The 144,179-nt window shown below is 44.9% G+C and overlaps 1 protein-coding gene across 5 annotated transcripts; it reads left to right on the top strand.

Moving 5' to 3' along the window:
• Positions 1-39,793: 39,793 nt before the first annotated feature.
• Positions 39,794-142,611, top strand: LOC146197139 (uncharacterized). Of its 5 annotated transcripts, none has more exons than XM_084598894.1 (23): positions 39,794-39,913; positions 57,787-57,973; positions 86,016-86,082; positions 87,194-87,276; positions 88,894-88,998; positions 90,662-90,844; positions 92,153-92,230; positions 95,362-95,441; positions 96,418-96,523; positions 99,150-99,230; positions 99,860-99,946; positions 102,260-102,385; positions 105,782-106,053; positions 109,866-109,915; positions 112,384-112,456; positions 119,251-119,332; positions 122,029-122,273; positions 125,778-125,892; positions 126,404-126,592; positions 130,110-130,209; positions 132,086-132,192; positions 133,769-133,892; positions 142,074-142,611. In XM_084598894.1, the coding sequence occupies exons 2-23, from the start codon at positions 57,848-57,850 to the stop codon at positions 142,193-142,195; spliced, it is 2,601 nt and encodes an 866-aa protein (XP_084455020.1). In that variant the 5' UTR covers positions 39,794-39,913; positions 57,787-57,847; the 3' UTR covers positions 142,196-142,611. The 5 variants fall into 5 exon arrangements, with proteins under 5 accessions (XP_084455020.1, XP_084455019.1, XP_084455022.1 ...); XM_084598893.1 differs by having other exon boundaries at positions 125,763-125,892; XM_084598896.1 differs by lacking the exon at positions 57,787-57,973 and having other exon boundaries at positions 125,763-125,892.
• Positions 142,612-144,179: the final 1,568 nt, after the last annotated feature.

Here is a 144,179-nt window from a genome sequence, read left to right as displayed (position 1 = left end):
GGTATAGGCCTAAAAATAATATGCAGAAGACTAAGATAATGTTCAACAGCATCGAGAAGGAACAGCAGTTTACAGTAGGTAGCAAAACACTGGAAGCGGTAGGCGAATACGTACACTTAGGATAGGTAGTCACCGCAGATTCGGACCATGAAAGGGAAATAACCAGGAGAATAAGATTGGGATGGAGCGCGACAAGTACTAGCCGATTATGACAGCTTACCGGTATCGCTCAAGAGGAAAGTGTAAAAGAGTTGCATTTTACCTATACCTAGGGGACTGAAACGTGGAGGCTAACGAAAAGGGTTCCGCTTAAGTTGAGGACAACGCAGACATCTATGGAACGGAAAATGTTAGGTGTAAAGTTAAGACTGTGCAGAGTAGGTCAGAAAAATAACTCGAGTTGATAACATTCTATTGGAAATCAAGAAGAAATGGGCATGGACAGAGCATGTAGTGCGAAGAGAGGATAATTGACGGTCGCTAAAGGTAACAAATTGGATCCCAAGGGAAGGAAAGTTTGGTTTGGTTTGTTTTTTTTGTAGCATTGAAAAGTTAGGTGGGTGGATGAGGTTAAGAAGTTCGCTGTGGTCAAGTGGATGCAGCTGGCACGGAATCGGGTTAGTTGGAATAATATGAGAAAGGCCTTCGTCCTACAGTGGGTATAATTCGGCTGACGATGCTGATTGTGATGATGATGTGTATGTTTTTGAACAGTTGTTTAAATGAACTGATATTTCAGCAAACTAAAAATTCTGTTAGTCATTTAATTACTGGTGAAATATCCGCGATGGTTATATAATGTTTCTAGTTTGGGTTATTCGATGGCGAGGCTTTCTTGCTTTCTTCAATTCGAGCCAGTCTGCTGCGCAAGCGTTAGCGTAATCACTTTAGCGACGGATCGAGTAGCGGTACGCTAACGACACCTGTCGACGCAAACTGAACTCCGTATATGTGCAAGGCCATTAGCCCCACATTACGAAACGTCCATCGCTATCTCCCGAGAAGAAAAATACTACTTATGTGTGTACACCTTACAGAGTCAACACAGTTCGTTGAGGCCGACATGCAGGCCTACGGCTTTGCCTTCCATGTCTGCAAAGGGTCTGCCCTCGCGAGCGGGGCCCGTCCTTATATACCACGCTATAACAAGCAACCGCTTGCACAGAGGAGGGAGAGAACACTGAGCACACATGTCGCTGCAGTCTCCTCTAAGCGCGTAGCGCTCTGTCCGAAGCGTGTATGTGTATGTGTACAACCGAGCGTCGGAGAAGTGTGTGCACGGGGTTCGAGACTGTCCCTCTGAGTTGTACACAATTGCATGCACTGCTGTGTAGGTTGCACCAAAGGCTTATCCAATCCCGAACCGAAAGTAAGTTTGAAAAATGTGCCCCAACATGTAGCCGTTTTTCCAAATGTCTGAAGAGCCATGGTTTGTCTCTCGTTAACGTTGTTAAAGTTTGTGCATTTTCAGGTTCCTGGTCGTCTTCTAGAGCACGAACGAAAGTCAACGTCACAAAGTTGCCCGCACAATTACGCAGCACTTTCTCATGAGAAGAATTTTTGTAAAGCGTCAAGGATTCGCTATCAGCTTGAGTACTGCACTGTATTAAGAGGCGGCGAGCATGCGCGCGCTCATATACACAAAAGAAGGGGGAGAGCGGGAGGAGTGGTGGCTGCAGTTCGCGTCTTGGACGCGGCCTCCGTGGAGCAGCGCTGGCGCCCGCCCCGAAGGCAATGCAGACCCACGAGAGGGGATTGCCGCCTGTGCCGGCCGATCAGATTAGCTCCCCGGGAATCCGCGAAATTCGATAGTGCCGGGATTAATGGCCGGTCCGTGTCGCTTCATCTGGCCGGGCTTGCCTGAGCTGCCGCTGCCTCCGCCAGCGCTGCCTGCACTGCCGGTTTTCTTTTTTCTCCCGAGTTACCTCCTTCTCCTCGTCTCCTCGTCCTCTCTTCTCAAACGACACGATGCCTCGTCTCTCGCCCTCTGCACGTAAGACAGGTCGGGAGAGTCATAGGAATTGAGGGAGACCCGTGACCCACCGCCGCGAGTCTGGCTTGACATGCTTGCCGTCCAATCTTGGCTCGGTATTGTGTGACCGTATAGTCTCGATTTCTTCTCTCTCGGTTGTATGTACACCGGGCGAAGGAGCCTCCCGGAAGAAAATACCTTTTCCGCTGCTGCTGCCATCAATGAGGTGGCCTTGTCCTTAAATGGGAACGAAATTCGTGAAGGAATATGTTATACAGATTTCGATAGCATACACTTAAAGTCCGCGGCCCAGTTAGGAGAAATACAAAAAAAAAAAAACGTAGAGGTTAAACTCTCCTCGAACCAAGTTTGACAAGCGTAAGCCATCGGCCGCAGCTGAAGTCGCCGCTGCCTCTTCGATCTTGGCTCGCTTCTGCGCTTGGTAAGCTTTTCGGTAAACGAGCTAGTCTGGCTTCTCGTTCTTCGATAGTGTCGGCACTGGCCAGCCTGTCTGCATGGTGTGATATCTGTATTTAGCGAAAGTGGCTACCTCTACAGCAGCCTTTTGTCACATTGCCTGATGGATTCGCCAGACATTACGCTCGCGGACATACATACATACATACATACATACATACATACATACATACATACATACATACATACATACATACATACATACATACATACATACATACATACATACATACATACATACATACATACATACATACATACATACATACATACATACATACATACATACATACATACATACATACATACATACATACATACATACATACATACATACAAAAACGTTATCTTGCACCTTGTTTACGCTTAGACTGTAACGACTTCGATAGTGGTCAGTGCACTTTTCCTTTTTTATATGCAAAAAAACAAGCAAATGAACGAACAAATGATCAAAATAGTTGTTTTGCACCTGCTCTTAAATAGCGATTGTTTATCTAGCCTTGCGAATCCTGAGCGCTTCGAGTTGGCCTCACAGCTGCTTAAGACATAGCTTCTTCGCAGCGCAGTATTGCATAAGGCTAAGCTATCTTGCTGCAAAGAGCTGATTCCGATGACACACGAGGTCGCTTTCGGTTTAGGCAGTGCCCTATTCTTCAAAGGAAAAAGGCATTTCCGCTGTTTCCCAGCATAGGTGCTTGCTAAAGAAGGGGAGCTGCGCAAGATTCGTATCGAGATCGCAGGACCCGTCCGGCGAAGATTTATTGGCCGTTTCGTCTCTAGTATAGTTGTCTCACTCCGCTTACTTTTTGGAGGGGCGAAATGGAGCCGGAAGATGGTGCGAGTGCAGCAGAGCGTTCAACCCCATCAGGTTCGCCTTTATAGCTATGTGCGAGAGGCAGTCAATGACACCTCACGAGTCGCCCAGAAGAATCAGATTTTCCTTGACGTTTTACCGCTCTGTCCGTGTCGTTGCAGTATATTTAGGAGGTTCAGCTTACATTAGAAATAAATTGGATTCAATTTAAAACACGACAATTAAAAAAGACTACATAACTTTCTTGTGCTGTCATAAGGCTAAGTTCATATGGACGCTAACTTTAATCACTTCCATTGCTCTGGTACTTAATTCCTCAATAAAAAGCGTCCATATGGTTTCTTTATAACTTAGAATACATTTTAATGACTAGCTCTTGTATAAAAAAAAAAAAAAAAAAACCTTTCCTTAATAGATGACATTTATTCAGCATCCAAGGTGTGATGTCACTGATGTGCGTGCAAAGTCCGACAGGCCTTCGCCCACAATAAGCGGGACACAGCACTGTTTGCCGAAAAGAACAGACATCAACCTTAAACAACCACTGGAGGGAGGGAACGCTCTCTCATATCTGGGAACACACACAAACTTTAGTCTAAGCACCTGAGGCCCATCTCACTCACAAGCTGTGTCGGTAAACGTTTTAAACACGCGATGCCACCTCCAATTACGGGTCGAGTTAGCGGGCTACTTTGCACCCATACACTTCCGACAGCACCTGTCCGAAAACACGGAGATAGCCCTCCAAATAAGCAAGTCCACGATAAACACCCCGGCCATACTCGTGAAGTATACGCCCACAAGGTGTTTGCAAACTTGAGTAACGAACATGTCCTTCGTATACGCTCACCACCACCCAAAGCCGCAAACGCATTGGAACCGCTCAGGTTTGGTTTGGTTTGGTTTGTGAGGTTTAACGTCCCAAAGCGACTCAGGCTATGAGAGACGCCGTAGTGAAGGGCTCCGGAAATTTCGACCACCCGGGGTTCTTTAACGTGCGCTGACATCGCACAGCACACGGGCGCCTTGGTTATCGCCTCAGATGAAAAGCGGCCGCCGAGGCCGGAATTCGATCCCGCATCATTAGGCACAGTAGTCGAGCGCCATACCACTGCACCACCCCGGCGGGGCGGAACCGCTTAGGAATTCCCTAAAAATTAACGGGCCCACTTCAGCTCCGCCTTGAAGGGTATGACGCGATAGCGTATTGTATACCAGCCCACATACATGGGTGTCCAAGCAAACTTTAGCCAAGTGTTAAAAAATTAATTAATAATTTGGTTATTTATTTATGCATACTGTCAATTCCATATGGGATTATAACAGGCAGAGCATGAGTTCAACAGTATTAATACAGCAAGCAAAATAAGGCGAAATTCACATGGTACATACTACAAAGATACACACAGTGCCGTATAGAAGTATAAAGTGTATAATGCAAGTCGCTTAAGTATAAGATGATACACTTTCAATCACACAGAGTAGTAGTGGAAAAGAGGAATATATTATTTGATGTTGGTGACAGAGCACATTGGAAGGAACAAGCATACTAAAATAAACAAAACAACTTCATTCATAGCAGTCTGGAAAGTGTGCACATTTCTTTAAAACGTTGAAAAGTTACGTTTGTTTTAGTAGATTTTTGACGTGTGTCTCCAAGGCGTTTGATGATGAACTGTTTGAATGGGTCAAGAGTATTCCATTCACTTATGGTTAACGAGAAGAAGGAGTTTCGAAAGTAGTCGGTCCGGAATGTGTACTCGCTTAAAGTTCGTGAGTGCATGCTTATGGCGCGTGGATCCGGTGTCTGTAATGGAGATATATTTAGACGTATCAATATATATCTCATTGGAAAGTAGTTAGTACATGAACTTAAGACGAGCTAGTTTGGTTCTTTTCGGCAGGGTAAGCATAACGGCTTTATGAAGTAGGTCATTTGGTGAATCAGTTTGCCTATATTTGTTGAAAATGAATCTGATTGCCTTCCTCTGTACTTGTTCTATTTTGTTTATGTGTAGCCAGACAATTGTTAGAGTATTGTAGGATTAGTCTTATAAGGGCATTATAGGCTAACATATTTGTCTCTGGCGGTGTGAGTTTGAGGCGCCTTCTGAAAAAAAAAAAAAGTCTTTTTAATACTGAGGATGAGCCATAATCTATATCAGAGTTCCATCTAAGATCATGGGATATGATTACTCTGAGATATCTGTGTTCCGTGACTTGAGTCAGTGGAGTATTATTAATGGTATACTGAACGAGTGATTCTTGTTTTTTTTTTTTTTTTTTTTTTTTTTCTGGTTATTGATACCGCGGCGCATTTTTTAACATTTAAGTTCATTTGTCAGTCACTACACCACTTATTTACCGCTTTAATATCGTTGTTCAGAGCTACCTGGTTTTCTGGTGAGTTAATTTTGCGGTAGATAATGCAATCGTCTGCAAAGAGCCTGACGTCAGAGCAAATATTCGACGGTAAATCATGAAAGAAAATAAGAAATAAGTCAGGGGCCAGTACACACCCTTGTGGCACTCGGGATGTTACAGACACGATGTTGGGAACGTCGTGTTGAAAAGAAACATACTAAGACCTGTTGATTAAATATTTTTCGATTCATGCAATTATGGGGCTATTACTTAGCGTAGCTTTTAGTTTCAATATTATTTTCTGATGGGATACCCGGTCGAAGGCTTTACAAAAATCTAGAAGTAGGTCAACTTGTATTTTGATTGTCGATACTGAAGGATAAATCAAGTTCTATTAACTGCGTAGTAGCCGAAGGTTCTCTTCAAAATCCGTGCTGTGAAGGCGATAAGATGCGTTTTCTTTTTTTCGAGATATGCTGTTATGCGTTTTACGATCACGTGTTCTAGTAGTTTGCAAGCAGTGCATGTAAGGGAGATAGGACTGGTTTGTGGTGTCATCTTTGCTGTATCGGTAATACTTTTGCAATCTTCCACTCATTCGGAAGAGTACATGATGACAATGATTTGTTAAAGATTGCGCACTAATATTTAGCCTTCTACTCTGCATACATCTTAAGAAAGGCGTTCGGTAAATTGTCTGGACCCTGTCCTTTATTCGTATCTAAAGATAGTAGTATATATATTCAGCACTCCTTCCTCCGTCACCGTCAAAGATTCAAGGTGCATGCGATCGCTGCGATTCTGGTGTGGAGTAATAAGATAAAACATTTGAGGTAGGCCAGAGAAACCACTTGTATACAGCTGCCAGCCATCTGGCGCAACAAAGGCAATTTTTTATTTTGTAATTAATTTATTAGTTTAGGATAATTTTCTAATTTACTAACTATTGCCTTTAAACAATAAGTGTGATTTGCAAGTTGGAGAGCACCTTCTGAAACCCCCATAACATTTATTTCTGATAAAGAAAGCTGCACGTGAAAAAAGTCCCGCGAAATGCAAAAAAAAAAAAAAAAAATACCACGTGACTGACGCGTTCGCGCTCCACGGTTGTGCTGCTCTCAACCGGGGTTTCAGTGAACGATGGCGTGGCACCACTCGGAATGTAGTGCTAAGAATGGTTGGGCAATAAACACCGATACATAATTCTCATAACTAGTGCCACATTGACATCCGCTAGGAACAACGTCTAGCGACACAGTGCCTGTTGCTCCCGTTATGTGTCATTAAGTTCAAATTCAAGCACACCGACAGATGATTTATCATGTCATGGCTCGGGCAAGGCTGGAGATCAACTTTCGCTTGAAAATACACGCAATGATAACGCTTGTGAACTTTTCAAAAGTCACGAAAACGTAGAAAAAGTACGCTTATTGGGACATTAGTAGTTTTTGCTATTGTTAGCCAGCACTGAAAATGTTTCATGTTTTTTTTTATTTTCTTACGGAGATCACGAATACATTTCTGGTGCATGTTTCGTATATTTATTCCACAATTCGAGAAGTGCATCCTATTTTTGGAGCATTTTGAATGTATTCGAAGCATGCTAGAAATATACTTTTGACAGAATATTTGTATACTTTTTGTTAGCATGAAAAAAAAAGGGTCGCGAATACATTAGTAATTATTTGAAAGTACATTGTCAGTGTATTTCTGGAACATTTTTCATCCGTGCATAACAAGTCAAAATTGATAAAACGGTATTTTAATGTACTAGAAAAACAATAAGCGGGCAAAAATGTATTTTTAACATATTTGAAATAGCATGCAGTTGTGTACTCTTAGTATATTTATAATGTATTCAATTTACATTTTAGGCACAGGGACAAAATAATACGAAATAAATATGAAATAAATATAATAAACAAGAAATACATTTAGCACATCCATTTTTCTCTAAAGGGTGCCTGTGCCTGCCGGTGCCTACCTGTGCTTGCTTGTGAATACTTTTGCCTCCCTGTGCCTGCTTGTGTCAGCCTGTGCTACCTGTGCCTGTGCCTGCCTGGGCGTGCCTGCCTGCTGCTGTGCTACATGTGCCTCTGAGGCTCTGACTGTGTCTGTACTTGCCTGTGCTTGCCTGTGTCTGCATCTGCCTGTACCTGTCTGTGCGTGCCTGTGTCTGTGTCTGCCTGCTCCTGTGCTGACCTGTGCCTGCATGCATCTGCCTCTGCCTGCATGTGTGTGCCTGTATGTGCCTGCCAGTGCCTTGTCTGCCTGTGTCTGTGTCTGCCTGCCTCTGCCTGTCTGTACCTGCCTGTGTCTGTGCATCTGCCTGTGCCTGCCTGCGGCTGTGCTACATGTGCCTCTGCCCGTGTCTGTGCCTGCTGCTGCCTGTGCCTGTGCCTGCTTGTGCCTACATCTGTCTGTGCATGCCTGTGCTTGACATCTTCTGCCTGTGCCTGTGCATGCCTGTGTCTGATCCTGCCTGTGCTTGTACAGGCCTCTGGCTGCCTCTTCCTGTGCCTCTGCCTGTCTGTTCCAGTGCCTGCCTGTGTTTGCCTGCCTCTGTATGGGCCTATTCCTGCCTCTGTTCGCACCTGTGCCTGCCTCTGTCAGCCTGTGCCCGCCTCTGCCAGCCTTTGTCTTTGCCTGCCTCTGCCTGCATGCCTGCCTACGCCTGTGCCTGCCTGCATCTACCTGTGCCTGCCTGCATATACCTGTGCCTGCCTGCATATACCTGTGCCTGCTTGCCTCTACCCGTGCCTGCCTGCCTCGGCATTTGGCTGCCTGTGCCTGCCTACCTCTGCCCGTACCGGCCTGTGCCTGCCCGCACACGCGCCTGTGCCTGTGTCTGTGCATGTGCCTGTCTGTCCGTCCGTCCCTCTGATGGCAGGCATGGGCAGGCAGGCAGGCTTGGACAGGCAGGCAGGCATGGACAGGCAGGCAGGCATGGGCAGACAGGCATGGGCAGGCAGGTATGGGCAGGCAGGCAGGCAGGCAGGTATGGGCAGGCAGGCAGGCAGGCAGGCAGGCAGGCAGGCAGGCAGGCAGGCAGGCAGGCAGGCAGGCAGGCAGGCAGGCAGGCAGGCAGGCAGGTATGGGCAGGCAGGTATGGGCAGGCAGGCAGGCAGGCAGGCAGGCAGGCAGGCAGGCAGGCAGGCAGGCAGGCAGGCAGGCAGGCAGGCAGGTATGAGCAGGCAGGTATGGGCAGGCAGGTATGGGCAGGCAGGTATGGGCAGGCAGGCAGGCAGGCAGGCAGGCAGGCAGGCAGGCAGGCAGGCAGGCAGGCAGGCAGGCAGGCAGGTATGAGCAGGCAGGTATGGGCAGGCAGGTATGGGCAGGCAGGCAGGCAGGCAGGCAGGCAGGCAGGCAGGCAGGCAGGCAGGCAGGCAGGCAGGCAGGCAGGCAGGCAGGCAGGCAGGCAGGCAGGCAGGCAGGCAGGCAGGCAGGCAGGCAGGCAGGCAGGCAGGCAGGCAGGCAGGCAGGCAGGCAGGCAGGCAGGCAGGCAGGCAGGCAGGCAGGCAGGCAGGCAGGCAGGCAGGCAGGCAGGCAGGCAGGCAGGCAGGCAGGCAGGCAGGCAGGCAGGCAGGCAGGCAGGCAGGCAGGCAGGCAGGCAGGCAGGCAGGCAGGCAGGCAGGCAGGCAGGCAGGCAGGCAGGCAGGCAGGCAGGCAGGCAGGCAGGCAGGCAGGCAGGCAGGCAGGCAGGCAGGCAGGCAGGCAGGCAGGCAGGCAGGCAGGCAGGCAGGCAGGCAGGCAGGCAGGCAGGCAGGCAGGCAGGCAGGCAGGCAGGCAGGCAGGCAGGCAGGCAGGCAGGCAGGCAGGCAGGCAGGCAGGCAGGCAGGCAGGCAGGCAGGCAGGCAGGCAGGCAGGCAGGCAGGCAGGCAGGCAGGCAGGCAGGCAGGCAGGCAGGCAGGCAGGCAGGCAGGCAGGCAGGCAGGCAGGCAGGCAGGCAGGCAGGCAGGCAGGCAGGCAGGCAGGCAGGCAGGCAGGCAGGCAGGCAGGCAGGCAGGCAGGCAGGCAGGCAGGCAGGCAGGCAGGCAGGCAGGCAGGCAGGCAGGCAGGCAGGCAGGCAGGCAGGCAGGCAGGCAGGCAGGCAGGCAGGCAGGCAGGCAGGCAGGCAGGCAGGCAGGCAGGCAGGCAGGCAGGCAGGCAGGCAGGCAGGCAGGCAGGCAGGCAGGCAGGCAGGCAGGCAGGCAGGCAGGCAGGCAGGCAGGCAGGCAGGCAGGCAGGCAGGCAGGCAGGCAGGCAGGCAGGCAGGCAGGCAGGCAGGCAGGCAGGCAGGCAGGCAGGCAGGCAGGCAGGCAGGCAGGCAGGCAGGCAGGCAGGCAGGCAGGCAGGCAGGCAGGCAGGCAGGCAGGCAGGCAGGCAGGGATATATTAAACAGAAATGTTTTCGTTGCGTGGCTATACCCTGCACCCGGGAAGAAGACTGAGACGATGAACACAGTCCGAATTTCTCGCTCAAGCCAGTGACTGTCAGTAACAAAACAGTGTCTTGTGGACCTTAAGGCAGTCGACTGCTGCGGCCACGGTATCTTATACGCTGTGAAAGGGCGAGGATCAAGGCTGTTCAGAGCCCAACACAGCGTTTGTCTTTCGCTCGCAAAAGCAGAGTAATCGCCCAGAAGATGATCGATTGTCTTCTCGCAGCAACATCTTTCACAGGTAGAGCTCTTGGCCATTCCAATCTGGAAAGCAAACTTTCTTGTAAAACCAACACCGCGCTGTAAACGACACATCAATGTTGCTTCACGACAAAGGCAGGCAGGCTATAAGGAAGACGAAGGCGCAGTCAAAGGTTAAATGTCTTGAGGCGAAGGTTAGAGATTCTCGTGTTCCAAGCTAAACGTGTGAGCTGCAGTGCCAAAGAGCGCAGCTCACACACTGCGATAACTCGGCCCACAGCGGCGAACTTTCGGTCAGAATCCCTGTATGATACAGGGATTCTGACCGAAAGTTCACCGCTGTGGGCCGAACCAGCAGCCTCGTCCACCTGGTGGTTTGCTTTAATTCCGCAGTGTCCTGGCAGCCACTGAGAGATATCACGTTTCGATATGGCGCTGTGGCACAGCATGTAGATATTTGCAGACGTTGTTCATGTGACCCACCACGTATAGTGCAGCTTGCATGCCTTCAAGGCCTGCTTTAGAATCTGTAAAAACTCTACAGTCATGTGGAGTTTCTTGGCTGATGAAGTGAACTGCACCCCGTAGGGCAGCTTGTTCCGCACGTAGTTGAAGAGATGAGATAGGTCTTCACCTTTATCAAGTTAGATCTGACCGGTACCACCACAGCACTCGTGGAACTAGTTGAATTAACTGAAAGCCCTGCCTAGACGGGTATGACGAAGCGGCGGTAATGGGTCTCGCCCCGTGCCGCGGGTCCTTGTTCGTATATGCATGCATTTTATTACTAGATTAATCACTATTCTATTAGCTATTATCGTTAATCTAAGCACCCCCTCCCCACTATATTGTCACGTAGCCGTTTAGGCCCGTAACCAGAAGGTTGGTTTTAATAGGGGGGTTGACCTAGAAGGCACAGAAGAGTAGGTCCAGAGAGCACTGAGAGACAGCAGCCCGACTTCAGCTTCTTCTCAAAACGCCACGAGACCACTTCTTCCAGTCCGCGCACGAGACACTCGATGAGCTGCCACCTAGCGGCTGCTGTTGCACACGCTACATTACCCCCCTCTCTAAAAAAATAAATGCGAGTTTGATGAATTCAAAAGCAGAAAGAAAAAAAAAAATAAAGCAAGAAACATGCGGTAGGCGGTGCGCTAATTTTCTCGCGAAAAGTACGGTTTCATGCGCACGACATGAGCAACCTCGGATTTCTGCTGACGACGAGTAGAAGAAAAGCCGTCCGGAAGCACTTCGTAAGTCATGTCGCTCAGCTGACGGAGCACTTTGTATGGGCCAAAGTACTGTTTCAGAAGTTTTTCAGATAGTCCCCGACGTCGAATCGGAGTCCAGAGCCACACCCTGTCGCCCGGTTCGAAAGTCACTACACGGTGGCGGTGATCGTACCGCTGGGCGTCTCGACCTTGCTGGTTCCGGATGCGTGCCCTCGCCAGCTGTCGCGCTTGTTCTGCGCGTTGAGTGAACTCCTCGGCGCCAACTTCGAGGTCACGGCCGTCGTGGGGCAACATGGCTTCGAGCATTGTCGAAACTTCACGGCCATACAATAAGGAGAAAGGCGTCATTTGCGTTGTTTCCTGCTGCGCCGTGTTGTACGCGAACGTGACGTACGGGAGGACGTCATCCCAAGACCGATGTTCAACATCCACGTACATGGACATCATGTCGGCGAGAGTTTTGTTCAGACGTTCTGTCAAGCCATTAGTTTGTGGATGGTAGGCTGTTGACCTGCGATGGGTAGTGCCGCTTAGCTGCATGACAGATTCCAGTAGCTTGGCAGTGAAAGCAGTGCCTCGGTCCGTTATTATAACTCTCGGGGCGCCGTGCCTGAGGACTATGCGTTCGATGAAAAATTTCGCTGCCTCGATTGCCGTACCACGCTGGAGGGCCTTCGTTTCAGCGTAACGCGTAAGGTAATCTGTAGCGACAATTATCCACCTGTTGCCGGAATCAGAAATTGGAAAAGGACCCAACAAATCCATGCCAACTTGTTCGAATGGGTATCTTGGCACTTGAACAGGATGTAGTAAACCGGCCGGTTTCACAGGCGGTGTTTTTCGTCGCTGGCAATCATGGCATGTTCTCACGTAATGGCGCACTGCGGCCGCAAGGTTTGGCCAATAATAACTCTTCTTAATTCGGGCCAGAGTTCGAGCATACCCCAGGTGACCCGCGGTGGGCTCGTCATGACATGCCTGTAAGATTTCTTCGCGAAGAGACTCTGGTACGACGAGGAGATAATCTCTTCCCGTCGGAGCGAAGTTGATCTTGTATAAAACATTGTTTCGCATGCAAAACGACGAATGCGTTCTGGCGAAGAGACGGGGAATTTCTGTAGTGCGCTCTTCTAGAAAATCAATAAGTGGTGCGAGAGCCGGATCATTACGTTGCTGCTGCGAAACAGTGAGCGCGTCGACGGCTGCGATAAGGGGAAAGTCTGGTTCTTCGTCTTCCCGCGCAGCCTCGACAGGTGAACGGGACAAGCAGTCAGCGTCGTTGTGCTGACGTCCAGACTTATACACGATGGTCATGTCGAACTCCTGTAGCCGTAAGCTCCATCGTGCAAGGCGTCCGGAGGGGTCTCGCAAGTTTGTTAACCAGCACAGAGAGTGGTGGTCACTCACAACCCGAAAGTGCCGGCCATAAAGATAGGGTCGAAATTTCATCACCGCCCATACAACGGCCAGACATTCTTTTTCGGTGGTTGAATAGTTTGATTCGGCACGGGACAAAGTCCGGCTTGCGTATGCGATAACTCGCTCGGCACCGTCTTGCCACTGGACGAGTACAGCGCCTAGACCCACGTTGCTGGCATCTGTGTGGACCAGAGTCTCGGCATTCGCATCGAAATGGGCAAGTACAGGTGTTGTCTGCAAGCGGTGCCGTAACTCGTCAAATGCCTTTTGCTGTTCGTCCGTCCAGGTGAAGGTGACATCATCCCGGGTGAGACGTGTCAACGGAGCGGCAATGCGTGAAAAGTTTTCAATAAATCTGCGGTAATAGGCGCAGAGGCCCAAGAAACGGCGAACTGTCTTCTTGTTACATGGAGTAGGGAATTTGGTGACGGCAGCTGTTTTAGCGGGATCGGGACGAACTCCTCGATGGCTGACGACGTGGCCCAAGAACATGAGCTCTTCATAGCCAAAGTGACACTTTTGTGGTTTTAACGTGAGGCCGGCAGATCTGATAGCCCGTAGCACAGCGGAGAGACGTTGGAGGTGTTCCTCGAACGTTGGTGAAAACACAACAACGTCGTCCAGGTAGACTAGACACATCTGCCATTTAAGACCAGATAGAACTGCGTCCATCATTCGCTGAAATGTCGCTGGAGCGGAGCACAATCCGAAAGGTAGGACTTTGAATTCATAAAGTCCATCGGGCGTGACAAACGCTGTCTTCTCGCGATCACGTTCATCGACTTCGATCTGCCAGTAACCGCTCTTGAGATCAAGCGATGAAAAGTAGCGCGCGTGGCGCAACCGGTCTAATGAGTCATCAATGCGTGGCAGCGGGTAGACGTCTTTTTTTGTGACCTGATTGAGCTTGCGGTAGTCCACACAGAACCTTAAACTTCCGTCTTTCTTCTTAACGAGGACAACAGGCGAAGCCCAGGGACTCCTCGATGGCTGGATGACACCGTCATTTAACATCTCGTCGACCTGTTGAGCAATGACTTCGCGTTCCCGCGGTGACACTCGGTAGGGGTTCTGTCTGACTGGTCGGGTGCGGTCGTCGGTTATTATGCGGTGCTTGGTCAAGGGCGTCTGTTTAACCGCGGAGGCGGATGAGAAGCAGTCTTGAAACTGAAAGAGTAGCCCAACGAGTCTGTCCTTCTCTGCCGGTGATAGAGCGGGATTCACATCAGGGTTGAAGTTGGGCGTTTGGCTGGCAGACGTGTTGGTCTCAAGAACAAAGCAGCCGTGGGCTGCTTCTGCGACACCTTCAAAGTAAGCTACCGTGGTGCCTTTAGCGATGCGTTGCCGTTCGTTCCCGAAGTTCGTAATCAGTACGTGAGCTAGACCATTAGTCAGATGAACTATACCGCGTGCGACACAGACTCCATGATGTAACAGAAGCTCTATGTTCTGTTCGGCAACACCGGCAGCACAGGACTGATCGTCGCACCTGACTGCGACGAGAGCAGACGAACGCGGCGGCATGAATACATCCGCGTCAACGATGCGTAAAGGTGCGTGGCGTCTTTCTGAGTCAGCGGTCATCGTTTCAGGCGTCGAAAACGTTACAGTACGGCGAGGAACATTAATAATCGCCCCATGCTCACGTAAAAAGTCCATGCCGAGTATGAGATCCTTGCAGCAGTGTGGCAGGATAACAAAAACTGCTACAAAGGCTGAATCGGCGATGGTTACTCGGGCAGTGCATCGTCCGATCGGCGTCATAAGGTGACCGCCAGCAGTACGAATTTGCGGCCCCAGCCATTCAGTTTTCACCTTAGAGAGCCGATCTGCGAAATTTTTGCTTATTATTGAGAAGTCTGCTCCGGTGTCTACCAAAGCTGTTACTGGGTGTCCGTCGACGAGAACGGAAAGGTCGGCGCTAACAACTTGATCGGCTTGAGGTTGATTGGGACTTTCGGATTCATGTGGCGGCGGCGGCATCCTGGTCACAGCATCGGACTGAGTCGTCACGGGGGGGTCTTCGGGATATCGGTTCCGTTCGTCAGCAACCTGCCCCCCTGAGGTCGCCGCCTTCAGTTTCCCCGGTGTGGGCTTGGCGACCGGCGCCTCGGCGCATCATTAAAATCACGGCGGCTAGGTGACGAGTAGCGCGCGGGAGAAGACTGTGTACGGCTGCTTGAAGAGGTTGAACGGGTTGCGAGGTATTCCTCGATTTCTGGAGGGCGTTCGCCGACCCGGGGACGCGGGGAATCCCGAGAAAAACCCCGAAGACCGAGCTCACGGTATGGACAACGACGGTACAAGTGGCCGGGTTCTCCACAGTGGTAGCACAGCGGCCGTTGGCGAGGAGTGCGCCAGACGTCTGCCTTCCGAACCGGTGGCTGCATGACGGGGCTCTGCTGGGGCGGTGGCTGGTAGGAAGGCTGGTAGTATAGTGGCTGAGGAGCGGACGGCTGTATGACGAGGCTCTGCTGGTATGGCGGCTGGAAGGACGGTTGGTAGAACGGTGGCTGCAAAGTGGGTGGCGGTCGTGCTTCGAATCGAAGCTGTTGCGCAGGAGGCACTGCAGGCCGACGAAGAGCCGCTGCGTAGTTCATAGAACGTGGCTCCGACGGTGACTCAGGCGGGGACAACGTCTGACGTATTTCTTCCCGCACGGCTTCGGTGACAGCCACGGCAGTCGGGTTAGGTGATCCAAGGTTGAACTTGAGGAGCTCCTCGCGAACTACCTCGCGGATCAGCTCACGCAGAGAGTGATCGTCAGTGGATCCGTTCAATGTGGCCACACTGCTGAAGGGCTGACCACAGGCAGACTCCGTGCGCCGGTATCTTTGCTGCAGGGCTCGCTCAATGAGGGTAGCTTCATTGATGAAGTCCGCGACGGTTTGAGGTGGACTCCGAACCAGACCAGCGAAGAGGGGTTCTTTTACGCCCTGCATCAGGTGGCGCAACTTCGCTGATTCCGTCATGTCGGGATCAGCCCGTCGGCAAAGACGCGTCACGTCCTCAGCGAACATGGCCACGCTCTCGTTTGGTAGTTGCACACGAGCTTCTAGGAGGCGGCGTGCGCGATCACGGCGGTCATGGCTGGAAAAAGTGTCCCGCAGCTGCTGGCGAAAGGAATCCCAGCTTTGAAGACTGGCTTCCCTATTCTCATACCATGTTTTTGCGCAGTCCTCAAGGGCGAAATACACATTGTGCAGCTTCTGAGCAGGGCTCCACTGATTGAATTGCGCCACTCGCTCGAACTGGTCGATCCAGTCGTCGACATCTTCCCCAGTAGCGCCATGGAAACTGGGGGGCGTACGAGGCTGCTGAAGCAGCAACTGGTGCTGACTTGCGTGTGCCATTACAGAAGTCTCGAACTGCTGATCAGCTGGCGTCGGTTCAGGTAGAGGAGCGAACTCCGGCGCCAGACCTCGGAGGCGACGGCTGCAGCGATGAACGGGTGTCGACACGAGCGGAAGCCGGTTGGGACTCGATGAGCGGCTGCGAGAGGCCCGAGACATGTAATTCAAGGCCTCACCTCCACCAGTGTCACGTAGCCGTTTAGGCCCGTAACCAGAAGGTTGGTTTTAATAGGGGGGTTGACCTAGAAGGCACAGAAGAGTAGGTCCAGAGAGCACTGAGAGACAGCAGCCCGACTTCAGCTTCTTCTCAAAACGCCACGAGACCACTTCTTCCAGTCCGCGCACGAGACACTCGATGAGCTGCCACCTAGCGGCTGCTGTTGCACACGCTACAATATTCGCGAGAAAAATTTTGAAAGAAGTTTGCATGCGAATCAAAGCACTACTCTTTTTTGCAAGAATGAGCGTGCATCCAATGCCACCATGCGCACTTGCTCACTCCGTCATCTTGCCGGAGCTGTCAGTTCCGAGGTGGTGCGTGATTGAAACTTTGTGCGTGATCTCCGGCTAATTGTTTTGCTGTGGTCCGACACTGCATGACAGATGGCAGCAGAGAACATCAAAAGCCAGCCGAAATCGATCATCGCTTACTCGATCTGATTTAAAAGTAGGTCTGGTATCGCAGGGGTCAAGTGGATGCAGCTAGTAAAGGACCGGGTTAATTAAAATAATATGGGAGAGGACTTCGCCCTGCACTGGGTATAGTCAGGCTGATGATGATGATGGTATCGGCCGCGCTCGGCAGGTTTGTGCGCATCGCGGTCACGCGTCGCTTGTTTCGGTGAGTTGTTTGAGAGCCGTAATGGAAGTCGGAACGAGTTTTTAGAGGGTTGCCTGCAGCTTGAAGTTAGGCGAACTGTGCGTTTGCTGAAAACGTTTGACAAATACATTGCTATTTCTTGCTCACAGAACACTTGCGTTCTGGGAAATTAATAGCAGCAAATTCGAAGTCTGCAGGTGGAAGAGCTGCGGATCTATTTTTCTGCGATCGTGATGCTAAACAATATGTGAGATAAAGAGAGAGAGACAAACATTTATTATGTGGAGGCGTGAAATATTCAGCCCTAAGTGGGCAGCCTCCTCAGTCCAGGAAGCCGTGGACCCGAGCCATCTCCCGAGTCCGGCTGACCAGACTACACTGATCCTCCAGGCTGGGGGCTTGACAGCAGAGTCTCCCACTGCTCTTCGGTTATGGCCATGGTGGTTATAGTGCTATTTGGTCCCTTGCATCCCCACACCATATGTTGTAGGGTGTTTGGTACGTTGCAAAATGCGCATTCATATCTGTAGGTGGTGGGCGAGATTCTGTGTAGTAAGGTGCCGTGGACGTGGCTGTTGGTTTGGATTTTTCGGAGGGTGACTGCTTCTTCCCTGGTTAGTTTCTTGTGGAGTGGGGAATATATTCTTCTGTCAAGTTTGTAATGCAGGGGGATGTCAGTATATTTTTTGGATTTGGAGAGCACAGGATAAACAATATGTGAAAAAAAAAAAGATATATATATATATATATATATATATATGGTCCACCGTCCGAAACTGTTGGAATAAAATAGATAATCGGGAAAGTTGTGTGACCCCCTGTTTGAATTTAACTCTGGCCCATTAGTAACAAGCAATCCATATATATATATATATATATATATATATATATATATATATATATATATATATATATATAACTAAGTTCAGTAACGCTTTTCCAGAAAATGTGCACAATTTCGGGGTATGTGTCAATGCTGTAGAACTTTTAAAGCTTGACTAGTAGCGTTCTGCGTAGTGTGTCGGCCTTTTTTTTTTTACTGTATTGCATGTAATGAAATTTTATAGCTAATTTTCTCATGAACATTTACTATAGTGCTTTTTTTTTTAATGACAGCACATTGAGCGCACAGCCGTCTCGTCATTCGCTAAATTCTTTGTTAGCAGTCACATGAAGGAAACCGGTCGGTTGTGATCATATTTCTGCGCTCTACGTATAGGGCGAACGAGCTCAGGGAAGCGCCGTTATTTGGTGCGCTCCAGAGCCCACCGATTGGCTTTACTTCCGCGCCATTTAACGCCATCTTTGTTAGCTCTATCAGTGACGCTCGGTATCGGTTCTGCAACGCCATATGGTTCTTCCTCATTCTCGCTTTCCCACGTGCGCCGGCGATGCTTCCATTAGGGCTCGTCCGTGTGCTGTTTCCCTACCCGGTTATTAATCTGTCCATCTCCGCGGGGCAGCACGGGGTTCCGTTCCTGCGCACATACTACGCTACGCTGCAGGTTTGCCCGTCGATCACGAAACGGGATGGATGGCGAGTAACGGCTGAATCCGAGCACGGGGGTGCAATATGCCACGAGTATAAATGGCGGCTCGTTTCTGATTGCCTTATAGACTTTTGCATCGGGCGAGGAGTTTGTCGAAACGCCTCCTCTCTGGACTGTTGCAAACCGGTTCCGCTGCCGCCTCCACCGTGTTGACGTCAGGCGCACACAACAGCCCAGCGAGCAATATGGTGACGCCCAGGAGGCCCTCGTTGCAAAGGTCTATATGGCGATTTCGTAAATAACTGACTCAGCGTTCAGGGAGTCGGTCCACGCTCAGAACAAAATTTTCCAATGCTCACACCCTGAAATTCAGCTAGGTCTGATCCGACTGGCCGTACACGCCGCCCGAGTCCAAGGACAGGTCTCTGTCTATAGGTGGATAGATTGATGCCTATCCTGTATATGTTGTTGGAGATCAAATTTTTTACCACCACCATGCCCCTTTTATATTAAATAATGCTTTTTTTTGTATATTGATCATCTTCGCGTACACGCACTTTGCTATTCGGGTAATAAATGAACCCTTAATTTGTGTTTCACCTATTTCGCACGTACACGTTAGCACATGATCGTATCATAGCACATCGTGTGAAAGGCAACTCGACATAGAACATGCCTGTGCGGCTTATGTGAGAAGTCTGACTCGGCATCCAAAGGCTCCGTGTCTGCAGTGATTCCCGCCTCAACCTGCCATTTAACAGGAGGTACCCGAGTTGGCAACTTTGGCCGACTCGAACATGTCATCTGGTCTCACAACGACACACAACCCACGCCCCAAACTGGATCTCGACCATGTCAACCGCTTGCTCGCGATTTTCCGTTCAAAAAGCCGATGCTGGATTTTGTGCAGAACGGGTTTTTAATGTGGTCGCATTCATCAAAAAAAAAAAAAAAAAAAAAAAAGAAGCCAAACCAAACTTCGGAACTACATGCTTTCCTTTTATGAACGGAAAAACCCCTGGTGCAAAAAGTAACTCACGCAAAAGACAGAGAAGCTTGGGACAACGGACAGCGCCTGTCCATGTCCCCTTGTTTCTCTCTGTTGCGTGTGTTACTTTTTGCGCCAGGGTTTTTTCCCAGTTCTTAAAAGATGTTAGACCAACTAACCCGGCAATATGCTTTATTGAGCTACACGCTTTCCTCTCTTAAGTTTAACCAGGTATGGTGTTTTCATGATGTCAATTTTTGCGGCATGCCAGTTTGGTCGCTTGATGATACCCTACTTAGCATGAACCCCGTCTTTTGCAGGCTCGAGGGGGTCAATGCATTCGCGGCGCGCTCGGCTCGACCTCGCAGATGCTTGGATTGATGCAATCTTGGGCATCGTCCTGCGTGACCAAAGTGGACATGTCATAAATAGGCGATATCTCTGAAAGTCATCGCAAATGGTAGGACAGCATCGATCCCTTTATTATAGCGAAATATATCAAAATATATTTGTTGTGAAGCCATCGATATTTTTGAAGACTGCACTGACCAACATATATGCCATGATATGTCCAATGATGGCCTGCTGTCACAGTTTATCAGATAATATCGACCTCTTAACACGAGATATATAGAATATTGGGAAGCCAAAAAAGCTGGTGGGAATATATCGACTAATGCATACCATATGCGAAATGTTTTGGCAATCTATCTCAAGTGGTCGTACAATTCCGGTCACTATAAACGATCACGTATATAATATTGGGAAGCCATCTTCAATTGGCAGGACAATATTGACCATCACATGCCAGTATATATTTTATGATGACATGCCATCAATGATGGCAGGACAATATTGACCAGCCTATGCCACAGTGCGCGCAGTGCCGGCCAGCTTGACTGGCAATATCGATCATTATAACCCAATAGTGTGTGTAAAATGTTTGGAAGCTATCGTGCGTGGCGGGACGATACTGGCCAATGTATGCCAAAATATATTCTATGTTGACCAGCCATTGATATTGGCAGGTTAACATAGACCAATCCATTCCATGATGTGCGCATGTTGGCCAGCCATGACAGTTCGTGAGGCAATGTCTACATCTATAACACAAGGTGTATACATTGCTGGGAAGCCATCATAACTGCTACACTATACTGACCAATGCATGCTCCGTTCAATACTGACAATTCATCTTTACCAACAGTACAAGATTTGTTAATGAATGCCATGATATGTGCCGGGCGATATTTGCCAGCATGTGCCATTGAGTATACAATGTTGGCAAGCAATTCGCCGTACAGTGGAATTATTGATCGCTGTTAGCCAGTTGCCTACCAGTATTGGGACACACACACACGCGCGCGCGCAAACACACACACACACACACACACACACACACACACACACACACACACACACACACACACACACACACACACACACACACACACACACACACACACACACACACACACACACACACACACACACACACACACACACACACACACACACACACACACACACACACACACACACACACACACACACATACACGCACACGCACACGCGCACACACACACGCACACACACACACACACACACACACACACACACACACACACACACACACACACACACACACACACACACACACACACACACACACACACACACACACACACACACACACACACACACACACACACACACACACACACACACACACACACACACACACACACACACACACACACACACACACACACACACACACACACACACACACACACACACACACACACACACACACACACACATGTATATAATCACTATAAACACCAATCACCCTACAAGGGGGTACGAGGAATTGGAATTACCAAGTCTTCAAGCACACTCCCTGTTTGAGGTACGGTTGGTAAGCGAAGCTGATTTTCACTTCAAAACAAGCGAAGTTTTGTACCAAGATTCTAATTGGGCTCTCAATTGTCTAATTGCTAATCTGAAAACTTCTGGTGAAGGCCTACTGAAAAATCATGTATGCATTTTATGCAGGATTAGGTATACGGATATATTGTACAAAGTGAATCGGCATGAAACATGCAACCGGTATGAAACCGGGAGGAGCTGGCATACGCGACCACCTGGAAGGAGTTGTCGGCCCTATTCTGGAGAAAAAAGCGCACCCGGCTTCGAAAATGTTCACAGCTACAAAAAAAGAAAGAAAGGAAAAAAAAAAAGAAAACACGGTGGCGGAACGGCTGGTCCGGTTTGAGATCCTAACCGCAATGGTTTGCCCGGTTACAGCTCCATATCGGACGGCTCGGTCATGAGGGCTACACTGGTTTGGTATAATATAAAACTGTTTAAGCTTTATACAGGGCTGGTATGAGATTGATGCCGGACCCGTATGTTCTGGTAAAAACCAGTTTGCCGCGAATGGGATTTTTCTACAGGGAGTAACTAAAAGTCCCTCTCCATTGCCATTCACATCAAATAAATATGATTTGAGGAAGGAATATGTCTGTTGCCAACAGTATAACATTCCGTACATTTAGAGGGGAAAATATGCCCTTGCAGTGCTTGGGAAAAATACGTGTAATGCCCTACTAGGGAATGCTATAATAAATGACATACTACTACAAGGGAGGGCGATAACGGACATACTACTACCTCTTCATTTCTTTATAGGGTAATTTGTGTTGAGGGATTATGTCACAGTGCAGCTGTTTATATGGGTGCAAAGGAAATAGTTAAACGATCATATGACAGCTCTAACAGTTATCAGAATATCCCGAACCAGATGAAAATGGCTGAAAGTTGTGGTTTAGATATTTTGGGCTCGGTTTCGCCTCTGGCTATGGGAGACACTGCATTTTAGCCTGGCTTGTTTTTACATGAAGCATAGATGCTTCCTTTGGCGCCGAAAAGCCGTGTTACCGCAGCCATATGTCCGCGGCTTATATATTATTTGCACCAGTGTTCTCGAAACGGAGCTACACACCCTCCAGGGTGTGGAAAGTAGGAGATGGCGACTAAGGGAAACAAAGGAAGACCGAAAAAGAATGGGCGAAACGGGCCTCCGCCTTGAAGCCCGAGGGAGCAAAGACACCCGACCACGAGTTGGGGTACGTTGATCCGGCTGGTCCGAGTTTATGGCTGCCGTCTTCCCCCCCCCCCCCCCCCCCTCCCTTCTCTCTGTCTTTCTCTAACGCGCTACAAAAGTGCGAAGGTGTGCTCCAGAGCATCTTTTCTTTGATCCTCCTCTGTCGGCGGCCCCGCCACCCGAAAGCGTCTGCAGGGTCAAGTTAGAAATTAGAGCGCTCTGTCTTTTTCGTGCCGCAGTTCTCAAAGGATGAAGAGAGCAGCTGCGAATATTTAATAAGAGCACTTTTTGGGACGAGCCTGAGCTATATCAAACAACTTATGTGCTGAGAAACGTGCTAGACAGTTTTTTTTTTATTTTGCTGTCGACTTGTTTACTGAGGCTGGACGTGTGCACACTGCACATTGTATCTGCACATTATATCTTGAGCGGAATCAGCACGCTATAGGGAACCAAAGCTGGAGTTTGCTCCGCGACGCCAGCGCTCGGTTTCCAGCGGAGCGGAGAGGAACTACAAAACCTACGCGCATTCGCAGCCGCGCTGCGCGCGGCTGTCTGCGGAGTCTGCGCAGCCTGCTCGCTCGGGAGCGCGTGCTACGTTCAGCCGCGCGTGCACGCGGAGCGGGAGATGGAGAGTGAGGACGAGGGGAGTTGGTGGCGCGTCTTCGCGCGCAAAGCCGGCGTTCTTTGCCAGTGGGATTTCTTAATTTTGCTTTTTTCTGTGCCCCGGCTGACATAGAGGCTGGCTGGAGGCATGTTTTTTATCGGTGCTTTCGAAAGCAAGAAATTATGATTAATTGACCGCCGGACATTGTTTTCAAAGAGCGCTTGTTGGCAGGCAGACATAAAAAAAAAAAAAATGAACGCGAATTTGCTACTTGAAGGCGGGAGGCAAACGTCAGGTATCTTGAAGGACTTGAGGCGGCACCTCTTGATGCCTCTATCCATGCTCACAGAATGAGGGGTTCAGCCTTCTGGTTGAGAATAACCGATAGGCTTGTACACAGCGACGAGTGCTCCTTCCTTTCCCTTTATGACTGGTCACTTAAAAGGGGCCTGTTCAGCTCTTTGGGGACAAACGTTTTAGGCAGTGCTGCCGGCGCCGTGGGGCCTGTTTTCGGCGCGTTTAGGATGCGTTCCCTACAAAGGCACAAAGCATGCCGCCTTACCCTTTGGTTCCTGCCGACACCGGCCAGGGGAAGTTCGCTGCTGCGGCGCTGCCGTTCGAAATCAATGACCTATCTACCTTTAACGATGAGGGGTTCCTAACGACTTGGGTCATTCCCCAGAAGCCGAGGCATGCCATTTTTGCGGCAGTTTCCTCTCCACGAGACGAACAGGGAGGAAATGTCTGACGACTTTCCATGCAGACGGGGACATCTCTCCACGGAAACCTTTGTCTTCTTAATTCCACTGTTACGCTGCGCAATTCCTAGTTCAGTTATCTCCTATAGCGAACGCGCAGTTTTGAGCTCCCGAAGCAGGATCGCGTATGAGGATAGGATGATTGACGTAAAGTGGTCGCATTAATGACGAATATCTGTTTCTTGAGGCCGACTCGGTTCCACGATGGTTGCTTCGGCACCGCCAGTTAGAGAAGTACGACACACGAACGGTACGAGATATCCCCCCTCCCCCCCCCCCCAAAAAAAAAAAAAAAAAGAAAGGCCCACAACCATCCCGTTACCGTTTCCACACAAGCTTCGCGAAAAAAGTGCGCCGTCATTTTTTTTCATTCTAGTTCTTTTCTTTCTTTCTTCTTCCCCCCTCATTGTTAGAGCGCGACGGTGGACACAGTGCGGTCGGAGGAGGAGAGAAACAACCGAGCGCGCGCGCGCAAACACGTGCTAGAAAGCAGCGCGGAGCAGACGACAACATGCTTTTCTATGCGCCGGCTAGCAGACGACGCGGCCGGGTTGCGCGTAGATTTTGACGGGGTCTCCATGGAGGGCGCTGACGCACAGAGCGGCGCAGCGCCCCCTGGCCCACGTTTTCTCCCCTATATGTGAGGATCAAGGGTGACATGCTAATTGCGGTTATCGCATACTCGTTGTAAGGGGCTAGTGATAAACGCGGCGCCATTAGGACCGTCCCTTTGTGCATGGGTCACGTGTTCAACGCCCAGCTGCGGCCGTCTCCCACTTACTCTCGGGCAGGAGTCGGGAAGGAGTTCACGACGGAAACTGGAGGCAGGGGAAAAGCAGTCCCTTCTTCCGAGGACTTCGCGGTCGCGTTTGAAGACGCGATGACAGGCGGTTTGTTCTCGCCGCCGCTTCGCGCGGAGGGCTCTTTTTTTTTTTTTTTTAAATAGCATTACGAACTGTTTACACCGCCGACCCCGTAGGACGCCGACTGCACCCATCGCCCGGAGGCAGCGCAGCTTTTGAACGAGCGCTACTTTTGGAAGGGCGGCATGGGTTCAAAGAACAAAAGCTGCCAAGCTGAATGGTGTAAGGCCCTCGTCCTTGACGGGGCGCCCGTAAAAGTGACAATTAGTCGGAACAGGCGCGCCGAGCGGGTCTCTGGGACGATTCTAACCTTGGATGCCAACAATGGTGGGAGACGGCGGAGCTGAACGGACATCTGGGCGCGTGTCTGCAATGGTGCCGGCTCGGACGCCGATAATTGCCCTGTAAAAGGAGCCGCCAAGGGCGCAACTTTGGGCGACGGTTGCGCTGCACGTGGGACTGAGTTTTCTATGTTTTACTGTGTTTACGTTTTCTTCCCAAGGGGAGAGAGTGTCTTTAAAACCGTGAAAACATGGGGCGTGGCATGTAATCTAGTAAGCCAATCAGTTTAAGACCAATTTCTAAATTCCGTTTGTTAGGAAACGGATTTGTTGACCCTTTTACACTATTTGTTTTAGGGAGAGGGTGATGAACCTTACGGAAATGGAAAGACATGCCAAAGTGTTTGTGAAGCAATCAACATCGTTGTGATTGGATGATGAAAAATGTGGGCCGGGCTCCGAAGGTGGTAAAACCGGGCCCGCGGCCTGCAGAATGGTTCTGAGCTAGAGTTTGATCCCTCACCTCTTCGGCCATGCCGGAGAGTGTAGCCAGTTCCATGATATCGTACTTGTCGTTTCCCCTGTTGTAAATAAGTGTAAATTACAGCGAGGCAAGAACGTTAAATTCACTCATGTTATCGGCTATTTGTGGCGATTCAGTAAAAGGTCTTGAAGCCAAAGGATGTCTCAGCTGCAAAATAGAGCCGTCACGGCGTCATTAAAAGCAAAAGGGCATTCAAAATGCCAGAAGATGCTTTCTTAACCCACCAATAAACTATCTCAAAGGATTTCACGGTCTTTCGGTCTTTAATGGCACTGTGATGGCTTCATTTTTCGCCTGAGGAGAAAACCGCTTGGCTTCAGGACTTTTGATCAATTGTGTACCTGACAGCAGGCATTCATACTGAGGTCGTCAAGTCTATAATATACGTCTCACGCTTTCCGCCGAAGCTTTGATGAATCATACAGAACAAATCTTGGATCAGTGAGTGTTTCTGATTTGGTTCTTTTTTGTTCACATATACTGTATTCAGTTCAAAGCATTCGCCAGCTTATCGCGCATGTTTCAAGGACAGGGAACCTCATCTAGCTCATTGTAGGTAGGGGGTCCATCAGAGAAAGCTGCAGGCAGCTTCATCGGCGTCACCAATGGCAAGGAGAGATAGAAAGAAATAACTTTTATTTAGAACCTTGAACCTTCATAATGGTTGGGTCCTACTGTAGAGAACACGAAGACATTTATTTTCACCTCTAAATCTACGGAATGTTTTACTTTTGGCAACAGACATTTCCCCCCCCCCCCCCCCTCAAATTATATTTATTTGATGTGAATAGCTATGGAGAGGGACATTTAGTTACCCCCTATATAAAATCCCGTATCGCGGCAAACGTTTTTACCAGAACATATACGAATCCGGTATCAATCTCATACCGGCCCTGTATAAAGCCTAAACAGTTTTATACCAAACCAGTGTAGCCCTCATACCGGACCGGTCAGTCCGATATGGAGCTCAAACAGGGGTTCGGAGCTCAAACCGGACCAGCAGGTCCATCACCGTGCTTTTTCATGGTTGGGTTCTATTGTAGAGAACACAAATGGCATTCATTTTCTCCAGCCCAGGCCTTGGGCATTATCCGTGTCTGGATGTTGAGGTCCGAGCTGACGGCCTCTCACTGCTCGAGTGAAAGATGATGATGAACAACATTTATTGATACAAAAGTGAGAGGGCAGAGCCTATGCGTGAAGCTGCACACCGAATTGTCTTGACGTAGCCAGACCGTGCGATATAGGTTACCGCTCTCCGCACATGTGCTGCAAGCGGCTGTGTGAAGTGTCGGGCATATCTTATTCATAAGGATTCTCACCAAAGAGCTCACCAAGCCTTAGGAGCCTTATCAACTTCATGAACTTTCATTAGTTCCCTCTCGCTCTTTCATTTTTTTTTTTTTTTTTTCATCCGGCGCTGCAAGTGGTACAGAATCGCTAGGGCCTTGTTACCTGCCCTTTATCACAAGTCGGTCACGAGTGAAATTCAGGGTCATGTAGGCCCGAGCCTCCCACAACCTTCCACCGTCCACGAAATGTACGTAGTCCATGGTAGGGTCTCCATGTGCGTACTAAACTCGCACACGTCACCGCATCATCGAAGCACCATTCGAACCTGTAAAGCTGACGGCGCCAGGCTTCCACGGAAGCGCGCGGCGTGCACCCCACACTTATCCGCTGGACGGAGCGCACCCACGCTTGCCTCCCCTCCTGCGGTCCAGGAAAGCAGCAGCAGGCCGGGAGGCGGGGGCCGGCAGCTGTCGCGACGTCGATCCCCGCGCCCATTTAGGTCTAGCTTACTATAGCTCTCCCCCACCGCCCCTCATCTCGTTCGGAGCGAAAAACACTCCCTGAGCGCGTTCCGGAAGGACCGTCAGGTTTAACTTTTTATTTTCTTCGCCTTTCTTTTAGTCTTGCAATTCTCAACGGAATGAGGTGCGGGAGATATCGCATTTTTTTCTTTTTCCTCTGCACTCATTTCGCTTGTCCCTGCCTGTAGCCGCAAGTGTGTTTTCACCCCGCTGGAGAAGCACTGAGCTTCGACCATGGCTTCGACCGTGGCGTTGGCCTTGTTTTGGTCAGCCTCATTGTTTCTTTTTCTTTCCGGCTCTTTAACTTGGTTTCTCTAATTTTTAACATTGCATTTCGCGGACCTTTCAGCAACGGCCAAATATGTAAGCGGGCCAATTACAGTGCGCACATCTTTGGTTGTGCTAGACGTCCATGCACACAGTTGGGTGCGTTGCTTGTCAGTTGCGTTCTAGACTAATGTTTATGCCCCACGTCCAGCAAGAGTAGCATCACTTTTTTGTTGATGAACCATGGACCAACTAGGGTGACCACCCCCGTCCCGCGACTCGCGGAACTGTCCCACATTGAGGGCTATTGTGCCTCGTACAGCAAGAGGTAGGAAAACCTTAAAAAAAAAAAAAAAAAAAAAATGTCCTGCATTTCACAGTTTAATAATATTGTTCGGCAGTGCCTGAGTTCAGCAGGGGCCCCCGCTTGATGATGTGTTGGCTGCAAGCACTCCAAGCTTACGAAGAAGCCAGCTAGCCGCACGGTTGTGCTGAACATTCGAGTAATTATATAATGCTTTCGCGCAGCGACCATTTTCGTTCATGAAAGCTGATCAGCGTGGACCTAATCAAGGGCGAAATATTGGTAAAGGCAAACTATGCATGAGCAAACCTGTCAGGCTTTCTACCGGTTCGTGCGGATTTGACCAAGCCATTTCAGAGGCGCTTCGATCTGCAGGAAATATGACTTGAAAGAAAGCCAGCGGCGCAGAGTATTTCTCAGGTTATTAGCAACGTGTGGAAACTAAGCCATTAGCTGTTTTGTGAGTGACTATGTTTTGCGTTGCCGAATTCTTATGTTGATATTAATAACTTTGTTTCGTGTCGGAGAATATTTCAGTGATGTAAAAAATACTTCTGTTTACACATACGTGTATTTGAACGTAACTAGTGTAGTGTCTATAACCAATATGTGTAGCCAAATGTAAATATTCTCTTGGCAACTATGAACAGCAATAAAAACATGGCGGCCCAACCGACAAGTCCGTACCGTTGGAGACTCGCGAAATTAATCCAACCCCATCCGAACCCGTAGCAACACCATAATGGAGTCCCAAGCGTCCTTTCATCATCTGTGAATAGTGAATACCAAGCAAATAGTCAATCGGTCGTATCGTTCTTCAGCAGCAAGCGGCAACCAGAAATCCCAAGCATGGCACTTGTGCTCCCACCACTCCCAAGGTTTAACCTTCGTGCTACCGACTACAGCAATATTAGTCGCCGTCCAATTTCCTTTCTACCCCCCTCCCTCATCCCCAGTCCTCTCCTGGCATACCTGGCTGGCTTCTTACGAAGAGGACCAGCTCGGCCTGGTGTGGCAGGCGAACTACTACTATCACTATCACTATCACTATCACTATCACTATCACTACTACTACTACTACTACTACGACTACTACTTCTACTACCACCACCACTACTACTACTACTACTACTACTACTACTACTACTACTACTACTACTACTACTATTATTACTACTACTACTATTATTACTACTACTACTACTACTACTACTTCTACTACCACCACTACTACTACTACTACTATTATTACTACTACTACTATTATTACTACTACTACTACTACTACTACTTCTACTACCACCACCACTACTACTACTACTACTACTACTACTATTATTATTACTACTACTACTACTGCTAATACTACTACTACTACTATTACTACTATTACTACTACTACTGCTTGGTCACGAATGGACCAAGTAGATAGAAAGATTCGCGAACTTTCTTTTGGTCTGTGATATTACGACAGGTGCATGGAAGAAACCCCTTCTTCCGCATCACGTCAGTGAAGAAGTCTACTACATATTTCGCTCACTCCCTGACAGCTCCACTCAAGTTGCAGCTGCAACGACCACAAGCACAACCCAGACTACGCAGAGCACATCGATTGCGCTATACGATGACATACGAGCGAAAGTGGATGCTTATTTTGCTCCGCGAGAGGACTCAATATTTCATCAAAACGTTAGTGAGTCACTGGACGCCTTCAGTACGCGCGCCTTCTGCAGATATCTCGCCACTGCAACTTTGAAAACGTCCACTCCTTTTTGGAAGTCAAAAATTAAATGATCATCGCCACAACATAGTCTCGCCTTCGAAAATATGCCACGCTTCATTCCCTTACTTTACTGGACATATTCAAGGAAGGAAGAATGCTAGAGGACGTCGAACGTGACGCATCCGAAATCGGAAAGAACGTCGAGAGCGACGCGACAGTTCTCGCAGTGCACAAAGACAGCACCATGGCAACACCGAAAAAGATGACGACCGGTGCCACGGCAGATCTGCATATCGCAACGACTTCATAATCAGATTGTCGTAACTGCAGCGGAAAGTGGCCTCGCCAAGGCGGACGATCAAGTTGTGCTGCGTGGGGCAAGACATGTAAGGCATGTAAAAAGGTTGGCCACTTTGCACGATTCTGCCGTTCAAAGAAGAGAATTGCACAAGCGGTGGATTACAGCAATGGTCCCAGCAGGAACTCACAGGTTGTGTGCAGTAAGAAAACCTCAAGTACTAGACAACGTGCAGCCACCTGTAACTCTAATTCAAGCAGCGAAGAGCAAATTTTTGTTGCCGTGAGCCTCATGTCCAAAGGCTGTCAACAATGTGTCACTGATCAACAATGTGCCTGCCACTTTCATAGTCGCCACAGGTGTAATCGTGTCCATTGTTAGCGAGGATGACTTCAATCTAGTTTTTGCCCAAACCTGAGTCTCAAACATCCATCAGAGTGTCCCCATACAAAGCAAATGTCCAGCTAAACTTCTAGGCAAAGTTTCTGTCACAATGAAATGCAAAGCGAAATGCATCAAAGAAGACATATCTTTGTTATTCCAGGAAGGCTTCACAGCAGCATAAAACCTGGGGCTTGTCCAAATCACGTATCAAGTTGATGAGCATCCAGCTGGCAAGTCAGTCATAGAATCATTCTTTAAGTTTTTCAGTGGAGTAGAAAAACTCAAACAGCAGCAAATTCACCCCTTTGTGGACAACACACCTGTTGTGCAACCACACATGCTTATCCCGTTTGCCTTACGTGACAGAAAAAGAACTTGAACGCTTCCTTTCGGAATACATCATTGAGCCGGCCATAATATATACCGTGTGTCCTGGGATTATAAACCACATCAGCCTGATGAAATTCGAACGTGTACTGATATGCGCGTTGTGAGCACTGTCATTCAACATGAACGATATTTGTGTCCAACAGTAGATGGCATCACTGTTGTGTTAAATGAAGCCACAGTATTCTCCAACCTTGACCATATCATTAGTTGGAACTTGACACTTCTTCAAGACAGCTCACAATGTTCTCGACACAAACTGCTTGTTTCGCTACAAACGCCTAAACTATGGCATCAGCAGTGCAGCTGAAATCTTTCAGAACACCGTCCGCCAGGTGCTCAATGGCATTCCCAATGTCCTGAATGTTAGTGATGACATTCTTGTCTTTGGTCAAACATAACAAGAGCATAGACGCACCCTTAGAACCAGTTCTGCAGCGGCTTGACGTTCACTAAAAGGGATTTTAATTTTCATCAACGAGAACGTTAATTTTCATCAACGAGATGATGGCGTTCGTCCTGATCCCAAGAAAATTGCAGCCTTCCTACAAATAAAAACACTGGAGTCCCGAAGTAAAGATGTTACAAGGAATGATCAACTACTCAGATAGATTTCTGAAAAATCTTGCTAACCTCACGCAACCTTTACATGAATCGACATTGAAGAATTATGCATGGGAACTTAACGACAGCAGAATGCTTTTGAGAGCTTAAAGCAAGCCATGTCCGACACCTCCACCCTTACTTACTTTGACACATCCAAACCGGTAGAACTAGGGGTAGATGCAGGTCCATATGGAGATGGGCACTATCCTAACACAGCGTGTCAGTGAACACATTGCAGTGATAGCTTATGCAACTATAGCACTTATACCAGTTTAAAGCCGCTACTCCTAAATAGAATGAGAGATGTTCGCAGCTGTGTGGGCTATGGAGACTTTAGCTTTCATCTTTGCTGAGTTCACTTCCTTTTGGTGACTGATCACCGTACGTTAGTGAGCAGATCATCACCATCCGCCCGCATCGAACGTGTGGCCCTACAAGTTCGACGTACAGCACACCGCAGGAAACCTTGGGATTACGTTTGCAGACATCCAGTTCCTGAGATGAAAATACATGCCCGCATCAACGAAGTGACAAATGAGTATTGTAAGGTATCGCTAGGCGCCCCCGGATTAGTGGCTATGTACTCAGGACCTCGTGGTAGTTTTGCTTGTAGCATGAATTGATGCTAGCTGCGTGCAGACAAGAAGGCGCCGCGAATCACCGGATGAAGCAGGGAAAGCCATTAGAGTGACGAGTGTCACCTGGCGGCTGACAGGCAATCGAGTCCCCAAAGGGGGAGGTTAAGCGGCTTTGTGCATACCGACCGTATGCTTTCCATACGAGCTGACACGACACCGCCGTCGCGGTTGAAACGTCCGTTCACAGACACGTCGCTACGTCGCGTCCAGACAGATGGGTGCCATTCGGCGCCGGTTGAAGAATGGTGGGGAACGTTGAACAAAGGGGAAGGCGTTCGCGGGAGGACCGATTGACCGAGCTTCTTTTCTTCGCGCCGCCGCTAAGCCAGAAGTCACGGACTTTGCAAGTTCTAGGAAGAGTGGGGTTGCGAGACGGCGGCGGTCCGCCAACGACGCTGCTCATTTGCGTTGATGATCTTAATGCGAGAACGCGGCAAGGTGTACAGTAGAATGTGGGCAGCATGTGACATTTTGTGTTTCGTGTTTTTTTCTTTCGTTGTGTAGAAAGGGTTTCACTCACACTGCTGAAGTTGCACGTGACCACGAACCAATCGTGTTGAAGTTCGTGGCGATTGGACGTAATCGAAATGTGGGCTGGACACCGAGGGCTTAAAACCAAGCCCGAGAGACCATCCTGGTGTTCTGAGCTATGGCTTGACATGTACATCTTCGGCTAGGCCGAGCTAGCCAGATCTTCAATTAATCTATTTGTAACTCTCAAGTGTCGTTATCCATTTTTCGTCGCCTCTGACCACCGCCTTGGACGGGGCGCACCTGTGGTGCAATTTGTCACGTCTTCAAGTCACCAAGAAGAACCTATTTCAAGAAGAAAGAGCAACGAAAATTCACTAGTATGTTATCTTTCTTCAGCGCCACAACATTCCAAAGGCCTTCTCGGTTCAAGAAGTCGCTGATGAAACTAAAGCAGACCAACAGCTACAGTATACTTATAAGAGCTATCCAGCACGCCACACTCAATAGTTGCACGTCAGTTGAACTGAAGCCATTTGCATCGATAAGGACGGAATTAAAAACAACACCTGGAGGCATCGTCCTTCGAGGAACATGCCATATAGTTCTTCCACCGAGCCTGCAAAACCAAGCAGTACTGCTCGCTCACAAATTTCATCAAGTGATCCTCAAAACGAAACAAAATTGAGAGGAAAGGTGTGACTTCCAGACATGCATTTGCAATCTTGTAAACACTTTGATCAAAAGCTGCCTACATGCCAAGCAGCTTTTCCCAGAGATAGACAAGAACCATTTGCCATCACTGATATCCTCAATGGTCCTTGGGAAGAAGTGCCAGTTGACTTTTGTGGTCTTTTCCCAGATGAAAAATGCGCTATGGGCAGCTTTTCCCAGAGATAGACAAGAACCATTTGCCATCACTGATATCCTCAATGGTCCCTGGGAAGAAGTGCCAGTTGACTTTTGTGGTCTTTTCCCAGATGAAAAATGCGCTATGGTGGTAATAAATTACTTTTCACAATGGCGCCATTACGATACCCAGTGGTACAAGTCATATACTTCACAAGGGCTCCCCTCCCTGCGGCACTTGTTTTGCCAGTTCAGAATCCCAGCACATGTAAAGATTGACAGCGGGCCTCCATTCCAAGGCAAAGAGTTTGCTTACTGGGTAATGTTTTCTTTATTATTTTTTGTTTTCAGTGATATGCTGAATTTGCAGATTTGCAGCTCGTCCTTCAAATAGTACAGCCGAGAAAAAAATTTATAACGGTACTGATAATACTCTTATAGGTGACTTCACATCGTATATTATGACATAGCCGCAGCGTGGTCTTCTGAAGTATCGGGAGCTCACATCTGCCGTCTGAGCCCCAGATGTTACCTGTAGGAGCTTTGCAATTTCTCGATAATTTTGTTTTGCTCGGCAGCCCATTACGTGGAGTTAGTAGAATATAGCATTTTGCTCACTACACAATCCACTTGATGACCCAAACGCAGTGCCAACTATATTGAGGGGTGGGAGGCTACCCTATCCAGCTCCGGACTCGAGGCCCAAAGAGCCTGGTGTAACGTGAGACCGGAGTCCCTAGGCGCGGACACGAGAGCAAGTCCATCGCTTCGGGGAGCACCATGTAACGAATCAAAAATAAACTAAAGCACCCGGCGCCAAGCTAACGATGAATTCGCGGAACAAACCCTTGGTTAGCTAGACAGAAGGAACTCGTAAATCTCTTCCTCCCTGTAAAGGAGAGTCGCGGCTGAGTGAGTGCTCGCCTCCCTCTCCAGCGAAGGAAAGAGAAAACGGCACACATGGGGACATGGGGCGGTGAAACGCGGGGTGTGAATGGGTCAGTGTATCGTCTGTCCATGTATCGCTGTGTACCGCTTTTTCGAGTTCTCCATGGAATAAATATTTAATGTTGTGTTGTAGAAAAGAAGGTGTGTGGTGAAGTGGTAGATCCAACCACGACGTCACCGATCGACACAGATCTCCTGAGTCCTGACACGCGCACGGATATCAGCGGTAGCCGGTGGAATCCCGGACTAGAGGTCCCACTACTCACACATCCTATTTCCTTATCTCTCAATAAAGTTTTTCAGTCAATCAGTCATGTAGGGAGCAAAATGGTATATACTGCCGTATACATCGCTCCGCCCAGCGCTTTACGGCACACTGCCGGTATCACTTGAGGCTCAGACTATAGCTCGGACGGATGCGGGGCAGTATCGTCAGTTTCATGGCGGAAAAAAGCGCAAAAGGGTCATGTGGACGACCAATAGAAATAAAATTACAAGGGGTCAACGCTGCTGAACCGAATATTGAGCGAAAGCAATAGCTGCGTGTCACAGAGCGTTCTTAATTCTTCTTCTTCTTCTTCCTCTTCTCCTTCTTCTGTTAGGCGCAGCGCCGGCTCGGGGACCACGGACACGGCATGCAGGGACGAACGGTTAGACCTGACGTGGTGTTGCTTTCGCTATAAAACACACCGAAACGGAATTGCCTGACATATATTGGTCTGACATATCCAGTGAAGCAGCGGACGCAGATATGTCAGATCAACTCGCCCACCAGTTCATGTTGTACAACTTTATTTCTTGTACAAGGGGCTCTATTTATTCGTCTTCTGGTGTTGAACCATCTCATTTCATCCCAGCTATTGCTAATGCATCACGCAAATCGCGAATGCTTGGTTCAGAGCACTGTGTTTGTCACTTTCTTCCTCTGGCCTTGTGCCGTTGCGCTGCTTCACTAGATATCTCATCCTAGTGTCACGTGGGGTGTGACGTCACAGCGTCACGTGGGTGCGGCCGCGCCACGCTGAAGGCTCGAAAACTAGAGTAGTATTGCTTTCGCAACAAAACAGAGGCAGGCGCATGACTCCCAAATTAAGTTTATTCGGGAAAGGCACCGAAGACGACAAAAAAAAAAAAAAAAAAAAAAAGACAGCAATCTTCTCTTGACACCCTCACAAAAGAAAAAGCTGTCGAGGTTTATCCCGGTTGAACCTAGTTATCCGAGCGTAGCTTTGTTAACCATGGCTGCATGGTCACATTGACGTGTCTTCTCTATGGTAGGTTCTCTTCGTCGGTGTCTTCCCCTATCCGATCATGCTTTTTCTTCGCTGCTGCTTCTCGGCGAGCTATCGGCTGGATGACAATACTCAGCCTGACCAAGGAGGATATCAAAAGCTGCTGGAGTGGAGGCGGCGCGGCGGAAGTGGTCACATGCCGCCATCTTGTAATGGGGAAAAAAAAAGCGTCGGAGGCCGAACGCAGTTTCGCGCGTAGTGCCGTGATTTTTCCCGCACAAAACCACAACCTTGTAAACTAGAGCATTTTCAAACGCTGATGCAACAAACATCTCATTAAAGTTATACATACATACATACATACATACATACATACATACATACATACATACATACATACATGCATACATACATACATACATACATACATACATACATACATACATACATACATACATACATACATACATACATACATACATACATACATACATACATACATACATACAAGCATGGTTGCGTCATGCATGCCACATGGATGCACAAACCGAGTGGATTTGGCGCGGGGGTCACATTCCAGAGGCGAGTTGAGAGAGCTGCTCTTGGAAGTTGGCGCGTTGTCCGTTCTAAGCGATACCATATACAGTTCATTCGGTCAACAAGCCGGCGGTGTAGTCTTAGTACTAGTAGTAATTCCAATTAATGAATTGATCAATTACACACTCTCAATTTTCTTATTTAGCATCATCAACGACTGTCTTTTCATTCTGAGCATTTTAGCACCTTTGAAGTCCGCTTTTCCATTCTTTTCATTTCTTTACTTCAGCAATTAATCAACTACCTAGTTACAATGATTTCATTAACTCTTCATCGCTTATAACAAACCAATCAATCATCAGTCACTATAGAGCAGCAAATTACCACGATACGATTTTTGTGCATCTACCGATTATGTCAAACTCGTGGTGCGGACTACTACTACTACTACTACTACTACTACTACTACTACTACTACTAATACTACTAATACTACGAGTTGTGTAAGGTATTGCTTAATATTTGTTTTCTTTGCGGTTTTATGTAACATGAACTTAATTACTCGAAAAAGCCGACTGCAGTACCAAGGTGCTATGCTACTCACTTTTTGCCCGCCACAAAATGGCCGCCACCGGCTTTACGCCGGCCCATACATAAGTATATAAGGCTTCAACTCAAACAGTTTCTTTATATCTCCATAGAACCTGATACCTGCGCCGAAGCTTTGATGCACTCGGACTGGCACGCATGGCGAGTCTGCGCAACCAAGCGCCGGTGAAGCAGTTGTTAAACCACCCGCCTAGTCACGTGGTATCAAAGAGGAGTGTGTCCGTGCCCACGATCGGGAAGGTCGCTCGGTGGCCCGAGTAGTGCTATATGGACGAGAAAAACGCTCGCGCTAGGCCCGCTCCGGCGGCTCAAGGTCAAACGAGCAAGTTAATGACCTTGGGATATGCAGTGCGAAGTGTAGAACTACGCTCTAAAACCAAAGTGAAACCCAAATGATGAGGCTAAAAAGTGAAAATCCCGATCAGTCGAACATATGTAAGTTTGAATGACTTAATTTGCACTTTTCAGGCGCGCCTAAAAGGCTTCCGTGGCTCTCGAAATAATTGTTCACTGCTTAAAAAGATTGATGGTGTCAAAAAGCGGCACGCATTGTTTTTTGTTTGTAATTAGTGTCGTGTTGTCCCTCGCATTCCCCCAAACCGGCTCTACACCAGAGACCTAGCAGAAGAGTAGTGGGGGACCCAGCTGTCAAGCCCCAGCTTGGATGGCCACAGTAGTTTCATCGACCGGATTAGGGCAACGGCTCGGGCCCACAGCTATCTTGATTGAGGAGGCTGCCCTCCTGTGGGAAATATTTTTAAATAACGTCCTACTAGTCAATGTGCGCAATGATTGCGCTTTCAATCCGGCCTCAAAACAACGAGGCGGATGCGGAAGCGAAACTGACGATACCGCCGCGCTCTCGTCTGGGCCTCAAGTGGCACCAGCAGTGTGATGAAAAGCGCTGAGTGGAATGGTTACGCCGGATGCGCTCCCTGCCGCTGTGTTGCAGTGTGAGGCCACCTATCACGACTCGCCACGCGCGCTGCACATTTTTTTATGAAATTTTTTTTTCTCAGTTATGCTAATTGCAGGACGAGCTTCTGCAAATAAATCATGCCCCAAACAATAGAAAAAATAATTGCCGCATTCAGTGAATTACCGAGCTAATGAAAGTACCTGCTTTTTACCATCTGCGCGCCGTAGCCCCTAATACAGCTCCAGGACTCAAAAAACCTGAAGCAAGTTTTATTTTCTTTTATTTGAGCAATATAAAAAAAAAGAAAACAAACAAACATTCAGCTCGAGAGGGCCCACTTCTTCAGTATTGTGGGGAAGGGCGAAGCTAGCACCACTCTTTTCCAGTTAGGCAAGGGAAACGAAGACACAGCGCGCAGGGATACAGCGGAGAGCCTGTAGCTTCAAAAGCAAGGGCTCGAGAGCATCCTGTTGCCGAACAAGCCAACAGTTTGGATTAGGACACGGCGACCGCGACAGCTTTTCAAAAACCCAACCTCGCCAGCAAGCGCGGATTCGATTCAAGGCAACGCAAACGGGCAAGGCGCAAGCAAGCGACCGCGGCGACGCGGCGCAACGGAGTGACGGCGAGTGTTCCCGTCGGCGAAGGCGCGGGGCGCTTTTCCACGGGGAAGAGAGCCGCTTCTCGCTTCGAAGTGTTTGCGTCCTCCGGTCGGTGTCGCGGCGGCGGCTGAGGATGAGGAGGAGGCTGTAGAGGGCAGCAAGGAAGAGAAGGAGAGAACAAGGCGAGCGCGGCATGCCCCGCGAACCAAAGCCGCCGCCGCGGGGTCTCTTTCATTGGATTCTGCCGCGGGCGAATGAATGCGGGTCTCTTGTTGGGCGCGTTTGGGCTGTCTGGCATGACGACGACTGCGCGGTGTGAGCAAGCTCATCGAGTCGAGTGTGAGAGAGCGAGAGGAAATGGCTGTCGCGTTCGCGTGCGACCCCGGAGGTGGACGATGGCAACGCTTGTTGTGTGCGTGCGTATGCTTGTCTGAGCGAGCTCCGTTGTAATGGCAGCGAAGAAAGAGCCTTCCTTTGCGGTCTGCACCTGCCGCACAGCGGATTGCAGAGAGATTCCTTGAGCTCCCTTGGCCTCAGCGGCTCCATGGCGTTCGAACGTCGCCACAGCAGAGAGAGAGAAAGAGAGGAAAAGAGTGGCTAGGGCGGTTGTTCAGCTAGAGTCTTTGTTTCAGTCATAAACGAGACAGGAACGAATGGAAAAATGGGCACCACGTATGCAACAGATGGACAAGACGCAGCCTTCCTCTCGGAAATGCCTAAAAAACGACTAAAAGGAAAAAAAAAAAAAAAACAAGAAATAAATACCACGGGAGTCAGGTGGCAAACGCGACGTGAGAGCACTTCTGTGCTTCCTGTCTCTCGACGTCGAGGAGAATCAGCAGCGCGTCCTTGCAAATCGGCTTGCTGCTCCCATGTTGCTTTAGGGAGAGCTGGAATGGAAATGAAGCAGGCGTGCGTCAAGGAGCCTCTAAGCACAGACGCGACTAAAGCGGGCAGCGACAGCTCGTAGCTCTCGAGAGGGACCCGCTGAAAGCCGGGCGTAGCAACGAAATATCCTCGAAGTGGGCAGTTCCCTAAGGGCATCGAGGGAAGCTTGCTGTCGGTTCCCTAGCCAGCACACAAAAGCTTTATCGTTCGTGTTTTTCGTGATAGAAAAAAAAAAAAAAACAAGAACAAAAAACGGAGCCCGGAAACATAGTCTTGTTTTTATTTCTCACATATGAGGACAACTCAAAAGGCTGGGCTGAGCTGGGCAATATTCATCGGCCAATGCAGCGAAACCAAACTTTTCGATGGGCGTTCGCAACCAGAGTAAAAGAAAGATGTTTGAACTAAGCAGGAAGGAATGCTCCTACAAAAGCAGTAAACGCCTTTGCTCCGCGGACTCCTCGCCTCCTGTCAAAAACAAAAATATGAATAGTTTTCATTTTTATTCAATAGATGGCGCCACCATACTAGCAATGTGGTGGAAAAAAAATTTATTTTAGCGACAGGCGCGCCGCTTCACGACTTCTGGAGGAACCATTCACATTGCATCGGGCTGACGGCAGCGTTGTTCCTGATCGTTTGGTGTTGTCATTTGCAAATGTTTGCGATTACCATGCCCAGCGAGATCGGCAAGACCTGGGCGTGCAGCTTACCGGCACATGAAGGTACGGATTACGCGAGGCGGAGTAGATCCAGCGCGAATATTTTGCGAATCGCCTCGCTGTTTGGCTTGTTTCATCGCACCCTGCCTTCCGCGGCAAAATTTTGACGTTATGTTGCTGTGAGTAAACGGCATGGCAACGTGAGCGTAGTAGTGGTAGTATCGTTACTGGGTAACGTGCCGTAGTCCTGTGTCTACGACTACGACCGCTTTGTTGATGGAATTAAAGCATGCCTCATGAAACAGTATGCGTGGAGCCATTTGTTTTTGTGTAAAATTAGGCTTTTACAGTTTCATACTCGCCGAAGTTATTTTTAAACACCCAACTGCTGCCCAAAAGTGCGACCTTCTGACAGCGTCGTGTGCCTTTGCATAAACATCGAGATAGCGAATTGCAATAGCACCTAATTAATGCTCATTTCAAAGGAATGCTTTTAGTGAATTGAGGGTTCTAAACATTTAGCGCGTGTTCATGATGTAGCTCAATTTGGAGATGCATTCGAAAAGTGCATTTTGAGAGCAGGAGGCCAATACGAAGTTGCTCACCTACGTCTTATTGTATCATTCTGTGAAGAATCTTGTACAGTTCGAAACGGTCGACTGACGAGTAAATATTTTCGTAGTGTACAACCACCTTTGCACAGACGCCGAAGTGCATCGCGGGAGATAGTGGAGTACGCTACAGAATAATAAGGGAATAAAGTTCAAATCTGAGTTGCCTTGGAGCTGGTGAACAAATGACGCGAGAGCGTTAACTGTTCGCGCATGCCTGTGGCTGTCCTTGTAGATTCTGGTTCACGTAAATGCACTTAGAAACTAGTGTAATCACTAAACCTATAATTTGAGCCCATATGATCACACCAGAAGCGTCACACAACCAGCAGATCACGGTCCGGCCATGCCCCAGGAAGCTACCGTCTGCTAAGGCATGATCGCGATATTTGGCTCGAAAGGCTGCTGCTGGATTGTCTGCAGAATGGGGTTTTTAATGTGACCTGTCGCGTTATAACAATCCGTGCTGCTCTGCTGGCGGCCGTGTGGCCGTATTCGCAACTCCTCATCATTCTTTGCTACCTCGCTGCTTTATTTACACCGTCCCTCCGAATCCACCGAGCACTGTGTAAGTGCGTAGTGTGGCGATGGTGACAATACCTGTCATACTGACAGATTATATATCAGCAAGTCGCAGTAATCTACCCGTGCAAGCCTATCTAGTCTCTGGACCTGGCTTGCAAAGATGTCATTTATAACCTGGATCCTAATGCGCCTCCGAAGGAAGTGATGGCAGATCTTTTATTCGTACCAGACAGCTGTTCCTTGCCTCTTTTCCTCTATTACCTAGGCGCTATCACCTAGATAAGACCACGGCAACAAAACAAGAGAACAACCATGGGCCAATGCTCGTCACATCCATTGCGCTCAAGGCAGAGACAAGCGGCGAACACAGCGTCTCGCTGGCCCGGAGCTGCCTCCGTTTGAGGCCTTCAAAGAAGGTTATTTATTGCTTCCGCGGGTTCCCAGGAATCGATCTTGGCTCCTTGCGCTTAGTAATGTTCGCTCTAAGTACAGTGTCTTACAAAACTTCAGAGCCCAGGGGTCGTATGGGGAGTTTCTCTAGAATTCATCAAGTCCTACCCATTTGAGTGGGCTGGACCACAGATCTTGCCTTGATGAGAGTTAGAACGCTGATGAGAGCTGGAAGCCCGGCTCAGAAGCAAAACACCCTTGGCTCTAACTTTGACGAAGACTGTACATTACCGCCTGTCTCTCCTCTTCCCGACCACAGCCCATTCTCGCTCTGTGCCGACGAGTGAATACCCAAGCAGGACTGTGCCCTAGCCGACGCAACTCGGTTTGCCCTACGCGCTCTCAAATAGTTTTGAACTCAGCCTCTCAGGTCACCTTGCGCTATCTGTACCTTCGTCTGCCCCTGGATGCCTTAAATTTGCGACTCAGTCGCAACCATACTCACTTACTGCCACTTACTGCGGCTATCATGTGGGTGACCCACATGATAACCGCAATAAGTGGTCCGGCAACACGCGACACAACAGGTCTCAGTCGAGTGAGTGAAAACAATTTATTTCCTTGGAGTGGGGACTGGGTGTGAGTCCCTCAATCCATGGTCTCGATTGCATGCCCTCGACGCTGCTTCGAATGCACCGCACTCTCATACGCACTGTTGTACTCAATTCTGTCTCTGTTACGTTTGACAGGCGCTGCAAGCACGGGCTCTCCTTTCATATGGGAGGAGGATATTACAATCAGCCTGCCAGGACTCTTGCATTCACGTTACGGCTTGGCCACGCAAGCACGTTCATTTAAAGCGGGGCTTTATATGTGGGGTGGTAGCCTACGCTATTGCGAAGTACCCGCTGTCCCCCATAATTTTATTGCTGTGAAATTACTGCTCTAAAGTAATCCATTACGTTACTAAATTACCAGATTGGAAAAATAATTCACATCACAAATTAATTACTGTAATATAATTGCTGCAATTCAATTACTGCCATGTCCGGTACGTATTTCTGTTCGGTAAACGTTCTGACGATGATATTTCCTTGCTGGCGGGATCTTCTTGATTGGCCGAGGAATCATTACCGTTTACGTCTCTGCTTACATTGCGGTTTATTAGCCACGTAAGGAATGTATGTTACGACCGCGCACTGTCGCTGCAAAATGTCGCGAAAGGCCGCAAAAGGTAGCAATGGCCTCTGGGATACATGAACCAGTGGCCTAGGGCCTGCCGGACGCATACTGAAGTAATTTGTCGTGCTTATCACCTGGGAGATTGCAAGCGCTGCTGATGCTGTGCGAACGAAGCTGTTCCGGTTTCCTTTGTCTAGTTTCACTTTTCTCTGTAGCTCCGTGGCCTTGCAAGCGTAAGCCGTTTCTTTTTGTTTTTCGTTATTCTTGTTGCGCCTGCAGCAGACGCGCACTCAGCTCGCCGTTATCAACTGACCACGGTGATCACGTGATGCGCAACTAACCTGCCGGCTTAGTCGAACTCTGTTCCCATTGCACAGTGTTCGCCGTACGCTTCGCAATACGTGTGACGTGTTTGTTCACCTTGTGGCCTCCATATAATATCCGTGCAAGATGACGGTTTGGGGCCATATAAGGATGGGTGCAACGGCCGCTCGCTGTCACAGCGGTGCACGCATTAACCGATTTAGTCTGGTCCACTGCTGCATACTGAAGTTGCCTTTTTCTGCACCGTCCGCTTTGACCACATTACTTTGTGAATACTTTAACGTTGTCCTGAATCTTCAACACACACACATGGAACGGTTAGGCTGCATGGAAAAGCTCCACATTCACGAATGGAGCATCGTGTGTGCTGCCGAGTGTGCCCGCTTTGAAAACTCAAAGCACTTTGAAAGCACACGAAGGCTGACGTGGAGAACACCCGTAAAAGGAATGGGTCTTAGCTGCATTGTGTGTGGAGCGGAGCGTCTTGTTGCTTCGGCTTAGCGCGGCTGCTGCAACTTGAGTCTTTTCTATCTTACCATCTACGATCATTTCTTTCATCATCAATCTGTTTGCACAAAGCAGAAATCCTTTGGACGGTCGCGTGCACTTTCTCCCCTCGTTCTTGTTTCAGCCGTAACAATTGCACACAATTGTGGGCACCTTTGTCTAGTAGAAAGCTTCGAGAGCTGAAATATATATCTGCAGAAAATTGTCTGCAGGCTTTCATCCTCGAATCGCAAACACGTGAAGAGGAGGCATTTCTTAATTGGGATACTTCTCTGATGTATAGGAGACAGAAAGAAGATCATTTTGGGATCTTTCTTTTTTAATTTGAAGACAGAAAGTTTAGAAATACACACATGTAGAATGTGCGGCAATGCTTGATTGATAGAAGCATGACTCTGTAACAGCGGTGCAAAATTGAAAGGGAAGTACAGCAAAATATTTGTCAAGCTGCGCGCCTGATATAAGATTACCTTTCGGGAAAGCTCCTATCATTTTTCCTTTTTAAATTATTATTCTGTGCGATAAGGTGACGCGTTGCTAAGAAAAACAGCCGAATAATTTCTCGGTTTACTCTTTTATTTACAATCACACGCGGGGGCTATTTATTACGATATTTGTAACAGATGGCGCCACCATACTCCCGCTTCTTACCTGCGACGATTGCAGGCAGGTAAGTATTCTAGATCGTAAGCGCTTATATAACGGTCTTTTCGTGCGTAGATAATGAGTGCTGACCTTTGCATTCAACTTTCCTATACATGAATGGTGCGTGCGTCTGCACGAACAGGGAGGTCCTGTAGGCGAAGGTAGCTGTAAGGACATAGTGGAATTAGTACTGGGACAGTAGAGATAGTATCTCTGCAGCGGTGGCTCAGGGCACTCGACTGTTCCGGATCCCCTCCACTACGGCGTCCCTGATAACTTCAGACGCTTTGGGACGTTAAGTTCTATATACCAAACATATAGGAGTGGTCTGGACTAACTTCGGCAACCAAAGGTAGGATTACGTACCGCTGTCAGTACAAAATCAGTCTCAAAACGCTCAGAATGCCTCGCTCCAACCGCCGGCCCCCAGGCCCCTGAAGTTATTTAGTATAGCTCTCATGGAAACGTCAGGATGCGGCCACTTTTGCGCTTTGCCTCATCAAACGTGGCCGCCGTGACGGGGTTCGAAGTCGCAACCTCGAGTTCAGCAACCGATCGGACTAACCACTGAGCCGCTGCAGCGGATAAATATGTCATGGCCCCGCCGGGGTGGTGCAGTGGTTAGTGCGCTCGACTACTGTGTCCAAGGATGCGGGATAGAATCCCGTCCACGGCGGTCGGTTTTCGATGGAGGAGAAAAGCAAGGTGCCCGTGTGCTGTGCGTTGTCAGTGTAAGTTGAAGAACCCCAGGTGGTCCAAATTTCCGGAGCCCTCCACTATGGCGTCTATCAGTCTGAGTCGCTTTGGGACGTTAAAGCCCAATAAATAAATAAATAAATAAATAAATAAATAAATAAATAAATAAATAAAATGTCGCACCGAGCAACAGGCAGCAAACGACGCAGCTCTACGTTCCGTTATCGAAAGCTATACACCGGGCTATAAAGTCGCTTCATTCATTGCTAGGAAAGCGGCATCACAAAGCGTCGCTGATAGAGCCCGTGCTTTTATCAATGTCAAGGTCTGTGACAACTGCGGCCCGCCGCCTTCCTGCTTCGCAAAGACGCTGCATTTGATCTCTACGCGCTCCTTTAATAGCCCGAGGGGAGGAGGACATTGCGATAACTACCGTTGGTACCTTTCTCCTACACAGGTTCGCTTACTACGCTATCTTTTCGTTCTTTCTTTTTATTTTTCTTTTTACCGCTTGTTTCGACTGACTGACGGCTACTTTACAGCCCTGTCTGACGATTTGAATTTCAGTTTATATCCCTGGCTACTTTCCGACTGCTTTGAACTTTTATTTTGGCGCATTTACTGCTCATTTTTTTTTTATTGTTGAATATATTAGCATGCAAATAAACACAACTCAATATTTACAAGCTTTTCTGCCGCCGTGGTGGACGATGAGAGTAATTGGTCCCTGTTTACGAGGTTGGGGAGCACTCGATTAGGGAACTAGCCTACATATGCTCAGCGCCACTTTAAAGACGCGCTTATAAGCTCCGTATTCTAGAGTGACGTAAAGAACCATTTGGGGAGCACCGAAAACTGAAAACACTTCATCTGCGAGGATCACGCATCCGTAAGCCCAGTGGCATACGGCGCCAATCCATTGCGAATGGTGGCGGTCTCCACCCCCAAAAATTATCAGGGCAGAAAAAAATGTGCAGAGCGCTTCGTTCGGGCCATGATGAGGAAGGAGTTTCATATCATCATGCATGTGCAGCCCGCATTCGCCCCTTCGCGGGTGTGTGAAGCTCTTCACTGACTTTTGTTCAGTTATGTGCAAATGCAACATGATTTCCCGACAGCGATGCAATTGATGAAACCTGTTTGTGGCATGCAACGGCATCGCACAATGACATTGCGTGGAATGCCATTTTCCCCGCGCTGCGCAACATGCGCTGACAATATTTTCACTACCAATTCATTTCAGTTTGTTCTCTGGGCGCGTGTTTTCTACTGTCAAGCTATAGCGAATACAGATGCACGACAAAATGAAGGTGACTTCCTTATGGAGATTCTATATGAACCAAGTTCGATCTGCGGGTCCAATAAAACGCAGCTTTAACGTTTAATGTTACAAATTAGTTGTTGCTAGATCGAGGTAAAATTACTCAGGCGAGAGTATTAGCTACTCTAGACAAAATATGTTCAAGTGCAATGAATATTAAATGTTTTTTTTTTCTTTTTTAAGTGCACACGTGTTTCGGGACCGGCAAAAATGACCAAACTATAAGGTGCTCTTTAGGCCGTTTCTTGACGCTGATTCAAAACGCCGTTATTTATTATTCACCTGAATTCACGGTGTTACTTCTGTTATGCTTGAAATGAAGAATCTGACGGAATCCCGTCTGGTCGGGATGGTGCAAGGTGAAAGGGGACGAAGTGACCAAAAGAATGAGGATGGAAAGACGTTTCGGCTCCCGTATGGCTGTCTTATTCACAATGATGCAAAACGTAGTAGCGCCGCTTTTTAAACACGCCGCATGAGCGAGTCGAGACATCTTGCGTAGATTGGGGGCAAATTCCCGTCATTCCAATTATGTGCAGCCGTCTTGGATGATCAATGATTCAAGATAGAGCCGCGACTTCTTGTCCCGTATTCAGAAATGTGGCGCAACAAACACAAACACAAGAGAAGATACACAACACACGCGCACACTACCAACTGTAATAAGAATCTGAAAGCACTTCCTCTTCACCACTCCTCCTCTTCTACACTCAGGCACGTCTCATCTTCCTCTTCTTTGCCAAGGGGATAATGGCACTCTCTCTCTCTTCCTCGCAGACCATTACAGTTGGTAGTGTGCGCGTGTGTTGTGTACCTTCTCTTGTGTTTGTGTTTGTTGCGCCACATATCTGAATACGATGCAGCACCAACTAGCCCCTCAAGCCGTTATTTTGACTTCTTGTCCCTTTCTTTAGCGATTATACGTGCCTCTGCTCAGTTTATGGTGTGTGTGGCAAATATCGAGTGCTCGGCAAGTGCATTTTGATCTAAGCGCCGGTTCCTGACGTCGCTCTGATGATTACCCATTCTTATTTTATGGCCACCTGACTCGGCAATATACACCGACGGGCAGTCGGCACATAAAATTGTGCACGCCACCAAGGGATTTTTTTCTCTTATAAATATAGGCTGTGGGAAGAATCCATGTACAAATTCCACAGACAAGCAGCTTTATCCTTCATTCGGTTCCTGTACTTTCTTGAAGACTTCTCTGGACAAAGGTTGGTGGCCTCTGATAACAGAGGTCTGATCACCGAGTGGGAGAGGATAGCAGCTAGAACCCCTTATCGTACCATGTTTCGCGATACACTGACGTTACCGTGCGATCTCCTCGGCGATACGCATACTTTAAGCGCAGAGTGATAACACAAAGATGGCTTCAGTGTATACCTTTCCTGTCTGTACAAGTATAATCTACCGCGGTGGGCCCACTTGGGCTTCGCTTTGCACGGTTCGGGCGATTACCCATGGGGAGCAACCGCTTCAGACGCTGCCCTTGTCCACTGACACTCCTGTTACTTTGCGCTAATTCCTGCCGGATTTATTTATATATTTTTGTATGTGGTGTGAGGGATTTGAACGTCCCAGGTGTGCGTACGGGCTGCAATTGACGCGGAGCGCGTCAGAATAATATAATTCAGCTGGGGTCGCCCTCTGAAACTCAACCGTGGTGCATGGTCCGCAATAAAAAAAAAAAAAAAAAAAAGAGAAAAAAAGTACAGAAGAGTATTTCTTGGTGCACCATAGCTTGTGATAGCGAAAAACAGCCGGTGGTCAAAGATCCATATCCTCAAGCATTTTACCGCAGAAGATTCAGCACTAGTCTAGTATAAATCTAGCACCCATTGCGAGGCGGATGCTTTTCTGGCTTTAAAAAGCTGCCTTGTTGGAGACAACAGCGTCTTTAATCTTTCGAGCGTGGTCATATATAGGTGCAGGCCGACTTAAGTTTCACCTTCATGGCAGTGCAGCAGTCAGAGCTACGGTTCTATGCTCAAACTTAGGCATTAATATCGTTGTTTATGTTGTTGTTGCAGTTTGCGCACGGCGCTGTTTACCGTTCTGATTGTGGGCTTCTTTTTTACGTTCGGTTCTGGCTTTCCGTTGCCATGCTCGCTCAGCACACTGCCAACAGCGGCCCCGAGTCCCCAGTCACTGTACTTATACTGTTTCCCAGCCGATAAGAGGCGCCTCTATCTTTACGTAGTCGCGCTGCCTTATCAATAGCTGTCCTCTTTTCTTTGTTCCTTTCTTCGGTTCTTTTTTTGACAGCCAGGAGGGGGCGAGGGGGAGGGGATCTGGACTCGGGCATCTTGTAAGTGCAGCTATAGCTGCCGCTGCATGCAGTGATGACACTGCCTATTTTTTTATTATTTTTTTTTTGCTCCCCACTATGCTCCGCGCCAGTCTGGGTACCTGAGAAGAGGCTGCCTTGACAACTCGGCTATTACACGTAATTACACGTCCTTTCGCTTTCCTTGCTTGCGAAACAGGCACACGCACTGCCGAGCAAGAGCGGGTTGCGGTACTTTTCCTAGGTTTCCGTGAGAGCGGATACCTTTCTATTTCGGCCGTCGCAGCAGTGGCGTATGCATATGGGTCGTCTTGAACACCGCATGCCCCAGAGAGGCGTAACACTTGTCTGATCATTTTTCTCCCGGTATAAAATGTGACTGAAAATATCCGAGCTTGTTGTCGTCTTGTGTTTTCGGTGAGGCCGCTTTCCGCTCATCCGCGAAGGAAATGGGGGCCCCTTTCTACGTTTTTTTTTTTTTTTTAACTTTCGGAAACAAAAACGAACTGCAGAGGGCGAGGGCGGGTGAATGCGCGGGGCGGGTAGCGATATTTCACCCCAAGGAAGCTAAGTACCTGATCGCGGGCAAAGCAGAATCAACACGGTTTTCGCGCAGGTTTCAAGTAATAGAGCTGTTCCATGACCTTCCATCCCACTGCGGCAGACAATAGACTGTAAGCTATTGTAATATTCATAGATTTTCGGAAAATGTTCGATTCTGTCACGCGCGAATTGTAGAAGCATAACTATCTGCTCTTAGCACTGATCGAAGTATTTGTAAATGGATTGAAGATTAGCTTCGCAATACCGAGGGGTAAACAATCTGCATTCTGCAACGTCGGGGTGCCACAAGGCTCGGGCCATTTCTTGCAATGTCTGATTGTGCTCATATGACTACGTAATACAGTATGGGGCAGTCAGTACATATAACGACATGCAATCAATACAGAAAGATATTGATTGTTTCACCTTGTGGTGCAACACATGCATATGAAATGGGCTTAGAACATAGAACACAGATAAAAGCTAACGTGCCACATTTAGCCACGGAAAGCGCATACCGAACACGGGCTACGCGATATATAATGAAGTATTCTAACGATTTCTTGAAGTCAAATATTTAGGTGTGCTTATTTCAGAAAATTTTTCTTTCAAACAGCATAACTATACCAGCAGTAAATGTAGCCTCCAGCCTCATCATTTGAAATTTTCAAAGCGTGCTCAAGGGCTCAATATGGCGGCATATCAGTCAGCTGTAAGACCACATTTGGAATAAGCGTGTAGATAGTGAGACCGGGTCAAATATGTCTCACCGAAGAAATAGAGGGGATACAGAACCGTGGGGTGAGGTTTGTGATAAGACAGTATTCCCGAGGAGCTGCAGTGTCATATAAATACAAGCTATAGCATTGCAATGAACTGTTTGGTCAGAAGACAACTAACGCTAATGCATATGCAACTTGGTACCAGTAACTGAACTATTCTGAGCAAATTAAGTAAAAGTACGCCAAGGCTCCTCACTACATCTCAAGGAGGAGGAATCACAACATTAAAGTTACAGAAATCAACGCGGTTGTACAAATTACTTGCAATTAAGTTTCTTGAATGAAACAGAATAAAGAGCGAATGAAATACTTTACCAGCGGATATGGGTAGAGCTTTCTTATAGAAAGCAAAAACAAAAGAACGAGCAGTTTTCACATTTACCTTAATTTGTGTAGATTTTTTTGTGTATTTGTGAGTTGGCAATCTTCGATTGGCTAGAAGCTAATCATTTGATCAACCAATCAATCAATTAATAAATACATCTTTCAATTAATCAAAACTGCCTTTATTTATAAACAGGGAAATACATATATAATAATTGTACCATTAGCCGTGGGGCTAGTAGACGGTACAGTAGACTACATAAGGCAGCCTTAAAGAGCAAAGAAAACAAAAACAAACAAACAAACAAACAAACAAACAAACAAACAAACAAACAAACAAGCTAGTTTGTTCGCTGTGACCATAGCGACAACTTCCGTCGCCCGTGGTCACCTCAGCATTGGAAATAAAGTCCGAGTCGCTTTGGATCTGATTTTTGAGCTCTTGACAGAAAGTAGCACTGATTCTTCATTTTTTTTTTTTTTTTTTGGTCCTTTGCGAGCAGCTGGTGGTGTAGTGATGGTAACGGAAGAAACTTTTTTGTACCGACCAGGGAACACAGACTTCTATAGTGTTAAAATCCACAGTCAAAATCCGCCGACTGTTTGTGTGATACCCAAGCCACAGGACAACAGAAAGCAGAAATGCGAAGGCGCGACCAAAAGTTAAGGGGCCAATATGCGAGCTAGTACGGCTGCTGCCATCCACGAGGCGTCCTAGAACGTGCTATACGCTTTTACTGCAACACGTTTTGCCCTTACAGCTTCTCGTGGCGACGAGTTATAGACGGTAATTCATTTTTTTTTTTTAATACTCGCTGTCAACAACGTACAGCAAGGTCGCCATAAAATTGAGTGCCGCTACGAATCCGTCCCACCGTCTCCATGCGCATGTGTCCCTGTCCTCGCTCATTTTTCGCTACCGCGGTGGAACCGTGAGCAGTTCGCACTGTTATACCCAAGGAGGTTCAAAAAGGCTGTTGGACTGGAAGCCCAAAAACGTGAAGCCGGTGCCATATTTCTTGGGTGGGACAGAAACGGCGCTAGTACCAAAAGTTCTCTCCATGTCAAACGTCGCATATGTGACTCGCTCAATTTTTTCGTATATTTGTCTGAAAAATTTCACACTTGCATCTCATAGAAAAAAAAAAAATCAGTTTTCCGCAAAATTTCTTCAAAGTGACATTGTCGGTCATTTTAACTCTGTTTAGAGTTTGAGAAACAAAATTTTTAAATATCGGGATTTTACGAACCGTTCTCTGGCTGTTTTTCCCATGAAAACAAGCCTGGAAATAATGTGTAATGAACTACGAAGTTAAATTCATTTTCTCTTTCTTTATCTTAATTTCACTGTAAAACCCTCAAATTCTTGTTTTTTCAGGATTTCTTAAATGTAATATTTTGATGATTTCTGGCGCCACTGCGAAAAACTGAAAAAAAGTTTTTTTTCGAGATATAACTAAAACGCATATATTTTATATTATTCAAATTTGGAATGTTCACGGTTCATTCATCTATATTTCCAGATTATTTTGGCCTAGTGTTATTGTAAGCGCACCGACGGATAAATAACTTCGTCATTGTAATTCTATACGATGGGCCAAAAAACTCGGAAAATTTTACTAGAAACGCCTGAAATTGAGTTGATTCAGTGCTAGAAATTGTGGATGGAAAATAGGTTATCGATAGGATGCAATGACGCGTCTTGCATTTTTTGTATTTAACAAATGACTTTAGTTGGGGGTTAGTTCGTCGAAAGGAGGTCACCCGATTATTCACCAGCAAAAAGAAATAACGCGAGCCGAAAACAATTAATTTTCCTAATAGAGCAATTAGTCCCGAATGCCATAGAATTGTTTCATTCAATCCTGCGCCGTTTATGGAGCCAACTGTTAAATAATAAAATCAACTGCACGTAACTAGACAGTTACGTAGATTTTTTTAATTATGATGACATCAATACTTCGGATTTAGTAGGACATTGAGGAGTTGTATTTAATTATACACGAAGAATACATCAGTGTGGCTAGGTGCATTACTGTATTAAAAATACCTTAAGCTGCCGTTTTGTTAAACTGCATTCTGTCTACGATGCTGTTGTGCAAATCATAAATTAAATTGCAACAATATGCCTACAATCGACGGTAACAGACAAAAAACGTCACTAGTTTCCTGCTTAATACTGCATACTGCTAACAAATCATAGAGCGCAATGCGACCATATATATTCATCTTAAAATAGCACACATGAATTGGTGTGTTCACTAATTTCAATGCCAGTTACAGCTGTATTATGCGCGCTATGCAAGCTTTCAGGCTTTATAAAGCTGCCTGTATCAGTGTGGTGGTTGGGTTTATTATTTAGAGCAGTATTTATTTCTTTTTTGCGGAACATCGCAAGCTATGTTTTTCCTTTTTTTTTTTTTTTTTTTCATGATGCTGAATTCAATAGTTACTCAGGTTTGTTGCATGCATTGTTATTTTTCATGGTTTGAATTACGTTTAATTTGAAAACTTACATGACCATTCGCTTCTACATCTCAAGAGAGTGCATTAAAGAATCTGAAGAAATTCAAGTTGCTATGCACAGGCCGGAGCTAGTTATATTTTAATCTTTGGAGTGTGCCTTGGCGAAGGCATTCGCCTGCAGCATACATGGCAAAATTACTTTTGAAAAGGAATTAAATTGCATTTCTAATTACTTTGCTGGAAATCGTAGAAAAGTAATTAAACTACATTACTCATTACTGCTCCCAAAAAGTAATGAAATTACATTACAATTACTTCTACTGAGTAATTAAATTACTTTCTAGTTTTCAACCATGCAAAAACTAAGTAAAGGTAGTAAACAAAAAACAACTTGTTCTCCAGACGCGAAGTACAGACATTCTTTTGTCTTCCCGCCAAATTCCGTCCCAGAGAGCAATTCCTTCCCTTTCTCCTACAGCACTAATTAGTTTTGCTGGAAATTACTACCAAAAAGTAATTCATTACATTACTAAATTACCAAACCGAAAAAGTAATTCATTACATTACAAATTACCAGAAAAGGTAATTAAATTACAGTAATTTCATTACTGTAAATTACAGTAATTTCATTACTGTAATTTAATTACTGCCATGTATGGCCTGCAGACGCAGTGTGCCTTGGCAAAGGCAGTCGCCTGCTAATCCGGTCATGGGCCTGATTCCGACTGATGAAGCTGCACACCGGTGCCGCTAAAACGGAAAAGGAATGGCGTTGACGAGCATTACTCTGTTTTAAATGGCTTTTGCGTTGTTTACCGTTTGATTTTGCACTCTATTCGTCGAGGCCATTTCAACGTTTTATGACTTGAAGTTTTAGCATGTTTAATTTTAATCATAATTATTGATCATAAGAAGTTAGAACTTTAGTTTAGTGCAATGACATTAATTTAACGCAGCCGTGCTCATTATAAACTACGAAACAATAATATGACTTGATATTATAGCAGACATTCGCATTTTAGTCGCAATTAACAAATTAACAGCAATTAATTATTACGTGAAGTTAGTGCAGTGCAATTATAGTCGGCATAAGCTATCCAGGGATATACGACTTGAAGCTATATAGCATAATTTTAAATCTATTCAGGTTTAGTTAATTAGCAGTAATTCATTAGGACCTAGAATCAGCCCAATGAAATTATACTCGTAAGCTATCTAACGATGTAAGTCTCGATGATGTCGCATAAAGTCCACAAATGAATTGCAATTAATTACGTTTAATTTAGACCGACAAAAGGTACACATATATATAACACTTGTGTTTCTGTAGCCGGGCTCAGAGGTTTGACATTGAGGTTGAGCTGCGAATTTTGCACTGAGTAGAGCTAAAAACGCCCCAGTAGTCGGATATCATCGTTGTTTAAAAATCCAAATGGTTCAAACCGATTTAGAGACGTCCAGTATGGCTCGCCTGATAGCCCACAGTATTGCATCAGAACTGAATTTTTTTTTAAGCACTTGAAACACTGGCAACGCCGGCGAACAACGCTCCCAAGCGCATGACAGGCCGCTTCTTGCCTCCCTCAAGATGGTCGTCGCTCGTCGCAGGCTTCACCTGAGCCGATTGGCCGGTATAGGCGACTTCCTCTCCAGCTGTTTTTTCTTTTTTTTTTTTTTATAACCTCCTCGGACACACTGCCTTTTTTATATGAGTGGAGAAGGAACTTCTGGTCATTTTAGACTAACTTGGATTATAGGGACGACGGACGCTTTTGAGTCTGAAGCCGACCGGCCTTCTCCTGCGCAGCGCGCTGCCGTGCAGTCCTTGCTGCTTCCTCTGCTTTCTCTCGTTATTGCACACCTTCGCTCGCCTTTACCTTCTTTTTTCCTCTCTGCTGACAGCACTTCCGGTGACTGCCTAGTACTAAAGACTTTTATCTAGTACAGCCCACGCGTACTAGCGAATTCCTTTTGAGTCTCGCGGCTTCTTCTTCACAGAGATAGGTGTTGGGTGTCGTTGTGAGATCGTGTCGTCGTTGTCATGGTTCTACATATGCCGCTCCAGCGGTATGACGGATGAGGTAGCATGGCAACTCAGCTTGAAACTGTTGCGGGCTTAGGCTTAAGGATGGCCCCGACTTCTTTGATGTACGTTTGATGTACAGAGGAGACCAGACAGTCAGCGAGCCCTGACTGGCCCCCATGTGAGAATCGTTACCACAACAACGAGCCTTATAGGTGTGCCGTGAACGACTATTGGAATTGCCACGTGTATAACTGCTGCGTCATCTACGCGTCTATACTTCGTTTCATACATTAAGTGAAACACTGCCAAACCTATATAGAGCTCTTGTTAGCGCTCCCTGCATCCGCGATGAAAAATAGTGCCTGCTCTTGACGAAAGGAAATAATAGTTGCTTTGTCTGCAAGCTTAATACATTTTAAATTTGCCATCAACTTCATAAAAAGGACCTTTATTAGGGAGAAAGGATCGGATTCGGTGAATTTGTATGTTTTGTTTGTCGTTTTCGTTCGTGTCGCGTTTTCGCTACCCCGCAACCCTGCCAAATGTGCCCTCCGCGCCGCGCAACGCAGCGACCTCGATTTCCTCTTCGGAGCAGATTTTTTTTCCAAAGACCCGCACTGCGAAGATGTCTAGGCACGCGAAGCAAGTTATTGCAAACGTGTATGCTCGGAATAGAGCCCGTTTCCGCAGAAACCTCGGCCACAAAATGAGTGCGTAGTGATACGCCTCCCATTTTTTTTTTCGGACTACTTGCGTAGCTTTCGCTGCGTTGCATCTGATGAACGAAACGGAGTATATGTAGCATTTAGCCGGGTGCTAAATGCTTCCCTGTGTGTGCGCTGCAGAGGTATGGCGTCTTCGGCTTATGACGTAATCCGAGACGCTGCTGAAGAACGTTAGACCTGGCTTGGCGGCATTCATGCTATGCATGGTGAGATCTTTCGCAGCATGCATTCTTACTGCGCCCCCGTTCGCACTGTGGCATTGACGTCCTTTCAAACTCACCTCAGGCTTGAGGAAACCCGCCTTATCAGTTAGGGTCAACGCTTCTTTCAAAGAGGCTTGTCTGGAACATTCACTCGTTGTGAACAGGCGTTCTTCGACCGTGCTCTTTCTAAATATATTCGTCGTCATGCTATCTGCCGTGTTCGTTTCGAGAGGTTATGCTCAAGTATTTACACATTAAGGGGCAAAAGGAGCATTCTTACAGCGTAGGCCTGCATTATACTGTTGAACCTACTTCTCTCCTTTAGAGGAGAGGTAAGGGTGGAGGGCTACGGGAGCCCAGTGTCTTGCATGGGAGCTCCCTAGCGAAAAAACCCGACGAGTCACAATAACCTCACACAAATTTCTCATACTAAACTCAAACTAAACTCCTGTAAATCTCATATAATCTCATACAAATGTCATTCAACGCATGAGAAATATATGAGATTGTATGAGATGTGTGTGAGTTTGTATGAGTTTAGTATGAGAAATCTGTATGAGGTTATTGGGACTCATACGGTTTTTTCGCTAGGGAGGCTACGGCGAGAGCTGATGAATGCGCAATCGGGAGGTGGCTGCCGCGGGGAAATTCCACTGGCTATAACGAGGTGGGACGAATGCGCAACCATAGCCATATAAGCAGCTTTCGATGACCCATGTGCTGAGCCAATTAAGCGTGGCTTTGCAGCTTTATTTGTTACTCCTACCATTATTCGGAACGACGTTGGCGTTCGTGCTCGAGAGGTCGATAGAAAAAATATCTCATCAGCAGCTAGACAGCAAGAAAAATGAATAACGTCATTAAGCGGCCGTATGTCGCGCATAGCGAGCCGAGCATCCACGATGCATCACTTGGATGCATCCAGATCATCCGCGACCGAAGCCACCGCCTTTCCAGATGATCCTGTACATGTCGTTTATATATATAATCGTCACTGGCCGACCTCCATGTGGCACCGCCTTTTCTGACTTTCGTATCAACAATCTGACCTGACGAATTCTGGCGCTGCATAGTCACTCACAAACACAAGAGGTTACATCGAGACGTTCACGCCGGTGAAGCGCACTCTACCAACTGGCTATTCTGACGTACACGTTTGTCGTGCAGTGCTCCTTTTGTTGTCTTATATGATTTCTAATTGAATACGGCATAGATGTGCTATTCAAGTTGAAGGCTAGCTCACGACAGGGATTCGAACCAGCAACATACTTACGTCCAACTGCATGCTTTCAAACCAAGGTGTCGGGGAATACGGCTCCCAGCTGCTGCGTGAAGCATGTCAGTAACGTGGAATACGCCGACGCGCACATCGCGTGCAATGCTAGCACAAAAAACTTTACTACACGTTATTGCTCGAAAACATTTCATCAGCGGTACTATAACACTTGCATACACCTATGTGCTAAATTTTTTATGCATGATTTGGATTAATGTTTTTTTTTTTTCGGTGATCTATAGCTCGAGGCCTACTGCCAAGTTGCTCATGCTGGCCCCATTATCTCCTTTACTTTTGGTTCCCCTCACTCCACGCGTACTGCGAGCGCCTCCGACAAGAAAGACACATCGCAAGAAAAAAACAGCTGCTGGAGAGTAGGTTGGAGAGAGGGATACCAACACGCAAACAAGGCAATCTTTTCGCAGTGCTCTCCTCTCTCATCGCGCAGACACTCGAAGGCACCGGACACGCGGGCAGCACGCCACTCGATGAGGAAAAGAAAAAGAACTCAAAAGCAAAAAATATCGCCGTACTAAACTCATTGCAATGAGCTTGAGAGAGCGCGCCGCGATAAGAATAGAACGAAAATATTCAGATAAAGCGTACCATCCAGCCTTCCGGCTACACGTGCCCAACGAAAAGAAGGCCGCTGCTCTTCCGCCACGCGCCCCCCTCTCTACCACATTCTCCCCACCTTTCCCCTTCTTTGCCTTCTCAGCACCAAGGCGCAACGGTAGAAGAAAACTGCGTGTTTTTTTCTCGCCGTGTCCTTGGCCGGTTTCGGCAGCCAGCGGAGTTCACTCTACCTCCTCGCTGTCCGTGTCGAGTGGACAGGCCATTCGCTGAATCTAGCAGGCCCGTGGTCCGCGCCTTGAGCAAGACAGCCACGTGGTGGTAGACCTGGTGCTTAACTAACTAGGCTTCATAAACACGCCGGATTTGAGCATCTGCGCTGTAGTACTTTTCGTGCATTCACTTCCTTGCACTGATGCCCGAACCAGCCGCGTAAACGCTGCGAATAGTGTGGTGCTGCCGCCGTGCACCCTCTGCGTCAGCTGTCCGTCGGTGATACTGATCCTTGCGGGTCATCGTCGCAGTGTCTTGGCCGTCTTGGAGAAGTGCTAGGAGCCGGAAAGGGCGGCCCAAGGACGGCGGAGGATGCGGCTCACGCCCAAGGAAGTGGAAGGCTTGCAAGTGCACCAGGCTGGCTTCCTGGCCCAGAAGCGACTGGCTCGTGGTCTGCGCCTCAACCACCCAGAGGCCGTGGCGCTCATCGCTTGCCAAGTGAGCTTTGACCCGTGGTCAATTTTCCTTTTTCACGCAATGGAGTGCCGCTTGCGGCGTGTCCCGTTTCTTAGGGACACGCTGGAGTTGAGTAGCTGTGGCTGAGAAAGTCCTGGCCGCCATTAACTGGTGCGGATCCGGCAAAGGCGAGGCTCCTATGCCGACTCTCGGGCATGTGCGTGCCATTTCTGGTCTGGTCAGTGGCCACGCGGAAGGTTTTCGCCTCTAGCTTATTTCGACTCTTGGCCGGCATTAAACGGCTGCTTAATACTAAAACAGAAGGTTGGGCGAGTTGATAATCCATTTGCATAGAAATAGCGCGAAGCAAACAGGACGAAGCGAGAACACGAAGACGACAGCTGACCGCTTCGTCCTGTTTGTTTCGCGCTGTTTCTACGCGACTGTGCACCTTCCTTAGAGTGCAGTCGAAACGCCGACACGGTCACCACGCAGTAGTGCCCAGGTTTCTCCGTGCTGTCTTATCTTACAAGTCGTCTTATAATAGATGGAGGTGGGAAATAAGTCGGAGTTATGCAGCTGGAGCGAAACTTTCCCGAAGAGCCCTCGCTGCTTGACTGGTGGCACAGTTAGCCCAATTTTGGTATTATGTAGCTATGCGTTCTGTCGCCTTTTCACCCTAATGCGTGACCTCGTTAAGCTGCCGGTGTTGACACAGCCGAGCACTTCTCTACTGTATCATTAAACCAGCACACTGTCTGCGTTTCCTGTCTAGACTCGCACCACAATTCAGCCGTAAACGCGTCTGGCTACTGCCCAGAGACATTATTTGCCGTGACTAAAATTCCTTCAAATAGCCCTAAAAATGCTTATTTAGACACTTTTTCCTGTAGCAGGATGAAAACCCCAACCATCTGGAAGTGACAATCTTTTTTTTTTTTAATTCTTCGAAATTCCGCAAAAATTTCCTTTTCAACAAAATTTTCTCAGTATTGCTTAAAGAGGATATATTCGATGAATAGAGCGTCACTGGTGTCTTCGTACTAATCGAAGCGTGGAGCTAACTTGCTGATGAATGGCGACGCAGATGATGCCTTTTGTTTTATTTTTGTGTCGATTCCATAGGTTACAACGTGACCTGTGCTTTCTGCTTCAAACTCAAGGGGCGTTGAAATTGGCGCAACCGGTTAGTAGTGCGCCAGTTAAATCCCTAGCAGTTGGCGCTGTCTACACCTCAAATACAAGTTGTAATTCAACACCAGCTTCCGTTGCGGTCGTGACCTACATGGTTAATACGGCGGGCGGTGGAATTTTAGAGCGTATCAGATTTTTTTTTTCTCATGCCAACCCTCAAGGTCAATGGAAGGTGCAATTGTGACCTTGAACTCTCTCGTTGAGCAGTAAACATAGTCTCCATCCATCACGGTCATTCGTCAGCGCAATTCACGCACTGCGCATGCGCCATTATCATCTGCGCCTTGCCAAGCTGCGCCACATAAACATTGCCGCGGCTGGGTTTCGAACCCACGCCTGAGCTAATAGATCAGCTTCCCAGGCACGACTCTTGCGCTATGCAGCACACATAACTATGTGCTATCGCCGCAGCCGATCACGCCTCGTATAAAACTGCAACACTCGCGATGTGCAGCACACATAACTATAATCACGCCTCGTGTAAAACTGCATCACTCTTGCGCTATGCAGCACACATAACTATGTGCTATCGCCGCAGCCGATCACGCCTCGTATAAAACTGCAACACTCGCGCTGTGCAGCACACATCACTATAATCACGCCTCGTGTAAAACTGCATCACTCTTGCGCTATGTAGCACAGATAACTATGTGCTATCGCCGCAGCCGATCACGCCTCGTATAAAAACTGCAACACTCGCGCTGTGCAGCACGCATCACTATAATCACGCCTCGTATAAAACTGCATCACTCTTGCGCTATGCAGCACACATAACTATGTGCTATTGCCGCAGCCGATCACGCCTCGTATAAAACTGCAACACTCGCGATGTGCAGCACACATCACTATAATCACGCCTCGTGTAAAACTGCATCACTCTTGCGCTATGCAGCACACATGTGCTATCGCCGCAGCCGATCACGCCTCGTATAAAAACTGCAACACTCGCGCTGTGCAGCACGCATCACTATAATCACGCCTCGTATAAAACTGCATCACTCTTGCGCTATGCAGCACACATAACTATGTGCTAAGTTGAATCCCGCCACAACGAATACCGCCACAACGAAATTTCCGGGACAACGAATAATTTTTTATTCCCCGCGAGTATCCTATAAGAATTAATGGCCTAAATTTCTCTGCACAACGAACCATTTTTGCAGAGCGTTTCCGCTTCAACGAAATTTTCGCGTTCAAAATCGAAACCGAAACTAGTTTTATTGGCGAGAAGTCCAAGTCAAATCCAAAGCCACATTAAGCATGAAATCACGTGATTGCAGTTCCGCCATTTTGGCTTTGTGTCGTGGTCGCGTTGTTCACTCGCTGCCTTTCTCTTCGACAACGACGAGTTTTCATCCGCAGGACACGATGGCAACGCAAGTGAAAAAACGCAAAACTCTTTCCCTTGAGCAAAAAGCTCAAATAATCGCCCAAGCAGAAAGCGGAAGGAAGAAAGCGGCAATTGCTGAAGACTTCGGAATTCCTGCAAGTTCGCTGTCAACGATTCTAGGCAATAAGGACAGCGTGAGAATGGCACTTGCTTCAGGCACATCCTCGAAGCACAAAAAGGTGACGCGGCCCCTCCATGAAGAGTTGGACAAAGCAGTGCATGCGTGGTTTGTGGAAGCACGAGCCAGCAACGTCCCCCTGTCCGGAAGCATCGTCCAGCAGAAAGCCTTGAACTATGCATGCCTACTTGGCATTGATGATTTTAAAGCCAGCATTGGCTGGCTAAACCGTTTCAAGGCCCGCCATAACATCGTTGGAAAAGTGTTGTGCGGCGAGTCAATGTCAGCAGACGTGGACGGAGCAGCTGCTTGGAAGGCGAGTAACATGGCCGGAATTTTAAGCAACTTCGCGCCTGCAGACATTTACAACGCCGACGAGACCGGGCTATTCTACGAGATGTTGCCGGCTAGGACGCTCGACTTCAAGGGGCAGCGCTGTCACGGCGGCAAACACAGCAAAAAACGCATCACAGTGCTGCTTTGCACAAACATGGATGGCTCGGACAAGCGTCCGCCGTTAGTCATAGGCAAAAGTGCCAAGCCGCGCTGTTTTAAGGGAACTCGTAGCCTACCTGTGCAGTACAAGGCGAACAACAAGTCATGGATGACCCGCGCTATTTTCACCGAGTGGATGATGGCATTCGACCGCGACATGAAGCGGCAGGGCCGTAAAGTTTGCTTGCTTTTGGACAATTGTTCAGCGCATCACTCCGACGAAGTCAAGCTCACTAACACGGAGCTGAGGTTTTTCCCTCCCAATTGCACGTCTGTCTTACAGCCTCTCGATCAGGGCGTGATTCTTAGCCTGAAGCGCGCTTACCGCGGGAGGTTAATTCAGCGGCTGCTTTTTAACACTGAAACCGGCCGAGACACGAAGGTGGACTTGTACGCACACTGTGGAGCACACTGGGGCGCTCAGTAATTGTGAACTGTTTCAGGCACGCCGGATTTGCCGAAGGTCGACCCGTACACTCTGCTGGCCTAACACCAGGCGTTACAGACGACGACGAAGAGGCGTCACCGGCTCCGGGGATCGCGGCCGCCTGGAAAACGCTGGGAGAAATAGGAACCGTGCCGCCTAATCTCGAGCTCGACGAATACATCGGCGCTGACGCTTGTGTTGTTGTTCACGAAGATGTGAGTGATGAGCAGATCATAAAAGCTGCCCGGAATGATAAGGACTCTTCCGATGAAGAAGACGACGACGTACAGGAAGCGCCGGCTGCGGCAACCGCCGTACAGGTGATGGACGCTTTTGATGTCATCAGGAATTTCGTTGCTGTCCGAGACGACGATGTTGCAATGGGTTTGCTGACCGAGTGCGAAAATCGCGTGACGGCGTTGCTCGCCGTGAAGCGTAAGCAAACCAAGCTTACAGATTTTTGGCATTAAACGCCTTTGCTGCTGCTTGGGCAATTCTTTCTGCGTTTCACGTCAAATTTTTGCGATAACGAAGTTCCGCGAGAACGAGTTTTTTTTCGTGCACCGTGAATTTCGTTATAGCGGGATTCAACTTGCCGCAGCCGATCACGCCTCGTATAAAACTGCAACACTCGCGATGTGCAGCACACATCACTATAATCACGCCTCGTGTAAAACTGCATCACTCTTGCGCTATGCAGCAAACATAACTATGTGCTATCGCCGCAGCCGATCACGCCTCGTGTAAAATTGCAACACTATCCCGCTGTGCAGCATACCATCTCCATTCTCACACTGTGCAGTGAACATTGTAGCCTTCCAAAGTTCCATCTGCGCCGGTCCTTCATTTAATTTATAGTAAATACAGCAAATGCGGCTGGTGACTTACGCTCTTGAAACTTGGTTCAAGCTAGTTGAATCTCTACGATTCTTTAGCACTAAGTTTTTTTTTTTTGTCAAAATTCTTTAAACGTTTTGGTGCTTGCGCAACCGCTCTGTAATTTCAGCGCGTTTCGGCGTCAACGCTGTTACTTCGGGACGATGTTCAAGGATCAAGTCACACTGCTGATATAAGAATGCAGTTCTTAAAATGTCCAGATTTGTATACCTGTGGAGACATGTGCACTGTTTACAATGTTCGGTCTTCTGACCGTGTGGTACCGAGAGCCAGCGTTCTATCTACGGCTATGTGGGCTTGCGACAAACATTCGAACAGCATTTGCTAAGCTCTGTTTCCGAATCCGCCAAGGTAAACAAACGATGGTGAAACTGAACAAGTGTCCAGCACATGATGGTGCGTTTCTACTATTTCTTGTTGCAAGCAACGTTCGGCCGTTTTCTGAACGCCACAGTTGGCATGACAGTTAATTGACCTCCGAATTTTGGCCCAGTTAAAGTACCGGGTTGTGATGTGCGTGAGTTGTAATGAAGAGTTCAGAGTAGTCTTGTGCGAATATTCTATAATTTCGAATATAACTCAGTGAGTATTGAAGTATTTGGCATTGGGTTCAATTCGAATGTTTAATATTTCAAGTCTCCAAGTATCCGCTTAAGCTAATAACCTTTATGAAACGCTTGCTTCGTATGGTTTCAGTTCGACACACTTTTCGTGGTATGGCACCGCAGCGCGCACGCAGCCAAATGTTTTATTTAATGGATACCTGCGAGGCGTGTGTTCTGCTCGCCTGTGCGTGTGTGTGTATGTCACAGCCGGTCTGCGCATGCGCGCAGCTGAACACACGAGTAGGCGCAAGCGCCACCCGCTAGGGCGCCTCCACACAAAAGCCTTGGGTGTACATGTAGGCACCCGCGCTGCCCCTATTGAAAAACGCGGGAAACTACGGTGTACACCATTCATAGAACACGCGGCTCTCCTCACGTTCGCAACCATATGACAACTACATGACATCGTGACATCGCGGTGAACCCCTTAGAGGTGCAAGACAATAGGTGGGCGCCATTGATTGGAGGGCCCTCTTCGAAGAACATTTACACTCTCGCCCTGGGCCTGTCCCCTCATTATGCGAAGGCTTTGAGAAAGTTCCCGTCGATTTCTTCCGCTGACGGCGACACATTCAGTGGTAGTTCAAGACCTCGTGCGCTTTGTGTACGAGCGATCAAAACAAGGCGACGGTTGTGACAGCCTTCGACGTCGGGCGTTGAACCTCGACGCATCTCGGCCACGGCGACTTCTTCAGTTGCGTGTCCACGACGCGTTGAGATAGCGGCCATGGAAGATGGCGGCGGCCGTTGGCCGGACGCGGGCAGTTACAAAGACCTTGCATCTTAGCCTGAGCGGATAAGGAATGTATACTACCGGGTTGCCCTTGTCTGCGTCTTACGGAGAGTGTCAGAAAGACCCCGACGCGCAATAGGCGGCGCGAACCCAGTTTTGACACTTTTCAGGCACGGATGTGGCTGATATGGATCGTTTGATTCGAAATGTGCATTTTAAGGCTGGAATGAGTTTCAAGGCACCACTTTTGTCCGAGGTTATCTGGTTACTACTTAAGGGCGCTCGTGCTTTCGTAAATGGAGTTGGGATGGATTTCTTGTCTAATTTGTCAAAGGAAACTTAGTAGAGGGGGATGAAGAGCGAAAGCAGTAGACGGAGAAGATAGCCGCAAAAAATAGTCGTTCATATTTGCATGGGAGCTCCCCTTAGATGAAAGGGAAGAAGATAGCAGAGCAAAAGATGGCGATAATTTGTCACTAGTCGCATTGGCGACAATGCATCCGTGCACTAATGGCAATTAGCATTTTCAAGGCTCATTTGAAAATGCCTTCTTGATCGGGACAAATCTGTGAAATAAACGGCCGAAAGACGTCCGCCGAATTTTCCAAAAATACAAATCGCGAACTCCAACCCTTAGCTATAGTGCACGCGACAACGGTCCTCGTTCGCCGGTGCCAGTTGGATGACCACAGATTGTAGTTGTCGACACGAGCGACCTCATTGCCGCACTGATAGCCAGAAGTTGGTGAGGAGGAGGGAGAGGGGGGATTCCAGGTTGCCTTTGGCTGACTGAACAAACAGCGACGGGTTTTTGCCGTTTGTTCGGTGGTCTAAGAGGACCGCGGTGTATGCCCTCCTTCGCTTATCAAGCAGTCCTCGACGCCCGTAAAGGCTACACATGTTGCCGCGCTGATATCACGTAGAAAACAAACTAATGTAACAAAAAGTGGCACGTGTTCTCACTCGGCTGCGTAACGCGCTAAACGCAGTGAGAGTTATCTCCGTGCCGCTGGCTGCTGTCGAACGTCGAAGAAAGGGTTAAGACTTCTTTACCAACTTTGGCTCTCATAACTGTCACGTGATTGGCGCCGTATTCGTCTGTATAATAGATTTCGCTATGAAACTGAGACGTTATAACACCATCTCCTTCTACTTGTAAGCAAAGAACCGACACCTACAGGCTCACCTGCATGCCTCATCCTCTGACCTATACGGAAGCATTATTCTCGAGGACGCCCAAGCCATTGGCTCACATGTTACTTTCGCCGCAGGAAAATGCGACGCTGTAACTGTCAGGCTCTCGATGGGCACCTCAACCGCACCGTGAGGTGTGTGAGAGGGAAAGAGGAAACCTCTATATCATACATGACTCCCTTTCGGTTCTGACCAGATGGGGTTCTTGACCGCGCCCTGACGTCACGCAGTCTGTTGTACTTCGTCTCTGGGACCACCGCAGCTGGGACTCCATCACACCACTTTGTGTTCAGCGCAGGAAACCATGACCACTGCGCCCCTGGGGAAGGGGGAGAGGGGGGGGGGGGAGGTGTATGGTTTAGAACGTGCTCGGTGAACGAAGGATTTTGTTGGTTACGATTTGCTAACAAGGGTAGACGCCAACTCAGCGTGCTCCGGAGAAAGTCTCTTGCGTGATTATCGCATGTGAAATGATAAAGCGTTTTCCTGCTTGCGTCTACATTTAGAGTGATATAACCAACGTATTGGGGTCTTTCGCCACAGTTTATGGCGGCCTCTGTCGCGTTGTGTGCTGCTACAGGTAAACTACCGCATTGAGAACAGCGGGACGCGGTCGAGCCACCATGGAGAGTATTATATGGATGCGTCTGTGTGGGTGACGTGTGCAGAAGGACCATTAGGGACGGCGATGCCTTGTCTGGCCGCCTAAAATCTGCCAACGGCTTTCCCATCGTAGAAAAAAGTGTGTGGGTCAGCGCACGGCCTGGCGAAGAATGTTCCTTAGTGGCGGTTCTTCGCGTAATTAGTCTCAGCTGAAGGCTATCTGGCCACAGCTAGCAGGCGTGCAATGCTTCGCGGGACATTGCGTTTTGACACGACAGGGATACCCGGAAATTGACCAGCCATTGTGTGCAAACGAAGGATCTTTGTTTTTGTTCTTTGTTCTTTGCAACGGTCGTGGCCGTCGAACACTATAGACAGCAAACGCTATAAAACAGTTGTAGCGCTGGCGTGTGTTCTCTCCATTTTCGTGTTTTATCGACGAGCGCTAGATAACAAAGGACCATTTCTAGAAACCGTCCTCGTGACCCCGACTCCATGCTAAGGTGGAAGACAGTCCTCGTAGGCAAGCTCTTTCCGGGTGTCTTCAAGTGGGGATGATTAGCAGGTTATCATGCGCTGGGGAAATTTACTGGGAACTCCTTTATCAGCCAGCGCGACCTCCTCCTAGGAACCTTTGGAATGCCACGCCTTCAAGAATCCAATGACTGTTGCGCGAAGATGTAGACATTCATGTTAGGTGAAACACCACATGCGCAAATATCATAAATAAAATAGAAGGGTTCAACGCTGCTGAACCGAACATGGAGCGAAAGCATTAGCCGCGGTTGACCGAGCGTTCTTCTTCTTATTCTCTTTTTTCTTTTCTTTATTCTTTTTCTTCTTCACGGACACGGCACACAGCGACGAGCGGTTAGACCTGGCGTATTGCTTTCGCAATAAAACCAGTTCTCTAAATACTGTCTTCCTCTTTTACATGAAGGCGGTCGTGCCCTGGTGAGATAGAATCGGTTGGGAGGCACTCGAACCCACCTCTAGCAGCGCTCTCTATAATGATCATTTATGGGGTTGTATCAACCAGGTGGGAAATGATAATGGCATGCTCTGGGAGGATGAGGTGTGCGATTAAATATTGTGTCAGTGTTTTGTTTTCGCACATTTCATTTTTGTGTCCGTGTTTGAACTTCGTTTGTTTCGTATCTAGTCGTTTCTGTGCCAGAAGCCGGGGTAGTGAAATAATATTTTGATACGTGGCGCTTTCCTTCAAACATATATTTTAACAAGCTATTTGATTCGTCCCGCTTGCACGAACGCGAGGGTATAAGTCCAGTCTTAAGTCCGAGTCTAGTCTTATACGAATCTAAAATAAAGACTGGTCTTCCCGGCTGCCGCCGGGCGCTTACACGAACCAATAAGACTGAGCTACAATCCAGACTTATTGAAGAATGCAGGCTTTTTTGGTCCCTAGGCGGGGAATTCAGCCGAGACGGGCAGTGCTCCGGAAGTCGGTCGCGGACGCCTCCGGCGTTCGCGCTGATCAATAGCATAATCACAGTTCGATGTAAACATCCGGCTGCTTGCGCGCGCTTTTCGAAAGTTGAGAACTGAACATTTTGACAGGACTGCCTGCCTGATAGTGCATAACTTTTATAGAACAGTGCGAGACACTGGCTATAATGTCTCGCTCAGTTGCTTACTACCATTCCCTAACCGATTTCAACACGAGGAGAACGCATTTAATCCCAGCTGGAATGCAGAGCCGAAGCGTGCAAGAAAGTCAGTAGATGTCTTCAGCGCTCAGCGACCTCTCGAGTTTTGCATTGCAAATAAATTACAACTATATTAAACGCACTCCGAAATATTTATACTGGCGTGCAGACCAACCTCAGCCAATTTATTCGCAGGCACTTGACTCCGCAGATCGCAGAAATGAAAAGCAAGATCACGCTATAGCTATCACCGCAAAGCCTGAGTCGCTTTGGGACGTTAAACCGCATAAACCAAACCTATCCCCGTTAAGGCATCGGAAACTGGCACAGTGAAAGTAAACGAAAAGAATATAACACGAACACAAAATGACGCATGCTTTCTACAGTGACCCATCGCCGTTCTCGCACTAAGGCCATTAAGACAAATGAGTAGAGCAGTTTCCCTGAGTTCGTCCCGTTGGGGTTTCGTTAGTTCCCTCAATACTCTGCCACCACCATCGATGGTGGGGCCGCCGCGGTTCCCCTCCGTTCCAGTCCCATTCTTGTGCGCAAATTAACGTGCACTCCTGACGAGGGCGTCTTTCAAAAAGCCTCTCTTCTGCAGTTCCTAGACTTCTCGGAATTGTACGCGACAACAGTTCGCGCGGGGGCTAGCAGACGAGTCTGCGACTACCCATCTACCTCCCTTGTCTGTAGAGCTGGTCCTGTTTTCTTTAGTTTGAACGGCGATGGCCAGTCTCCTAGCCGAACTCAGCGCAAGAGCCAGCCCATAGTCTGTGCGCGTGGCGGCAGAGGAGTGTGCGTGTACGTGTCGTCGTTGTTTTTAGCCAAGAATGTTTGGTGAGTGACCACCCTTGTGGTGCACGGAATGTATTAGCAGCGAAATCTCAAGAAATAGATCATTTGAAGAGATCGCTGCAAAGTCGGAATCGGATTTCACAGGTGAACACGAGCTCCTCGTCCGGGCGTCTTAAAATTCAGATTAGAGAGATTTAGCTTACCGTGACCCGCTACCGTGCGTGGGCAGGGCGCACAAGCTGATTGGTCCCGACGCGGCAGGTCTATGTGCCGACATCAAGTATGTGGCGCCATCTATCGGCGTCAAGGGGATCTGGGCATGCGCAATGGAACGCGCGGTGGCGGATCACGGTAGCGGATCGCGGATCACGGTAAGCTAAAACTCTCTATTAACACAAGAGTAGTGTTGCCTTGCTTCTTTGAAATTCTTTCGCACTCATCGTTTCGGAAGATTGAAGGCGTAACGTGCACGCGCGTTTTATTTCATGTGTATGCGCCGTCCGAGTCCTCCCACACCTCACTGCCAAATGCACATGCAGCTCGACAGCGTGGGTGTATCCAATATGCATGCTTGTGTACAGTCTTTGTCAAAAGTGTAGAGCCCAAGGGGTCTGGTTCTGAGCCACTTCTTGTGGCTTGTAATGGATCTCCAGTGTTTCATATTATCTTTTGATAAGAAGATTTTTCGCCCTACCCCCTCCAATGGGAAGAATGCTAAATCAGCTCCACTACAGGGCACGGAAGCAGACCCCTCGGGCTGTACACTTTTGACAAAGGCTGTACATGCACACAGGTATCGCGCACAGAAGAGAGCATGTGAGCGGCAGAAGAGCGTTGCCGAAATTGTTTTTCCGGGGTGACAAGGAACTCGCAAACTGTTCATGCAGAAGTTTCCGATCGGTGTTTTCGGGCGACGAAGACGTGTTTCAAAATAACTCGCTTTGAAGCGGTGTGACAGAGTGACCAACGCCGAGGCGAGGTTGAAGCCCTATAACCTACCATTCTGAGTTATAGTCCTGAAGAAGCGCCGCTACGACGCGTCGAGTGTTCGACTTCAGGGCGAACGGCGATAAACGCCGTTGCAGCTGCTCCGCTCTAACGTATCGAGAGGATTCGTCCTTACACGGAACGCACGTTCGCGGCGCAACAAGTATTCGGCGAGCATCTCGAGGCAGACCAAGCGCAGGGCAGCCATGTTGGACTGACTTTAAGATTGGGATAAGACTGCTTGAGGCAGCCTATAGATTTCAGTCTTATTCGAGTCTTCAGTTTCTGTCTTTTTCCAGTCTAGTTTGTTTCGTGCAAGCGCCTTATCGGTTAGAAAACGTTTCGACTCCAATAAGATTTGATTCAGCCTGAAGATTTTATGTCTTATTCCAGTCTAGTTTGTTTCATGCAAGTGCCTTATCGGTTAGAAAATGTTTAGACTCCAATAAGATTTCATTCAGCCCGAATATTTTATGTCTTATTCCAGTCTAGTTTGTTTCATGCAAGTGCCTTATCGGTGAGAAAACGTTTCGACTCCAATAAGATTTGATTCAGCCTGAAGATTTTATGTCTTATTCCAGTCTAGTTTGTTTCATGCAAGTGCCTTATCGGTTAGAAAACGTTTAGACTCCAATAAGATTTGATTCAGCCTGAAGATTTTATGTCTTATATAATCCAGTCTAGTTTGTTTCATGCAAGTGCCTTATCGGTTAGAAAATGTTTAGACTCCAATAAGATTTGATTCAGCCTGAATATTTTATGTCTTATTCCAGTCTAGTTTGTTTCATGCAAGTGCCTTATCGGTGAGAAAACGTTTAGACTCCAATAAGATTTGATTCAGCCTGAAAATTTTATGTCTTATTCCAGTCTAGTTTGTTTCGTGCAAGCGCCTTATCGGTTAGAAAACGTTTAGACTCCTATAAGATTTGATTCAGCCTGAAGATCTGAATAAGACTGGTCTAAAATGTTTTGTGCAAGCGGCGGAAATCCGGCGGAATTCTCCTGTGTTTATTTCAGAACACACTTTTCGGTGGTTTTCGGCAAAAAATATCTCTGATGGCTGAATTTTTTCTTATGTACTTTAAAGTGGCTATCATATGTGACTATAAAGCCACTGAGATCCTGTACCTCGGCGTATCTGAAAGCACGCATGAACAGCGTATTTACCAGTAATTAACGTGAAAATGGTATACCATTTAGGCTGTGCTTATATAAAGAATAGATAGCGTCATGAAAAATGCAACGCAAGTTTACTGAGACAGCCAGCGGATAAAAGCGCGAGCTTGGTTTTACATGCAGTGGACGAACCTAATTCACCGACTAACTGCTCTGAACAGGTAGATAGTGAACAGTGGTTCGCCTGCAGGCGGCCGGAATGTGGTACTTCCCGATCTGCAGGTGCGAGTTAGCTAAAGGAGAAGTAGCTGGAACCGCACAATCACGCTGGTTATTCAAAATTCCAGGGGAGCTTTGGACCACTAAAGTGCGATGAGGCGAAAGCGTCAGTGGCGAAGTGGTCCGAGGCCTTCCACTACCGCATCTCCTTTTCTCTTAATTAATTAATTAATTAATTAATTAATTAATTAATTAATTAATTAATTAATTAAAATAATGTGATTAATGTTTTGTGAGCACTAATTAATGTTTGGTTAGTGTTACTCAAGGTCGTCACTCGTCTTAAATAGTAAGTGCATGGTTAGGGCTAGATAGAATTGACATTCCATATACATGTGTTGCTACGGGCAACTGCTTAACTATTACTCAATCAGTCATTGATTATCGCGCAGTTATCATAGAATTGCTTTAAATCGTGTTCCGATATGATTCGAATGCCATCGATTAAGTAACGATTGGCATATGCCCTTATAAGGCATGCACCCGAAGCGCTGACACATTTGCCGACACGGCTGCTAACGAAGGCATCAGACCAGCAATGCCGCACGTACCAAGAATGCTATTTGTCGCTTAAAACCGAAAAGTCCAACAGCTTTAGTTATACACGGGGAGAATGCATGCCTTGCTCAAAAATCAATTATATCAGCAGCGAAGATGGTCGTGATACATGGCGGGCATGTTCTTCTGACTCATTCATTGCAGGCACCCTCCTTTCCTGACGTTGTACGGTGCGGTGAATACGATGGAAGCACGTGATGTTTCCTCTAGCTGCGCAAGCGTGCACGATAATGACCATATGTTTTGATAACTCCGAGATAGGCTATGGGGCGACAGGGTGTGTAGATATATGTAAGCGGTATGTGTGCACGGTTTAACGTCCTGAAATTGCACATGAGCTTTTGAAACGAACACGTCTGCAGCTTTCCAATGCCTCATTCTTCATGGTCAATCAACTGGCCCGAACTGCTACTTTAATACGAGTAACATCGTATACCACATTATGGTTTATTAGGTTTGCCGTACCAAAGCTACATGTGCTATCATACATGATGTATAGTGGAGGGCTCTCGATTAATTTTGATTACGGCGGTCCGGTGATTATGGGCGCAGCAACCGATCAGGTTATCTCCCGGTGGTTGCATTGTTCGAGCTCAGATAGAAATGTCCCAGGAAAAAAGCGGCAATCCCCTACTCCCGCTTTTTTTTTCCTTTCTATTTCCTTTCTATTTTTTTTTCCTTTCGTTTCTTTACGCAAAGCTCAACAAACCCGCGCGGTCCGTTATCGCAGCTGTGTACGGGAGTTGAACATTCTTCTTGTGACAATAGAAGCCTGGCAAGCGTTGTACGCGGTTCGACCACCTTTCTATTGAGTGTCACTGGAAATTCTGAGCTCAGGAAAGGAAGGGCCACGCGTCGCGGTGCGCGCGTGTAGGTGTATGATAACCGCGCGTTATCAGCGTGCTCGCGACGCAGTGTTCGGAAATCGGTTCGTGCCTTTCCTGGATCGCCTTGGATACTTGACGGAAGTAAACATGCATGGAACTACTCGAACGGCCTCGATAGGGATATTTGCGGCCTATCGTTCCTCTAAAGTTATCAAGAGGCTTTGTCGAAGGCAGTGCTGATGAAGTTGAAGGCTCCGCGTCGGTTACTTGAGCTTAGACCCGGTTCTTGAATATCTCACTTTATATATTGTGGAAGAGCACTGGACAAGGGTTGAGGGGAGCCGAGCCAAGCCAAGCAAAGGTTTCGACAAGGGGTCTTGTCCTCCTCAGGGCAGTGCGATCATCAATGAGGGGGGTTGATATGTGTTTTTGCTTCGGAAGAAGAGCCAGGGAGGGGAATTGAAAGAGGAGGAGGAGGAGGAGGAAGAAGCAGGGCAAGGAGTGAAAGAACGTTTTTTTTTTTTTTGTTTTCTTGGGTATGAATTTGTGAGCCTGGAACCGACGATCCTGTGGCCTGAAAAATAAAATAAAAAGTGGCAGCAGCAGGAAAAGCTACAATGTGGGGTGAATGACGAGTCAGCACATAAAGTAGGCTAGATGCTGAAACGTGTTTCTTGAAAGGAGAAAGGCATTCCAAAGGGTCCTGATAATGAATACAGCTGCAGGGGAATATAGATATCAAGAGCTTTCCAGCAATAACAAATCATAGGAAACCATGCGAAACCAATTCAGAAGGGATAAGAAGAAAAAATGCTATTGGGGGGATTTAGTATATACGTGTTGTAACAAACAGTCCTGACTGGTTATGGCTCAGGATAGGAAATATATTTAAGGGATTTTAATGTCTCTTTCGAGATATTTATTCCTGTTGGTTCCAGTGTTCTAAATTTATAGCTTAGGTATGCCTCCTTATATTTCCTGTCCTTTGAAGGTTTAAAGCCTAAATGGAATATAAAACAATTCTGATTGGAATGCTCGAAAACTGCTTTCGGGAGGCTTTTACCTGTGTCTGCCGGATGACCATTTGGCCGTGTGTTCATTGATTGCGCTGTGTCTCCAATCATCAATGTATTGCTTAGCCGTGTGAGATAATATTTATACGAGGCTGATGGCGACATAAGCAACTGCGGCTATTAGGCGCCAATGAGAGATACTGGAGGAATGAATTAGTGACAGAGAGGGTGGCAAATTGCATTTATGCGAATGAAAATCAGCACGGTGGTGGTGGTGGTGGTAAGGGGGGGGGGGGGTCATAGACAGTCTTCTTCCTTTCTTTGAAAGCTGAGGTCGAGGGGGAAGTTCAAGCAAGCGCCTTAATTTTAAAGCGAAAGCTTTACTAGTTTCCTCGAGCCAAGGTAATCGGCGCGGTAAATGTGACCTTAAAGTGGAGAAGTTGAGGTGTGTCAGCCACGTGACGCACCACGTGACTCGCCGCCCGCACTCATACCCCAGCTGCGGCGCTCGTTCGCCTCGCATTTACGCTGAACCACGTGACTCGCCGCTCGCCCGAATACGTTCGCAGACAGACAGAGAGGAGCCACGTCCCGGAACCAGTGCTTCGACTGCGTATCATAGACGCAAGAAATAAATATGATGATCCTCAGGATTCATAACTCAATATATAAGCGTGCATAAATACTGCCGCCTCGCAGTTTTTCGCTATGGATATGAAACGAGTCGGCCGGGACCATCTGCGCTGTAGGGATGGTTTAGTTGATGACAGGCTGACTCTGATCATCTGGCTGACGTTACCAATCATGCTAATTATTTAACGAAACCGAGAATATACGGTGCAAAACACACGTTTGTCTATATGAGTCAAACCTGACATAGCAGCACATCATAAAAAGCTTGCGCTTACATAACGAGCTTAGCCGCAGCCATTTTTTTTATATTTACCATCACAATCATCATCATCAACAGCAGCACGATACCCACTGCAGGGCGAAGGCCTCTCCCACATTACTCTAATTAACCAGGTCCTGTGCTAGCTGCCCCCATTTGACCCCTGCGAACCTCTTAACCTCATCCGCCCACCTAACTTTCTGCCGCCCCCTGCTCGCTTTCCGTCCCTTGGAATCCAATGTGTTACCCTAATACTCTTAGCGACCATTGGCTATCCTCTGTTCGTACTACATGACCTGCCCATGCCCATTTTTAATCGATTTTCACTAGAATGTCATTGACACGAGTTATTTGTCTGACTCACTCTGCACGCTTCCTATCTCTCTTCTCTTTATAACAGAACCCCATTGAAAAATCCGTATGCACCAAACTGGTTTTTTACCGGAGTGTATGGGCCGGTATCAATCTCATACCGGTGTGACCCGTCTTGTGTAAAGTTCAAACGGGCTCAAGATGGACCGTGGTATAACGCTCAAGAAGGATAGACCAGTCCGTTATGTAGCTTATACCGGTGAGACCATGTACGTACAATATATGGATCCTAAATTGGGCGGACTGGTCTGGTATAGATCTAAAGCATGCGAAGCTAAGATATGTAATATGACACGCATTGCTGGGATATCTGTATGTATCAAAGATCAAATGTGTTCTAAGATGATGACAAAACATGTTGCACTTTTATTTATTTATTTTTAACCTCAGACTCCATAAGGGGTATTACATGATGGGTGGGCATTCAGAACTAAAACAACAACAAAACGCGGTACATGCTCTGCACAATGGCTATAATTGAGGATGTTCTGAGATCTGCCTGCAAAGAACAGGTGCGTTATTAAGATGCGGGACATTGGTGACACGTCGCGATAGCCAGGAAAAAGATTCAGCGTGTTTGAAGGGAAATCGGTGAACATGAGATCAAAATTTCTACATCCAAGAAAGAGACTCTGTGCGAAACAGCAAGGTTTAGTTGCATAAGAAAGAAAAAAACGACTGCGAGTACTGGGCTGCGATGCAGAAGGATCGTAGATAGAATCCTAGTTTGTGCGCGAATATTCTTTTTTCTTTTTTTTACATGTAGTGTTATTTTATAGTTCTTCATGCTTTCTCCAGAAACGAGAGCCACCTACCCATAAAGGAAATTCCAGAATCATAATCAACCCCGCATGGTTTCATGCCAGTTCAGCCTGTACGATAATCCGGTATACCGAATCCGATATGAAACTGCTATGGGGTTTTTCAAAAGGGGATACCACTCTGGCACACGTGGTGTATGTATTAATCCGCTGAACAATAAACTAAATCAGTTTTATATTTTTGATAATTGAACACCAGGAGGAGGAGGAGAAGAATATTTGACAAAGCCGTATAAGTCATGAGCATCGAAATAATTGGACTTATAATTTGGTGTGATGTTAGCCTTTTATTTAGTTAACAAGAAGATCTTTAACAGCGGACTACTTTCTGCCATGGAGGAATCGTGTGGCGGTTACCGCGCACTTGAGTAGTATCTGAGAGCGTCGGGCACAGTAGCGGCCGTAGCGGTGTTGCAGAAATCGGGAGCAATGTGGCAGCAGAGACGCGGCGCGAGCACAACAAATACAAAGATACCTCTTCGCCATCCGCCAATGTGTTATGTGCACCGCGCACACTTGAGATAACCCGCACACGCCTACGCCTAGATGAAAACATCTTGAGGCTTCGACACGTGCGGATAAAAGCTTATATTCCTATATTTATGGCCAGACGGAGCGAAAGCGCGTTTATCGGAAACGTTTGCCACAACAAATAACTTTCCAAGCTTTCCCGTGAAAGCAACCACAAAGCGTGCACTCGTGCCGCGCAGTTTTTGCTGTTCCATAATGCACATTTTCGATCGACTGAGCCCACGTTTTTTTTTTTTTTCTGTTTTTTATTTTCGATTTTCATCAAGACAATTTACCGCGTTCATAGGTGGCGTATACGTTAGTGCAGTGGTACAAGTCAACGCACACTGAAAGCGTTTTAAGCTGCACTAAATAGAGGAGAGAATTAGCTGCGCAATTGACTGAGAGATCATCTTTTAGGAGCGCAACACTCGGTGTTTGTTCGGCGAGGAAAGGAGTCTGTTTTGATGAGAGCATCGCAAATTAAATCTCCGATACTTTCTTCCTCAGAGAACGCTTGTCCAGAGAGTGCTGGTGAACAGGGACCTTTTCTCTCGCTGGCTGGTGCGGCGGCTCAGCCCGCACTGGGCTTCGGAAACAATCGTTTTCTTGCGCATTTAGCGCTCCCTGGCCTAGAATTGCCTGCACCGGACTGATTACACGTGCCATATGCAAACTACTTTATTCGTAAATCTTGAACAGTTGATTTGCTGCTGCCAGACGTTTAATACGCGCTGCGACACTTTACAAAATACTTAAGGACTTTGTCAGGATGGCGCCCTGTGCCTGAGCGCATCTACTTGCACGCCTCTGGTGTGTTTCGCCTTCGGCTGCGTGTGGGAGAGGCGTTCCACTAACTTGCCTTAACGACACATATTTGATGCACACCCTGTGAAAATCGTGTGTGTTTGTGAGTGTCGTGTATAATTGATTTCTGTTTCATCTTTATTTTACACTTGTTTCGATACTCATCTGGAGCAGCATGCCAGGTTGACTGCCTGGGAAACAGCTACTGAATATATATCTCTCAGATGCCTCAAATTAGTATCCGGTAAGGATACATATTGGTCAACTTCGTATTCTGAGAAAAAAAAAAAAATGCGCAGTGCTCTAGCCGCCGATTCCCAATGAAGTCTCTCGCCTTGAACTTCTCTTAGATTTTCTAATGTACGAAGTTCAGTCCTTGGACTTGTCTTGACCTCTGTGGTGTAGGTCCGAAGCAATGTAGTGCAGTTATGTCGAGAGAATGCCGCATGTCCGCGTATGAAGCAGAGAGAGACGACCCAATTGTTATCTATCGTTGGACGTCCTACGTTACACGCTTTGTTTGAAAAAAAAAAAAAAAGTATTATGTAATTTTTGCGCATTTGTATTATGTGCACTAAATATTACGTGTTTATATACAGACATCTAGAATTTGGTTTGGTTTATGGGTTTTAATGACCCAAAGCGACCCAGGCTATGATAATTTGAACCGTAGTCGAGAATTTGAACCGCACACGCCGTCAGTGTAGAAGTGTGAGGGGGATACATAAAGATTTTATTTGTATTCCCCAAATGGCCGCTCTCCGCAAGCAGATGACTCATTCGTCGCTTCAGCATGTGCATAAGTGGAAGAACTGCTAAATATCAGAAATACAACCGGTGTAGAGAACCATCAGGCTACCGACTAAATATTCAACTTAAACGTTGCGCCATTATTCACAAGAATAGAGGAAATATGGCCTTCGAGTGCATTCTTATTGTTTGAACAGTAATATAAGTGCGCAACAAAGACGAGACAAAGAGGAGAAGTGGACAACGATCTGCGCCGTCGTTGTCCACTTCTCCTCTTTGTCTCGTCTTTGTTGCGCACTTATATTACTGTCCATCATGGTTCACCAATTCGCCCAATCAGCCGTTCTTCTTATTGTTTATTTGCATCCAGTGCATCGCATACAAAGCTGCTAAGGTACCTCCGATGTGTTCTTATAAAATGCTGTCCCGCTGATTCAACGCTGCGAGCATAGTATGTTACTTTCTCCCTTTGTCCTTTATTTGCAATAAGGAATTGTTTCTTGTCTGACACAGTTTTCTTGCGCCCAATGGTACGCTGTTTCAATACCAGCAGCGTCGATAAAGGCGTCAAGTGCCGCGATAACTTTGTCCAAGCAATATTACTCCGAACAGAGGAACCTTTTATGCAAACAAGTTGACAAATAACGCTATTGCACGCGGCAAACAACGATTCCCGCTCCGCTAACCGTGTAGCTGCGGTCGATCGCCCAAGCCAGCATCGCTTCCGAGCTTAATCGGAGCGAACAAAACCTTACATCGCCCGCCGATCAGACGACCTTTTATTGCTACGCCAATAAAGTGCCACCATGCTGCATATTGCTAAGGCATTGTGCCACCCGCAGGCAGTGTTTTCCAATAATGAATCTATACTAGCTCGCCCAAATAAAGGTTTAGTAAACTATACTTATTAGCATGCAGTCTTGTATGCAAGACTGCCCGGCATGGATATAAAATCCTGCTTTAACTAAGCACGAACGTGCTTGCATTATCTATGTAGGAGTGGAGTGTTTCACTCGGGATTCGGGGGTACCGGTTGGCTCGATTCCTGTATCAGTTTATCTCAAATGAGCTATCTGAGTTGGTAGCTCCTGTAACGCGACATCATGTGGTCTCGTGACGTCACATACCCCTCCGACCTATCAGTGTCCCTCCATTTTGCCTGCGAGGGGCATGATGTGGATTTTTCTCCCACAATGCCAACAAAGGCGATGCCGGACTTTCTGAAGAACGGGGACTTTAGAGTTGTGCTAAAACTGTCCGGTTTCCGGTGCTTTCTCAAGCCTGCACCTGCCATGATTTGCAGATGCAAAAGAGAGGGGAATCCTCTCATTTTGGAAGGAGGAGGGAAAGGCTGGAATGTTTCCGCCATAGAAAGAACCAAGAGGCTGGCTTCTTGGAAGGCGGAGGGTAAGGGGGAAAGTAAAGTGAGAAGAGGAGCGCGGGATGCCAGTTTCTAGCGATCCCCCCCCCCCCCCCTCCCCTCCCAACATCCCATCTCCCCTTCCCCCCGGACACCAAGAGTGCCGCCGCAAATTAAGGCCGGCATAACCCGTGTCCAGTATCCCCCCCCCCCCCCCCCCCCCCCCCCCCCTGAGAATAACCCAAAGACCCCAACCAACCAACGATCCGGTTGCTAGGTGTTAGAAACGGGTCCTTCCACGAGCGGCTTACAAAGCATCGAGCGCTTGCGGTGCACTCGGCAAACCGAACGACAAATACAAGTGGTAAACCTTTCCCTCGAGAGGAAAACAGTTACGCAAATATTAGGTGTACTAAGAAAATTAAACAAACAATAAAGGCGATGTAAAAAAAATATAAGTGATGTCACGGTCGTGTCGTACGAAAGGGAATGTAAGTCTACTGAAATGCATTACGATTGGATTGGCTCATTGATAGCCATTTTTTTTTTTTTCCCCGTTATGTGTCTCTAACCCACGACGCCAGGCGTTTCAAAGGTTCTGTCCATTTACATAATTTACGGCGCCCGATATTTCTTGGGGGCCAAACTCTTGAGCCGTCAGAAACTCTTTAATGAAACAACCAAGGTATACTGATTCGCATAAGCAATGTGATGTGCGAACTGCGAGCGGATATGTGAGGACACCGGAAAAGAGAAGTAAATCGGTTTTTAAAAGCAGATGCCCGATCTGTTTCCTGGCTGAGTCTTAGTTCGGTCTAAGAAAGAGCGCAGCTGGTTGGTACAGCAGCCGCTTGCAGTGCAGGCTACATTTGCATTTACGTACAGCACGCAGCTACAGACGACAGGGTATACTGTCGCTAACACGGGAAAAAAAGTTGTATGGCAGATATCGCAGAACTTGGCTCTTTGGAGATAATGAACAAGGGTTCACTAGAAAAAGGGGACGAGATTGGGGTCGGCATATGTCAAGGATTAACGATAAGTCGGGGCCTCTGCTGAGGCAGTCAAACAGAGGAATAGAGTTAAGCGAGATGGAGGTATACAGTACAGGTACTTATCTCAGGGGCCTCTCGCTGCAAGCACACTGCTGCATACACGGTTCCCGGGAAAGATAGTGAAAAGGGAACAGGCAGGCCATAGCAACAAGCGGATCACAGTCGCTCTTCGCCAAGCGTAAACAGTAAAAGCAGTGCTTGAGGAAATAAAAAAGAAGCTTTCTGATAGTGTACGGTGAAAACTGGTAGAGATATCGGCAGGACTGAACGATATAAGCCCGCATCTTATCATTACCAGTCAAATTCCTTGGTAAGGGTTTAAGAATGGCTTCTCGGAAGAAGGTCCTGTATTTTGCAGTGCATTTCTTAGGTTCTCCTCGTTTAATGGTTTTCATTGCCATCAAATACTTTTTTCCATAAATCTGATCTAGGGTAGAGTTCTAGGACATATTTCTTGCATCTTCAGTTCGACGGGTCTTCGGAGATAGAAGAGACCCTACAAAGGGGAGTCGACGTCATAGCGATAGGGTAAGAATGCATTCACCCCAAATAAGGACTTCTAATCAGAATAGACATCCCCAGAGTTAACAAATACTACCTCCTGCTAACCAATAATAAAGTGAACGGGCAAGGCTTGGTCATTTCCATCGGGATCCTCGGTCTGATAATACAGGAGAACGGGAACAGTAGAGAAAGAAACAAAATGTCTCGGTATATCAAAACCTGAGTCTGACGCTGCATATCATGCAAAAGGAGATGCGTGAAAGAAAAAAAAAACCCTTGCCTTTTAATCCAAGCTTTCTTAATTAACAGAACAACCTACCCCCTTCCCTACTCGCAGCTATACAACGCCGAGAAAATCAAGGTTGAAGGCCTCACGTCTCGTCACGCACCTGTGTCACGCCTTGACACACAGGGACACAGGCACACGGTAGAGACCTCAGGTTAACGGGCAACGGGAAAAACCAGCGCTACAGCATGAGAACCCAGATCGCGTGCAAGTTTTCTTCTTCTAGCCCTTTTTAAACGTGGCACATACCCATACGGGAAGATCGGCCATTGTGTAGTGGTATATACATAAAAATATCGCTATCGCGCTTCGTCTTTTTTTGGGCACTACACTGCCTCCCTTCCGAAAAAAAAAAAAAGTTTGTCTAATGCTAGTCTGGAAGGAGAAAAACGCACCCGCACAAGCACGCGCACAAGGACGCATAATGTCTGCACGTGTTGCTTGGCGGTGGTTAATGTAGCGGATAAAACAAAGAAGGGCTCTCTTATGATCACACGTAATACGGCTTAATGGCGTGTGGAAAGGCGCGATGATGGTCGGCTTCCGCTGAGCAGCACCTCGTAGTTAAGATACCGATGCGACGAATAGCCATGTACGGTCCAAATTACCGCCTCATAACTTTTTCTGAGAGGCCTCGACGGCGAGCCGGTGTCCATACCCAGACCTTATCACCAGGTCGGAAGTCAACGTCATGTTGGTCATGTCTCCGGATAAGCGATGAGCGGCGGTATACGTTGTTGGTGTTTAAATGTAATCGTGCCAGTTACCGAGCCCTCGCATACTATAGTCGAGCACCATCAGCTACACAGCCAGGCGGCTCATGCAGCATCATAGCGTCGGGCATTGTGGTGACTTTTCTACCATGCTCCAGCTGGAAGGGGGACATGTACGTGTTGTGTTGTCTCTTGGATTGAACTTAGTGTGGGCAATTAAAAAGAAATAAAAATAACGTCGCCCAGCCCGCACCGCCAAAAGCACAACGGGCTTAGGCTGCAGTATTATAAGTGGAAGTAACACCTCGTTCATGGTCGCCGTCCACGTACATGGCGATCTTATCTATCATCGTCTTGTTCAGCCTCTCCGTCAGCCCATGGTTTGCGGATGATACGCAGTAGTTCGGCGGTGGCTGGTATACAACTAGCTCAGACGCAGGATCTCTTGTAGGAGTTGTGCCGTAAATGCGGTACCTCGGTCATTAATAAAAATGCTAGTGCTTCACGCCGGAGGACAGTGCACTCGACAAAAAAATTTATCTGCCTCCGTAGCCGTCGTAAACGAAACTGCGTGGGACTCTGCATAGTGCGTGAGATAGTCTGCCGCTATGATGATGTATTTGTTGTCGGATTGCGACGTGGGAAATGGGCCCAGAAAATCCATTCTGACTGTGTGAAACGGAGCTTTCGGCGGTTCGATTGCCTGAAGAAGGCCCGCTGGACGTGTGGGTGCATGGTGTCTTCCGCCGTAGGCATTCGCGAAACGTGCTTGTATACTGACGCACATACTTAGCGAGTTTCAGCCAGTAATACTTTTCCCGAATTCGTGAAAGTGTTCTGCTGTAACCGAGGTGACCATGCTGTAGGATCATCATGGCAAGCGTCCGTGATCTCGCTTCGCAGGTCTTCCTGCCCAACAAGAAGCCACGATGTCTGGCTACTGTCGAAGTTTTTAGTACAGTACACCGTTCCTAATTCTAAAAGTGGGTAGAACACGCAGGAAAACACAGGATACTACACCGTTTCCTTTGAGGTGCGCCATTAGGTGATGAAGCTGTGGATCCCGTTTTTGCCTATCCGCCATATCTGCCGTGTTCAATGCCGAAACAAAGCTATCCGCGCCATCATGTTCGCCTTCGCCGGCGGCATGGGGCCTTGAGACAAGCAGTCACCGTCATTATGTTTTCGGCCGGATTTATGTAAGATAGTGACGTCATACTCCTGCATTCGAAGGCTTCATAGAGCCAGCCGCCTCGGGGGCCCTTGAGGTTGGCGAGCCTGCATAGCGAGCACTCCTTTTCTGTGTAGTGGAGTAATTATATACACTCAGCCTTGAAAAAGAGTTCAGCGCCGTCCTGCAACTGCACAATTACTGTCCAGTCATTTGTTGCTGGCTTACGCGTCCGTATGGAGCTGTGTTGGCATCTTGATCGAAGTGGCCTAGTATAGGTAGTGCTTGAAGGGCTTGTTTTAGCGGGCCGAATGCTCCTCGTTCCACTCAATGGCGACGCTATCTTTTGGAAGGTGGATCAGCGGAGTGGCCATCTGGACGATCTTGACGAAATGTCTGAAGTAGGTGCACCTACCAAGAAAGCTTCTCACAGTCTTTTCGTCCGATGCCGGCGGGAAGGACGCTACGGCCGCTGTATTCTTTGGGTCTGACGCCCGCTTGGCTGACGATATGACCAAGAAACTAACTGACGGTACGCGAACCGGCATTTTGAAGGCTTGAACGTGAGGCTGGGGCGTTCCGTGTAGCCTGGAGAACCGCTTTGAGGCGCACAAGATGGTCGGCAAAAGTGCTTGAAAAGATAAAATCACCTACATGCACAAGACACGCCTGCCACTTCAGTTCGGCGAGCACTGTGTCCATGATTCGTTGAAATGTTGCAGGCGCAGTACATAAGACAAACGGCATCACCCTGAACTTAGAGGCCATCCGGTGCGGTTCTCTCTCGGTCTCACTGCACCCACTTCAATCTGCCAATATCCACTCTTCTAATCGATCGATGAAAAATAGCGGGGATGACGGAGCCGAGCGAGGGTGTCGTCGATTCGGGGCAGCGGGCTTCAAAGGGCATGGCCACCAGTTCATTATCATCATCAGGGTCCGTCTCAGTCGCCGGTAATCTACGCAGAACTGAAGCGCCATCGACATTAATTCCGTATTTTGCGATGGGCAGGTCTGGCGAACACTGGATTTCACGGCAAAAATATCGTAGTAGCGATGTAAAAGTCCGGGAAGTCCCCTGGGGCAACTAGTTTTTTTTTTCTTTTCTTTTTTTTTCTTTAAATCGAGATTCAGTTCCAAGACCTGTTTGTCTTGTGGTCCAGAAGGAATATCCTGCTCAGGAAACGCAACAGCCTCACGAACTTCGGTAATTTCTTCCATAGGGTTTTAATTGTACCTTTCGTCAGGTGTTGCGACTCGTTCCTAAAGTTGGTCACGATGATATTGGTTCGCCCTTCTTTAACGTTTGCTATTCCTCAATTGCAACACCGATTACTCCCGTAAGCAGCATTTGAACACTTCCTGGACGCCTTCGCCCCATGCGGATGTCTCGACTGTACAACAGGCAGAGAACCCTGTCGGCCGCGGCGGCAAACTTGCATGTTCGGAGTAGATTTTAAGCACAGCTCGGTTTGATGTACGAGGCCTTGGCGATAGAGAATGTGTCCGGAGTGGAAATTTGTTCTACCCCACGTTGATCAATGCGCCGTACTCGCCAAGGAAATCCATTCTGCGAATAACATCCTCAGAGCAATTCTCTAACATCATAATTTTTTTTTTAAGGGGGGAGGGGGGGGGGTGGCGTTTCACCGTGGATTTCGGTTCGGGCGGTGTATTATCCAAAAGGGCTGTCTCAATCGGTAGTCACTTTTCGCAGTAGGCGACAAAATATTCCGCTAATTACTGTGTAATCAGCGCCGGTTTAGTGAGCGCGGCTACCTCGTGACCGTCGATTCTTGGCGGCAGTTTTGTGACGCAGAAAGCTATGGGCTGTTTAAGCCAGTCCTATGGCAGTGATCCATCGGGCGTTTTGGGAGCATGGTAGCGATAATTACCTGAATGCCGTCGACTTAGCCAGTATGGCCAGTATGGCCAGTACGGCCAGATGACCAGATATTTCTGCTCGTCTGTCAAGCACACTCGTAGGTGATGTCCATGGGTGCTGCGGCGCTTAGTCAGGTCGTCTGGCTGAGCTCTGCAAGGCCACGGCTTTAGCCATGGTCGCCACATACGAGGGGAGAGGTGGCCTCGCTCACTGCCATCTCCAGTCCGGCCGTGCTCCGGCTTGCGCTGCCGCTGCCACATATGTAGCCGCCTAGATTTTTCTTTTCATGGTTGCGGTATCGTAACTACGAGTATCATCGCGATCACGATGGTAGTGTTCTCCTAGTTAAGCAGTGTTGGTCGCCTAACACTGCTTGTATATGCACTCTACAAGCGAAAAAAAAAAAAGAAAAAAGAAAAAACTAGACTCAATTACAAGCTTGATTATTGAACTGGAAATCACATCCAGCTGTAAACTCCACTTTTTCAACTGGAAAGCATCAATCTTAGTTGGAATGACATCAATTTTTCCAGCTGGATTGTTAACCGGAAGCCTTGTCCAGCTGGAATTTCTTAATTCCAGTTGGAAAGCTTACACTTCTTACAGCTCGAATATCTCATCCCCTTCCAGCTAGAAAACAGCCGTACAATAAAAATTCAATTGGAAAAGTACTTCTTCCGGCTGATATAGTTCCCCTGCCGAGCGTGCACTTTTATCTGGGTTGCACACCTGCTCCCTCGATTGTATACCTACGCGCTGTTTTGTCTTAAATTGCGCCACGGTGCTGAGATCACTGCAAATAATTCTGAGCTCTGAGTTTAAGAGATGAGGCTGGATGAGCAGTGAATGCTCTCTTTGCCATTGATTCAGTTAATATTTGGTTCTCATCTACCCCTAGAAGAGGTTCCTGATAATATTTTAATATTTAGTTTTCGGTAATATATTTATGCATGTTTTTTGGCAAATATTATTTGTATTATAATACCATGGTCAAGCATGTAGACAGAATCTTTTGATGTAACTTCTTATATTGCAAGAGAGGGTGAGGGAAGGGTTCTGGGCAGTTCGTGGCCAAAAAGAGCCATGGCAACAAAGTATCGGGGAGGGAGACAGGCCCCGATCGTTTCCCCCTGATACGTGCCTGCCAAGTACAGCTGCGTGAGTCACGTGTACGCGTTTATTGAAAATACACTTAACTTTCAGGGGTCATGTACATGTAAGTCTGTGCGAAACAGTGTTTTATAATTCCTTTGTGCAATTCCAGTTTAAACACAGCCTCCTTGATTTTTCATGTCGCTCAATTCCGTCCAGAAAAAGTGCGGATTAGCAGACGGGTCGAGGATTTGAAGTTCAAAATTTTCTGCCATAATTCCTTTACGTAGTCACTTTTATCCACTGGTCTCATAGGGAAATTTGTGAACAGTGGCCAGAAAAACTTAGTCAGAAATACTTAATCATCTTTAAATGGTGTCTTGGCTCAGAACAAATCAGCCCCTCACGTCTCCCCATCACTTCAGCCGCATACTTTTAATTTCTTTAAGAATGCCCTAACTTACTTGTTAGGAGAGGGCAGAAACTGTAGTGGCTAACTAGATTGGTACAAGATTTCTCCCCTGTCCTGATGCCTAATAACCACGTACTGGAGGCTGTGCATCACACGATTGCAGATGTCAGAAACAATGGCCTTTAATATTGATTCCTACTGTTACGGAAATAAACCAAAAGTGAAATCTCCGTAAATGTTGAAGATTTCATAATTAGTGACTTTATCTTATTTCGATTAAAATTGCAATAAAAAGTGCAACTAACTTTCAGTCTGCAACTAGTTATGCATCAGAGGAAAGAGAGAAGGGTCATCAACCAGCACGGATATAAAGCAAACCTGCCTACTTAGCATAGTTAATGCATACATTTTTGTTGCAAGTAAACTCAACACACGTGATCAAGCATTGCTCAAGCCATAGCCTCATGGTTTTCTTGCTTATCTCCCAAGCAAACCTTACCATTTCCGAAATAATCAGTTCTTGAGTTCTGATTCGACATTGTTTATTTTACAGATACAAGAATTCGCCAGAGATGGATTTTGCGTGGCCGAAGTGACAGAGAAAGGAGGACAGCTTTTAGGTGAAAAGTCTCTTGAAATTTGTGTAATGATACTGTGACTTGGGCCTCGGTGACTTCTTTCGGATTGCTTAATCTTGTGCAACCAGACGAAAATGGCATTAGTTCTGTTTTAACCACTAACAAAACTTTCTCCTTTTTTTCAAATAAAAAACAGACTTATCTGTTCTGAAAATTCAAATGAAAATAAATTTATCTGTTTTGATACCTTTTAATGGCTGAGCACTATATGGAGGAGTAATGACTTTTGACCCTGGATCATGTGACTGCCTGACAATCATCATGCAAACAAGACCAAAGTTGCGATGTAGTACTGCAGTAGAAAGGAGCAAGAATTTGATCTCTCCTAAGCATATTTTAGTGAGTGGATGACTATAGCAACCTGTCCACAGGTAGTAACAGTTTATAGCTGGCTTAGCTTCTGGTTTTCATGATTTGCTGGTCTGCAACTGCTGGCCAGTCAGTGAATATTCTTTCTTCTGAAGGGCTTTATCGTGAACTGAACATGTGATTAGCCGGTGCCAATCATAGTCTCTGCCATACGGTTTATTTCTTTCTAGCAAGGCAGGTAATTCATTCAGTAGAACTGAGAAACAAATATACAGTGCACTCCTTTTCTTGTGCAACTTACAGCTAATGTTTAAACGGCTAGAGAAAAAACAAAATGTTTCATTAGAAGTATTTTTCTATGAATTTCTAGATGCATGCCATTTTTAGACACAGACAATCACATTGAACTTTTGTCACAATTAGTTGGATCACAAGTGAAGTTTTTATTTTATGTAGCTTTGGCTTCGGCTTTAGCAGCTAAACAATGGCTGGGACGTCGCAAGGAGGTTTTATATCACGTGAGGCAAATGAAAACTGCAACATAAGAGCTGTTTGTTCACTACACTGGTTATTTCTATATGTATGCCTGCATGACATGGTGGTGTGGACACTTTAGTAGAGAATGGTTAGCTCTTTACTGGAATATGTTATGTGCACATAAGTTATAAAAAGGTAGTAGTCCAAAACCTGAGAGGTCTAAATTTTTTCTCATATTAAATGTTTACATTGTCGCTGTATACTGCTGAGTTAATTTGACTCATGCTCGGGAATGCTTCTCTTATAGGCAGAAATCAGGTTTTGCCTGGGGTGCCCGAGATGGTTCCAGAGATGACCGTTGAGGCAACGTTCACTGATGGCACCAAACTTGTAAGCTGCTGCATAACTCTTGCACCTGTCAAGAAAACTGCCTCTGATTTACTTCAAACCTTTCAGCCCCTTTATCGTGTAGCGCATATTCTGCGTGTTTATTTATTCATTTATACCTGCATTCGGCCTTTGATTGAGGTAGGGGAAGCAATGTTAAGAACTATATGACATCAGTGCAGCACATGGGCGTGAGCTTCAACGCTGCAGCAAACGACGCTTGCTTGGACTTAGACCTAGGATGCCTAGGGAACCTCAATGGCCGATCCGTGCCTAGGGGAGCAAGTGGGATCACGTGACCGCTCTTACTGCTGCTGGATCAGACACCCGATTGAATTTGTACATTTTAAAAGCTAAAAGTCATTTTTCCCCTGTAGTTTTGCTTTGTAGTGAGGGCAAGTATTGTGATCTCGCATCATCGCTGGGATTGCTGCAGCTGTGGCCATGGGTCATGTGTATCTCGATGCCGCATGTACGCAAACAGAACCAGGCGTACGCTCCCATTTCTACCCAAAAAATATGCTAAGAGAAGTTTGGCGCTTACGTTTCGCGCTTATCACAATTATGAATTAAGCGAGCAAATAGTGATCGCTAGCAAGATTACCCTCTACGTATACGATGTTCAAGGGAGCAGTCGAATGGCTCCGCGCTTCTGCCTGTACTGTCCGAATCAAGGCGCACCTCGTGTCGGGCACTGACAGCTTTGCTCTCTCCCAAAGAAACTTTGTTACGATTTAATCACTGCTTAACTCTGACTGGTTGTGTAGCGGCTTCAGTTCTTTCCATAACAGCAACGCTGGCTGACTTGTGTCGTCGTCGCCAACATGTCGAACTACGCTTCGGTACCTCGCCGACTCAGTGAAATGCTTTCTTGCCGAATGAGTGGGCCTAATACCTTACGTTAAGCTTAAACAAGCTGAGACTGAAGTACGTATGAAATAAATAAATATGATGAAAATATTAACACTCAACTAAACTGCCTAGGAAAGCATCACACAGCAGTTCAACACGCGTTATCCCACTTGGTGCATCACGCGGGCACTGTCACGAGGGGGCGCTTTGCTAGGGTCGCCTCGCTTAGAGTCACCGGCATACCCAGTAGCCTATGAAGCAAGAAAGGAGAAAGGATTTAAGAATCTGAAATAAAACAGCTTACTTTTGATGCCTGTGGCTGACTGTTCTAAAAACAATATCCTTGGAGAACTGGGGCCAAGGTTGGACATGGCACAGTAACAATTTGTTTAGTGAACTGTTCTATTTTTGAGTAATTCATTAAAAAAATTTTCATATGGCCGATTGCATTTATTTGGTAGTTTTCTTCGCATTATGTAAAACACGACTTAGTGCAAAGTATTATGTAGCCTCGACCTTTCTGATTTGTTTTCCTCAGTGCTTTTGCCCTGGAAAATGAGGATGGGGTACTCCTGGGATGTACAATATCACTTCATGATTAATAATAAAGGAAATTTAGGCATCTTTTGTTGCACCAAGAAGATGTGAAACTGTAGTGAAATAATTTCTGTGGTTGAGCTCCAGGGCATCAATGTATGCCTTGTTTCTACCTGTTAACAGTATTGCAGTGATTGCCCAATGCATCTGTGTGATCCTACACTACAACAGGTTTGTCTTCATTTTCCTATTTGTCGACGGAATGGAGACCTGAAGTGGGCTCTGCATGGAAGCTTCTTGCCTGTGCCTGATGTGTCCATTTTTGAGAAAAGGAAGGTAAACATGGAATATTTATGTGTGGTTGCACTAGTAATGGCAAGCCATGTTTTGCTGTGCTGCTCATTTTTTTTTGTATGTAGGAACTGTAGTGTTCAAAACTCCACTGTTTTGTACAACTCCTACTACAGCTGATAGGTTCTGGTCCTTTGTATGCTGTAGGTTGTGCAGAGTGTTATGCTTAGCTTCTTCTTTTTGCTTTGCAAATCTTGAGTATTTACTGATTTTCCCTCGGTGATACACAGGTTCGGGCTCTTGTATGAGATGAATGCATTGTTTTCGCTCTCCTTTTGTCTGGTTGCGTTGTCATTGACCCAAAAAGTGGAATCACAGCATTATATGCTGTGATTTTTTCAAAAATTTGTTTGCACAGGGAAAGTTTTAAAATAGTTATGCTTTAATTAATATCTGTAATGTGTAGGTGAAGCGTGGACACTCTCACATCTTTCTTAAACACTTGCAGTAACTCTTTGCCATATAGCACAAACCTTTCTCGGGTACTATTGCGCTACTGTGCCATCCTTTCATGTTTTACGATACCCTTCCACTCACTGAAAGTAATAATGTTCTTGTGTGTCACCATTGGTGTTGTTTATAAAGATATAAGTTGCATTTGCTGCAGTCATTCTTATTGGCTTTCCAGTTCTCTGAGGCCACTGATAAAGTCCAGGTTCTAGATACAGGCCATATAGATGTTCACAAATGCATTTTACTAACTGGACAGCTAAGTTAGCTACCTAGCATTGTGTTCCATGGATAACTGCCTACCATTTTGGGCTACTAAGTATTGTAAGTCATTTGAAGGTATAAAAGACATCTAGTATGACCGAATGTGCCGTGCCATCATTGTATCTGTTCTTCCGCGACCCTCATGACAGTTTTGAGCTCGGTATGAGTTACAGTTAAATACAAATGTCAAGTACTAGGGGGGACAAAAGTCTCTGAACTGGACACCTGCTGATTTTGGACTAGAAGCACAATATAAAAAATTATAATCTTATTTCTCTAGCACACATGAAAGAACTAAAGTCCAACTTTCCCATCAGCAAGTATAGTCCGAGGCTGCTGGCCGATACGAAAGTTATGCGCTTGGGTTACGGTTTGCGCGAGCCACAGACTTTTGTCCACGATAGTACATATATGAACTAGAGGTGTGTGAAAATTTTTGCCGATTCAGAGGTCAGATATCTGTGAAATGCCTTATTAGTCTTCAAAGTATTTCCCATGAACAACAAAACAGTGCATGAAAGCCCTTATTCAAGCCAATACTCAGGAGACAGGTTAGAGATAGTACTCGAGAGTGCCTGTCGTGACGCTGCACCTGTGAAGATATATAAATGTTGTGGTATTATCACTGCTGGTGTTTTATGGAATCTATGGAAGTATGTACAACTTTCGGTCCATTTTTATCAGAGAAAAGTGGATGAGGGTAATATGAGCGCTGTTCATGCAAAGCAGCATTCCATACCCTTGGAGAATTATCGTTTCTGAATGGGGCAAAGAAGAAAAAGCCATAAAGAGGCTCTAGGAGGAAGTTGCACCTTGCTAAAGAGGTTAACTGGTTGTGGCTGTAAGAAGTGAGGTATATTTAATGGTTAAGAATGAGTACCTGCTTTCATATATTGATTCTCTGCACATGCTTAAATGGTTCTTTTCTTTCCAGCCTGATGTTCTATCGAGGGTTGCACCCATGCCTCTGGATGATATGGACCATGAGACAATACAGCACTTGAGCAGCGTGCCCGGCAAGGTTATGCCCCTCGAACAAGACTCGGACATTGTTATAAATGAGGATCGGTCCGTCTTCTCACTTCGTGTAGTGAACACAAGTGATCGTCCAGTGCAGGTACGTTGTTTCTTGCAGTTATTCAACGTTTTTCTTAGGGTAAACATTACATTGTATATTTACTAATTGAGAATGTGATGCTTTTGTTACCTTATGTTGAAGAGGCCACTTTCACTGGGAAAGAAATATTTATTAGCTAGAAAAGACCAAGAAATGAAATACAATTATCATTGCCACACGTTGTTACGACAGGCAAGCTGCTACGAGGCCAAGATCGATTTTCGGAAATGAATCTCCGAGGCTGCCATCCACTTCCCACTTGAGATCACAGAGTCTATTTTAGAAAACTAAGTCTTACCTTCAAACCTTGTTCAGTGCTCTTTCATACTGTGTACCCATCTTATTTCTCTTGTTCTACCCTGAGCCTAAATTGAGTGGCAATTCCATTTCTCATTTTCCAAGTGCCATTTTAATCGTGTTTCCTCACCTCCTTTACCGAACGTCAACATTCACAAAGAGCCTAGACAGTCAATATTTTCTAAAAACAAAAATGCACAATTAATGCACAATTTTTAAAAACTGTTGAGGTTGAATTTTGAGCGAGATGTGCTTTGATGGTGCGCAGCCTGTTTCTTTACTTGAAAAATTAGTTGTTTGCATGGCAAGAAGTACCCCGGGCTCACTGTGCTCTAATTTACTGCTGTTTTTTTTAAAACATGAGAAACGGTAGCGAAAACGCATTTTGAGGTTGTTCACTTGTTTTAGTCCAAAACTATGTAGCAGACTCATAGTATTTGAGTACATTAGATCAAAGCATTGAAATGTTAGGCTTGGTAAGCGTGCTATGCTGGTTGTCCATGCTTAGCTACTGCTTATAGACATTTTATTAAGCTTTTTTCATTAATCTGCTTCTGATTAGTTTTCTCGATTTATGGGGTCTAGTAAAAAATGACCAGTAGAAAAACACTGTTGGATTTACTTGGATGGAAATGTGAACTGTCTTTCCTAAGTGATGCACGTTTTGATGGGGTCTGAAAGGCTAACAATGATTTGTGAAACCTCAATTGACCAACTAGCACTAGCTTTACTGTACAACTTAAAGAAGTTATGCCCAAGGCTGATGTTTGTTGCTTATTGATTTAATGAGCAATGAAATCAAAAGTGACTGTCAAGCAGGCAAATGAGAGCTTAATATCAAGCCCCTCATATATAACATCATTTTTTGTTGCCTTGAAAGCTGATAATGAAATTTAAACAACATTTTAAGGTGTTTTTGTCTGCTGTCCTAACTGGAAGAGGGTTGGGGAGCAATCTTGTATGCTTTTCTTGATTGTGAGTATCACTTCCTTTGTCTGTGCCTTTTGGTAGGTTGGAAGCCATTACCCATTTATCGAAGCAAACAAGTACCTCATATTCGACAGAGAAAAGGCATATGGAATGAGACTTGTGAGTATGGACACCATAAGGGCATGGTACAACACTTCTTGTGTGTGCATACCGTATTTAATGAATTTTAGCTTCCATCTTTCTTTACAAAAGTAGGGCCCCAAAATGGCGTGCACATTACAGTCAGGTGCAAAACGAAAACAATTGTAATATTCTCAGTATTATCGCCGTCCATCACCGTCACAAGGTGATGGATGAGCTCCTTTGTTTTGGCAGTTGTCATTTAATATGAGATGTTGAACTTGACCACAGTTTTAATACAACCCAGGAACGAAGCAGAGAAATCTGCTCAAGGTTGGCCTTCCAGTCAATGATGTCACCTGCTGGCTCGCACCTGCTTGCAGCTGTGGCAGGTGGAAGCCCCTTACCAAGTAGAGTGCACCTGCTAGGGGTGGAAACCTATAGTAGACTTGGCAGGTTCATGCAGTTATATATCTGTTATATTGGTGCTGTTCAAGTGGTCATAATAAATGTGCTGTGGCTGGCATGCCGTTGTTCAGGCACCTGCAGTGTACAACTCAGCCTTGTTTTATTGCTCTCGAATGGGACACTTGATGACAGTTGTACTGGACTCTATTGACAATTTGTCAACTTCATTAACTAGAAGTCTTCTTCGAAAGACAGTTGCCTCTTCATTTTTTAGTTGTATGCAGGTGTTCTTTTGCAGGGCTTTTTGTGTTTGCTTCTTTCTCATTTCTTTTCTTTAGTTTGCATTTTCAGTTTTTGCTAGCCGTAAAGTTGTGCACATGTTAGAATGGAGTAATTATGGCACTGTCTACTCGCATATAGGTCGACCTGCTTTTTTTCAGAATTGCACCTTGAGAATTGGGGTCGACCGTTATGCGACTCGGAGCCAGGGTGAGACAAAAACCCAGCTACAAACTCAAAAAAAGGAATCTAGTAACAACAAAGTGTGCAAATGCATATACGAGGGCACGAATAGATGTTTGCATCAGTGAAGCATCAGATTTTATATATATATAGTTTGGAGAACAATTTCTGCACAGTTACCCCTTTTTTCAACATGTTTTTTGTCGCTGGTTGTATAAGGTGTGACTTCGAATGAAATGAGTTAAAATTTGTGCTGTTCCATCATTGCTGTTGTTATAGTTGTAGCCATTATTTTTGCACAATTTATTGTTAATAGAAGCCATGAACTAACTCACCCAGCAACAAGTACTGTTAAGTTATTAGAAATAGAAGAAAGAACAATGCCAGCTATGCTACTGCTCTGGCCACCTTCTAGCCTTCAGAGACTGCATAGCAGTTGCTGCTATCGTAACTGAATAAAGGGTTCTTGGTCCCCGACTTTTTCAAGAATTCCATGCAGAGTGTCAGTTTGAAGATAAGAACAGAGCACCATTGCACACATTGGATGCACTGTCGTAAAGACAAAACTTCTCTCAGTTGTTTAACCACATGACATAAGCCATGCCTCCCAGACATGGCCGACTAACCTCAATAGTTTTCAGCTTATTAAGTCATCTTACACACAGAGCTTTTTTTTTTTTAAATGAGTGATATTCACTGAAAGAAAATAAGAACCGAGAAAGATGACATCACATCTTATCTACATACGCCATAGGGATAACCAAGCTCTCTATGCTGTACACAGGAGTCAGAGCAATGCTAGGCTATGGTGTACTGAAAAATGATAATTTTGCCAGTATTAGTATGTCATGTAAATTTTGAAATTGGCTTTTTAAAATGTGAAACTCTAGGTTTTATCCAGTTTTGTTCTGAGAATTGTATTTCTGGAGAATTAATTCAAGATAAGTTTATTAAAATAACGCTTTAAAGTTGTTAGGCTGTGAACTGAGCATAGAAACAATTAGAACATTCATAGTGTGCAGTTAAGGGCACTGCAGGGCTTTAACAACACAAACAAGTACATGCGAATAGCCTGTTTCTGTCACAAGTGATAACATGATTTTTTATTTTCCGACTCGATGTCAGGAATGTTAATAAGCATAAGTTTATGGGATCTAGAAGTTATCCTAGTGGTTAGTAGTGAACACACAATGCACAAAAGATTAAGGTAACCACCTCTCCAGCCATTTTCAGTCTACATCTATCATTTAGCTAATACTGATGAATTTAGGAAGTCAACACTGATTAGCTGTACCAAACACTTTAATATTTAATGTTGTAGAGGTGCATTCTTGATATCTTGGCAATGGGACTAGTGATATTCTAGGAAAAGTTAGGCAGCACATCCATCAGTCTGCGCTATTGTGTTAGTGATATTGGTTACCATCCTTTCTTGGGCTCAGATATTTTGCTGATCTCTTCATACATATCCTACACAGCTGATTGCAATACAGCACTGGAAAAGGAATGAATGAAACCATGCTTGAAACAGCCAAAGCAGTGGTGCTCAGCTGACAGAGTGGGCTTTCGCGAGTAGATTGTACTCGTTTTGTTCCTTAGATTAGAAGGATCTGGTTTGTTCTTATTTTGGACAAGATGTGCACTTGGATTTTCTAAGAGTTACTGGACTCCCGTTGTTATCATTGTTTTTTGCAAAGGTAGGGTTCATGAATTTACTTGCCGTTGCAGTTTAATACGACCTAGTTTTATTTTCTGAATTTGGCTGATTCAAAAAACGAAGCTTCTCGATTGCACATTGGTAGCCTGGGGATTCTATTGTTGAACCAGTTACTCCAACCTTTTTCTTCTTTTGCGGCTCCCAAAGTTAGGGGGTAACATATACAAAGTATCGATCGGTATATGTGCAATTAATGTTACGGTAAGTAAAAGTGGACCTGTGAAAATGGTGCAGTTGTTATTGTTTACTGTTATGTCCCTGTTTTGATACAACACATGCTTGGAATGTTGTGTGCGTTCATGCATATTTTCTTGAACTGTCACAAAGTAAGCTGGAATACACAGGACAGTGATAAAGAGAAGTTATTCCGATTCATGGGCTGCTACGGTGATTGTTGCTTTAATCACTTCAAAGCTTGCTGCCTTGTGTCATGGGCCCAATGCTTCTAATAGGGTATTGAGTTGTGATGCTTTTGGTTCTTGCATGCTGTGCATAATTAGCACCGTTTCCTATGTTTTCTAGCTTGCTCACTTGGGCAACTATTTTACTATTGCTCTTCTGCTTCCTGCACTTTTCTGGGCAGAATGTTCCTGCTGGGATGTCAATCCGCTTCGAACCTGGAGATGCTCGGACTGTTCCCCTTGTTGAAATCGCTGGCTCAAAGTAAGATAATGCATTGCCTTGAAATACACACTCCCTCGAAGTGTTTTGTAATGTTTAACAGTGAAACATCTTGTGGGTAGCACTTGACGTCACAGTTGGCGTGATGGAGTGCGAAACATAGCTTAATTTCACAATATGTAAGCAATGGATGATAAGCAAATAAAGAAAAGTGCAGGTTTCCACTATGCTTCTGGTTTCAGCTATGGCGGCTGCTGTGATGTCAGTTCAACTGTAGTGCACTTAACAATTGCACGTAAGTTAACTTATGTTAAATGCACACGTTTGCTTTATAAATTCAGCCTTTGATTATGTAGGAACATGATATGGTATTTTGCGAGATGTGAGCACCTGCTCTGATTCAATGCAGTGTTGCAAACTGTGGCAGAAATTTATGCTGAGGCATTTTGTAGCGAAAGCTACACTGCGGTAGGTTTTCCAGACCTCAACGGGGCACCGTGCTACCGTGGCACCATGAAGGAAAAGATGAAGGAGAAGAAGAAAAAAAAGAAAAGAAGAACAAGAAGACATAACTCCACTATAAGCTAAACCTTAGCGTAGCCAGGGGGCCTTAGCTTTTGCTGCACCATTAGGCTTAACCATAGTTAAACCATAGCTAATTTTTTGAAGTTATTATTCTATCATAAATTGGCATATGATTATCTTATATCAAAATATAGGGTCAGATTAAGTGTAAACTGTTTTCATTTTGTTCTATGTTTGCGTTTTGTGACGTGCACTAGAGCGCTTACATGATGAGGAATGCACTCAAATCTGAACATCTTATGGGTTTGCTGTCTTCGATAAAACATTCTAGCTTGAATAAATTTGGAACTGATTTTTAATTCTTGAAATAGAATAGAAAAGTTTTTCCAGTAAATATTGTATCTTTCTCATTCCACATAAATTATGCACGCAGTAAAAATTTTTCCTCTTATCATGCTTTAAGATTGACTCTTCTTTTTTACTTCCGCTGCAGAGTGATTCGAGGTGGGAACAATTTGTGTGATGGCCAAGTGACAAATAAAAACCTTCCACAAGTTATGGAGAGAGTTCGAGCACGTGGCTTTGGCCATAAAAAGCAGGTATGTTTTCAACTCACATTTTATTATGTTAACTACTTGATGTTCTTTTGAAAACTCTTGGTTAATTGTGTTGTGTGTTTTTTTGTGTGTGTTATTGGCATTGTCCGCAGTTACCAACAGCAGCATCTATTACTGCCATTTAGTGCCAAGCGCTGTTTGTCTCTCTGCGAGGTGTTCATTTAGTGTTCCTTTAAGGAGGGACACATCTTTTCCTAGAGTAATTCTGCTTTCGAGCTATGTGTGTGACATTAATAAACAACAGATTATCACATGGGATTTGTGAGCACTCAATAAATAGCTTGTAACTGATTTTTTTTTATGTAGTTTTAATTCTGGTTTTGGGTTGCTGAATGAAGGTTACGACATCACAATAAGTATGAGATCATGTAATGTGTACAAAATCTGCAGTATGTTCGCTGCTTCCTAGTTTTATGGTGAATTCTAATCGCAGGGCTGGAGCACTTCCAGAGCAACGTTTTCTGCTCTTTTCGGAGCAATTGTATACCAAACGCAGATATGGAGCAATTGTCGAGCCAAGGTCGTTCCGTGGAGCAGTCAAAAGTGCTCCGCCAAAATCGGCGGAACCAGCCGGAAGTTTGCGTGACATACTCCTTCAGCGGCGCTCTCCATTTCCGCTCACTTGTCATCTCGGCTGAGCAGGCTCCGCCCTCTGTGCTTTTTAGCAGACCTTCAGTACTTGCCGACGCTTTCGATTCACAGTAGTGCTCTCTTTTAGGGACAGTGGGTTGGAGAGCAGCCTCATTTCAAAGGGCGACAGCAAAACTGCCTGTGTGGGGCAGCTGAAAACGGCGCACCAAAACTGCCGAGGAACTCTTACCGTGTGCGCCCGCTGTTGGCTTCGTGACCATGAATGAAATTATCGCGTAGATTGTTGGTGCCAACATCTCAAGAACCAGCGAGAGCAACTTAGATACGTTACAGGTTTGAAAACAGACAATAAGGCCCGTCTGTGCAAGGAATGATGAGTTTTTCTCCGTCAGTTCGTGAGTGCCACCTACTTGCTCCAGCCGGAGCACGAGTGTTCGAAATGCAGAGTCGGAACTCATGCTCTCCACTGGATTCGGGCACTTTGTCGCAGAGTTTGCAGGCCGCTCTTGTTCTGTGATTGTAATTCATCATAAGTTCATGCAAACTCTTATGCTAAGCGGCTCCAGTAGCTGGAATGGCACCGGTGTGATGAAGAGTTATATGCCACTTTTGTAAGTTTCATGACATCTCATATTCATTTGTGACATCAGAGTTAACTATTGTTTGGCAACTTGAAACTGAAATCAAAGCTGTATGGCAGAGTAAATTAAGTTATAAATTATTTACTGACCTTAGGAAAATTTAAGGGTGTGATCTATGTTTACTAATGTCTTATACATTATTTCAAGGCAGAAATACACTGATAAAAATTTAGTGTCTATACTCGTTAAAAAAACTAGCTTAAGCATGTTTATAGAACAGTGAAACTTAACTAAGAAAGGTGCATCTACTGCTTACATTTGGAAACACTGACTGAATACTTGAACATTGGCATTAGATGATGGGGTAGTTATCTTTAAACATTGCATTTTAAATTTTTAGCTTAACATTCCAGAGAAAAGTGTGGGCTACGGGGATGCCATAGGGTCGTTCTTCAGGTTAATTTAGACCACCTACAATATTCTTACAAGCGTCACACTTGAAGCCGTACACTTATGACAATAAAGTTGCTGGTTATCTTATTAATGGGATTTCTCTTTTATGTAAGTCATCTGTTATGATCTTGCATTTGGTTATTACGAAGGGGAGCAGACGCTTGACGAGAGAAACAAAATGAAAACGTTTGAATTGAGGTCTTGTAACCTGCCTGTTATTTGCACTAGTTATTTGTACTGGAGTGATGAAGTGGTGCTGTCGTTTATTTCTGTATTAGTAGGTAATGATCATGTAAATATCTGTTAATGTGTATGGTTAATTTTATGGGGGTAATTTGCAGACTGAAGATGATGATTACTGTGACTTTTTATGGTGAAGACAGTGGTCAGTTGCCAGCCATTGCTGTTCTAGAATGGCAAGCCAAGGTGCTACATGTCATATATTCCTTAGTCACTTCATTATAATGCTGCATCAGTCTCTGAAGTTTTCATAATTATGAATGTATGAATTGTCACGGTCACCGCACGATATCTTGAAGATAACCTTAGGACGTCTAAATCTTTTTGATCGATCTTTCACATTGCCTGGTTGGCACTTGGGCTTGTGTGAAAGGACATGGTGATTTGATTGTGGTAACTTTCAAAGAATGTTAAAAAAGTAGTTTTACTGAAGGGCTGAGCAGGACAGTGATTTTCTCTATCTAAAAATTACTGAGGATGCCTTTACATGACAGATTCAGTTTAATTTTTTAAAATTCTCTCTTCAGTGTGGCATCCTCAGTGCATGCATGAAATGTCAGTTTGTGCAACGAATTAAACTTGGAAGGAGAGCTTTTCTGATTTAGAGCTACAAGTTGTTGGTAATGTGTGTCCATTTATCTTTACATAGGCTGTTGCTTCACAACATTTTCCTTTGATCTTTAATTGTGTTCTAACATGTGCAGGCATTTGCATAAAAAAAAAATAATGTACTTTTTTTTCAGGACCAAGTGTACCCTTCGAAACCATATAAGATGTCAAGGGCAGACTACATTGCCAGCTTCGGACCTACAGTTGGTGACAGGGTATGTTTGCTTGTTCTACAGCTAGCAATACTTCTATGCAGAAGCCTTTTAAAAATGTGCGGCGTCATTGCCATCTGTTGCTGTAGTTAGTTATTCATAAAAGGAAAGAAAGAGTTAAGGGATGTTTATGGGGCCAACCCTTCTTATGAAGATGCAGCCTTAAGAGAATGCAGTGTTACTCATAAGGGTACTAAAAAAGGAAAAAAATCTCAGGAGATAAAGAAAAAAAGAAAAACTGTGCAACACTGCTCAGGTAGGCCTGGAAGAAGGTAAAGAGGTTGATGAAAAATATTCCGTTCCGATCACTCAGTGGCCCTACAGTAATGTTCTAAGGCAGAAGACAATGCAGACAGTAGGCTGAAGACAAGCTAAAATAAATACATAATCTGTACTCTCAGAATACCTGTCTTCATTTGTATCTGCGGATATGCAGCTCTATAAATTCTGAGTATTTCGAGGGCCTTAAATACCTACAATTTTCGATCATTAATTTATCGTGAACATTTAGTTCTGTGATATTTTTGCAACCAAAAGAAGAATCTTTGTTGAATTTAGGAGCTGGAATGTTCTAGTATACTTTAAAGGTCACTACAGGGTATTCTTACTTATGAAACTTCTTTCATATTCAGGTGAAACTTGGGGACACATGCCTGGTGATTGAAGTTGAAAAAGACTACACTGTTTATGGTGATGAAGTGAAGTTTGGCGGTGGGAAGGTAAGAGTATAAAATGATAGTGAACTTCTGTATTGAATCAGGGGTAAAGTTGAACTAAATTGAATGTGGAGTGTACAATTGCAATGTTTGCTTATATCTCAGGGTAGCATCTCTTTAGGGTGTGCCTAATTAATATTAGTCATATTTAAAATACCTTTGAAGCTCCTGTTCTTAGTCACTTTGCTTAGTAGAGCTCATACTTGCATGTTGAGCTAATGACGAGCCTTTTCTTGCAAGTGCCTCGAAACCAAAATATTTGAGAAAGGGCCTTATACGTGAGTCAGACATAGTGGGTGGTCTTTCTTAAAGAAGAAACAAGCATTTTTTGTTAAAGGACTTACCAGTTGCATGCATACAATCTTCTTGCTGATTTATTAATTTAAATTTGTTCTAAAATTTTTAATATTGAATTTAGAGCGCGCTTTGTAGTGTTGGCTCTAAATGTGGTCATTTCAGCAGGCAACAAAGTTTAATTCATTATTCGGACAGTTTACTTCCTTCCAAATTTTACTCTTATTTTTCTTTTTTTTTGCTTTGTTTGCACAAAAAGTGCCTTTAGTCCTGCCCTTGTCTTTTGAAAAAAATGATGCATTTGTGGCATGAGGCCCTCTTTTGATCACTGCAGTAGTGCACAAAACTGGTGAACAATGCCAGTTCATGTTATGTATGCCTGCATTGTCTTTTGCTGAGCAGATAAGAAGATGCGGCCATCAGGAGGCACCAAATGTAGGGATGGATTAGAGGAATCAACAAAGATTGCTTGAGATGTGGAGGCTGTTGGTATCCATTCTAGCAGCTGGAGCGTGCATTCTTTCTTTAATGCTTCCAGGTTACACCAAATGTAGCTGTCATGGTCACTTTTCACATCGGTTAAAGACTGAAAATTTGAGAGGTTTGCTATATTCCAGATGGGAAATTGGGCACTTTAGAGGTTTACCCTTCTGTCACGCTAAAATGGTCGAACTCCTCACGGACTGGAGGTCAGTCTGTTTAGTACTATAGCCTTTTTTAACAAATCCAGATTTCAAATGTTACTGCCTCTTTTGTAACATGATAAACTAGTAGACAACTGCATTGTGCAGTAATGGTAACTTTCATAGTTCATTTTACATGCTTTTGCTATTTCGTATGTCATTTCTGTGCACTATAGGCACTCATAATCAGCAAGATTGCTTGGTTATCCCATAGAATGAGTCGTTCTGTTCTATCCCACTATGTTTTTGTTACAAATAGTTAAGAACTGCACAAAGCTAGGTTGCATATAGGAGCCTAGCACACTTATTTTGGTCTAGTATGGTTTAGTAGGAAAAATATAAAATGAAAACAGACAAAACAATTCCTATGATCACAGGATATTGCAATAATTGCTGTGTAGCCCAGGTGTAATGGTTTGGTTTCAGGAATGTCATCTCACTTGTAGGTGCAAAATTACACTGCCCTTGGCAGCAAATTTCAAAAACCACTGTGCGAGGAAAGGCAGAGAGCTTTGTGCAGCAGTTCCTCTGCCTTCTTTCTCATAACCTTGTCCTCTTCACAGCGCATAACTCTGACTAAACTTGAGTCTCCGAAGTGTACTCTTGGCACTTCATGCGACAGTTACCGTGCCTTTTCTGTTTTCATAGCCTTCCCAGTACCGCAATGCTAAATGCAGCTATAGCTTGAGTCTATCTGTAGAAGTTATGATAGGGCACGTCAACAGTGTTCCCACGAGAACAAAATGGGCTCAAGAGAGGTGTTGCATCGTTTGCAAAACCACTCCTGAAAGAGTTCCCATGTTCATCTCTGTAGAACATCCCTGTGCTTTATAAGACAGCTGTGTGCCAAACATGCAGTCTCCATGTGTCTTGTTAAATTTCAGATCTTGTTTTGAAAATGCTGTGACCATAAATTCCTGGCCCCTTTTCTAGATCTGTTGCATCTCTTTGTTTCTGACTATGATTTGATACCGTCACCATGTCCTGCTTGTACTATGTAGAAATGCAGGGGTAGTAATCTCCTAACCTTACACTCCCCTTGACTGCAGAACATGGTTTGACTTATATACTAGCTTTGAGGAGGTGGAAGAGTTAAAGTAGTCACATGTGATGAAAGGCGTGCGCTGCTTACTTCTCATTCCTTTTTTCCCATTTCATCCGTTTTCAGCCACTGGGCCATGGAAAGTAATAGTTTGTCTTTGAAAGCCCACTTGGTGAGATGAGTTTGAGACACCTGACATGAGAAGTCTCTAATTTGAAGGGAAAATGATTTTCAATCACACTAGGACAACTGGATGAAGTCTTTTGTTCAAAATAAGGCATTGTTTATTTCTTGTAGGTTATACGAGATGGCATGGGACAAGCGGCTGGTCGAAATGCAGATGAAGTCCTTGATGTGGTTATAACGAATTGCCTCATCCTAGATGCTCTGCTGGGTGTTGTAAAGGCTGACATTGGCATTAAGGTAGTGTACAGATGGTGTTTTTCTTTTCTAAATTTGTACTACTGGAGACAAAACTCTGTGGAACACTCAAACTGCAACAAAAGTGCACAACTTTCGGATCGGCCAGTAGTCTCGGATACTTGTCGATGTGAAAGTTGGACTTTAGTTCTTTCATGTGTGCTAAAGAAATAAGGTGATAATTCATTTACCTAGTGCTTCTATTCCAAAATTGCCAGACGTGTAGTCCAGAGGCTTTTGTCCCCAGTAGTAAATATTTGTAGCACTGCCTAGCAGTTACTGTCACAATTAGTATCTTTGTTAGCTGTTCAGGCATTTTACTGTTATTTTGCATGAACTGGTTGCCATGATTATACTGCTTATTGCTGATGTATATTTGATTCCTCTACTTTTGTTTTTATTTTTCTGATCTTATTCTGATTTTTCTCTCCATGTTTTTTAATGTTTATGCTTTCTACTTTGAACAAATTCTTCTCAGCTAAAATGAGTTCAATTTACATATTTCATTATGAAGCCAAGGATATTTAACAGTGGCTTGATTCACATGTGTGGCACTGGTATGGAAAATATATGTGCAGACTGACTGAAATGAACTGAAAACTACAATGATGTAGTAGTTGTAACAGATAACAAATATTAGTCAGCTGTTCTGTATATTGCACTGTTAGGGCCTATTCCAAGCTATAACAATCTGTGCTTTTTGATGAGGCTGAGAGACTTCTCGCAGTGTTGTAAGAACTTGTCACGTTTATGGAGAACTATGGAATGGAAAATAGTAGGTTTAACGTTACTAGATAGGAAGTGTGCAGAGTGGGTTAGAGAAATAACTTGAGTTCTAGTCGAAATTAAGAAGAAATGGGCATGGGCCGGACACGTAGTGCAAAGAGAGGATAAACAATGGTCTCTAAAAGTAACCAATTGGATTCCAAGAGAAGGAGAGCGTAGCATGGGGCGGCAGAAAATTAGGCGGGAGGATGAGATTAGGAAGTTTGCAGGGGTCGGGTGAATGCAGCTAGCATAAGATCGGATTAATTGTAGTAATATGGGAGAGGCCTTCACCCTGCAGTGGGTATAGTCCGGCTGATGTGGATAACGAGTTAAATGGTTTAAGCATTTCTTTTGAGGGCAGGGTCAGTATGATAGTACTGTGACATCTGACATCTGCATCTACTGTATATGCATCCTTTATTTCAAGAAAGGAGAATTATAATTGCTGAGAAACTGTATTAGGTTTTGCAGTGATCGCTGTAAGAGAGGCAAATTTATGGGGGGCTGCAGACATTCCTTGATAGTTATAGCATGTTATAATTTAAAACTTCCACAATTTGTGCTTTATGTGAAGGAGTGATGTAGGATTGTCACATCTTTTCCCTTCATTGGGGTGAAAAGCATGGGGGGCATTTAACTTCATGGTATATTCAGCTAAAATTAAGACTTGTCACTCACCTAAAGGAAGTAGCACAGATGGACAATGTTGCCTAATTAGCCAACATGTAAAACCACCCAGCTGATTTCATATTCAAGTTATCTTCACCCTCGAAAATGCACAAATGCTGTGAATATACTTATAAAAATGTTTACTTACGTCTGGGGTTGGCATATAGGATTGTTGTAATCAGTTTTATTACCTGCTGAACCAGCATGGATGTTCATGTGGAGATTTTTCTCAGAGAAAAAAAATTTGTGGGCTTCTTTGAAGTATTTAAACATCTTCTGAATGCCTAGTGCTATAAAATCTTATTGAAAGTTTGCATTTCATAACTTTGCTTTGTTTTCTTTTTAATTAACGGAGTTTCAGGGGTTGAATCTATACCTCACAGTGAGGCATAACTTAGTGGAGAGCTCTTGGTTAATATAGGTGACATTGGACTGTTCATTCATAATCTTAGCGCACAAGTATTTTCACGTTTTGCCTCCAATAGAATGGAACTACTGCGACTTTTATGACTATGACTGAAACTTGAGCTTGTGCTCAGTAACAGAATGCTGCAGTTGCAGTGTAGTCGCTCAGCTCTGCTCTCTCTCTATTTTTTCCAGTGTACTCGCTCAGCTCTGTACTGCTCTCTCTCTCTATTTCTTTTGCCACTTGCATTACTGTTTTTCCTTGCCTTTGCATGCCTTTCAGGCACACTTTCAGCTGCTGGTCATAGCCTCTGCTTTCTACCAGTTTCACTCTTGAAGAGCTGCTTCCTTGCAGAGGCGCTTTTGTCCCAGCCCTTTTGTATGAAGGACCTCCTGATTTGAAATGCTTTATTTCATTTTAGGGCCATACTGTCGTAATCATTCACTTTTTCATTGCTGCGATTACTCTCATCATCAAATCATCCAGATTGCAAATCTTATTGATCATCTGGTACCTCCAAGAGGCCATAGCATCTGCTTTAACATGTTCTTCTTTGTCTTCCTTTCATTTCGTTAATGTTAAGCTGTTCTGTTTTATGATGGGCATTCTGTGCCTTCTGCCAGATGGGCCTCTTTACGCTCATTGTGCTTGCTCGTTAAAGTGACATTGTGCAATCTGCACTCTGTGCACAACTAGCAGCACTGAGGTGAAACTTCTTCCTCGTTTCTTTTTCACAGCGCATTGATGTATGTTTGCAAGAAATGTTTTCATAAAAGCTAACCTCTTCTCTATTAAGTAGCAGCTTTTGTGATTGGGCTAATTGGAGCATTTTAGACAAAGATGCATGCACCGTTTGGGATTTACAAGGATAAGGCTAAAATACGATATTAGCATTTAAGCGCAAACGCTTTGTGAGTCCCAAGCAGTGCGTGCATCTTTGTCTGTTCTTTATATAGAGCTGTAGCTAAGAAAATAAATACATTTAGGGTGGTCTGAAAAATCCCATGCGTACAAAACTGACTGTTGTAACAAAACCAGAGGGCTTTATTTTTGTTGTGCCGGTATCACAAGACCCAAGCCCTTGATGAAGGCTGGGCAGCGAATTCCGTGTCAGTCATTGAACGAAAAATGAAGCAAATCAAACTACAATATTGCAGAGACGTGGAACTTTTCCACATTCATATAAAACTGTGACAAACTTGCATGGACAAAGAAATCTCACTCTGAAGTGAACTTACATTTGCTAGAAAACCTGGCCTTGAGAGGCTGAAATAAATGGCATGTGATATGGTAAGGACTCAAGTCTGTCACTCTTGAGATGAAGCTGAACTTTGCTCGCATAAATACTTTGGACATTAGAGCTAGTTGAATCTGGCTGGCTAGACACACGCATAAACTTAGATATGAAGTTGTATAACAGATGAACACGCACAGTAGCTTATCCGTGACCCAACCTTGGTGTTGATTTTTACGTTCACATGTGAGGCCACAGTAGCTTGCAGCATGCAGTAATTCCTCTTGTCTCTCTGACTACTACTGCCATGTTTCCAATGCAGGGAAACGAAATCGTAGGAATTGGCAAGGCGGGTAACCCTGACATAATGGCCGGAGTCCACCCGAACCTTGTCATTGGCTGCAGTACAGAAGTGGTGGCTGGCGAGGGTCTTATCGTGACAGCTGGTGCCATCGACACCCACGTGCACTTTGTTTGCCCTCAGCTGATAGAACAGGCCATTGCTGGTGGCATCACAACCTTGATCGGAGGTGGATCGGGACCGGCTGAAGGCACGCGGGCAACCACGTGTACAGCGGGTGCTGAGTGCATTCGGTAGGTCTCGAGATTCCTTAACTCTGGCACTGCTTCTTCTCCCAAAAGAAGATATACACTAAATGTTGCTAAATTTTTATGGGTGTGTAGATGTTTTTGTACTTTTATTCTCTTCTCATTCGCCTTTTAACCTGCGGTGCACGTCAGCACTCTAAGGTGAAAGTCTCTTGTCAAAGTCTGTTGTCAAAGTCTGTTGTCAATGTCTTTTGTCAAATTACTCTTTTCAGCCATTGTGATGTGGAAAAGTGGTTAGAAATCACCTTGTGGCTATTGGGAAAAAAAAGTGAATTGATTTAAAATGCCATATGGTGCTGCTGAATGTTATATACATAATGTGATTGATAATTGTTGTTGCTAAGAGTGCTTGAGTGCAGAAATGAACAAACACAGAGTGGTAAGCATGTGCTATCATGGTTTATGTGCCATAAATCTCAAGAGCAAAAAAAAGCAAAGCAAATTTTTTATAGGAAGAAAGGGGCAGTAATTTTGGTACGTGACAAACACCTGATGTACTTCATGAGGGAAGGGATGAAAGAGGAATCTAAAGGAGGCATAGAGAAACGGTCTCGGACAAGAGTCAACGCATACTTTTCAGCATTCGGTAGTATCGGCATACAAATGCATGTCACATGCTTCGCCATATTCTCTTCACTCGTATGCTTCACTGTATTTCACACCAGTTAAAATTTTCAGAATGAGCCAGTGAGACAGTATGCCCCTCCTTCTGTTCTTCTGATCGGCAAGACAGGTGATTTGGCTCGATAGGTGCACAGTTCTATTCTTTGTAGGATTAACTGAACACTAATTTGCGGCCAGCTTTCGTGCTATAGTAGCTTTATTTCTGCGTTCTTTTGGAGATACTAACTGAAAAAAGAAAAGAGAATCGTGGACAATTTTTAATGAATTGATAGGAGTGCACAATGTGAATATGAATAGAGGTGAAATGCTTAAACACCCATGCGTGCACAAAGAGAAAGGGTGCAGGAATGGTGCATACGCACCCTTTTCTCACACTAGCGTTATTTGAATCATCGGTTGGCCTGCCTGGTCTTCTTGAGCTAGATGTTTGGGATTTAGTACAATGTGTCTGTTGCTTTCAGTTTACATCCCCATTCCAAAGAAAGGCAGTGCCAAAGATTGTTCCAACTACCGCACGATCGCGCTTATTTCGCATGCTAGCAAGGTGATGTTGAAAATCCTCCAAGGTAGGCTGCAGCAGTATGTGGATCGGGAGCTTCCGGACGTGCAAGCTGGGTTTCGCAAGGGCAGAGGAACTAGAGACCAAATTGCCAACCTTCGCTGGATCATGGAAAAAGCAAGAGAGCTCCAGAAACCCATCTACTTCTGCTTTATTGATTATGCGAAAGCGTTTGACTGCGTAGATCACAGCAGATTGTGGCAAGCTCTCCAAGAGATGGGAGTTCCAATTCACCTCATCTGTCTCCTCAGGAACCTGTATAAAGGACAAGAGGCCACAGTCAGAACTGGGCATGGTCTTACTGATTGGTTTCCGATTGAGAAAGGAGTGAGGCAAGGCTGCACACTGTCACCCTGCCTATTTAAACTATATGCAGAGTGCATCATGAGGAAGGCCGGTCTGGACGAGTCTTCAGCTGGAGTGAAGATTGTTGGAAAACGTATCAACAACCTTAGATATGCGGATGATACCACTTTAATGGCAGAAAGTGAAGTGGAACTCAAGAGACTTCTGATGCGCGTACAAGAAGAGAGTGAGAGGTTTGGGCTTAAATTGAACATTAAAAGACAAAGATCATGGCGTCTTGCCCTATCAAGTCCTGGAGCATCAGTGGACAAGAAGTGGAAGCTGTGACAGATTTTCTCTTCTTGGGCTCCAAGATTACCTCGGAAGGAGACTGCAGCCATGAAATTAGGAGACGCCTGCTTCTGGGAAAGAGAGCAATGGTTAGCCTTGACCGCCTAGTAAAGAGCAGAGACATTAGTCTGCCAACCAAGATCCGTATACTAACTTGTGCTATGGTCTTTCCAGTTGTGATGTATGGATGCGAGAGTTGGACTGTGAAAAAGGCTGATCGCCGAAGAATTGACGCATTTGAATTGTGGTGCTGGCGAAGACTCTTGAGAGTTCCTTGGACTGCCAGAAGATCAAATCAGTCGATATTGTCGACCATAAACCCTGACTGCTCATTGGAGGGTCAAATTCTAAAGTTAAAGCTCAGCTACTTTGGTCATCTGATGAGGAGAGAGGAGTTGCTGGAGAAAGATTTGATGTTGGGAAAGGTTGAGGGTCGCCGGAGAAGGGGTAGGCAGCGAACGCAATGGTTAGATGGCATCCTCGAGGCACTGCAGATGAAGTTATGTGATGTTAGGAAGATAGTGAGAGACCGGAAAGCGTGGCGTGACATGGTCCATAGGGTCACGAAGAGTCGGACACGACTGAACGACTGAACTGAACTGAACTGAACTGTCTGTTGCTTACCTGTCACAAAATCACCAAAGTCATTTGCAGATTTTTGTGATAGCGGAAGTAGGACTTATTGTAAGGTGTTGGGGTGGGGAAAAAGTCCTTGCTTGAGTGGTGCATAGGTTTTGTTTGCCAAATAATGCAAGGTTGGAAGCGTTCCACCTGTGGTGAACTAACCAACCATTGGAAGTGTCAACGTTATTGCTACTAGCAGCTATTACTGCTGCCTTGTAGTAGTTGGTATGAGGTATTATGTCGTTCGTGGGCCGAGGTCTATGTCTAAAGACATCATCCAGTGAAAACTCCTATTTTGTCATGGCGCTAGATGGCAGAAGCTTAGCATCCCTATTTTGCATTGCAGTGTAAATCCTGTGACTGTGATGCTTTAGTTGCTGCGCACTTAACATCCTTCCACCATTTCAACAAATCTGACCTCCCTGCATCAATGCTACTCTCTTGCCTCAGTTTTAAAGTTGCTGGATATTTAGAGCAGTGCATATAATTAATCTGTATTGTTGTAATGGCTCGTTTGCACAGTTACAGACATGATGCTTTGTAAGTAAGGTTTATTGGTATAATGCAGTCACTGATCTCCTTTTAGCTGCACAATTGTTGCCTAAAATTTAATTTAAACAATCATTTCGATTAACTATCGTGCAGAAAAAGTTTTCTGATAATATGCCACTGTGTTTTGATCATTTTAATGAAAGTATTTGCACTACAGGCTGTTGCTCAATTTTTAACTGCTATTTAATGCACAAAGGATGTTTGTTGGAGAATTGATGATTCATGATGCTAAAACAGCACGTAAAAAGACTGCATGAAAGAACACATGATGACACGAGCGCTGGTCATATCATTGTGCATATCTTCTTTATCCAGTCTTGTTACATGCTGTTTTACCAACATTACTGCCTTAAGTATAAAGAAATTGGATTAGGTACTTTTTCAAAGAATGCGAGGAATGTAGCCGGTTATTTATTAGTGGTGTACCAAAGCATCACTCATTTTGTCACTGTGTTGCTTCTCGGGCATGGTGCTGAAGAATTTGGTGAAAATCTATTCGTTGACTAAAGGGGAAACATCAAAGACATATTTTTGGTTTTATCAGCTGTATTAAATGCAAAAGAACATAGTTTCCTCATAGTACCATATATAGTACTCCCATAAGGAACGTTGTTTTTTCACTAAAAATTGTTAATAAATTTAGAGGATGCATTTAATATGTGATGTAAAAGACCACACTGAAAAACTGTTCTGCCTGATGCTAGGATAGGGATGCATTCGTAATATGAATAAGTGTAGGATATGTTGGCTTGGAACCTAACCCATTTAACTCTAATTAATTGAGGTGTTTTGTTTCCTGTAGGAACATGATCTTGAGCACAGACAGCATGCCGGTCAATTTTGGGTTCACAGGTAAGAGGCGCTAAGTTGCTGCTGTTCTTTTTGCATATCCTAGCTCACTGTATAATGCATGTGTCTACCTTCCACCTCCTGACCAGGCATACATTCCTGGTGATGGAGGCTTGTCTTTGACCAATGATCGGTGAAAATATTTCACTGTCATTATGCTAACGCCAGTCAGATCAGCTAAAGCAGACTAAGGTCGGCTATGTCTTTCATCCGAGACGTTTTTCCTCACGAATTTTGATGAAATTTTTTTGACATGTTAGTGATGCCTTTTAAAATGAGAGCACAAAATTCCAGCATTATATGCTGTTAACTCATTATTCTACTTCCTTTTCTCTTCTATGCTGTGTGAAAAGCCTGCATACTTGACAAATTGTTGTAGGAGACTGATTCTACATTTGCTAGATTTCTGAATGTATGCTAAGTGTCATCACAACCTTAGATGTTTATTTTCTTCCCCAACAAAAGCATTAAGTAGGAATTTTTTATGGTGTACTTTTTATAGGCTTACCGCAAAGAAACAAGTCACAATTAAAGTTTACAGTTCATCAAACGGAACAGACGGGGTTTAAACAGGTAAAACAGATGAATACAAATTGACAGGGCTCTGTATGATAAATTCACTTGCAGTAGTAGTCTGCAGTTCTTAGCATTCTTGGCTATTGGTGGCTTTTATTTGTGAATACTGTAACAGTGTACTATTCTTTTACGCTCTCAAAAAAGCGTTGGATGCCAAGACTTGCAGTGCCATTGACCCTGAAACAATAAGTCGTGGAGCGGGCATAGTTAGCTGAGCTTAAGAGTAGAATGGTGCTGTTGGTTTCTGTTCAAACTCGCCCACAGAGGAGATAAAGGCTGACACGAGCATTCACGTGTCAGCATTATACATATACATTGCATGATTATACATACATTATATAATTATACATTATACATGTACATATACTTATACATTTGCTAATCCTTCATATGGAATCGAAGTGAGACACTAGGTTTAAAACTAATAAATTTTTCGTGGAGTCAACGGAAGCGCCTCTCAATCGTGGCACTGAGACGTACTAGGGCTCATAAATTAATTATTTTTCAGCTGTTTCAAGCTCTATTATGGTTGATAAAACAGTTTTCTTCTAGTGCTTCCCAGTCTACTTCAGCAGTGAAACAGCATCGCAGCATAGAAAATGATTCATGTGAATGGATATTAGATGTTCTGTAGGACCGCGCCGAATTATATGACAGGAAGGGTTGAAGAACCTTCTGAAAAGGAACAAACATAAATTCGACTCATTCCATTTTCTCAAAGCTGTCCCTTCATAATGATGATCATATAATAGGTATACAGATGGCCTTTCAACAGTCCCTTTATGTGGAATATATTTGAGCTTGAAAGATGATACGAGTAAGTTGCAATTTATCCATTTGTTATTTTTCTCTTAACAAAGTGCTGTTAAGCTAGGTGCATGATGTACATGCTGACAGTCTCCTCCTTTTGTGCAAAGGTAATTTTGGAGGGGAGCATCGAAATAAATGTAATAAAGTGTCATGTCTTTTACGCATTTAGTTTTGAGAAGTCCATTTATTATGTATGCTGTGTATCCTGTTTATACATAAGGCAGCAGGTACTATAATGAAATCTTCTTAATTTGAGCTCATTAAACTGTGGAATCTAGCTTATGCAAACTTTCGCATTTGTCCCATCAGCAAAAGCGCTCTTAATTTGTCCAAACTCTGCATAATTCAAAAAAAGTTTCGGCCCTGTTAGAGTTCGAATGATCAATTATTCGCAGCCAAGTGGAGGTATGCTGGCAGCATTGAGAGCAGTACCAAGTCGTGTGGCCCCACATGTGGAACAAACAAAGAGAGACAACAACCACTGACACTAAGGAAAGCGTAGGGGATTTTCTTTTTCGCTGTGGATCAATGTGAAATAATAATGTAATCTTGGAGGTGATCTCCATGATTACATAACTATTTAACTTTGATTAACGCACACAAAAAAATAAATTCCTTGGTATCATTGGTTGTTGGCTTCCTTTGTATGTATCTCGTAACGAGCCTCTAATATTCCCAACATTTGTTTCCTGGTTACCCATATGTGGGAGCGACGCAGCTGGTTTTGGCCCATTTGGTGGATTTCAGAGGATGCTAGGCCGCTTTGGCTTATGAAGCGCCTGTCGTACCAAAGTGGCATAGTCACTACAGCCCTGATAAACACTAGACTTCTGCAACTTATTGCACAGCAGCTCCACCAAGTCTGGCATAGAGGAATATTAGTTTACCTGTGCTTTTATTTTGTTAGTTAGTTTTGTTGTTAGTTGCTTAGTGAAGCAAAGTTATTCTGGCAAGCTAAATTTAGAGACTTCTATTGGCATCTCACAAAGAATGAGACCTTTGCAAATATGAACAAGCCAGCTGCAATCGTCGTTTTCAGGGTGTGGAAAAAAGCCTGACAGTTTTTTTTCCTTCATGTTTTTCAGGCAAAGGAAACACGTCGTACACTAAAGGGCTTGCCCCTGAGCTTGTGTCACAAATCGAAGCTGGTGCAATGGGGTGAGTAAATGCTGATGACACTCGTACCTGAGAACATGGAAGGAACTGATACAAAATGAAAACTGATCTTGTGGTTCGTAATCCTGTTTGTTCTTGTGACCTTCTTCATTGGTAATTAAAATGACACATTCTTAAAATTTCCAACAAAGTACTATATAACTTGGTTGTTCAGCATTTTCTAAAAGCTGTAAGGCAACTTTCATTCAAAGTGAATTGATAAAATGTTATTTAGTGTCATTTTTAATATTAGATGATGATCAGACGCGTCAGGTCACACATAAAATGACTTCGAGTGTCGTATTGTCTGGGCAGGACTAAAACCACTCTTTTTTGTCTGGCAAAGAGTAGTGAAGGAGTGTAACCTGACAGGCTGCATTCTGTTACATGTACGTGCAGTTGAGGGGCTAGCAGATGAGCTTCTTGCATCAGAGATATCAGAGGCCAGATTATCATTGTCACGGCAGCAGGCCAAATGATATCATGCAAGGGCTTTCTCTACATGCTGCGTTTTGCCCTTCTTACTTTATTTCCATGGTTAATTCACTTATCAGCGTCTTCCAAGGCACAGCAGTGATGCACAAAAGCTTTGTGTCTGCACATCGTCAACCATTTCGTGTCAGACTTGCATAGTTTGACAAGTCAGTTCAAGTAATAAAAGTGCAGAGACAGAGGTGCGTGGGTTAGGAGCAGTTTAGGCAATGGTGCTGATTAGTGGTTGCAGCGACGTTCACTGTACCTTAGGTGAAAGGAGAATGGATATGTCAGACATCCTGTAGACATATAAAAAAGAAAAGACAGATAGTCACTTAAGTCTTTGTAAACATGACGGAAATAGTGTTTTGGTGGTCTTTTGAGGTTACAAAATGTGAAGCCAAGGTTTTGAATTTTTGGCCTCTGTAAAAGAGGCAAGAACTTGGTGAGAATAGGATCACCCTACATCGTCTCTTCGCCAAGCATGAGCTTGACGATGGCCCTAGCTGAATGCGAGTGTTCTATGCTTCGCGTAGCAATGCAGCAGCGCTGTGCTCAAGTCAGCTTTTTTGTAACAACAACTGCGAATAACCTTGCACCACCACATACCCGAAAGAATGATGGTTCTAATGTTCTTTGTTATTATCCTCTTTTTTTTTTTGCACACTCGTGACGGAGCCCAAGGACGTCTAGAACAGTTTGACATCACCAGTACAATCTACAGAGGCTAGAACGCGTGTGCATACATCTTATACCACCTGTTATGTGGCAGCTCTGATCATTTTTTTGCACATTTTCGGCTTCTTCATTAAAATGTGATGTCAACATGGTTTCAGGTCATAAATATTGGCAATTACAGTCATCATGTAACTTGTGTACAGGCAATATTTTCTACATGCAAAAGAAACAGTTTCTGCCAGGTTTCTGTATATGAAGTGTGAATGTGGTGGGTTTCATGATGCAGCTTTAAATTTATTTTATTAAAGAGCTCCAAAAACGTGCACAAAAAGGGTATACTTATGATCTGTACTAAGGACTTTCCTATGCTCTTTATACATAACTGGCTTCCTTAATTATTCATATGTTATGGCAATGTATCTGAGCTTTAACTTTAGCATTTGAGGGTCAAATTCTAAAGTTAAAGCTCAGATACTTTGGTCATCTGATGATAAGAGAGGAGTCGCTGGAGAAAGATTTGATGTTGGGAAAGGTTGAGGGTTGCCGGAGAAGGGGTAGGCAGCGAACGCGATGGTTAGATGGCATCCTCGAGGCACTGAAAATGAAGTTATGTGATGTTAGGAGGATAGTGAGAGACAGGAAAGCGTGGTGTGACATGGTCTCTACAGTAGCCAAAGTAGTCAGGACCGTAATGAGATTGGCGGTAGGGAAAAACAGTCAGACGTTCCACCAGTGACGAAGGACGACGTCAAGAAAGCACTAGAAACTAGGAAAGGGGGAAATCAGCTGGAGAGGATCAGATAACTACAGATTTGCTGAAGGACGGGGGGGATATCGTGCTAGAAAAACTGGCCACCCTGTATACGCAGTGCCTGGTGTCATCGACGGTACCGGAACCATGGAAGAATGCAAACATTATCCTCATTCACAAGAAAGGGGACTCTAAGGACCTTAAAAATTATAGACCAATCAGCCTACTGTCAGTTAAGTATAAGGTATTTACTAAGGTAATCGCTAATAGAATCAGGACAACCTTAGACTGCAATCAAGCAAAGGATCAAGAAGGGTTTCGGAAACGGTACTCTACTATCGATCATATCCATACCATCAATCAGGTGATAGAAAAATGCTCGGAATATAACCAGCCCTTATACATAGCATTCACTGATTACGAAAAAGCATTTGACTCAGTTGAAACCTCGGCGGTGATGCAGGCATTGCGAAATCAGGGGTTAGACGAGCTGTACGTGAAAGTGCTGGAAGATATATATAGTGGCTGCACAGCAACCATAGTTCTGCATAAAAAAAGTAACAAAATTCCCATAAAGAAAGGTGTTAGGCAAGGAGACACAATCTCCCCAGTACTATTCACAGCTTGTTTAGAGGAAGTATTCAGAGACTTGGAATGGGAGCAGTTAGGGATAAGGGTAGATGGAGAATACCTCAGTAATCTGCGATTTGCTGATGACATTGCCTTGCTAAGCAACTCGGGGGATGAACTGCAAATAATGATTGATGACCTAGACAGGAAAAGTAGAAAGGCAGGCTTGAAAATCAATATGCAGAAGACTAAGGTAATGTTCAACAGCCTCGGGAAGGAACAGCAGTTTACATTAGGTAGCGAAATACTGGAAGTAGTAGGCGAATATGTCTACTTAGGACAGGTAGTAACCGCAGATCCGGACCACGAAAAGGAAATAACAAGAAGAATACGATTGGGATGGAGCGCATTTGGCAAGCACTCGCAGATTATGACTAGCAGCTTACCGGTATCGCTCAAAAGGAAAGTATACAACAGTTGCATCTTGCCTGTGCTCACCTATGGGGCTGAAACGTGGAGGCTAACCAAGAGAGTTCTACTTAAGTTGAGGACAACCCAGAGGGCTATGGAACGAAAAATGGTAGGGGTAACATTAAGAGATAGAAAGCGTGCAGAGTGGGTCAGAGAAATAACTCAAGTTACCGACATTCTAGTAGAAATTAAGAAGAAGAAATGGACATGGGCAGGACATGTAGTGCGAAGAGAGGATAACCGATGGTCGCTGAGGGTAACAAACCGGATTCCAAGGGAAGGAAAGCGTAGCAGGGGGCGGCAGAAAGTTAGGTGGGCGGATGAGATTAAGAAGTTCGCAGGGGTCAAGTGGATGCAGCTAGCACAGAACCGGGTTAAGTGGAGAAATATGGGAGAGGCCTTTGCCCTGCAGTGGGTATAATCAGGCTGCTGCTGCTGCTGATAATGATGATGACATGGTCTATAGGGTCACGAAGAGTCGGACACGACTGAACGACTGAACTGAACTGATGGCAATGTACTACATATGCCGATGATACAGCTGTACTGTTTTCTGGTAAGCAGAATTGCAGTGTAAAAGAAGGGCTGTGCAATGACTTTAGACAATGGTAATAAATTTATGTAAATTTTTTGAAAAACCCTCCTGTAATCTTCTAGGTAGAAAGTAAATATAAAGTTTATATAACTTTATATATAACCACAGAGGGGTTACATAATGCACAAAATAGCCGAAGTCCAATTACAGGCATGTGGTACTGTGGCTTTCAGAGTTTTAGCAATTATCTACTTGAGTGTTGCGTTTGGATTTATTTGGTTCCAGTGCGCTAATAATTCAGCAAATGAAAAATATATTTGCTCCTGTTTTGTTGTTTTTTCGTCTTATTCAAAGTGATATCGATTGTGTTTGCATCTGGTTTTTGGGGCTATTGTTCCAATGTATGTCCTGAGTGCACAGGTTCGCAATAATTGCTTAACGTTATCACTCACGTGCGTAACCTGAAATTCTCTTATTTGGACCAAAAAATTCCTATTTCAGGGTTTTTTCCCTGCATAAATTTAGACTAAGTGGAAAATATAGGTTCTTTTCTATCTGAAAATTTCTCTGAAAATATGTGAAAATTTTCTTTTCACCACATTTTACTCTTGAAATAATCTGAGCGAAGTAAGCTTTTTTCGAATAAAACATTACCATTACCACTTGCAGTACCTGACCAGCTAAGAGCCCAGATGAACGCTTGACGCCTTTTCGCATATCCATGTTCAAAATGAAACAAAATACAGTGAAGAAGACTAGTGGCCAATCTTAGCCTCTTGCATTTGTTGCCACATTGCTTACCTCCGCTGAACCTTCGCAAAGACCTTGTTGAACAGCGTTTACTTTAGTTTGGGTCGACGGCCTGAACTATGACTTTGTCTCTAGAAGCCAGAAATCAAATTAAAAGCAAAGAATTGTATAATACTTACTAATTGTGCTTTCACCAGTACTAGCCAAACTTCTCACATTGCATCTTGTTTATCATACAGTGCGTGGCCTCAGCGGCTGCCTCGTTCGTCCCCAATGATGAGTGCTTTGCCTGAATGGTAGCAGCTTATTTTTCAAGATTATCCATAAGATTCGCATAAAAGCATGAAGGCTGCATCGCAGCATGCAGTGTGGATGTAGATAGCACATATTCCACTGGTGCCACCAGGCTCATGCCCAGCCCAGCGATCACCTAGAGGGGCGCCAGAGAAGTGAGGGACCGTCCCTGCCCAGGGTGTTGTGAGATCTGTCGTACTCCACCTCAGTAGACGCTAATTTAGCATCTGTGTTGGGTTAGTGATGCAGTAGGTTCTTTTGTCATTTCATCACACTTGCAGTCTGACGACACAGAAATATTACACATTGTCTCTGTAGTTTTTCTTCATTCTTGTATAATTCTGTTTTCACTTCACGCAAATGCATGGTACTTATGAGACATTATTTTGGGGCCATTGCAAAGCCAAATGAAGTCCATGTGTTGTAAAAGATGTTCTACAACATGTGCGAAAATCTCAGACATTTAGACTGTATGCAGTTTGAGAGCCTGAGGCCTGTAGCCTACGGGGTTACTTCATAGGAAAAAAGAATGAAATTGATGCAGCATCTAGTAGGTTTCTCTCAGTGACAGAAAAAGTACTTCATGGATGTGATTCTTGACTGAATTTCTGCTGCTTGAATTCTGTTTTTTGAAGTAAAACTTCACTAGGTCAGCAATGGCAGTTTGACCTTCAGCCGCGTGCCTAGCAGCGCGGGCATGTTTGCCCCTAATTGCTTCTTCTTCTTCGCACGTGTGGGGCTCTGTCAATTCTTCATCTGCTGCTGCTCTGCTTCTTCTACATCACACACCTGGCTTCATTCGTACCGGTACTTATCTCCAGTCTCCGCGAAGCACTGCGCGTGACGTCATCAATTAGCTACGCGCCTCACTGCGTATGCACCGTGCTCTTCAGCTGCTGCGCCGCAGCAGCCGGGGATATAAGCCATGTAGCAGCCGCCTGCTTGCGAAGGCGTATATTACGCTGAGAATTGCGGAGAGTCTCTAGTGCTATTCCATGGATGGGGCAACAACGCTTAGTGCAAGCGTTCACTACGCTTGCCTACAAGCCGAATCTACTCATCCTGCTGCCATCAGTCGCTATAAAGAAGCGGCACATAGGAAAAATTAAGCTGAGAGAGCTAAACGAGCAGTGAATACTTCTGAAGAGCGAGAAGAGAGACTTGCAAAGCGACGAAGCGAGGCGGCGGAGCAGAAAGTGCAACAAGAACAACAACAGAGAAACAATTCGGTCTCATTTATGACTACTACTGCTTTCACTTTGTATATCCTGGCTTAGCTGAGTTAAGCCACTGCCAATTTTTTTTATGTGTAGGCATATTTATGCATGGCGCAAGTGCAAAAACATTATGCGGATACTTAAGCTCCGCCTTTGAGGCTGTGACACAATAGTGTTAATGGCTCCCATTTGTGGCTCTTAATTCTTACGATTCTCCATTAGTGTACATGTAATTTCTGCCCACTTAATTACCGATCTCTTAACATGTGCCCCTAAATTTTACACATTCTTATTAGCATACGGCCCTGCGCCACCACGTTATCCATTTGCCAGTCGTAAGTGCCCTCCTGACATAGATATAAACCACACCATGACATATGAATGTGCCTGCATGGCCGAGAAGTGCGTGCCTGACTTTGCATCCAATAGCCTTGAAAGGTTTTTTTCTATGCCACCCTCCCATCTCTGATGAGCAGTGTGAGTTGGCAGCTCCTCACAACTTTTTGTTCTCATGTGGTCTCATTACATCACAGAACTGATCAATAAAGCAATGAATTCAGTCATGTCAGCCACCAACTATCACTTGCCAGGGCCATGCTCATGATTTTTTGATCACAACATAGACAACGCAGACAATGTCAATGCCATATTATCTTCAGAACAGACCCTTTAACACTATCGCGTAAACATTTTGTCCATTTCATGAGGGCTGAGGGACAGTTTTTTTGCATGTTCAGGCAGAGCAGAATTTTCTTGAGGATACTACCAAAAGGCAGTGCTTTGATTGTGTGGAAGAGCAGGATAGATTTGCGAAACTGCTGCAGTCAGTGTTGTTGCATTCTTGGGACTAGCAAAATCACTTCCAGCATAGGTGTTGAACTCTGGTGTATGACAGCAGGAATGCTATTTATTAGGCATAATTCAGAGACAGCAGATCCCTTACTTTGGCAGTAACTATCTATTACTCAATAATGAGCAATACTTTCAGGCATTTCTCTGCATTTTATGCCATGATTGTTGATGTGCCTCCTAATTAGTGGGCCCGTGCTTTGTGCAGGCTGAAGCTGCATGAAGACTGGGCGTCCACACCTGCAGCTATTGACGCTTGCCTCCAGGTTGCTGATTTCTATGATATCCAGGTGTGTAGCTTGAGTTGTCTTCTCATGCTCTCAAATTCTCTCATTCACATTTTTCAGCCGTATAAATGAAAAAGATAACTGTTGCATAGCACCTTTCAAAGATACAGCAGCATAGCTTGTCATGGAACATATATACTGCATGCACAGACTTAGTGCTGGTTAAAAAACTAAGGAGGTGGAAATTCACCTGGAGCCATCAACTACAGGGTGTTCCATGACTTAGATGCAGCTTTTGACCGTGTTGATAGTATGAAACATGATCGCCGAAACATGTTATTTTAAAATTATGCATTTTATGCAATTTTTGTATTGTAAATGGTGCAACAACTCTGAATCAGGTTCATATTTGACAAAGTATACCCATAGCACATAAACTGAGGTAATTATGTTGTAGTGTTAATTTAGGCTAGCCCCAATAAAACTGTATATCGTGTAACTTATTGTGCACCGGTGTGATCCCGATTTAGTATTCTGTCCCGAAACTGGACGCGACAAGTTTTTTTCTTCTTGTGCACCACATGCATGAAGGTGCAAATTCGTACATGCACTATTATATGCCTACATCCCTCAGTTATGCTTGCAGGCTGCCAGGCAGTAAGCCTGCCTGGAGGCTGTTTACTTGACACTAGTGTTCAGATTTTCTAAGCGGCTTCCCGCGTCACCCCTATTCCGGCCTTCTGGGCTTTCCAAAACCAACGAGACAAACTCTGCTGGAAAAAGACGTGTACTAGGTGACAGACTCTGTGTGTCTCGTTTCTGGGTGCATTGTTTGCAGGCAGCTTATGTGCTTTTTGGAAAGGGCAGCTTTGGGTGGCTGAATATGTGTTGCGCATGGGTGGCTACTGCCATTTACTGCCAGCTAGGAGCACGTGCAAGCAGTTGCGTTGCGATGGGACAGTTAATTGCTTTTTTTTTTCACATCCGGCCGATGGGCAGCTGAGCTCAGATGCCATTTGCATCTGTATTCCTAGCACAGCTGCTGAATGTGGCATTAAAGCAGGTTTTTGTTATTCCATTACCGTAGTTCATCGCTTCAAGGGGAAGAGCTTAAATGACTTCATGGAATGCATGCTGGGCTCACGAGTAAACAAGCCTTTGAGCACTTGCTTGCCATTGCCCAGTTTAATTTAAAGGAAACTATCTGATTGGCTCTCATAGTAAGTGCATTTCCAATTGGCTATTAATTGGTCCCATAATGCAGAGCAAACGGATTTGGGGAGGGGTTTTGGCACCAGGAGGGGAGACTTGGACATAGGCTCTTGTGGAGCGTTGGAAGAGAGAGTTCGGACCGAGTCCAGATTTGTGCTGCCCGCGCTCCGAGGAACTGCTACGTGTAGTGCAAGTCAAGTCAGTCAGGCAGGACAGAGCCTCGGAGAGGGCAAACTCTAGAATGACTTTTCCAATTGTTCGAGTTGGCAGCAACCGCTCTGACCAAAGTGTTCAGAGTTGTAAGTAGTGTAAATAAATTGAGCTGTACATTTGTGCCAAGAAGTAAATCCAGCCTCGTATCATTCCTCTGCAACGTGTCACACCCAAATAAACCACATCTCCACCGAGGACCTGACATTGCGGTAAAGCAATCGCAACATCAAGAAAAATTAAATTCTAGCTTCTTCTGGGAACTATGTTCAGCTCAGTCGTTCAGTCGTGTCCGACTCTTCGTGACCCTATGGACCATGTCACGCCATGGGAACTATGACACCACCCCAAATGCAGCTGCATATAGAAACAGAAGCTGTTCACTCTGTGGGCACCGGGCATTCATTCGATTTCTTTGTTTGGACGTGATGACACAAACCTATATCGGTTACCACTTGAGCGAGGCATATTTCGATAGTGTCATGGGCATGTCAACTGTGAGTTTGCGGGTGCGACAGTTAAGCACATCAAATGTTATATTGAAATAAAGGAAAGGACGCTTAGTTATGACACAGTATACGTAACTCCTTAGGTGAAAGAAATGGGTACGCAGGACAGTTGACTGACTATAGACAGGTGACAGTCAGCGTTGACATTTTTGTAGGCATGCAATTCCACACGAAGGCTCGAGGGAAGTTGTCTTCAGGTGGGTTCCTTGAATACCTATTGACTAAGGAGTTCAGGGCTTCGAATATTGCAATGTGTTTGAATATTTTGACTTTCAGTTGCAGAGGGAATATGTCATGCTTTCATTTTATATTAGCTTTCATAGTGAGTCCGTTTTCTATGACGACAATGTTGATGTGTGTCTTCAAGCTTAGCCTTATTTAATGTATAACCGAATTATCGAATTTCAGCCTTTTTTAAAACTTGGTAGGCTTTTTTTCCATTGTTGCTCATTTTCATTTCATTCTGATTTTGCCCCAGCAATTTTTCATTGTTTGAAACAAATCCCAATAGTTGTGAATTCAGCAACTATACAGTTATATGACGAGATCACTTTGAGTAATTTAAAACTTGTGGGGGATTCTGTTTAAAAATGAAGCTTTAATTATAGGTTTCTGGAGCGAAGTATTTATTCTGAAATAGTACCGAGTTAGACTACATTGAACTTGAGCTAGTTTAGTATACTTCCCTTCTCTTTGTGGTCACGCATGCTGATGTAAATACCCAGGGATTGCAAATGCATGGGAACTGCTGAGTAAGCAGAGGTGACTAATTGGATTCATCCTCTGCACACACATACGCATGCAACTGATCCTGCTGCGTCTTTGCAGGCCCTGATTCACACAGATACGCTAAATGAAGCGGGGTGTCTGGAGCAGACTGTCGAGGCGTTTGATGGACGAACCATCCACGCATACCACGCAGAGGGTGCGGGAGGAGGCCATGCGCCAGACATCATCAGCATATGCGGAGAGCCCAATGTCCTCCCTTCATCCACAAATCCAACCAGGCCATACACGCGCAACACCATTGAAGAAGCACTCGACATGCTTATCATTTGCCACCATCTTGACAGGTGGGTCGGCCTGGATTTTGCCATCTGGCCCAATTGTCTGCACTTTTTTTCACATTTTCTTGGGACATAGAAGGCTGAATTGCTAAATGAAGGCTGAATTGTGACTGCTTAATTGCTGAATTGTGACTGCTGAATGAAGGCTGAATTTTGACTGCTGAATGAAGGCTGAATTTTAATTGCTAAATGAAGGCTGAATTGTGACTGCTGAATGAAGGCTGAATTTTGACTGCTGAATTGCTGAATTGTGACTGCTGAATGAAGGCTGAATTGTGACTGCTGAATTGCTGAATTGTGAATGCCATGGCAGCATTAAGAGTGCCTTTTAAGAAAACTGTCTTTTTTCTTTGGGGCTTGCCTCCCTGCTCATTATTGTTTGGTACACTGCTCAGCAATCTACACACAGTGCTCGTGCTTCTTTGCCAATTATGCGTGTATGTTCTGTACCTCTTCCTTTCTCTCTCTCTCTCTTTTTTTTTCTTCAAATCTGCTCACAATCATTCTTTCCCTCGTGTTTGTGAAAACCGGCGCCTTATTTTATTGCCACAGCACTGTGGGTATGATAGAACAATTACTGTTGGGAAGTAATGGGGAAATGATGGTATTCCAAGGTCAGTAGTTAGTAACACAAGATACATATAAGCCCCGATTTCTAATAGAATTTTCTGTTCGAGATTATGCACTCTCACTAGTTGTCACGTCGCTCATAAAGAACCAAAGAAGGCTTCCCTAAGTTCAGCTGCTTGCTTGTTTGCATTCAGATTTCATGCAGAGGTAGTGGCATTTGGAAGTAAGTTTGGTTACTTTTTTTTCTAATGCCTTTTGATTGGGTATTTAACATTTTTAGTGAGAGTTATTTGGAAGTCTGCGTCTTAAACAGTAATAGCGGATGAAAAAAAAATGCTTTAATAGCTGTACTGGTAGTGCCTGTTCATATTGGCATACCAGAATGATGAAAAATATGAACATGAGATATGAAATAAACAGTGCTCCTCAGCTGCTGTGAAAGTGACTTTCTTATTCGTCATCATATCATACGATTCAGACTTCCGTTTAATTCTGACTGAATCAGGCAAATACATCAAACAAATAGAGCACAGGCATACCTCGTTTATCAAGAAGCAGGTGCAGGTTGGAGTTTTCATTTATGACGTTCTACAGCATGGCGGCTCTCATGCTGTGCAAGGCTCCCAATTTTCAGCGGTAGAAATCGTAGCAAAAAAGTATTTCCAGATATTCTATGGGAAGCTTTCATTTTGAATTCTACCTTCAGTGTTCCAAACTCACCTTGATTAAAATTAAATGTGGCTGTAGAATTTCCAAGTTAAGTAAAGCTTGGTTGTCAATTCACTTGAAGATTGGCGCTTGTTTGACACTATATTCCCCCCCCCCCCCCCCCTTTCTCCCCTCCATGACAAATAATCTCACTGATGATGCCCTGGTTCACAATACCACACCTGCAGTTGTGCAAGCTGAACCCAGCCCCACAAACTCGTCATTTATTCATAGCCTGTGAAACCAATACCTTTCTTCAATGTTTTATAATTTTTTATCTTTTGAAATCTTCATTCTCAATGATAGCAGTGTCTTTGTCATTGGAATGCAGTAATTTCCTCTTGCATTATTGGGCGAGCCAGGGAGGAAAGCGAATGGCACACAGGTGCCAAGCTTTTATATAGAGCTGGGTCCCACTTCTGGACAGCACGATGGCAGGCGCGGTATTGTGCTCCAGCAACTCATCACAGAGATGCGTTATTCGCAGACTGACAAGGAAAATTTTGGGAGCACAAGAAAACCCATATTGGAGACCCATAAGAGAGTTAGCGCTGTGTAAATTGTGCTATCTGAGAAGTTAATTGATGCTTCTGAGAGTGATGCATGTGATTTGAATATTGTTATGCATAAGTGATGCAGCTGATTACGTTGCAAAGCTGGTGTGTCTTGGCTCATATCTAGTCTTTTCCATTTCGTATGTGTACCTTTCACTTGACCATTTTTTTTGTTTTGCCATCTGTTTGTGTGTGCATGTATATGTTTGCAGCTGCAATAGAGCTAATTTGGAAGTTAGTGCTTGTGTGCATGCATCATTCCAATTCTCGGAGTTTTATTATTGTATTTCTGTGTTGTTATGTTACTAGATATTTAATATTTCTTTTGCAAAGGAAGTCACAATGAATCTCTTGGAATGCTTAATATGTTTTTGAAAGAAGGTGCCAGTGATACACACACCTAATTTAACATACTTGATTAAGGGATAACTAATAAGCATCCACCTGCATGCAGCGATAAGGCTGTAAAGGAAAGCTGTCTTTCCCCAAAGTTTTCACAGTGAAAGCAGAATTGATCCTTATCAAAAATTGGCCTACTACCTGTCTTTGGCTGTCGCTGTACCACTAAGCTAACCAGGATGGCAGCAGGTCGTAGGGAGAATTCGAATCGATCAAAAACTCAAAGCATACAGGGTATTAATTCAGTGCGTTCAGGGGAGGCTCCAAGGTGAATGTTACCGAGTAATCACTTTTCTGATTGACAGTACTGTACCTTGGAAGCTATTTCCCAAATTTTGGGAAACTACTTACTGGTATGGTGTTTGAACTGGGAAAGGTGGTATAACGGAAAAGTGTCTGACCTGCAGAGGTTCGTGAAAATAGATGCTGGTTAATGGTAACGTCATCTCTTACTGTTACGACTGTTCAACTGCATAACTTATCGTGTACCTCATTTGCTGAGCTGCCTCGCCGGGGTGGCGCAGTGGTTAGGGCGCTCGACTACTGTGCCCAAGGATGCGGGATCGAATCCCGGCCGCGGTGGCCGCTTTTCGGTGGAGGCGAAAGGCTAGGCGCCCATGTGCTGTGCGATGCCAGTGCACGTTAAAGAACTCAGGTGGTAAAAATTTCTAGAGTCCTCCACTATGGCGTCTCTCACAGCCTGAGCCACTTTGGGATGTTAAAACCCTAAAACCAAAACCATCATTTGTTGACCTGCCACTTCAAAATCTTTCCAGATGAACTTTTTATAGTTCATATTGTGAACTTGAGGTCTGTCTAGAGAGGTCGTAAAGATACAAAGGCCAGCGATTACAAATTATTCTGATATTGAGTAAGTTGAAAACGACGCTAATTTAGAAATGTCTTATAAGGTAAGGAACATGTGTAACACAATAAGAATGCATCATTGATCAGATTTTTAAGTGAAACTTGCTTGTTGTATTTTCTTTAGGAGTCCAGGCCACTAGGTTTTCTACATCACTCTGTAGCAGAGGTTTAATATTGTCTGCAACACATAAAAACACAGAAGTAGTCAGGAAGACAGTTGTTTTCGTCATCCAGAGATTTGAAGTGCTTGGTATGGTACAGAAGCTACACTGTGGGGGTCAAGAAGTGAACCTGGTAGTATTGGCTCCTATGAGAAAAACGGCATATGTTTAGAAAGTATGCAACTTGGTTTAAAAGCGTCGATTTGTACATAACAGAAGCAACACTTTTTATGCAGTTCTTTTTTTTCTAGGAATGTCAAGGAAGACCTGGCTTTTGCTGAATCTCGAATCAGAGCTGAAACCATTGCTGCCGAAGATGTCTTGCACGATATTGGTGCCATCAGCATTTACACATCTGATGCACTTGTGAGTATTTCTTACAACCTTGCTTTATGAAAAGATATTACTGCTTGTAGTCAAGCGTCTATACTGTACATCCTGGTACCATGGTAAAAAAAAAGCCTTTTCTAAGTAAACGTCGCTGATGGGAAATAAGGCTCGTTTCATTTTGCAATGAAAATATTTTTGTGGTTTGATTACTGTTTACACTTAATTAATGTACAAGTGAAGTACCATATAAAAATTTTATAGCTGCACTGCCAAATCTGGTGTTCTTTATTGTAAAAATAACCGTAAATAAATTTATTTTGCTTGTAAAAAAGTCATCTTAGTTATCTTGCATGCATAATATATTGCATTTCAGATACAACAATTTTCCATTAACTGCTGGGAGAGTTTCTGTTTCATTTTGCTTGCTTTTTATCACATGTTTCATTTTTGTCTTTGGTTGTTTATCTCTTCAACACAGTCAGGTAGGGCCTTCAAATGAAAAGACTTTAGCTTCAACTGATTCGTTATCTGTGAATTGTTTCTTTAGGCGATGGGCAGGATCGGTGAAGTCGTAAGCAGGACTTGGCAGACTGCCGACAAGATGAAAATCTTCCGAGGAAAGCTGAAGGAGGACTCGCCTAACAATGACAACTTCAGAGTTCTCCGCTACCTGGCCAAGTACACCATCAACCCTGCTCTAGCTCACGGAATAGACTACTACGTTGGCTCTGTGACGGTAAGTTGTGTAGGCGCTGTATTGCACATAAATATTATCCTCTGTATTACTCGTGCACCTAGTAATGTTTTTTTCTGTAATTTAGGTTGAGTAGCTTGTTTTGTCAGTAGTTAGAGAGATGCAGCAACTCTTACTGATTGATTATTAGAAGAGTGTTTCTGTTACAGGGGAACTGTGAGAGATTTGTGCATAATACATGTCAGAGTAGCAAATTAGTATCTCTATTCTGATCCTGTGTACCTGGATTAGCATTACGAGCTTTTGAAGGCCTGACAGCCACTTTCCTGCATTTTTATATACAAAGAAGGAAGAATCAAGGCTGTTACGAATGGAGGTATAATGAAAATGCAGTGGTTGTCAGGATTGGCCTTTAGTTTCCTTGTGCCCTAGTTCTTACTTTTCCCTCATCATGTCCAAAGAATCAGTTTTTGGCAGATAAAATAATCAACAACATGTGGCCATGTGCTATCATGTGTTATCATGTGATAAACCAGTTAGCAGTGCTAACTTTATGTGCATTTTGCTTTTATTTATTTATTCATACTCTCAACATCAGCCAAAACAGGAGTTTCAGGTTGTATACAGAAGGCATTTAAGAAACAGATATCAAGAGAATATACAATTCACTGGTACTTACACAGAGGATGCGCCAAAACAAATGACAGGGAAACGTCTGCACAGCTTCAATTATACCCTGCCGGGGTGGCGCTCGACTACTGTGTCGAAAGATGCAGGTCGAATCTCGGCAGCCGCTTTTCAGTTGGAGGTGAAAAGCAAGGCGCCCGTGTGCTGTTCGATGTCAGTGCATGTTAAAGAACCCCAGGTGGTCGCAATTTCTGGAGCCCTCCACTATGACGTCTCTCATAGCCTCAGTCTCTTTGGTACGTTAAACCCCACAAACCAAACGAAACAGCTTCAATTATAAAGGAGAACAAACAAATACTTGTAGCAGTGCACGCGATAACTTGTGTTTATTATGCAAATACAATTATACAGCATACCAGAAATTCATTACACAGTTAACAAGTATTTTGACAAAGCATTTTTATGTATTGCAAGTTCTGGGAGGATAACAATATCATTTTGCAACTTATTTTATTCGTTTATTGACTAAACTTTAGATAAGAATATATGAAACAGTTGCTTCGGTAGATGAATGGTTTGATGTATTTTGTATGTTTAGTTTGGTGACGGAAAAGTAACGTATAGGCATTGTATGCAAATCGAAGGGGGCTGTTCAGAATCCGCTCGTACTTGTGAATACTATATACATACTTTGATCACCATCCAATCGTGCCTTTGATTTCATCATGGGCTCATAATGGTTGAAGGCTTACAGATGAGAATTTTTACCGAAGGGTGAAAATGACCTTACCCGCTTGATGATGTTTTCAAGTCTCCAATCCACTAACTATGATCCGCTTAAGGCACGGAGGTAGGCAGTGACTTCACAGACATGCATGCACACGCAGTGAATGAGAATGATTCTTTTGCTGAGCAAGGACTGTATTACAAAGGCAGTAAAACTGCACTGAAGGGATTTTTTTAGCTGATGAGATTAGCTAATGAGACATAATACAACCATTGATTCATGTAAGCTCCTGCATGCATTTGAGTAAAAGGGGTTCTAGAAACACTCGTCAAATATAGAAAATGGTCCGTTTAGTTGTGAGATTGTGTCACGAGAAGCACCCAAGCCAAATATGTCTTCTAATTGCACATGTAAAATGACCTGCAACCTTGCTTTGAAGTCTAACTTGCTGGCTGTTGGGCTTATGTCCTGTCATTAATTATGCTTTCTGAAAGATGTTTTAGCTCCTTATAATACATTGTAGAGAATAGATGCTGCTATAGGCCAGATCCCATGAGCATTACAAAATAATGGTTCAGAGTGGCTCAAAAAAAAAAAAAAATGTGTTAAGAAAATTGTGAATTGCACATCGAAATCAGCAATAACTGCATTATATGCCTGAAATGGATAATTAAATTAAAGGAAGGCTTAGCTTCTGTCATGGACAATCCATTGCTTACACTTTTTTCAGTACATTTAAATTGGTAAGAAAAGAGGAAAGACATTCAAGGCTCTGAAGGACAGTTACCAACAGTGCTTGCTTGTATCTTGAAAAAGCTCTTGCAGTAGGAGATCCCACAGTGTTCCTGCTGAGTTCTCTTTCCAAATCCTCTAAAATTGTGCCTTGGGGATTTTTGCAGTAGCTGTACTTTTCCTTTGCACAATAAAGCACTTCAGGTGAGAAAACATGCTCCCTGTGAAATCAAGATGCCTTCTCTGCTCTAATTCTGACGTCAGGCATTTTTACTTTGTTTGATTGCCCTTGTACTCTTAAGGATGTAATGAAAAACTAGGAGAACGATAGATAACTTCGATTAAACAACCCAGGTTCAGGTCGCTACATTAGGCAAGTGGATTGAGGTCAGTGTACATGCATGTAACAGTTGCCTAACACAAGAAAAGAATTAGAAATGTGCTTTACAACTGGGATATTACTATAGCAATACCCCTACTTGATATATCATATATGATACGGGTGATGTCATAAGCCCGTGAGTATTAAAGGATCACAGGCACCAGATTTTGTCGCATGTTTTATTTTCTGTAATGAGGCATAACATGTTAGAATATCTTTTTTGCAGGGGGAGAGGGGTTTAATGTCCCAAAGCGACTCAGACTATGAGAGATGCCGTAGGGGAGAACTCCGGAAATTTCAACCATCTGGGGTTTTTTAACGTGCACTGACATCGCACAGCACATCGGTGCCTTGCTTTTCGCCTCTGTTGAAAAGCGGCGGCGGTGGCGGCGGCGGCCAGGATTCGTTCTCGCATCCTTGGGCACAGTAGTCGAGTGCCCTAAAAACCACTGCACCAATAGTGCAGGGCAGATGTTAGAATAGATGTATCATTTCGTGACATTCACCTAGAACTGCTGAATAACTTATAAATTGAGTTTGTTCTCACACACTGTCTCATTTTCAACAACTGAATGTTGGCTGTGATGTGAAAGGTCAGTGTAAGCTACATGAGGCATGGAAGACAGTAGTATAATCATTGCATTTTCATTTGGTTTTGTCATTTTTTCTCTTGAGACAAGCGGACTTTATTATTGCAGTGAATTAAAATGAAGTCGGAATTTTATCACTGTTTTTTCATGCCTCATATTACCTATACTGGCCATAAATGCCACAACTATCATTCGACTTTTTAAACCGAAACAGCATGAGTGAAAAAATTAAGCTGTAAGTTATTCAGTAATCGCAGACAAATATGTGATTACCTATGCATATTGATGTCTAGTGAGCCATTACAAAGAAGCATTCAACTGAAAGTTTGGTATCTACACTCCTTTTGGTCACTGAAAATGATAATGCTGGCAATTAAATTGTGACAACTTATTTTTGATTTAATTTACTTCTTTTGTTGCTGTTGCCGAGAAACATGTTTCTGTCAAGATTGAAATGATTTAAGCCCATCTCATTGTTTTCTGCTTCTTTGACCTTTCCAGCCAGGAAAAATTGCTGACCTTGTTTTGTGGACACCAGCCCACTTTGGGGCCAAACCTGAGATTGTGATGAAAGGAGGCCAGATTATATCTGCTCAAATGGGCATGTATACAGTTTGCATTTGTTCATGCTTTTGTATTCCTGCAATGCACTTTAACTCGTTGCTTTAACTCGTTGCCTTATAAAGCCATCATATGGATGTTCATGGGGAGCAGGTCCATTTTAAGACACTCGTATGCACGACGGCCTGTTAATTTAAAAAGATATTAACAACAATGTTGCTTTAAATGTTAGAATGCATGAGTCGGCCAGTATTTTTCGACAGCTGCAAAACAATTTCTCATTGAATCTCTTCTCGATGCCGTTCTGGTTTCAGTTTTGTTTCGACACCCGAATCATAGGCCACAATGCATAAAAACAACAACAACTGCAGTATAATAGCTAACATGTAGCCTTAATTCACTCAATGCTTAAGCCAACCTTCTTGAGAGCTGAAATGACAACAAACAACGTATATCAGCACTTATACTGAATGTCTTTTTCGTACCTCGCATGACATTTGCATATTACAGCCATCATTTGGCCGATGAAATCAAACCTTAAACGGCATAAAAGAAGAAAGTCAACTGTACATTTTTTGACATTTGTAGGCAAATACAATGTGGTGATTCATGTATTTTAAAGTCTTCTGGCTCTTTATGGAGAAGGAAACATGCAGCTATATTTCGGTGTCCATAGTCCTTGAAAGCTTCTTGGTGGTGATGACAAAAGCTGCAACAATAAGTGGGATTTTTCAGAGTGTTTTGTTTCGTAAGTGGTGGCAGTGATGTCGTATGGTAGCAGAGATGTAGAGTCTTGAAAGATCAGTCTACAACATAAAACAGATTCATCAGAGCAATACTGCATCCTCCAGACTTTCAGATAGTATTGATATTATTGATTTCTTTATGTTTAAGCTGTTTATATGTTTTCTTTTGTTTTGCATTTATTTGGGCAAACCAAGCATTCATTGACTGTCTGCGGGCTTTTAGTGGGAAATGAAATGGGTACGAGCTGCCAAGCAGTGCCTTAAGAAGATGGAATTTGATGAATTAAAACATCCTAATCCTTGAGATTCTTTTAGATGTGCTTGAAACAGTATGAGTCATTGTAAAGGAGGCATAATTGCAGAGTAAGCTGTTGGTATTGTCTGAGTAAGTGGAAACATCAAACATTGATGGCAATTTCTTCTTTAATATTGCTTTTATATCTACTGTTTACTACATAGAAGCATGATAACAGGTAGATGTCTATGTTTTAGTGTCTCTTTAGATCATAAGCATATGAAGAATGGCTTAGAAGTATGATAACAGGTAGATGCCTATGTTTTAGTGTCTCTTTAGATCATAAGCATGAAGAATGGCTTAGAGAGACGTTCCATGAATGTTTGATGACTCCTGATTTCCCTCAATGAGTTAGTTAAAAATAGGCTCTTTGAATTCAAGCTGCGCAATAACGTACAGCCTAGCAAGTTCATTTTGCTCATGTGCGGGCAAGATGCAGAGCATGAAGGGGATGCCTTGTCACTTAACAGACCATACTAGCGGATGGCTTTCTGTGTCACTGCAGACAAGGCTATAGAACCAATGTTCAAGCATTATTATGCGGCAGAATACAGGTATAGTCCTTAGGCAATGGTGATGAGGCCAGAAAGTTTACACAAAACATCCTGCCCCTTTTGTGGCAAGCCACCCCTCACTGTAATAAGTGGCCAGAGAGAAAGGGGGAATCAGGGTATTGTGTTGATGATCAAAGTGCTTCAGTCTTTGGTCACCGGATGAGAAAAATGTTGTTACCAAGCCGTACTACACCTAGCCTTGCCTTCAGTGGTGCAGAAAGTTTCCCACGAGTGCAGTCCGTAAGACTTCCTGTTTTAAGTTTGCCTTAGTTTAATACATAAGCTTTGTGATACATTATGAATGAGGGAAAATCTTGGCAGGTATGGCAAATGCATCCATCCCAACTGCTGAGCCTATCTGCTTGCGGGACATGTATGGTGCCCGTTCGCTCTCAGTCGGAAGGAACTCTGCTGTTTTTGTATCTAAGGTGAGTGTCCACTTACTGTGGTCTCAAAAATTGCTTTGACCAGTTACATTATGCTCATAAAGCTCGTGTGGTTAACTTAGGTGATGTTGTTTTGGTGTTCGCATTGGCACTAATGACATTAATGGATGAGGTGCGTGTTAAAAATGGATTCATTATACATTAAAAATTGTAAGCAACAGCAATATTAAAGGAGCACAGACTTCAAATATTTTGGTAGTGCATAGGGCATTAATACTCATGGATTTCTTACTCTGCGAGCATTGCATATTCTTGGCAAATAATTCGTTGCGGAATTTCTTCTCTCATATTGTATGAGTCTCTGTTCAAAGTCAAAGTCTACAGCAGACTGCATAAAGAGCTGGCTGGTAACAAATGAAAAATCATCTAAAATAATGGCTGTTTTTGTGTGTCTCATATAACCTCGAGTAATCTGATGTTATATGTGCTGTGAGGCTGCTGAAATCATAATTGAAACAAACGAGGGAAGAAGTTGAATTATTAGTCGTATACCTCTTGTATACCTTTCATCTTATTGAAGTACATTTAGCATAATAATCTATATTTACAAATGTCTTGCACATCATTTAAAATATATGTATTCTTTTTATTTTTGTGTGTATGTACATAACCTGTTTACTGCTGGGCTAGCAAGGCAACTGAGCAAGTCTGCTTGTCCTATATCTTGTGACATCTGCTTCCATTGACAGCTGCTAGCCATGGCATAGAAGGGAATCAGTTAATAACTGCCATTTGTATACTATGGCACAATAAATGTATAAGTATTCTAGTAATAAGGCGCACAAAACAGTAAAAAATGTTTTGGTACCACAATGTAGGCGCTCTGGTAAGTGTGGGGTGTGGCCATACCTGGCATACATATTCATTTGCATGTTATTTGACTGTTAGGTTGGCTTAGTTCCTGTGCTCTTGAAGTGCTTCAGTTTATTATGTTATAATGCTGTGGTAGGCCCTCAGAAGATACTACATTACAGATGTGAGAAAAAGGATTTGTTTGCAGCAGTAACAGGGACGAGACGAGGACGCAAACACAGCGCTTGTGTTTACGTCCTCGTCTCGTCCCTTTTACTGCTGCGCTGCAATTTCCAGTACGCGAAACCAACTAGCCAGTCACTATGTTTGAAAAAAGGGACTGTATTGTTTGTAAATTTCATTTACGAACCTTTAGTTCGTGTTTGTTTCAACCACTTTCAGCGATGTTAGTTTTGAATTGCATTTTGTTTTGCCATACAATTTACAGTGTCACAGCGAAATTGCTTGAGCCTAAATACATTTGCTGTAAAGTGGCTCTGTACTCTTCTGTGCAGCTAAGGTGTTAGCCACACAACATTTTAGTGAAGCCATCAAGAACAACCTAACTACCAAATTGTGAAGAATAAGATGAGGCTAGATTTCATACAGTTTTGTCAGTGACGCATGGATATTGAGCAGTCAGCAACTACTGCCGTGACTTCTGAGCATGTGAATCTATTCTGTGTGTAAACTGTTTCAGAGACCAAAGGCAAAGCTGTGACTTCTACTGTGCTTTTTATTTTTGTTACCTTGCTTTATTTTTCAGGTCTCTGTAGAGAAGGGCATCGTTCTTGACTATGGAATCAGGAAGATGATTTTACCTGTGTCCGGGTCCAGGAAGCTGAAGAAAGCAGACTTTGTGCACAATAACCTGACTCCAAAGTTATTAGGTGAGTCATTCATCTTCCTGATATTTTTTTCCTGGCTGCCTATCTCGTGCACTCTTTCAACAGATTATGTCCTGCTACACTTATTACGTTATTGGGAATTACTCATGCTGTCACTATATGGCCTACCGGGCACTGCAGTAATTTTAGCGTCAGGTATGAAACTTATAGCTGAGCATTTCTGGAGCTAGGGATAAATTTATAGTGAAGTATGAAAAATGAGTATTATAGAGATGCTATAGCTGGGCTGCCCACAAAGATTTTTGGAACGTCAATTATAAAAAACTTGAATTTGCTTGCCGTATGATTAGAGGTGCAGCCAGTCGTTGATAAGTGCATTGTGGAGTCCAAAAGGCACCCTTGAATTCCTTGATGTATGATTGTATTGTCTAGCAGTTACCATACGATTCTAACGCGCCCCAAATTGTAACACGCAGTGATATTTAGCGCCTGGACCCACGAAAATAACTTGGTGCCGATTCTACCATGCACGTGGAGTAATGCATTGAACAAGTGTTTGAACATTGCTTAAAACATTTAATGGAACAAAATTGGCATACACAAACACAACCACAAGACGGGAATGTCATAGGCTAGTTTTCGCCGTCAGAGTCAGAAGACAGCTCTTTCTCGCTGTCCACCGACCACAAAAGGTTATCTTCAGTACTACCTAAGGCGTTAGAAATTGCATGCATGGCCATTGCTAGCTGGAAGGCCTTCCACGTACCGTGAATCCATCTCGAAATGTCCCCAAGCCTCACTCTCTTGAGACCGCGTGAGGGCCTGCTCCCAGAGCCAGTCGCTGTACGCTGCATGCGAGGTACGCACGCGATCCTCTACGGACTTAGCGATGGCACCATGGAGGAAGGAAACAACTAAGGAGAGGCCCTTGCCATTCCCAATACATTGGAGAAAGTGGGGCGGAAGTGACGTCAAAATTTAGGGTTAGCCAAGTCGGGCCATTAGCAACGGCATTGCTGTTGCTATAAAAACTCGGGCCACTAGCAACAACGTTGCTAAAGACCCGAGGCACGTGAGTGTCGCGGAGAAAGAAAATGCGGAGGGTAAAGGAGGAGAGACTTTGAAGCGTCCAGTCGCGGCTTCAAAAAAGTGATGTCAGTGCCTCTCTTAAGTTCTTTCCTTCCTCCATGCATGGCACCAGGATTTAAGCACACATCGAGCGGCTGGATAAATGCTCGACATGCCCTTAACCAAAAAACAGAGGCGGCTCACCGGAAGCTTGTGGTGCTGATAATGATGCTCATCGGTTTGCTGATACCGATGGCAATGTGACTGGCCGTGGTTTATCGGTTGCTTTGCTTCGGGTTTTGAGATTTCAGCTTCAGTTCTGAGTCTGGATGTAACGCGCATGTATCTTTAAACGCTTATTTTTGGAAAAAAAAAAGATCGTTAGAAGCGTGCAAATACGGTATGTTTTGTTGTGACTTTTATATTGAGCCAACTCTTGTGGACAGGCTAAACTTCAATGGCTTCATTTTACAGTATGACCGCATTTAAAATTATTCATTGTGTATGGAATGTACACGTTAATAATCGCCAACTCTATTGATCCTGTGCGTGTGCGTGCACGTCGCATGCATGTGTACATGCTTGTGTGTGTTTATCAATGACTGTGCACCTGTGCACCTCATCCAAACGAGTAAAAGAAATTGTTTTCTTCAGACTGAAAAAGTAAACAGATGTGTGAATTTAGAGGTTTACGTGCACTCAGAACTATAAAGCACAGCCAAAGGTTAGCGAGTGCTGCAAGAAGTGGCTTCTAAATCATATGGCGTCACAATTTCAGGGTGCTAATTTTATAAATAATTATCTTTTTATTTCATACAAGGTAACAGAGAGGGAGTAATACTATTTTAGGTGTTTTCACTGTCTCGGTTTGCTTGACTGGCAATGTCATTGTACACTGTTAATCATGAAACTGCCCGCTATGCACTGGAAGTAGCAAATGCATGGGCATCACCGCAAATTGCGATGACGGCCATGCGGTGACACCCAAATAAAAAAGAGGAGCAGCATTGTCACTGTATCATCCATGCTGGAGAAGTCTTACCTGTTTCCTCTTTCTTTTTGTATGTATAGACACGCACATATGTGCATGCACGCACTTGCTTGTGTGTGCATGTGTGAGAGAGGGAGAGAGAAGACAAATGTTGGGAAACTGAGGGGCTCGTTATGATACACAAATGAAAGAAGCCAGCAGTCACAGAGGCCAGGAAGAACATGAGGCATTGTTTTTTTTTCTCTGTCGTTGAAAGGTTGTTAAATACAGAGTAGAAGAAAAAAAAATGTGTTGCTGGTGGGATACGAACCATGACCTCTGATTATAGTGTCCCAAGTAAGCTATGGTGATGGCTGTTCAATCTTCTACTTTTTTTTTCAGGTACTAATGTTGGGTTTTGGGTTTTAAATATCATTCTTTACTAGGTTGGTGCCAAAACCTAAAAAAGTATAAGATTGCAAATGAAAGTTTGTCGACGACAGGTGTTCAATCTCCCACTCTTTTTGGGTACTAATGTTGAGTTTTGGGTACTAAATATACTCTTCGCTAGGTTTGTACCTAAAAAGGTATAAGATTGGAAATGAAAGTTCGTTGTGGCCAGTCTAACAGGCTGGCTTTGGAGGCATGGTGCTGCAGAGAAGCCAATCCATGCAATGATAATACTAAGGGATACCAGCTATGGGAGTGGGTATACTTATGGGTACTGGCATCTGCGAAAGGGGAAGCCTTCTCGCTGGCATATCTTTCTCGATACCTTGCTGCAATTTACGTCTTAGGAGCACCAGTGAAGTTCCCCTGCAATGCATGGTTTAGTTTGCGGCTTTACATGAGATCCTTTCAGCCTTGTTTGAGATACATGTGAACGAAGATGTTCGCAATTAGCCGCTATGTTGTATGTAGGCAGAAAATGCATCAGGTTTTATGAGTGATTGAGCAAATTTCATGTAGCTATATCCTAAGTGCGACTACCACTTAAGTGAGTATGCATTAACAAGGTCTTTCTGTGCATAACTCAAGGTTTCAAGAAAGAAAGCTTGTTTGTTTTCCTGTCTAAGGCCCCATTCATTGTGAGAGTATCGGATAAGAAGCCAAGGGATGGGACTTTTTTTTTTTTTGTGAATGGAACAGTGGAGATAAAGTGCAGGTCTTGGAGGAGAGACAAATGTCAAGCACTAGACAGTGTTTGTCTGTATGTACAGCCATTGTCAAAAGTGTAGAGTCCAGGTTGTCTGCTTCTGAACCGTGTAGTGGTGCTCATTTAGCATTAGTGAAGGTCCTTCCCATTGGAGAGGGTAGGACAAAATATCTTCTTAGCATCAGGAGATTTGGAACACTATAAATGCAATAGAAGCTGCACAAAGTGGCTCAGAAGCGTACCCCCTGGGCTTTACACTTTTGACAAAGACTGTACCTTCCTTTCTAGTCCTCCACATTTTTGTGTGGTTCTGTTCTTTCAAAATGCGGTGTCAAATTGCTGAAAATTTTTAAAGTGAAAATGCCAACCCTAGCTGCTGTTCTTCACAGCTGTTAATCTGTGTGCCAAAGTTGGTATAGGAACTCTTTCTACTTGCGCGTATTAACTTTTGAAAACATTTGCTCTCATATTGTTCAAATGTGCTGCTATTCACTTGATGGGACCATGAAATGCATAAAATGAAGTTCAGTAAAGCAGACAAGTGATCTGGATTCTCTCACTAGTCACCCCATCACAAGGATTTTTGAACTAGCTTCATTAACACTGGACATACTAGCAATTAAAAATGGCACTTCTATTCTCCCCCCTCAAATTAATATTCAGAGACAGACACCTCAAGCAAATGAAGAGAACAGCTTGGGGACTGCACCCTGCCCATAAGTCATATGACTTTGGGTTCGCAGACTACCAACTGTCAACGGTCACTGGCTTTGCAGCATATGATGCAGCAAGGCTTACTCATTTTGAGTGGACGCGTAGGACACGGAGAATAGCTGCGGAGCCACCGACAGAAAGATGCAGGGGTAAATCAGAGCCATGCGTGTGAAGGCGTTGACCTTGCTTGCACATGCCTGAGAGGTTCGCGCAGTGCAGTTACCACAGTTATGCAGTTACCACAGTTATGCAGTTGCCAGAAGCGTGTTCGTGACATTGTGGCCATCGTGTCTGCAACGAATGGCAGCTTCTAGTGGCCTCTCGCTCTCCGTAGGTGTGATGTATGATCTAAAGAAGAATAGTTTCAAATCCCACCACCATGCACAGACCAATTAGCCTGCAAATTTTCAAACACTTTTTAGAAATAAATATTAAATTGCTAGCTTCATTACAAGGGGTTATGCTTTAATAGAATGCTCAGAAGCATTTGTTATACACATTGAAACGTTTGTCAGTGACTTGTGCAGCCTTTTCATGGTCTTCAATAACTGCACTGCACAATATGTGGTGCTGGTTGCAAATCAATAAAAAAAGATTATGGTGGTAACTTAGCTCCGCCTTAAAGTGTATAACATGATAGCGTAGGCTGCCAGCCCACACATAAAGCCCTGCTTTAACCAAGCCATATAGACCTGCCTTAGAAGAACAGAAAGCTAGGCAAGTTGGTTTTTGTTATCCATGTTAAACTGTTTTAATATGGAGACCTGCCTGCGTGGCCTAGGGGTAACGGGAATACATTCTGGCAGGCTGATCCTCCCATGTGAAAGGAAGGGCCCGAGTTGGCAGCTCGTGCCAAACGCAATGTCAGGCAATCCTACGTCCAGTCATTGTGCATCTATGTCAGCTGCCAGCTACTGCCTGCCAGCGCTATGCTCGCAAAATTTTCCTCGCAATGGCAAGCCGGTGGACGGCCGCCGCCGCCTGATTTTCGATGAATGGGGTCTTTCACGTTATCACGTTAAAAGATGGTTAGTCTGCTGAAATAGCCTTGATCCCTCTGGTCTCAGCAACAGTAGCCTTGCATGGATGAAAGAGTACAGCGCTTGTATACAGCATATATGTTCATTGTAGTAATGCAGGTCATTCCATAAAATATACACAATGCACATTTATGCAGTGCAAGAAGATTGTAATTACTAAAAGAGTAAGTAGGTTTATATGCCATAACATATCTCTACATAAATTGACAAAACTGCTCAATTTAATGTGGAAGCTTTACGTTTATACCTTGTGCGAGCTAAATATTAGACCTCAAATTCATTTTGTGTGAGACATTCGTTAATTATTGCCCATAAACTTTCAATAAGGGTGCATATATTGCCAAACATTCTTGTCATTTTTTGCATTTATAGTGTGCGTGTATAAACCAAGGTTACCAAGATTATTTCAATCACATCTAAGCGGGCAATATTGTTTACTTTTATTTTTTTCCCAAGAATAATGAAAGGTTTATACTGATCAGCAGTATTTATGTTTGGTTCTTGCACTGTTCAAATCGCAGCTTCATTGTGAAGACTAGTAAAGCAGATGATTTGGAACTGCAGGAACAAGAAAAAGTGGGTACCCTTAGTTAGGTTGCTAAATATAACTAACAGCTGGACATTCAGGCCATAGGCTTTGTCAGCTCACTTTACATCCTTAAAGAGAAGAAAATTACTAGCATAAGTTAATTAATCATTTCATGTCTATTAGAATTTTATGATTAAATCTAAGCACGGATTCTGGTGCTGTCATATAAACAACCCTTACGTGCATTTAATGACTTGGTGTTGTGTTAGGTTTAATGGCGCATAAGTATCTGAGGCTATTATGTGCCAAGCATGAGATTTAATGACTCAGCTTTGAAAATTGAATTGACAGTTTTCTTCTTTAAAGAATGTCCCTTGAGGGCAGACTTTTAGTTCCTTTAATGATGCCAACCTGTAATGGTATACCTTTTCTTATTTGTTTTGAAACTTCCTAGAAGTTCATAGATTGATGAGGGCAACATTCTTGTTCTGCTAACACTTATTCTGCAATAAAATATAACACCACATTATACTGCGGCACTTGTGCATTGAAACTTTGTATCTAAAAATTTGTGCACTGCAGTCTTGAAGAATATTTTTGTCAAATTTGGCACCAATATGAAGATATGAAAAAAATTTAAGTTATAATTGGTTTGGAAGTTCAAGTTTCTAGCTACTGGTCGTAGAGACAACGGTGTTCGACATATTATTGGAGTTAATGAACATGAAGAAAATTTGTGACACTGTAGTTATTCACTGTGCGCTTGCTATGCACAGTTCATGTGTGTGTTACATCTTGAGTGGCAAGTTGATATTTGAGAGGCTCAATAGTTAGGTCTGCGCGCATTAATTGTTAGTACAAACAAATATTCAAATAAAGCAGCTTTTTTTGCATTTACTCGAGATGGGCCACTTCTTGTACATGCAGAGCGTGTGCTGCAAGTGAGATAACAAGAGGATTTTGTGCTTAAAGTGCTGCTGCATTTGCCCCATTCTGCTCCAAACTGCTTTTTTCTGCTCTAAAACACAATATTGCTTCAAAACTGCTCCAAACTGACTGCTTTGGTGTTTCGCCATTAAACTGAGTGCAACACTGTTTGCCACACAGTGGGCCATAATGGCATTGCCTACAAAAATGCAATCTGATGCAACTTGATTAAGCGACCGTGAGAAGCACAGCAGAGCATTGGCATGTTGTAAGTTGCATATATGCGGTATAGGAGCTGCCGTGTTCAAAGTGATGGCAGCACACCGTTTGCAGAGGTATATTGCGCATCTCACGCTAAACCTAATGCATATAACTCTCATGAATTAGAAAACCATGGAGCATAATGAATGTTTGTTAAGAAGTAAATTTACAACAAGCCTTAAGTGATTAGAGCAAATTAATGCTAAACAAATTGCTCTGTGTACGTGACATAACTCTTTTTCCCAGCCTTTTGAATCATCGGTGGTGAGGGAAGCGAGAGCAGCGATTGAAGTAGACACCACAATATACCATGAGACATTAAAAAACTTGCCCAGCTGCAAACTATGCAAGAGTTATTCTAAAGGTCCTGTTGTGAGAGCAAACAGGTACTTCACCATCAAAGCTGTCATGCCTACGTCAGACAAAAGCTTACTAGAACTTTTATGAGGGCGACTCCACTTAGGTGCTAATCGCTAAAGGTGTTCTCAAGGGTTTTGGTGCTGGAAAGCCATTCTAGGGCCCATTTCCAGCATGTTGAAATTAAGGAAGCCCCAGCGCAGCTTGAGCAATAATGTGAATAGCCACTGGCAGAAGGCCGTGAAGTAAAAAAAAAAAAATCTAAAGGAGCAAAAAGCTGCCCTTCAGTGCTGCCAATCCTCCTTGAAGGCACTACTAACTAGTTAGTGCTCAGGAACTATCAGCACAAGCGTAAGATCGGAAAGGATATGCACAAGGCAGAGTGGAAATGTGCTGCTCATCGATGTGAACTCCGAACTAGTGGCAGTGCATGAGCTCATCAAAGTGGTAGACTCCGTGTTTGAATTTAGCAAGTCAATATATATATCCCAAGAGCACAGATTGTTGGGCGAGCTGGTGCATTGCAGACACGTTCTAGCGCATATGAACAAGGACGAGAGAGATGTAGAGTTGAAAGTTAGCGCTCATGTTGTCCACATCTCTCTCGTCCTTGTTCATATGCACTAGAACTTGTCTGATATATCCCAAATTTTTAGTCAAGTTGGTGTTAAGGTAGGAAGTATAAAAGCAAGCATTCTATTTGTTGCTAGTCTGTTCCGAATCGTTGCTCACAGGAGTTGTGCATGTGTATTCAGCAAAGCATTGAACGTGGAATAAAAAGTTAATCAAATGGATATCTTTATTGCCATTAATAAAAACATTTGAGCTAAGAAATATGTTATATAAAACATATTTGAGTACTCCAAACTCCTGTTTTAGTGCTCCAAGGCTGCTCCAAAATGGCTTTGTTACTGCTCCTTGAGCTGCTACAAAATGCTCGAGCCTAGTTCCACCCCTGTTAGTCTTGTTTTAAACTTTGTAGAGGCTACCAATTTTTTTACATTTTTGTAGAACATATGGAACAACTTTAGTAACATTCTGGTCACAAATTTTCTAATTTCATAAAATGTTTCTTAAAGAGAGGACTTAACATCTCTAGATCTAGGGATAAAATTATAATGGCAAGACTAGATATGAAGTATCAGCGACAACTGGTTCTTGTCATTAACTAAATTTCCTTTTCAACTTCCGCTTTCTGCAGTGAACCCAGAGACATATGTGGTTGAATGGGTGCGGATTGAAGATGGAGAGGAAGTAAAAGAACACCTTACAGTGCCACCATCCGACCACATTGCCCTCGCTCAGAAGTACTTTCTTTTTTGAAAGAAATGTCTTCTTGTACATATATATGTCAATGTGCTGCCTTGTAAATTATCTGCCCTGTAAATATGTGGATACACTGAAATTTTGTTTCATTTTACTTTCTCTGTGTTGTTTGAGAATTTTTAATGCCATGTGAATATCTCATTCTGCTATACAATGACACTGTCTTGACTGTGATAACGAGTGTAGAGAAAGAATATCTAAGAACCTTCAAGGCATTTTCATCTTTGTTTCTCATTCTCCTCATTATCATCAGCAATGAAAGCTATTACTCTCTCTTTTAGAACCTTTCGCTTCTAAGAGAACATGGCTGTGAAAACTACAGTTTGTATATAAAGCCATTTTATCATAAACTTGTTCTGTATAATGAAATGTGTGTTTCTGCTGACTTGCCATTTTTGTCAATAAAGTGCATTCAGTCCTGTTTAATTTTAATTCACTTCCTTGGCATAAACTTCTACTTACACTATATCTGGTGTAAAAAGCAGCCCAGCCCAGCTACATATTGTTACCTATAATTCATAAAAGCTGAATTTTTGTTGTGGTGGAACGGTGTCCACAGAGCCAAAACACATCCTCTCTTCCTATGCATCAGAATGTACTTTTCATTTGCGATCGTCAGTTTTCGGATCAGTCAGGATGCTCTACCAAATGTCAGTTTTCACTCATAGTATATACAATTTTTGCTATCTAGGGCATATTCCTGAAACAACTACCAACTTTCAGCATTGTAGCAGTCAAGAAAGAGTTTTCTTGATTACAACAAATTTGCTAGGAATATCTAGTTACAAAAAGCTTCCATAGATGGTGCCAGCTGCACCAGCATCGGAGTGAAGGCACCGCGGAGAAGGTCACGCGCAGGCCACCAGGCACGTCGTTATGCCGCCAAACAAACTATTCATCGGAATAATAAAGTTAAGGATGCTTTGCCCCAACCTTTCCCTAATTCACTGCAACGAAAAGCTGTCGCTGACCGTGAGAACGCGCACGTAGCTTTACCGCTACGTTGCTATTCATGGCTGGGGCAAAAGTTTGGTTTCAATGAATTTACTGTATCAATACATAAACCATAGCATTCTAAAAAAACAAAAAAAAAAAAAAAACGTAATCAGCAATATGCAGCAACACTGGCTTTCCTTTCTCTCGCCGCAGAGCGTGCAGAGATGGAGGCGAGTCTGATATCACTGGCCGGTAAGAGAAGTCTAGTAAGAACAATTATAGTTATTTTTATTTTTACAGCAGAAACCGCGACATCCACCTTGCCGTTGTCTTTGCTTCCAGCTCGATGCCCCGAATGGTCGTCATTAAAGAAACAAACGCTGCGCCGACATGCGTTACTAATGGAAGCGGGGCAGGGGGGGGGGGGGGGGGGGCAATTGCTTTCGAATTCTCTCCGGAATGGTACCATCAAACAACGAAACCGCCACGCCGTCGCGTCTGTGCCGACAATCGCGATTGCGATGGCGCCACAGAGATTGGGGGCGGGGAAGCGGCGGCGGAGGGCAGCAAATGGGGCTGCACGTACGTACAAAACCGAGCACGGATCCCTCGCGTATCGTGGCCGTCTCGGTGCGTACGACCCGGTGCTGTGCGGTCGGCCGCTTGTTCGCCTTTACGACCGCCATAGACATGGGCGGCCGGCATTTCACCTTTTGGATGGCGCCCACCCTCTTTCCCGTTTCCAAGGGAAAAAAAAGTGCGGGTAATGCTTTGGGAAAAGGGAGCGCCTGCCCTTTCCCTCGAGATAACGCTCGATTGCGACGCCGCGGGGATCGCTTGTTTGGCGCCTGCCCCAATACAAGCAATGAAGCCCATCTATGGGACGAAGACGAACGCGGAAATTCAGTCGCGCTATACTTTATAGAAAGAGAATAGAGTGGAAAGAGAGGGGAGCTCTCCAAAAGACCAACGGGTGAGGGAAAACGGGAAGGGCCGAAGGGACGAGGAAAAGGAAGAAAAGGGCACGGCGGGAAAGTAAAGGCTA

Source organism: Amblyomma maculatum, chromosome 3, assembly GCF_055883805.1.
Source record: "Amblyomma maculatum isolate TAMU_Amacu chromosome 3, ASM5588380v1, whole genome shotgun sequence".
NCBI lineage: Eukaryota > Metazoa > Arthropoda > Arachnida > Ixodida > Ixodidae > Amblyomma > Amblyomma maculatum.
Note: the sequence above shows the minus strand (reverse complement) of the source record. Positions and strands in the feature narration are given on the sequence as shown.

What these genes read in the sequence shown, in the direction of transcription:
- LOC146197139 (XM_084598893.1), top strand. Translation starts at nt 57,848, where the DNA reads ATGCGGCTCACGCCCAAGGAAGTGGAAGGCTTGCAAGTGCACCAGGCT. An exon ending in GACCTACAGTTGGTGACAGG is followed by an intron (nt 99,231 to 99,859) that starts GTATGTTTGCTT and finishes TTTCATATTCAG; the next exon opens with GTGAAACTTGGGGACACATG. An exon ending in TGAAGTTTGGCGGTGGGAAG is followed by an intron (nt 99,947 to 102,259) that starts GTAAGAGTATAA and finishes TATTTCTTGTAG; the next exon opens with GTTATACGAGATGGCATGGG.